The sequence below is a fragment of the Chiloscyllium punctatum genome, chromosome 38 (genome assembly GCF_047496795.1).
Source record: "Chiloscyllium punctatum isolate Juve2018m chromosome 38, sChiPun1.3, whole genome shotgun sequence".
NCBI lineage: Eukaryota > Metazoa > Chordata > Chondrichthyes > Orectolobiformes > Hemiscylliidae > Chiloscyllium > Chiloscyllium punctatum.
Genome location: NC_092776.1, coordinates 5720124 through 5857186, shown reverse-complemented (window position 1 = coordinate 5857186; position 137063 = coordinate 5720124). Strand labels below are relative to the sequence as shown.

Below are 137063 nucleotides of genomic sequence, written 5' to 3'. Positions count from 1 at the left end.
CCAGTTTTCTCCTTTGATCCCTTCAGCCCGAAGAATTATCTTTATCGATCGCTCTCAAAAATGTTTATTGGCCACAATTGCTTTCTGTGGCGGAGAGTTCCTCAGGCTCCCCACTCTCTGGGTGAAGACGTTCCTCATCTCACTCTTAAATGGACTAGCTTCTAAGCTTAGACTTAATCTAAGGAGAGGTGATGGCTTAGTGATTGCATTTTTGAGATTATTAATCTGGGAACTCAGTGTTCTGAGGACCTGGGTTCAAATCCTGCAATTCATTAAATCATTGTTGATTGTCAAAAAAACCTATCTGGTTCACTAATGTCCTTCAGGGAAGGAAATCTGCCATCCTAACCTGCTCTGGCCTACATGTGACTCCAGACCCACAGCAAAGTAGTTGACTATTAACTGCCCTCTGGACAATAAATGCGAGTCCAGCCAGTGACGTCCTCATCTCATGAATAAAAAATGTCTTGACTGGTTCAGGCCAAGCAGGATTTTTTTAAAAAACATGTTTTTATCTCAGTTCTTTATTTGTCCCTTTTTGAGAAAGGAGTGAACTACAGATAGTGACCTTGATCAGTTGGAATTGCAAAGGAACTCTTTGGGTCATGTGGTAAATAATGCAGCTTTGCTAAACCCAGTGGATTTCGTGACAAGATGATGCAGCAAAGAGTTAAAATTCCAAACTCAATTAAACATGAGCAATGGAGGGAGGATGAGGGGGCTGCTGGCTGTGTAGTTATGTAAATCTACCTGTTTAGCGATGCTATCACATCCCCTCTGGATCAGGTGGAGCATTGAACTTGGGCTTCCTGGCTAAGAGGTGAGGATACTACCAGTGTGCCACAAGAGGACCCCCTCTCCTCCTGCTGCTGGCTGTTGAGAGTCACTAATCCTCTAGATTGGTCTGGAATTTCTGGGAATTAAAGATTAATCTCCTGAGTCGTGCTGTAACCACCTCCAGGAGAAAGACAATAGAGATGTTATTTTTTAAAAAATGTTCTTTGAACACTTGCATTTTTTGTAGCGACAAGAATATTGAAGGTGGTGAAAAGGTGATATTTGGCTGGGTGGAACTGTTTGTTGGTATGAAACCTCTTGGATTTCAGCCAATGAGAGTTGCCAACCCTGTGACTGGAAAAGTTAGCAGGTTGAGAAATGACAGGAGATGATTTTAATTAAAAAGCTGGCATTTTCTTACATTAGATAAGGGTCCATCCTTCAGATCTTTCTTCCCTATCTTGATCTTTTGTACCTGCAGTAATTCCATCCAAAGAATAGGCCTTTGATAATGATCTTCAAAATTGTCTACTGTATATAGACAACATGTGAGAGTGGCCTGTGACAAGCTGCCTGAGTTTCTCTGTAAATAACTCCTGGGGATTCTGGAGTATATCCAGTTGGGGGTGGATTTGGCCTCCATTCTGGCTCTGCTAACCAACAGCGATGAACTTAAAGCTGCCAGAAATCTCTTTGTTTTAAAAATACAGTACAGAAAGCTGTTCTACCTGATCTGAACCAGACATGAACAAATTCTAGAGAATACAAGAAGTACCTTTCCAAGATTTTAAGCAAGCATTGTGAATTACAACGAACAGCAGTTAGGACAACCCTACCTTGAACATTTAAAGTGAGTTATTCTGACTGGAAATCTGATCCATGATTTACAGCACAGTATGTATCCCCCAATAACTCTATATCAATGGCTGTTTGTCAGTTCTAAAAATGATAATTTATAAAATTATTATACTTCAGCTCTTCCGAGCAACAAGATTGTAAAATTGATTCCTGTGTGTGTCTTACGTTGGAGTTTACTGACCAAAAACATGTGTATCTCCTGATATTAAAGCATCTGTGAAGCTGCTGTAAATAATGAGGGGGTCAATGCAGTACCATTGGTGGTTCTGTGGTCACTGTTGAGCGACATTTTTAAATGATGATTTTGTGATTCGATTCAGATGGAACTAATGTTAATTCTTTTGTTTACTTTTGAACAGTTTTTGTTTTTCCTTCCTGTTTGACGTCTGTAGAATCCATCTCCAGATTACTTATTTTTTCACACCGTACATTCAATAAATAAACCTGATTACAGATCATTCCGTTTTTTTAATGAAACAAAATGTCTGCGGTGAATAATTAGTGACAATATTACTGACAAGGGCAAATGATCAGAAGTGTTTGTGGTGGAATTATGTCGTGCGTTTGCATCAAATGCCACAGGCAGAAATTTTAACAAAGATGTGACCCTGTATGTTAATTCACTTCCTTGCTATCATAACTGGCCCTTTGTCTGGCCCCATGTGATCCCTGCTTTGCTGTGCTCTGCCTTTGGCACTGTCTCTCAGCTGTCTCCACCCTAAGGTCTCAGCTTCCCACACTAAGTGTCTTTGTCTCCATCAATCATAGTGTCATAGAGTCATAGAGATGTACAGCACGGAAACAGACCCTTCTGTTCAAACTCGTCCATGCCGACCAGATTTCCCAACCCAATCTAGTCTCACCTGCCAGCACTTGGCCTATATCCCTCCAAAACCTTCCTATTCATATACCCATCCAGATGCCTTTTAAATGTTACAATTGTCCCAGCCTCCACCACTTCCTCTGGCAGCTCATTCCACATACATACCACCCTCTGCATGAAAAAATTGCCCCTTAGGTCTCTTTTATATCTTTCCCCTCTCACCCTAAACCTATGCCCTCTAGTTCTGGACTCCCCCACCACAGGGAAAAGACTTTGTCTATTTATCCTATCCATACCCCTCATAATTTTATAAACCTCTATAAGGTCACCCCTCAGCCTCTGACGCTCCAGGGAGAACAGTCCCAGCCTATTCAGCCTCTCCCTATAGCTCAAATCCTCCAACCCTGGCAACATCCTTATAAATCTTTTCTGAATCCTTTCAAGCTTCACAACATCCTTCCGATGGAGACAGGAATTACACGCAATGGAGATGTTCAGCAGCGCTCCGAAAGCTAGTGCTTCCAAATAAACCTGTTGGACTATAACCTGGTGTTGTGTGTGATTTTTAATTTTGTACACCCCAGTCCAACACCGGCATCTCCAAATCATGACTACTACCGACACCACTAACTGCCGGCTCAAAGTAGAGGGGGTGTCCAAGGTGATCGCACATCTTGACACAGACATCAAGTTTCTACAAAAATGCAGGCAAGCAGGAAAGATCCCAAAAGGATTATAGATCACGAAACCACTCAAGTCAACCGACAAACGATCCAGGTCTTTTTCAAAATATAATTTCAGTTACATCACACTGTAAGCTTTTACGATAAATTCTGTGTCCTCCAATGTTATATTCCACAACCACTGATGAAGGAGCAGGGCTCTGAAAGCTAGTGCTTCTAATTAAACCTGTTGGACTATAACCTGGTGTTGTGTGATTTTTAACTTTGTACACCCCAGTCCAACACCAGTTCCTCCAAATCAGGATATTTTAAACAACATCTTTGTTGCATCACTGGCCAGGCCAGTATTGGTCCATCCCTATTTGTCCAGAGGGCAGTTAAATGTCACTCACATTGCTCTGGGTCAGGAGTCCCATATAGGCCAGACCAAGTAAGTGGTAGATTGCCTTCCTGAAAAGACATTAGTGAACCTCATGATTTTTCAGACAGTTAAGAGTGGTCATCATTAGGCCAGTAAATCTAAGATGTTAGACATACTGTGGTGGGATTTGAACCATGACTTAGTAAATTGTTAGTCCCATGACTTTACCACTGCAGTACTGCCTTCCCATTGCTGCTGCTGCTGGCTTCATTACATCATCTAAGACAAGTCAGAAGACATAAACTATGAGCAACATGACCCTTAACAAATGACTTGCCATTATTTTACTGCCTTTGTAGTATTTCCATATATACCACTGCCCTATGTGTAGAAAATATGAGCAGAATATCTCTATATAAATATATCCAGAAAGATTTCATCTCCAGTTGTTACCCACATTGGGTTTTGTGGCTGGGGATCTGATTCATATTGAGGTTGGTAACTTTATTGGTGGACGGAGGGAGGTGGAGTCCTGGACTGACTCCCAAATGTCATCCTATTTCCCTATAAGAGCTGAAAATGTGTTGCTGGAAAAGCGCAGCAGGTCAGGCAGCATCCAAGGAGCAGGAGAATCGACATTTCGGGCATGAGCCCTTCTTCAGGAATGAGGAAAGTGTGTCCAGCAGGCTAAGATAAAAGGTCGGGAGGAGGGACTTGGGGGAGGGGCGTTGGAAATGCAATAGGTGGAAGGAGGTCAAGGTGAGGGTGATAGGCCAGAGTGGGGTGGGGGGCGGAGAGGTCAGGAAGAAGATTGCAGGTTAGGAAGGTGGTGCTGAGTTCAAGGATTGGGACTGAGACAAGGTGGGGGGGGCGGGGAAATGAGGAAATTGGAGAAATCTGAGTTCATCCTTTGTGGTTGGAGGGTTCCTAGGCAGACCTTCAGCTCTGATCTCAGTTCTCACTTTCTCCTATTTCCCTATAAACCAATCTTGGTTTTTCAAACTAAATGTGAGCCTGGAGGGGTTTGAGGTGGCTTCCCCTGGCAGTTTAGCCCCACAGTAGGGGTGAAGTGAGGGTGGGGGAATGCCACCTTGTGGTACACTCAGCTCAGTGCCTGATACTGCCTTATGACAACTTGTGTTGTGTCAACTAACGGAGGAGGAATAACATTTCTATTCCGATCCCCATCACTTCAACAGCAACACTGCCTCAAAAGGTGGCTGATTGGATGTTCCGGGTCGTGAAATGTGCTATATAAATGTAAGTCCCTTCCTTTTCCCTAGACTTTAGAGCCATTCAGCGTGACATTGTTCTCTGCTTTCCCCAGTATTTTTATTCAGTAGCAGATTCCACACACGTTGTTTGTCAATGCTTATTATGTAATGTTGTAAGTGTCACTACAATAAATCGAGAATTGTCTACCATCTTTCTAATCATTTATACTCATCAGTAAATGAATTTCTGGGATGTTTCCCTTCCTTAAAATTTACATTAAAATTGGTGATTTGTAATGTCAATTTTCTGCATTTGACTCTCATTTCCCCTCCCCCCACCTTACCCCAGTTCCAGTCTTCCAGCTCAGCACCATCCTCATGACCTGTCCTACCTGCCAAACTCCCTTCCAACCTATCCGCCCCACCCTTCTCTCTGATCTATCACCTCCATCCCCACTCCCATCCATCTATTGTACTTTTTGCTCCCTTCTCCCCAGCCCTACCACCCCCCCATTTATCTCTCCACCCTGGAGGCACCCAGCCTTATTCCTGATGAAGGGCTTTTGCCCAAAACATCGATTTTCCTGTTCCTCAGATGCTGCCTGGCCTGCTGTGCTTTTCCAGCACCACTCTAATCTAGACAGCTGCTTCTCACCTCAGAGTCAGCGTCCCTTTCCAGTGTCTGAGTCTAGGTTGGGACTGAACTGCAGTAATTAGAGAGTTCCACACTGTCAGAGGTGATATCTTTTGAATAAGACATTAAACCCGTCACTGGTGGTTGCTGAAGATCAGAGGCAACTAGGGATGGGTAATAAATGCTGGCTCAGCCAACGTTGCCCATGACACACAAATGCGTAAAAAAAACACTCAAGCTCTTTGAAGTATAAAGTGAATTTCTTTTGTTCCTGGCCAATGTTTATTCCTCAATGAATATCACAGAAACAGGTTAGCTGATCATGTATTTAATTCCTGCTTGTTGGACATTGGCTACTACTAAGTACATTTCAGGAAAGTAGTGAATGACTTCCTTGGGATAGAGGCTAGAGGGAATGGAGGTGAACTCACAGACAGAGGCCTTAAGGCAGCAACTCAGCTGCTGTAGCACCAGTCTGTGTTCATTCAGGTGGTTTATCCCCTCAAGGAGGTAGAAGTCGGATGGCAGCCGATTTCCCTGTACATTACCCTCACAAGTATATTAAGCAGTAATGTGGAGTTTACTACTGGGAAACAAACACAACATACAGAGGAAAACACAGTCTCACTTTACTTGGCCAAAATCATAAACTCTGGGATTTTCTAACCCTTTTCACTTCTCCCAGCCTCTTTAAGACATTCTGCTACCTATATCGAGTCATACAGCACAGGAACAGACCCTTCGGTCCAACCAGTCCATGCTGAGCATAATTCTAAACTAATCTCATCCCACTTGCCTGCGCTTGGTCCATATCCCTCCAAACATTTCTTATTCAAATACTTACCTGAATGCCTTTTACTATAAATGCATCAAAATAACAATCTTACACTTACTGGAATGTAATAACTATAAGACATCTAGAAATAAGCTTACAATCTCAGCAGCAGCTGCAAGATCCACGTTACTCTCAGTCTATCATTTCTTTGTTACATCTTTTTGTCAGCTTTTATTCATCAATCCTAATTGTTCCTTATGCAGCTTGGTGTCAGACTCTGACTGATGGCTGTCCTGTGAAGTGATTTGAGATGCTTTACTATGTTAACGGTGCTAAATAAAACAAGCTGTTGTTCATATATAAAACTCTACAAGATGGATGCAAAGGATGCTTTTTTTCCATAACACACAGCAATATAAAACATTATCACTGCAGTTTAATGCACTCGCATCAATCACAAAAATTTACCATCTGTTGCCTTTGTCAAAACACCTGCCACCAGTGAATGTTATTAGTGAAAACAAAATAATATGCTCCCGTTGCCACAGCAGGTCAGACAGCATCTGAGGAGCAGGAGAATCGATGTTTCCGGCATAAGCCCTTCGTTGATTCCTGATGAACGGTTTATACCCGAAATGTTGACTCTCCTGCTTCTCGGATGCTGCCTGTGTTTTTCCAGCACTACACTCTCCACTCTGACTCTCCAGCATCTGCAGCCCTCACTTTCTCCCATTGCCTCTGCCAAGATTTATTTTATTGAATAATACAGGTGCAGTGTACATGCCTAGGCTAACTTTGTGAAAACACTCAGGCTTATGGGTTATAATATCGTATTGATCCCAAGATATGCCAATTCTATACAATATCTAAAAATGGTTTTTAATTGTACTGCATTTCAGTATGAAAGAAAAAAAATCATTTAAATCTCTTTCTGGCTCCTGCTAGGAGGTACATAGATAGAGATGACTTTTCCAATACAAGTTATTGAGAACAATACGTAGCAGTCGGTGTACAATTACAGACTCGAAATCCATTACCTTAATGAGGGTCTTAACTATTATCATGTGACTTCACAAATTCGGCTATGGCCCAAAAGTAACTTTGTTTATCTGAACATCTAGGTCACATCAGCCACAGTCAGTAGCAAGCACTCTCACCTCCAAGTAAGGAGGTTCAGAGTTCAGGTCCCATTCCAGAGGCTTATACACAAAATCTAGGCTGTGACTTCAGAATAATGTTGAGGTGTTTCCTACATTATGTGGAGGACTGGGGTGGACAAGGTCAAAAGTCACTTGTCACCAGTTTATAGTCCAACAGGTTTATTTGAAATCACAAGCTTTCAGAGCACTGCTCCTTCGTCACCTGACTTCTGACTTTTCCTACATTACAATAATGGTCACCAAAATGTTCCTTCTCACTGGCGTGGCTGTGCAGCATTCCAGAAGTCAATGTGCAGACAGACCATGCATACACTCACCTTTTCATAGATGTTTCACAGTCATGTGAGAAAATGTAAAGGTCCCACACACTTAAACAAATAGGTCTCTCACATAAAAAGAAAATTAAGAGTGACATTGGTAACAAACAGTTAATTGGCAGTAAAGTGTTTTGAGGTGTTTGGAGGTTGTGAAAGGTGCAATGTAACTGCATGTTTTTTCCTTTATGCTTTGTAACCTATGGGCTAGTTTTCACAGAATCATAGAAGAAACTTGAAATCACAGAAAACAAGAGCAGGAGTAGATCATTTGAGCCAGCTTTGCCATTCAGGATGATCATGGCCGATCGTCCAATTCAGTCCTGCCTTCTACTCTATACTCTTTGAACCTTTTGGCTGTAAGAACTCTATCTATCTCCTTCTTGATAACATTCAATGTTTTGGCCTCAATTGCTTTCTGTGGCAGAATTTCCTCAGGCTCACCACTAGGTGGAGAAATTTCTCCCCAGGCATTTGGCCCATTGTGTTGATTTTCGTTTAAAATTACACAACACCAGGTTATGGTCCAACAGGTTTATTTGGAAGCACTAGCTTTTGAAGCGCTGCTATAAATTCTGTGTCTGACCATTTTATTCTCCACAACCACCTGATGAAGGAGCGGTGCTCCGAAAGCTAGCGTGCTTCCAATTAACTTTGTACACCCCAGTCCAACACCGGCATCTCCAAATCGTATTGATTTTATTTTGCTTTCCTGCTTAACTAGCCTGTAGCTGGGACTTGGTGAACACAAGGCACAAAATCTGTCACTCCCTTGGATTTGCAGTGCATGGAAATATAGTGGGTGATAGTGTGCATTGAATGGGTAAGTGAGAATGTCATGTTGCATGGGGCCTGGAGGATGCCCAAGCCATTGGGAAAAGAGGATTGGACTGTTCACTGGTGAGTAGCTTTGGGAAGGAGGGTGAAAAAAAGGTAAAAGCCCACTGTGGAACATAGCATCGGCATTACCTTGAAGGGGGTAAAAACAATGACTGCAGATGTTGGAAACCAGATTCTGGATTAGTGGTGCTGGAAGAGCACAGCAGTTCAGGCAGCATCCAAGTAGCTTCGAAATCGACATTTCGGCTTTTGCCCGATACGTCGATTTCGAAGCTCCTTGGATGCTGCCTGAACTGCTGTGCTTTTCCAGCACCACTAATCCATTACCTTGAAGGGGTCTGACTTTAGGACAACTGAGCACAGGATCTGCCCCAAACCCAAAAGAGCAGCACAGTGTCTCAGTGGTTAGCACTGCTGCCTCACAGCCAGGGACACGGGTTCGATCCCGCCCTCGGGCAACTGTCTATGTGGTGTTTGCACATTTTTCTCCCAATCCAAAGATGCACAGTTTAGGGTGGATTGGCCATGCTAAATTGCCCGTCGTGTCTGAGGATTTGTAGGTTAGGGAGGTTAGCCATGGGAAATGTAGGGTTATAGGGATAAGGTAGAGATATGGGTCTGGGTGTGATGCTCTTTGGAAGGTTGGTGTGGACTTGATGGGCTGAATGGCCTTCTTCCAGACTGTACTGATTCTATGATGAGAACAATCCAGAAAAAGTGACCAAGATATAAATTGGATATAATTTGAATCCATGCTCACCATCCTTCCTCTGTTATCAAATGGAATCCTGAACCATTGACTCTATCCACTTAGATAGGGTGGCATGTTGTCTCAGTGGTTAGCACTCCTGCCTCACAGGGCCAGGGACCCAAGGTTCAATTCTAACCTCGAATGATTGTCTGTGTGGAGTTTGCACATTCTCCTTGCGTCTGCGTGGACTTCCTCCTACAGCCCAAAGGTGTGCAGGTTAGGGGGAATTAGCCGTGCTAAATTGCCCATAGTGCGAGGTGCATTCATCAGAGAGAAATGTGCCTGGGTGGGTTACTCTTTGGAGGGCCAGTGTGTACTTATTGGGCCAAAGGGCCTGTTTCCACACTGTAGGGAATCTAATCTAATCATAGTTTTCCTATCTCTATGACTCGGTGTCCTCTCTACTCACTCATCTGCAAACTGTTCCTCTTCTCTTTGTCTGTTCTCTCATCACTTGGCCTTCATCCCGTCCTTCCCTACCTCCCCCAGAACCCACTGCCTTTTCCCCTGTCTAGATAGTCAGTTTCTCAACAATATTCTGCATCCTGCTAGCAATGAATGGTACATTTGGTTGCTCTGTACGTTGTGCTACACATGGTTGACTGATGTAGAACACAGAGAAAGTGAGGACTGCAGATGCTGGGGATCAGAACTTAAAAATGTGTTGCTGGAAAAGCACAGCAGGTCAGGCAGCATCAAAGAAGAAGGAGAATCGACGTTTCGGGCATAAGCCTTTCTTCAGGAATGAGGAGGTGTGCCAAGTGGGCTAAGGTAAAAGGTAGGGAGGAGGGACTTGGGGGAGGAGCATTGGGAATGCGATAGGTAGAAGGAGGTTAAGGTGAGGGTGATAGGCCGGAGAGGGGGTGGGGGCGGAGAGGTCGGGAAGAAGATTGCAGGTCAAGAAGGCGGTGCTGAGTCAGAGGGGTGGGACTGAGAAAAGGTGGGGGGAGGATGTAGAACACAGACCTCAATGAGAAACCTGCAGTTCCATCTTTGCTTTTTCCCGGGAATGATGAGTAAGAATAGCTCCTGCCAGATTTACTTTGACAGGAGACAGATGTTATTGGTATCTTTATATCATGAAACAGCTGACACTTAAACTTGAGACAATATGATGACACATTGAATTATCTCTCTCCAACAATGTCATTCAGTAGGATGCAGGGCTAGGGCTATGTGCCAAGCCTCTCATTGTAACCAATGTACCATGGAAGACCAAGGGTTTCTGTACAGGGATGGAAAACTGGAGGAGGAGATGCTTCACATCTGCTTTTGCACTTCTGCTCACCAGCTCAAGTCGTGTTGGCACAGACCCAGAATCCCATGGCTGGCTTTCTGTCTTCCTTCGGCTAAGTCATGATAAATGAGATAAGGCAAAGCAAAAAAATAGTTAAGTAGGTACGTGAGAGGGGAAGAAATTGACCGCATAACATAACAAAAATACATCATGTGGAGGTGCCAGTTTTGGACTGGAGTGGACAAAGTCAGACGTCACATGACACCAGGTAATAGTCCAACAGGTTTATTTGAAAATACAAGCTCTAAGAGCACTGATCCTTTGTCAGGGAGCTAGTCTACCCAACAAAGGACCAGCATACCGAAAGCTTGTATTTTCAAACAAAAATACATAAGAGTGGCCTCAATGGAAGAAAATGTAGAGAGCTGTAAGGGTTAGTAGTGTTCAAAAGTGGACTATAGAACCATTCATTTCAATTTGAATTTTATCTTGTAAACTATCCTTGCATAATTTAGGGAATGATTCCCCAGTGGAATTCAATATATTTTACTGAATTTATGCAGCAGGTGCAGCTGTGCCTGGAAGTGTTCAGAGGCTGTTATCTATCTTTGTAAATGTTACAGAAATCTGACAGTGTTATTAAAGAGCGTGCACAGAGAATACATGTTGTTCACTCCTCCTGTCAGCAGCAATATAGTGCTCGGGGCTCTCCATTGTCTCACCTTTAATAGATCTTCTGGGTCTACACATTTTTATGCACATTTTTCATGTTTTATTTGCATTTAGTAACGCTGTTTGATGTTCCCCATAGCACAGACTTAGTTACAGCAGATGCACTTCTTTTCCAAAGACTGCATTACATCAGGGAAAGACATACTTATTTCTTCGGCTGTTGTTTTACTTCAATGAATACAATTAAATTATTTTTTAAAGACACAATTATTTCAAATTAACTTTATTATTTAGCTCAGGGAGGTGATGGTGTAGTGGTAATATCACAGGACTTTTAATGGGTCTATTAATCTAGAACTCCTGAATAACATTCTGAGGACATGGGTTTGAATTATGGTGGATGGTGAAACTTAAGGGTGGCATGATGGTTAGCACTGCTGACTCATAGAGCCAGTGACCTGGGTTCAATTCGAGCCTCGGGCAACTATCTGTGTGAAGTTTCCACTGGGTGCTCTGATTTCCTCCAACAGTCAAACATGTGCAGGTTAGGTGGATTAGCCATGGGAAATGCAGGATTACAGGGATAGGGTAGGTACTGGGTCTAGGTGGAATGCTCTTCAGAGGGTCAGTGTGAACTTGATGGGTCAAATGGCCTGCTTCCACATGGCAGGGATTCTATGATTCTAAGTCAATAAAAAACTAATCTAATGGTAACCACTGTCATTTGTTGTAAAAACCCATCCACTTCAGTAATGTCCTTTCAGGAAGGAAATCTGCCATCGTTATCTGGTTTGGCCAGACCCACATCGATGTGGTTCACTCTTGGCAATTAGCAATGGACAATGGATGCTGGCTTGACAGTGAAGCCCACATCCCATGGGTATATAATTTAAAAAAAAGTTCAAACTTGGTGTACTTATATTAAAGATGGTAGGTAGGGCACTAAATGTGTACTGAGGGTGTACTCACTGTCTGTTGCTCAAATCAGTTTGAATTTCACAGGTATTAGTGTTTGGGTGTTTTGATGCCAATATCAATAAACTTTAGGATTCGTTAAATTTGGATCTGTTCCATGATTCTGACCCAGTGGACAATGATGGAACAGTAATATATTACCAAGTCAGGATAGTAGATAGCTTGGATTGATATTTGCAGATGGTGGTATTCCCATGTATCGATATGTATTTAACTTACGCAGAGTTAATGGTGGAGGGGAATGTTTTGGGTAGAAGGGAATGAGGGAAGATGTTGCAGGCAATAGTGAGAGTGGTAGAGCATGGGATTTGATCAGTGATGCGTGCAAGTAGCAGAGATAGAGACAGAGAGAGTGTGAGTTAGCAGAAAGAAGATGGTAGCATTTATCCTGAAGGAATGGAAAATGTCACTGACCTTCTTCCTACAGTACTGGCCATTCCTTCAGATGTCTGAGACCGCACTAACCCAGGCAGCGACTTTCAATCAGACTGGCAGGGTTTGATGTTGTGGTCTACTCTGCCAGTCCTGTGCACCATACATCCAGCAGGAACTGCAGGTCTCTGTATACAAAGGAGGTGCCAATTTCCCCTTCTCTCCATTATGAGGTCACAAGTCATGAATCTAAAGGGCGACTTCAAACTGACAATGCTTGACCAGCACACACCAGCCTTTTCAAGATGACACCTGTGCCAAGGATCCTGGAATATCCCAAGAACTAAATGTAACATCTCAAAAACTTGGCACAAAGCTGAGTGGAAAGATGAGCTGTGAGGAGGATGCAGAGATGTTGCAGTTTGATTTGGATGGACTGAATGAGTGGGCAAATGCATAGCAGATGCAGGACAGTATTGATTAAATATGAGGTTATCCACTTTGGTAGCAAAAGCAGGAAGACAGATTATTGTTTGAATGGCTGCAAATTGAGAGAGGGGAATGTTCAGTGAGGATGTCTTCATGCACCAGTTGCTGAAAGTGCACAGGTACAGGATGCAGAAAGGAAAGGAAACTGTATGTTGGTCTTCATAGGAAGAGGATTCAAGTCCAGGTACAAGGATGTTTTGTTGCAATTATCAGGATATTGGTGATGCCACGTCTGGAATACTGTGTGCAGTTCTCTGAGGAAGGTTGTTTTTGCTATCAAGGGAGTGCAATGAAAACTTTCCAGATTGATTCCTGGGATGTCAGGAATGACCTATGAGGAGAGATCGAGGCAGTTAGGATCATAATTAGATTAGATTAGATTCCCTACAGTGTGGAAACAGGCCCTTTGACCCAACAAGTCCACACCGACTCTCCGAAGAGTGACCCACCCAGACCCATTTACTTCTAACTAATGCACCTAACACTATGGGGCAATTTAGCATGGCCAATTCACCTGGCCTGCACATCTTTGGACTGTGGGAGGAAATCCACACAGACAGGTGCCCAAGGCTGGAATTGAACCAGGGTCCCTGGTGCTGTGAGGCAGCAGTGCTAACCACTGAGCCACCGTGCCACCCCAAGTTTGGAAGAATGAGGGGGATCCTATAAGAAATCTATAAAATTTGAGGAAGTGACAAAGTTAGTAGATGAAGGAAAGGCTGTAGATATCATATACATGGACTTTAGTAAGGCATTTGATAAGATTCCCCATGGTAAACTAATGGAGAAAGTGAAGTCATATGGTGTGCAGGGTGTTCTAGCTAGGTGGATAAAGAAATGGTTGAGCAACAGGAGACAGAGAGTAGTAGTTGAAGGGAGTTTCTCGAAATGGAGAATGGTGACCAGTGGTGTTCCACAGGGGTCAGTGCTGGGGCCACTGTTTGTGATGTACATAAATGATCTGGAAGAGGGCACTGTTGGTATGATCAGCAAGTTTGCAGATGACACAAAAATTGGTGGAATAGCAGAAAACATAGAATCAAAGAATCCAGGAGAACATAGATAGACTGGAGAGTTGGGTGGAGAAGTGGCAGATGGAGTTCAATCCAGGCAAGTGTGTGGTGATGCATTTAGGCAAGTCTAATTCTAGAGTGAATTATATAGTAAACGGAAGAGCCTCGGGAAAAGTTGATGAGCAGAGAGATCTGGGAGTGCAGGTCCATTGTACCCTGAAGGTTGCTGCACAGGTGGATAGAGTGGTCAAGAAGGCATATGGTATGCTTGCCTTCATCGGACAGGGTATTGAGTATAAGAGTTGACAGATCATGTTAAAATTGTACAAGATGTTGGTTCGGCTGCATTTAGAATACTGTGTACTGTTCTGGTTTCCACATTATCAAAAGGATGTGGATGCTTTGGAGAGGGTGCAGAGAAGGTTTACAAGGATGTTGCCTGGTATGGAAGGTGCTAGTTACGAAGAGGGGTTGAGTAGGACATTGAGGGGGGACCTAATTGAGGTCTACAAAATCATAAAAGGTATAGACAGGGTAGATAGAGATAAGCTTTTTCCCAGGGTGAAGGATTCAATAACGAGAGGTCATGCTTTCAAGGTGAGAGGTGAAAGATTTAAGGGGGATACACACGGCAAGTACTTCACACAGAGGGTGGTAGGTGCTTGGAACGTGTTGCCAGCAGAGGTAGTAGAAGCAGGCATGGTAGATTCATGGACAGATGCTTGAGTAGGTGGGGAGCAGAGGGATGTTTAGGAATTGGGTGACAGGTTTAGGCAATGGATTTCAATCGGCTCAGGCTTGGAGGACCAAAAGGCCTATTCTTGGGCTGTAAAATTTCTTTGTTCTAAAAGGACTAGACAGGTCAGATATAAGATGGATATTCCTGATAGTGAGGGATTCCAGAACCAGGGGTCATGGTTTAAGGATAAGAGGCAAACCTTTTAGGGATGAGACATGGGGAGATTTATTCACCCAGACAGTGGGGAGCCTGTGGAATTCATTACCATATAAAGTGGTGAAGACCAAAACAAGACAGAGGGAGATATAGCTCTTGTGGCTAAAGGGATCAAGGAATATGAAGAGTGGGCAGGATTAGGGCATTGAGAACAATGATCAGTCATGATCATATTGAATGGGCCAAATGGCCTATTCCTTCTCCTATCTTCTATATTTCTGTCTATGATTGACAAGTACTGTACTCCTGACTACAGCCAGTGAGAGAATCGGCCTAGTGTCTGATAGGAGGGGTACCATAAAGGCCTGGTAGGTAGTTAATGAAGAGAGTTAGGAGCTATAACTCAAGAAAAATTGCTAGGCCTCAAGAAGAGAAACTCTCAATGAAATTTCACAGATTGGAACATTGCCAATGTATAGTGAGGTCCAGCCCAGAGTTTATTTTTCAGATTGATGGTCCTTCATTAGAATGATCAACAATAGAAATCTGAAAGAAGTTGATAAAACAAGTTTTAATAAAAGCAAACTTCATCTCAACATGTGGAAGTTGCTCCACTTGAAATCAGGTGTTAAGTCAGATAAAACATTAATAGTTAATAGGCATTATGCACGTAAACCTTTCCCTTGCTTTACTCAAAACTCAGATGAGCTGAAGCATTATCAATGATTGAAATCATATCTAAACCAACTATATCGATGTCATGTTTTATTTCATAACGAGCCAGTGGGTGTGTTCGATCACAATATTTTTTGTCTTTTGGTAGAGTAAAGCTAACACACAAAACTAAGGAACATTTTGTTACAGATTACTAAGGGCTACATGCAGCATACAGTTAACAGCAGGATCTGATTGCCTAGCTGCTATATACCACAACGCAAATAAAAACATATAGAGTCATAGAGATGTACAGCATGGAAACAGACCCTGACTCCACCCCCATTCCCCCCACCATCACACCCACTCCAGTTACAGGTTCCGCCCCCACTCCCAGCTCTACACCCACACCAGATCCCAGCTCCCAGCCCTGCCGAGTTTTCACCATCCTCCCAGACCTCCCCTTCACTGAGGACGAACGATCAGTCCTCAGCAAAGGACTCACCTTCATCCCCCTCCGTCCACGCATCAATGAATTTAATACACGCCGTGACGTCGAACAATTCTTCCGTCGCCTCCGCCTCCGAGCTTACTTTCACAATCAGGACTCCCGCCCACCTTCCGAGGACCCCTTCGCCCACCTCCAACACACTGCATCCACCTAGACACCCCGCGCTGGCCTATTACCTGCCCTCGACCTTTTCAGTTCCAACTGCCGCCAGGACATTAACCGCCTCAACCTGTCTACCTCCCTCCCCCACTCCAACCTCTCACCCTCACAACGCGCAGCCCTCCAAATCCCTCTGCTCCAATCCCAACCTCACCATCAAGCCAGCGGATAAAGGGGGCGCAGTGGTAGTCTGGCGCACTGACCTCTACACCGCTGAAGCCAAACGTCAACTCGAGGACACCTCTTCCTACTGCCCCCTCGACCATGACCCCACCCCCCATCACCAAACCATCATCTCCCAGACCATACAGAACTTCATCACCTCAGGAGATCTCCCACCCACAGCTTCCAACCTCATAGTCCTGGAACCCCGCACTGCCCGGTTCTACCTCCTTCCCAAGATCCACAAGCCTGACCACCCTGGCCGACCCACTGTCTCAGCATGCTCCTGCCCCACTGAACTCATCTCTATCTACCTCAACACTGTCCTATCCCCCCTAGTCCAAGAACTCCCCACATACGTTCGAGACACCACCCACGCCCTCCACCTCCTCCGAGACTTCCGTTTCCCCGGCCCCCAACGCCTCATCTTCACCATGGATGTCCAATCCCTCTACACCTCCATCCGCCATGACTAGAGCCTCCAAGCCCTCCGTTTTTTCCTCTCCAGACGTCCCCAACAGTACCCTTCCACCGACACTCTCATTCGTTTGGCCAAACTGGTCCTCACCCTTAACAATTTCTCCTTTGAATCCTCCCACTTCCTCCAGACCAAAGGGGGTAGCCATGGGCACATGTATGGGCCCCAGCTATGCTTGTCTCTTTGTTGGCTACGTAGAGCAGTTGATCTTCCGTAATTACACCGGCACCACTCGCCACCTCTTCCTCCACTACATTGATGACTGCACTGGCGCCACCTCGTGCTCCCGCGAGGAGGTTGAGCAATTCATCAACTTCACCAACACATTCCACCCTGACCTTAAATTTACCTGGACCATCTCTGACACCTCCCTCCCCTTCCTGGACCTCTCCATCTCCATTAATGACGACAGACTTGACACTGACATTTTTTACAAACCCACCGACTCCCACAGCTACCTGGATTACACCTCTTCCCACCCTACCTCTTGCAAAACTGCCATCCCGTATTCCCAATTCCTCTGCTTCCACCGGATCTGTTCCCAGGAGGACCAGTTCCACCACAGAACACACCAGGTGGCCTCCTTCTTTAGAGACCGCAATTTCCCTTCCCACGTGGTTAAAGATGCCCTCCAACGCATCTCGTCTACATCCCGCACCTCCGCCCTCAGACCCCACCCCTCCAACCGTAACAAGGACAGAACGCCCCTGGTGCTCACCTTCTACCCTACCAACCTTCGCCTAAACCAAATCATCCGCCGACATTACCGCCACCTCTAAACAGACCCCACTACCAGGGATATATTTCCCTCCCCACCCCTTTCCGCCTTCCGCAAAGACCGTTCCTCCGTGACTACCTGGTCAGGTCCACGCCCCCCTACAACCCACCCTCCCATCCTGGTACTTTCCCCTGCCACCACAGGAACTGTAAAACCTGCGCCCACACCTCCTCCTCACCTCTATCCAAGGCCCTAAAGGAGCCTTCCACATCCATCAAAGTTTTACTTGCACATCCACTAATATCATTCATTGTATCCGTTGCTCCTGATGCGGTCTCCTCTACATTGGGGAGACTGGGCACCTCCTAGCAGAGCACTTTAGGGAACATCTCCGGGACACCCGCACCAATCAACCACACTGGCCCGTGGCCCAACATTTCAACTCCCCCCTCCCACTCTGCCGAGGACATGGAGGTCCTGGGCCTCCTTCACCGCCGCTCCCTCACCACCAGACGCCTGGAGGAAGAACGCCTCATCTTCCGCCTCGGAACACTTCAACCCCAGGATATCAGTGTGGACTTCAACAGTTTCCTCATTTCCCCTTCCCCCACCTCACCCTAGTTCTAAACTTCCAGCTCTGCACTGTCCCCATAACTTGTCCGAACTTGTCCTACCTGCCTATCTCCTTTTCCACCTATCCACTCCACTCTCTCCTCCCTGACCTATCACCTTCATCCCCTCCCCCACTCACCCATTGTACTCTATGCTACTTTCTCCCCACCCCCACCCTCCTCTAGCTTATCTCTCCATGCTTCAGGCTCACTGCCTTTATTCCTGATGAAGGGCTTTTGCCCGAAACGTCAATTTCGAAGCTCCTTGGATGCTGCCTGAACTGCTGTGCTCTTCTAGCACAACTAATCTAGAATCCTTCAGTCAACCTGTCCATGCCGACCAGATATCCCAACCCAATCTAGTCCCACTTGCCAGCACCCGGCCCATATCCTTGGTTAAAGTTAGGATTGTATTCAGATTCAGTTAATTCTGCAACAATGTTTATAACAGTAACCTTACAACCATGGCCAGTAATACCCAGTGGGCAGAATGAATTTGGAATTTGGTGATAATGTGTCAATCACAGCATTTTATTGCTAGCGTTCTTCAAAGATCTTTTTGGATGTATCATGAGGCACTTATATTTGATATGTAGTCCCATGATGACACTATTTCACTGTATACCGCGACCCTTTGTTTATGGTGTTGCTGCTGCTCAAAAGATCCTACTATTGAGAGATAAGTAGGAATGACAGCAGCTCATGGAAGCCATAAAAATGAGTTTCTGATGCTATTATGTACCTGGAGGTCAACCAGCTTAATACTGAAGAGTACTATTAATGACAGACAAAACTGTACTGTGTTGTTGATAGCACTGGCTTAACATAAAGTGTCTATGCTCTATCAAGCGTTCAGAACTGTTTACTTAATAATATGAATTATGTGCATGTACATTGCCTGACAAATGACCAATGACAGAACCATGTAAGTGGGGAACTCAGTATTACCAGTGCTTTCACTCAGAGATTATTGTGCTACATTTTACTGTGGGCATTTGAAAAAAATGAAAAAGGGCAGTCGATTTGACTGAGAAGATTTGAATTTTTGCTGAGGCTTATCAATTCTAGTTTAAAAATACAAGGCTGCAAGCACAGATTTTTGCACACGTGCAGTTGTGCTCTTAAAAAAAATTCACAAGATCATTTATAACCGCATATATGCATATCTTTGCATGTATACAACTACAACATGGCTGTTTGCGGTTTGAATTGAGCAAGTCTGAACCAAACAAGATTCACTTATTTGTGTTTCCTTAGTCGTTCACTTAACATTTGTCCAATGTTTATTCTCAGTAAGATTTGTGAACAAGCGTTGCACAATTTGGGGTGAGCTAATTAAAATTTTGGATTTGAACAATAATCCTGAATACTTAATTTATCTTGATTGCATATTAGGTGAAGTACGATGTTCCCACCAAGCTGTGTGAGTGCACAATAACCTGAAGATTCCTGCAGAGGTTATGCACCAGTCAGCCCTTGAAGTTAATGTCAGGCCATGCAGAAAACACCATCCACTTAAACAAATTACCCATGAACTCCAAAAAACAGGGATATAGGTGGAATCTTTAATTTATGATGGACAAAATGTGACTTAAACTGTATTAATAGAAAAGAAGTACAGTAAAATCTTTGCTACCCAGCATGCTTGGGAATGGATCTGTCAGTTAATCACACATGGTGCTGGTTAATAGGGAGTCCCATCACTTCAGATATGTTAGATTTTTAGATTAGATTACTTAGATTTTTTTTTTAGATTACTTACAGTGTGGAAACAGGCCCTTCGGCCCAACAAGTCCACACCGCCCCGCCGAAGCGCAACCCACCCATACCCCTACATCTACCCCTTACCTAACACTACGGGCAATTTAGCATGGCCAATCCACCTGACCTGCACATCTTTGGACTGTGGGAGGAAACCGGAGCACCTGGAGGAAACCCACGCAGACACGGGGAGAACGTGCAAACTCCACACAGTCAGTCGGACTGAACCCGGATCTCTGGCGCTGTGAGGCAGCAGTGCTAACCACTGTGCCACCGTGCCGCCCACAAGTTACCGCTCTTATTGTTGAGAGGGGTTGAGAGATAGGACATAGCTGGGCAATCCAGGGTTCCAGTGCAGCAGGAAAACACAGTAGAATCTCCACAACTGAAGACCAGGTTGACACAGCTGACCTAAAGACCTTCAGACCAGCTGTTAAATGAGCACTGAGCTGTCAGTTTTACTGATAGTTGCTCCAAGTGGTATATGCTTGTTCAGACACAATAACCAAAACTGACTCAGTAATTTAATTACTCAATGTAAAGTCTAAGAGCAAGTTCTGCAGATTTACAATCAACTATTATCATTTTTAGTTTGTTTTTAGGGAATGCATTGCCTGAACACTGGAAATGACTGTGTATTTTTGAGAGAATCGAGCTGTCAGATGTTCCAGTTATTAGAAAATGCTGGAAAGTACAGAGTCAGATAACACAAGATTTACTATAATCATTTAAATATAAAAGGCCCACAGATCAAATGATCTTATGATATGAAGTTCTGCAATTTCCATCAGGTTTAAGTTATGACTTGCACAATTTTTTCTAACAGAGGTAAACCTTTCATTTTGGCAGTATCATAAAGTCTTTTTACGCAGATACTGCACGAGTTACAGAGGTAACATGCATGGGAGAAAATTGGAACTTTACAGAAAAGCACCAAGTTACTTGACTCCGTCTTCTACTTATGTCAGTGAAAGCAGCAGCTTCTTAGTACTACAGTTACAAGGATTTATCTACAGCAGTCTGGATAATTCAAGGAGAAACATTAGTAAATAATTACGACATTAACTTCTACAGCCTGAGTGAATGGAAATTTACAGGTTGAAGTTTGGAGATGCCACCGTCATGTGCAATAACTATTCAAAAAATGCAAACTCCCAGCAGCATAGCTGTGTAGAATCCTTGTGCAAAACAAAATGGTAGATTAATGGTGCAGATAAGCCATGCGGTGAATGTAAAAGCAAACCCTTTGACCAAATGGTGCATTGCAATGGAAGTGAGTACTTAATATTATACACCAGCTGATACTCTTATAGTTTGATGTGAAAAATGAAAATGAATACATTTCCATAAAATGATTTAATAATCATCTGATGAAGGAACTGTGTCAGATTCTGTTTTGGGATACATATGGAGTGAAAGTAAAGATCAATTTACTTGTTATGAATAATGAAGAAAAACACTATTGTTTGAAATTTATTGTAAATTGATTTTAAAATCAACAGTAAAATGGGTCAGATTTCAAATGGAGTGCTGTTGAGAGACACTCATGATTCATTTTATAATATCTGTACTGTGCAATCATCCCAATTTAAATGCCAACAGTCTGTCATGGTCCTAAATGATTTAGTCTTCAGCTGCTCTTCGGTACCTTAACAACCAACACCATTGGATCTAGAGATTTGTTACTGTAAGATCGACGAATTATGTCCACTGCTTGCCGGTGTGTGACATTTTGTAGGCTTTCCCCATCAATCGAAACCAATTCATAACCAGCCTATTCCAAAGGAAGAAAACAGTACAATTACTGGTCAATCCAACTGAGCATCCAAGACAATAGGATATTTAGGAAAGAAAAGTTTTCCACTGAAGCCTCACTTCAGAATGATTAAGCATGAGTGCTATATGTCATTCTGTTATGTTTTCTTAAAATGCGTATTAATGGCAATTGTCCACTGCTAATGCTGAAATGGAAGGACCACTGAGTTCAGAGAGTATTGCACTTACTGAAGTCCAACAGACCTGACCCTGCCAGAGTTTCCAGGATTCAATCTAATTTCTATGTATGACAAGCTTTGGACAGGCCCAAGGGCAGCAGTTTTCCAAAGAAAAGAGTGTGGGAAATTACTGTTTACAGTTGTCAGCATGATTACATTTTTTATTCCTCCATTTTCATTCATCAGATGTGTTTAGCTGCTGAGTTTCAGAGTGAATCCTGCTTCCTTTTCATGTTCAAATGTTATGCTCTGTTATCTCCATATTGCAAAGCATTCAGGATAATGAATCACCAATTTTTAAAATGTATAATAGCTCTGCTTTGTACTAATGGTTGACACTGCAGCCTCACAGCACCAGGGACCCAGGTTTGATTCCAGCCTCGGGCAACTGTGTGTGTGAAGTTTGCACTTTCTCCCCGTGTCTGCGTGCATTTCCTATGGGTGCTTCGGTTTCCTCCCACCATCCAAAGACGTGAAGATCTGGTGAATTGGTCATGCTAAATTGCCCATAGTGTTAGGTGCATTAGTCAGAGGCTCATAGAGGGTATGGGAATGGGTCTGGGTGTGTTACTCTTTGGAGGGTCGGTTGGACTTGTTGGGTCGAAGGGCCTGTTTCCATACTGTAGGGAATTTAATCTAAATTAATCTACTATCCTGTAACCTTCCTCATCTTAATAAGTCAGCTGTATAATACCCTGTACTCCACCACAACATGATTTAGACTTTAACTGCCAGACTTATTTGTGAAATAGAATTACAGGAGTAAAAAATAGTAACAGCAAAACATCCTTCCAAAAGTTGTCAAACTTCTACCTCTATCATAATAAGGAAATAAGTTGTTTATTGATGATATTAAAGATTATTAACTTTATAACGCAGTGATCACTTCTTTTAGTTCAGCAATTACAGAACTTATATACTTAACTACCTTTTTTCTAACATTGTAGACAAATTAGGTCAAATTTAATGGAGTTAAAAATCACACAGCACCAGGTTATAGTCCAACAAGTTTATTTGGAAGCACTAGCTTTCAGAATGCTGCACCTTCATCAGGTGGTTGTGGAGAATAAATGGTAAGACACAGAATTTATAGCAGCGCTCCAAAACTAGTGTTTCCAAATAAACCTGTTGGACTATAACCTAGTGTGAATGATTTTTAACTTTGTACACCTCAGTCCAACACCGGCATCTCCGAATTTAATGGAATCCATTAGTGTCAGTATAACTGGGGTAGGGTGAGCCAGGAGAATCAGGTTGGCATTCTCATGTTCAGTTCTCGGTGACAGGAAACAATCCCTCATTTACTGAGGGGATTGGAAAGGCCTTGATGTGGTAATCAAGTCGTAGTAGGATGTTAATCAAGTTTACTGATGAGCCACAAGACAGCGATCATCTGAGCCTAGTGAAACTTAATGGTGACATGAACGTTTACCATGATTGTCATGGTAACCAACACTTCTGGAAAGCCACCCAGAAAACCAGTCAGGCTTTTTCTACAGCCTCAGGGAAAAGTTGGGAGTAACAGAAGAGAAGGAAGAAAGGAGAAAATTAGAGTTGGCAAAAGAAGAAGAATGAACTTTTAATGGACATATTGAGTGATTACAGCGTCAGAATGAAATCACTTTACGGTCCTCCAGGGAAATGTTGTCAATTTTTCTGGCAAAAATGCATTAAATCTGGAAAAAATCTTAACTAAAATTACAATCTGCACTGCACAATTTTTACTGTGGGCATTTACTGTGATGTACTGTTTGTTACAATGGGCAATACTGCTTAATTTAGGGAAAAAAACTCTAGGCATTTTTAAGCAAAGGAATCGAGAACTAATATTTATTTTTTGAATTGTTGGGTATTTATTAACAGTGTATCTTTGAAGGCAGAATGAGTTGTGTCAAAGAAAATTAGATTTTCTGCACAGCAACCTGCAATCCATTGAATGTGAAATGAAAAAGAAAAAGGCTGCAGGGTAAAGCTCAATTTTTTGTAATGCTGCTTTCAAACTGTCAGTAAACATTAGCAGAAAACATTCCATTTTCACACATTGTCCTTAAATCAATCAAAAAGCTTAACTTGGCAATTAGTCTAAGACCATTAATATATGCCAATGATCAATGTAAAAAATATTTCATTTCATTCATTTATTTTTGATTTGTTCGTGACTCAGTTTCTTTATTAAGTGAAGGGATGGAAAACAGTATCAGTAAGCACATTGACAGATGGGCTATTTTGGTCATGGAACAAAGATGCTGGTGGGTAAAGATGCCAATTTCCATAACTGTTTCTGATTCAGCAACAAAATGTGTACAATTCAATGATATCATTTCACTTGAGAGGTTTAGTAATGGGCTAATTGACTAACAATTACTCAACCATACTTCAAACAAAACCTAAATGCAGGAACATACTGAAAACATGCTTTTCCTAGTAATTTTTGTACATTGGTTTTTCATAATAAGGATTTTTAAAAAAGAAATCTCCGCATATGGGAATGTTCCAAAAACAGAGATTACTGAAAGTAAGACTTACAGAATCACCAACAGAAAACTAGGATCTGATTTACAAGGATGTTGCCAGGGTTAGAGGATTTGAGCTATCGGGAGAGGCTGAACAGGCTGGGGCTGTTTTCCCTGGAATGTCGGAGACTGAGGGGTGACCTTATAGAGGTTTACGAAATCATGAGGGACTTGGATATGACAAAGTCTTTTCCCTGTGGTGGAGGAGTCCAGAACTAGAGGGCATAGGTTTAGGGTGAGAGGGGAAGGATATAAGGGGCAACTTTTTCACGCAGAGGGTAGTACATGTATGGAATGAGCTGCCAGAGGAAGTGGTGGAGGCTGGTATAATTGCAACATTTAAAAGGCATTTGGACGGGTATATGAATAGGAAGGGTTTGGAGGGATATAGGCCAGGTGCTGGCGGGTGGGACTAGATTGGGTTGGGATATCTGGTCAACATGGATGTGTTGGACTGAAGAATCTGTTTCCATGCTGTACATCTCTATGACTCGATGACTCTATGATCTTTTGTTGTTCTCAATTTCTTACTGTTGCACCTCTGATGAGAGACAGGAATGTCTGATGAAAATAAATGTCAAATGAAAATCACCCTAAAACAACTCTGAAAAGTTAAAACTGAACCAGTTCCATTGAGCAAGATGAAATGTGTTTGGATGTGGATGAAAGTTATTAGTCTGACAAAGCAGAGGTGGGACAACAATCCTATTAAATTTATTGAGTTAAAAAGCTCAGCTAAGTCCCTCCATTTAAAAAAATCAGGTTACCAACTTTATAATAGTCCCATTGTTTTGGCAAGGATGAAGACTGGAAGATTCTATCCTGTGTCTATGTACCAACTTATGAGAGTGCCCCGGCACCTTCTCCCTATCTACGATAAAATTTATGCAACTACTCTAAGAGAGTGAAATGAGACACAATGAGAATAAAACTGCAGAATTCAGGCTTTGGTCTTGGAATTGCCATGACTTGAGTAACTTTCTATAAGCTGTAGACTGTTGTAGCTTTACTAAGCTAACAACAATAACTCAGGATGTTGCCAAGCTTGCCCATTCCTTTTATTTCAGTCTGGACTTTGACTATAGCTATTTTAGGGGTTGGCGGTAGATAGGGATAATATGCGAAAATGAGTACTACAGATGGTGGTGATTAGAGTCGAGTGTGTGATGCTGGAAAAGCACAGCAGGTTAGGCAGCATCTGAAGAGCAGGGAAATCGACATTTCAGGCAAAAGCCCTTTATCAGGAATGAGGCTGGGAGCGTCAGGGGTGGAGAGATAAATGGGAGGGGGTGAGGCTGGGAGTAGGTAGCTGAGAGTGCAATAGGTGGATGGAAGTAGGGGTAAAGGTGATAGGTCAGAGAGGAGGCTCGAGGATTGGAGGGTCCCGAAGCCGAAGAGGAGGCGTTCTTCCTCCAGGCATCCGGTGGTGAGGGAGTGGTGATGGAGGCAGCCCAGGACCTGAATGTCCTCGGCAGAGTGGGAGGGGGAGTTAAAGTATCCAGCCACAGGGCAGTGGGGTTGATTGGTGTGGGTGTCCTGGAGATGTTTTCTGAAGCGCTCTGTGAGTAGCATAATTACAACATAGGGATAATGTCAATGTAGTAATTCAGAACTCCAGGTTAATGCTCTGGCGATGTGTGTTCAATACCTACCATTGAAGATAGTGAAATTTAAATGCAGTAGAAGTCTTGTATAATGGTACCCATGCAGCCATTGTCATCAAAATCCATCTGTTTGACTAACATCCTTTACCTTTACCTGGTCTGGCTTATGCATGACTCCAGATTTTCAGCAATGCAGGGTGATTCTTAATTGTTCTTTGACCAATAAAGAATGGGCTCTATATGCTGGCCTAGCTAGTGATGATATAACCCCATAAAGTCATTTTTATAAAAATGTCTTCACCTTAAAATTACAGACAACTGGATAATATTAACCCTATCACTCTTGGTCTAGACCATTGAAAGCACTGAAACAAATATTATATGGGTTGCCAAAGACTATCTGTTTTCTCAACCTAAACTCTACATTCCATCAAGTAGAGTAACAGATGTGACAATGATACAATCACATCTGTCATCAAAGCACAAACCGCTGGGAAAATGGGATCGGACTCCAACTTGGTAGTAATATCCAGTTGCAAGTGCAGCCAAACACTTATTGTATTAATTGAGAAAAGGAACTTTAATAAACATAGAGTCATAGAGATGCACAACACGGAAACAGACCTTTCGGTCCAACTCGTCCATGCCGACCAGATAGCCTAACCTAATCTAGGCCCACCTGCCAGCACTTGGCCCATATCCCTCTAAACCCTTCCTATTCATATACCCATCTAAATGCCTTTTAAATGTTGCGGTTGTACCAGCCTCCACCACTTCCTCTGGCAGCTTATTCCATACACGTACCACCCTCTGTGTGAAAAAAATTGCCCCTTATGTCCCTTTTAAATCTTTCTTCTCTCACCCTAAACCTATGCTGGACTTTCCACCCCAGGGAAAGCCTTGATTTGCCTTTCATTCATGTTTGAACTGACAATATGTGATTTAGTGAGTGCATGCTCCTGTTAGAATGGCAGATAAAATAAAATCATAGAATGTTAAGGATTTGTCCATTAATATGACACAAGATTTTCTTATTTTAAATCTAAAAGTAGAATATTAGTAATGACATTACTAAGCTCACAACACCAAAATAAGGATATAGCTTTTTTAAGGACAAGTTAATGCATATAGTAATTGCATCTGAAACTTAGTCTGAACATGAGTCTGTGGTTGGCTTTAAGCATATCTAAATATGACAGCTGTGGCAAGTGTTGCAGAACAATCAGATTTTCAGTGGATAAATAACAGTCTGAAAGATCAAACAATCCAAGCTATTTTCCTATTTCAGGACAATTAATGCTGTAATAATTCTTCAAAGAGAGTCCAGGTTTCCCGACAGCCACTGATCCTCTTGGGATCCTGTAGGGTAGTTATCTTCTTTTCCCAACTGTTATAATTAGCTAACATCGACTGACATTATCATTTTAATCTAATCTTAACTGTGAGCGATGATTTTGCTTCATTGCAAAGCTCTGAATTTGATCAAGTCACTGCATGTGGATATGAACCCTGAGAATTTATATTCCATTTACAGTTGGCAGTGAAAATAAATATTATTCTTTCTTCTATGCCTTTTGCCATGCTTACTTCTCTACTTGGAAATTTTTTTTTTAACACATTAAATGTTAGAAACTGCTGCTGTCAGTTTTAATTGCATGGTTGTTTAGGCTTCTTTAACCTAACACTAAATGCAAGTGAGCTTATCCATGTCCTTCAAGAAACCTTAGACTGGCAGTCTCTAATGTTGACACAGTTTATATCCCTATTGGGAATGATAATTCTGCACCTGCAAGCAAATGGCTCTCAGTAATTAAGGAATACATCTTCAACACATAATTAACTGTTAAAATTATACATACTAGAATCATCTTCTTTAATAAGTAAAAAATATTTAATCATTCTCCTTCGTTAATAAACTGTAACCTGCTTGTTCCTTTGGTTCTTGGTGTGAGCCACTGGACAATGTTTGGGTAGGTTGGTAACACAAGTGCCAAAACTTTATGCCAGAAATATGAAGAGTAGACAGAACAGATCATCAGTTGCTCAGTCATTAATTTGAGTCTAGCTGTGGTATTGTCAATCTCAATGCTCCAGCCTTTCCAAACCTCACACGTGTGTTCAAGATCAGAATGAACCAGTGTTATTAAAAGCTGTGATCTCAGGTTGGCTGATGATTCATTGCTCCCAGCTGCTGTTATTAGTAAACTAGTGAAGTCTATAGTCAGTGGTGTGACATATGATGAAGGCCTTGGTTTTCAATTCAAGAATTCTGCTCAGACCACTTGCTCTCCGTCAAGGGTGCTGTAGCTTCCAACCCTCTTAGTGTGCAGAGCAACAAAATGAATAGACAGATGTGACACAGTGACAGAATGGCTCTCAGCAGGACATCAGATCCACTGGTATCTTCAGTGAGGACAAGTGTGTTAAATATCACTGTTTCAAAAAGGAGATGCTCACTGAAATCTATCATGCTTCAGGCAGACCTGCAGCCTCAGAGCAGGCAAGGATAATACTGCCAATGGTCTGTGAAGGTTACGGGAACCATGGACCTTTTCATAACTTTTCAGAGAGCATCTCCAACATCCATCTTTGTCTAAGAGAGGTGACTGACACATAGGTGCAGAGAGGAATACATTGTCTTCTCTCCTTCCAGAGAAAAGCATCAAAACTCCCGTGATTCAAGGGACCACAAACTAGACACTTAATTTTTGGGTACTGCATCTAAATCAGCCACACACCCTCCAAGTTCAGTTGGTGTGTAATCATCCTCAGTGCATATGGAGATGTCTATGCTCTGAGTTAATTCATTTCACTATTAGCTTTTAAGCAAACATAATTCACCAAAGGGTGGCTATTGAGCAACAAGGGGTATCTGCTGAACATCTTTGGGTGATGTCAGTAGTGCTAATGTCGCTGAACTAGTAACCTTGAGGACCAGGTTAATGCTCTGGAGATACAGGTGCAAATACCATTACATTAGCTGGTGGAATTTAAATTCTATTAAGAAATCTTGAATTGAAAGCTATTCCCCATAATAATGGGCACATGAAAATGCCAGCAATAATTGCAAAAATCCATTTGATTCTGTAATTCCCTCTGGAGAAGGAAATCTGCCATCCTTACTCCAGATCCACAATGTGGTTGATTCTTAACTACCTTCAGAAATGGCAAAGCAACCCACCCAGTTTAATGGCAATTGGGAAAACAAATACTGGACCTACCAAGGATGCCCACATCCCATGAAAGAATAACGACAAGAAATTCTGGAGTACAACCCATCATTGTTGGCAGTCGATCGCTAATGCATATGACTGTCCACCTTGAAAATTTAATGTCATTGGTCATGAGTTCTGTGGGTCCCTGTGTAGCTGATAAACCTGAACCTACAGCCGCATCTTCAACTACACACATGACAGTCCTTCCAGGAGGTGCAAGTGGCCTTTGGCCGAAATTACTGACATTCCTTTCTCTGATTCCTTTTCTCTACCTCCTTTTGCCAATGGGTATTCTCAAAGAATTGTATCCCTACAGACAGGGCCTTCCTCCAAGTCAGTTTCTTCTGAACAAGGGTCTGACATCTATGGTGTATTTTTTTGAGAGAAGCCTTCAGGGAGTCTTTGAAACGCTTTCTTTATCCTCCTCTCGTTTGAGTGTCTTCCTTGAGCTGGGCGAAGAAGACTTGCTTTGGCAGTTGGAACTCGGCCATCGTCAGCACATGGCCAGCCCAGTGGAACTGTTTTAGATGATCACGGGCTCAATGCTGGTGCTATTATCTGGTTCAAGCATGCTGATGTTAGTACGTCTGTCCTCCTGGCAGATGTGGAGAATCCATCTCAGACAGTCTTTGTGGTCCTTCTCAATGGTCTTGAGGTGTTGTCTACACATAATCCAAGTCTTAGAGCCACAAAGAAGTCTTGGTAGGATGGCAAAGTCATCTATGCTCTCTTGGAGGAGAATTCTCAAGCATCACTTAATATCTTTTGCAGAAGCATACTGACGAATTAGTTTAACCCTCAACTTCAAGGCGACTCAAATCCTTTACCAACCCGTCGATGGTCAAGTTCTGGTCCATCCCACCATAAGATCAACAGAGAAGTCCTCCCAAATGTGCAAAATTTCCCCAACACATAATCATAAGCACAGAAGAGGTCCTGCAGCCTACCAAATCTGTACCATTAAAAATATACGACTTACTACATCCAGTCCTACTGTCCTGCACTGGATTCATAGTCTTGAATGTTGCGACACTTCATGTGCTCTTTCAAATACTTTTTAAACATTGTGAAGCTTCTTGTCTCAACTACTCTCCCAGGCAATGCATTCCAGACCCCCACCACCCTCTTGATGAGAAATGTTTTCCTCAAATCCCTTCTATCTTCCTGTAACCTAATACTTTCTTCCTCACTGTCAGCTACTTGGCCAATCTATGTCATCTAAAAACTTACTAATCATCCCTCTTACATTCTCATCCACATCATTTGTGAATAGCACAAATAAATATGGTATGCCACTGCAAACAGGGCTCAAGTCACACAAACAGCCAAACGAGTCTTCAAATGTGATATCCATACCAAGTTACTTGTGTATAAGGCAGTTATCCTCCTGACTGCGAAATTTGGACCATGTATAGATGTGAACTGAAGACCCTTGAGAAGTGTGCAAACCATGCACGTGTGGGAAACATAGATATAATAACAGTTATTCTGCCACAGAGATTGTTATCAAGCAGATGATTGGGGTGCTTAATCAATTCTTCCACTGCCTGTTCACGGAATCGCTACAGTGCAGAAGGCAGCCATTCAGTCCATTTAACTGCACCAGTAATATTGAGATACAAGTGTGACTTATATTTTTTAAACATCATTTACTTATGGGTTTAGATTTTTGATTTTGAACTATTGGCACATAGATTTTGGGTGTGTCTTAAGGGGTTTAATGAGTAACTTGTCAATATTTCTGTAGCCATGGTTATGTATTTTTAAGTAAAAAGTCTGAGAGGAGTAGTTTTGGAGGTTATTGAATATTTGTTTACATTGGGAGGGTTTACGAGAGAACAAAATAAATAGTGTAGTAGATTAAGCTTTCAGATAGAAGGTTCTAGATCTTTCGGGGGACTTGAGGGAGCACCTAAAGCTTGCTCAAATGTGATTTTATTTGTTTTAGTTTGGGTAGTTCTGCAACAGTTGTGCTAAACTGGTTATGTAAAGCAGTTTGTCCTGAGAAAGAAAGAAGGTGGTTTAAAATTTCTAAAACTATGTTCCAATAGAGTAAGGTGTTTAGTTTAACTTTCCAGACCATAAGTGTTTGGTTAAAACCCAAGGGCTTTATTTGAAGCTCAGACAGTCTAAGCTGAATTATATGAGGTATCAACGACATGCTATCAGCCTCTCAGTGGGAACTAAAGTCACAGCTAAGTCAAACCACTTGTGGGACAGAGAAGAGCATTCTATCTCGTGTAAGTATCCAATGGGGGTGCTGTTGGGATTAATGGAATTGTATTTTTACCATGTTTCAAAACCTTTAAATATATAAATAACTTCGTTTTGTTTTACCTAATCTTCATTTTTTGACTAATAAACCTATGTTTTATTGCTAAACAGAAATCTGAAGCATTATGTGCTCATGTTTAAGTGAGACACCACCTTGTTAAAACCAAAAACAATATAATATATTGAGCCATATTTCAATTTGGTATTTCTAGTGATAACATTATATGGGAATATAACGCTTGAGGACCCATCTGGGATGTTCAAATTAGCTATATTTATGTGAGATCTGTGTCTTTCTATTTAAACTAATGGGTATGTGTTGGTTCTGGACATAAATTGTGGTGATGTTTATTGCATGGGAATTTGAAGACAGCTTTATGTGTTGCTAAGATTTTCCTTGAAGTGAAAGAAAACAGCAGTGAATTATTTGAAATCTTTGACTAAAGCCAAACTAAGAGAGTTTGCAGATAAAGTGAATGTACAAGTAAAAGCAGGATGTCATAATAATGACATTCTTTAGAAGATTATCCAACATTAGATAACAGAAACCCACAAGTGGGATGTCACAACTGGGATCAGCTCTGATTCAGATAAGGAAAAAAAGAACAGAATTGGAGAAAGATTAAAAAAAAGTCTTGAAATTAAAGAAAAGGAAAGGTAGGGGAAAAGACAGAGGGAGATGGAATTAAAACAACTTGAACTCCAGAGAGATAAGGAAATTGGAGAACATGACATGGCCATAAGACAGGCCATGACTTTCAACTGCAGATCATTTTGGTATTATGAAAACAGAGGCTAAAATTTAAGATACTTTTGTTGGCCAGGATTGCGTAACGATGAAGTCAAATTTTGTCATACATGCCATATGTGTCAGGTGGTGGAGAAACCCCAAATCTCAAGAAAGCCTGTACCTTTAATTCCAATACCAACTTTTGAAGAACTGTTTAGCAAGGTCTTAATAGATTGTGTTGCTCTCTAGTGAAAACCAGGTTTGGGAGCTAATATATGTGGGCAGAACAGTGGCACAGTGGTTAGCACTGCTGTCTCACCAGGTCCAGGTTCAATTCCCACCTCAGGCGACTGACTGTGTGGAGTTTGCACGTTCTCCCTGTGTCTGCGTGGGTTTCCTCCGGGTGCTCCAGTTTCCTCCCACAGTCCAAAGATGTGCAGGTCAGGTGAATTGGCCATGCTAAATTGCCCGTAGTGTTAGGTAAGGGGTAAATGTAGGGATATAGGTGGGTTGCGGGTCGAAGTGAACTTGTTGGGCCGAAGGACCTGTTTCCACACTGTAATGTAATCTAATCTTTTAATGACTATGGACATTTCCACAAGATTTAATGAAGCAGTGCCTTTAGGGAAAAGTACTCCGAGTAGAAATGGAAAAGTTATTTAAATTTCTTTACAACATATGGATTACCTAAAAAAATTACAATCCGTTCAAGGCACAAATTTTATACTGCAAATATTGAAAGAGATGATGACTAGCTAGTGCATAAAACAGTTTTCATCTACTCCCTATCACTGACAATCTCAAAGTTTATTGGAAAGATGGCATCAAACTTTGAAGATCATGATTAGGGTCTATTGCCAAGAATGGCAATAATTTAAATGCCCTGTGATATCAAATTGTTGAAAGGTTAAGACAATACTATTCCAAGCATGGCATTCTTTTAGATTAAATATTTATTGCATTTTTAACACTTTACTTAAAAAGGACATAAAAGCCAAATCTTTTACACAGAGGGTGGTTCATGTGTGGAATGAACTTCCTGAGAAAGTGCTGGATGTGGGTACAGTTACAGTGTTTAAAAGACATTTGGATCGATACATTTATAGGAACAGTTTGGAGGGATATGGGCCAGGAACAAGCAGGTGGGACTACTTTAGTTTGGGATTATGTTTGGCATTGACAGGTTGGACCGAGGGGTCTGTTTCCGTACTGCATGACTCTGACTGATTGATCTGGGAACTGCCGTACAAATACTGTGGATTCATCAGCAGGCCAGAGGCTGGAAATTCTGTAGTGAGTTAATAATCACCTGACTCCCCAAAGCTTGCAATCATCCACAGGCACAAGCCAGGAGTGTGATGGAATAGTTTTCATTTGCTTGGAGAAGTGCAGCTCCAAAAACACACAAGTTTCTCTGGCATGAGAAGTTAATGTTTGGCAGTATGACATGGTGCTGCAAGCACTTCATGTAATACAGCATTTCTGACCAGTTACTTTACTCAAGATTGCTGGACTCTTAGTTGACATTTTCCTTTCTTCCTTTCCCACTCCTTTTGCCAAAGCAGCCACTTGATCAACACCACACTCAACACTTTCAACATTCATTCTCTTCGCAAAGGGGCACAGTAACAGTACTGTGTACAATCTGCAAGATGCACTACAGTAACTCACCCAAGGCTACACTGCACATTCCAATTCTACAACCTCTGCCATATAGAAAACCATTGGCAACAGACACATGGGAACATCACCACCTGAATTTTCCCCTTCCCATCACACAATATCCTGTTCTAGACCTATAAAATATTCTTTCACTATCAAAATTCTAACAGCGCTTTTGATGGGCCAACACCAGGGAGACTGCTGTGGTTTAAGAAGCCAAATCATTGCCACCTTAGCAAAGGCAATTAGGGTTTGAGAATAAATGCTAGCCTTGCAAGTGGCATTCGAATCCCCTGAATGAATGAAAGGATTCCACCTTACCCATGGGGATTAAAGTTTACAAATAATATCAGAAATTAGGTACATAGTCACAAAAAAAGGGCTTGAATACCAGTTCAAATCAATACTTGTTTTAACTTTGCAATACATGTTTTTGAAAAGTTACTCTTACTTTGCACTTTAAAAATATGATGTTAGTAGTCTATCCCATTTAAATCATGGGAAGATTTTGTCTTCTTGGCTTTGACTGTTTTAACATATGACTCAAATTCTATTTCCTTTTTCTCTGGCATGAGAAGTTAATGTTTGGCAGTATGACATGGTGCTGCAAGCACTTCATGTAATACAGCATTTCTGACCAGTTACTTTACTCAAGATTGCTGGACTCTTAGTTGACATTTTCCTTTCTTCCTTTCCCACTCCTTTTGCCAAATAGTGTACTTAAGCACACAGTATATTAAAATACAGCCCTCATGAGATCAGTTCTATTTTGGCAAATGACAGCTCATCTTAAAACAGTTTACTTGAGATGAAACTAAATTAAAAGTAACAAATTTGACTTTGATCTTAATATATGTGAAAGCACATTAAAACAATTGGGTCAGATATTTGACATGTAGGGCTATTGCCAGACTGGATAAACATCACTCAAAAATTAAAAAGAAAAATATTGGGAGAAATTCACTCAGGCTATGAGAAAGACTAAAATAAATCCTTTTTCATTTTTTGATAGATTTTATTTTTAAACCAGCTTCACTGAATATATAAATTGTCAGTACATTCTTGTTCAAAGCAACTGTTCCACAGATGGAAACAGATAGATTGTACAGTGTAAGCAGAAAACACTACTCAACAGACCCTGGACTCATTATGTTTTGCTCATTTATACTGATTTGATTTTCAGAATGAAAGTGTAACTTATTGTAGTAAGTTCTACTATTAGTTCTGCTAATTTCAGAAAGTTTGCAAAGAGGCTTACTATTTATGAAAATTAAATTTCAATGTTGAAACCAGTCAGACCTTGCTAGACATAATGTTTTGAAAGAATTACACAGAATACACAAAAAAAGAACAGGCCTCTTGGCCCAATCAATCCATTCTGGCATTTACAATCTACTGAGCTTCCCTCCTCTAATTCTATCAGCATAACCCTCTACTTCCTACTTTCTCATTTGTTTATGTAGACTCCCTTTAATTGCATTTATACTATTTGCCTCAGTCACATCCTGTCATAGTGCATTCCATATTCTCAACATTCTCTAGACAAAGTGGTTTCTTCCAAAGTTCCTGTTTGATTTCTTGATGACTACAGTAATATTGATGGCCTCTAATTTTACTCTTCTACACAAGTATAAACATTCAAGAGGGCTAGGTTATAAGGATCTCCTGAAGATGGGAAGGTGGTAGGGCTTTGAGGCAGTGGGGAGGAGAAATTTCAGCAGCAGGTCAATCTCAAAGTGCCAAGCCAAATTAACTATTTCATCCTCCACCAGACCAGGCTGTTGGAGACCTGCACTCTAACCTGCAGGGAGTTTAAGTGGATTCAAACAGAAAAGTAAAATCCCTTGAAAAGATGGGTATTCACTCTTCTATGATTCCTCAGACAGAGACACAGAAGTTGCATATAACCAACAACATTTGCTCAGCTGGACAACCATTCAGCAGACCACCAGGCTCCAGAAGATGCAATTCATGAGTGGTCTGGTCAGACCACATTTGGAATATTGTGAGCAGTTTTGGGCCCCATACCAAAGAAGGATGTACTGGTCTATGAGGGAATCTACAGGAGGTTTATAAGAATGATCCCAGGGATGAAGGGCTTGTCATGTGAGGAGTAGTTGAGTACTCAATCTGCACTTGATCGAATTTAGAAGGATGAGGGAGAATCTCATTGAAACTTACATAATATTGATAGGCCTGGATAGAGTGGTCATGGAGAAGATGTTTTCAATAGTAAGAGAGACTCGGACCCAAGGGGATAATCTCAGAGTGAAGAGAAGCCCCTTTAGAACTGAGATGAGGAGGATGTTCTTCAACCAGAGGTGGAATCTGTGGAGCTTATTGTCACTGAAGTCTGTGGAGGCCAAACCATTTACCATCTTTAAGACAGAGATAGATAGGTTCTTGATTAGTCAGGGGATCAATGGTTATAGGGAGAAGGCAGGAGAATGGGATTGAGAAACATATCTGCCATGATTGAATGGTGGAGCAGACTTGATGGGCCAAACAGCCTAATTCTGCTTCTACATCTGATGGTTCTATGGTTATGTGGCGACCTCCAATAACCTCCTATAAGTATCTCAGTTATTGTTGTTGTCTGCTGCACTCTCCATAACATTACCCTACAGAGAGGTGTGGATCTTGAGGGAGGTGATGCCTGATTGCGTTAGCTTACTGGCAAATGACCTGAAGCTGGAGGCAAGAGGAGGAAATGAAGATGCTGAATCAACCCGTGCTGCTTCTGCATGATAAAGTGGCCTCTGCTGTCACCTTCCCAGAAGAGGTATTTTCTCCTCTCTCTCCAAGCCTCCAGCACTGGATCCAGTCAATATTGTTGAAATTCTGGGTACCAGACATCTGAATACTATAACAATTCTCTTTGTCCTGGTAAAGTGGATGGCTATAGCACAATTTCTCTGTCAGGACAACAACAGCTTCAGTGATAGCTGCAGTGGAGTTTCTAAATTAATTCCACATTTCATCTGACCCATCTCCATTCTTGTCCACATCAGCTTTAGGAGGACAGGAACATTGTCTCCAAACTAACAAAGGACTCACCTTGTGAAGAGAGTTTCTGACCCAGCTCCTCTTTCAATGGGAAACTGACTAAAGTCACAACTTTAACAAATGTGTTCCCTTTATTGGTAGAGTAGACAGAGAATGAGTTTCAATATCAGCACATGGAGGTGGGGAGCAGGTGTTTGTTTTTGTGTCAGAAACCCACCTCTATGTAGAAAATTCAGCCATCTGTCTCTGTCTACTCTGTCAAATCTGACTTTGAATGATTAGGAAATAAAGTGGCTTCAAAGTGAATTCGATAAGCCAAATGAGTGAGCAAATACATGGCAGGCGCAGTAAAATGTGGATAAGAAGGTAGCCATTCAATTCAATTGACAAAACAAAGATATTATTATTTGAATGGTGATAGATTCGGAAATGCTGATGTACAAAGGTGTTCATGTACGATAGTGACTCAAAGCAAATATACAGATACAGCAAACAGTTAGGAGGACAAATAATATGTTGGCCCTTATTACAGGAGGATTTGAAAATAGGAGCAAGATAAGTATAGGAGCAAGGTTATCTTGCTTTAGCTGTACAGAGACTTGGTGAGACTAAACTGAAATAGTGTGTGCAGTTTTGGTCTCCTTACCTAAGAAAAGATAAACTTGTTACAGCGTGATATAATGAAAGTTCACCAGATTGTTCCACAGATTGGCAAGTTTATTATATGAGGAGAGACTGGGCCTGTATTCATTGAAGTTTAGAAGAATGAGAGCTGGGTAGACTGAATACAGGAGAAGGTCTTCTGTCTGCTGGAACGTCTAGAACAGGGATCATGCTCCCTGAATATAGGGTAGACCAATTAGAACTATGATGAGGAGAAGCATCTTCATCATGGAATCCCTACAGTATGAAAGGAGGCTATTCAACCCATCGAGTCACATCAACCCTCTGAAGAGCATCCCAAACAGACCCACCTCATTTCTGTAACCCTACATTTCCCACGGCCAAACCACCTAACCTGCACACTTTTGGATTGTGGGAGGAAACCTGTGGACCTGGAGGAAACCCATGCAGACACAGGGAGAATGTGCAGATTCCAGCCAGTCACCGGAGGCTGGAATCAAATCCACGTCCCTGGCACTGTGAGGCAGCAGTGCTGACCACTGAGACACCCTGCCTGATCTTCAATCAGAGGGTGGTTAACCTGTGGAATTCTCCAGCACACAAGATAGTGGAGCCCAAGTCATTAAATATATTTAGGTAAGAGGTAAATAGACTTTTAGGTATTAAAGGTGCCAAGGGCTTGGGGAGAGAGTGGAGTTATGGCATTCAGATACAGGATCAGCCAAGATCAAATTATACGGCAGAGCAGGCTCAAATGGATCAAATAGCCTATTCTCGCTCCTGTTTTCTATGTTTTTATGTTTTCAAAACCTGTTCTAATTTTAAAGACCTGTAATAGGTCATTGTTCAGTCTTTTGAAGAGAAAAAAAATCTGCAATCTGTTCATCCTTTCTTGATAGATATAGCCTAATGATTCTGGTATAATTCTTGTATATTTTGCTGCACCCTCTACAGTTTCTCTGTATAATATGACAATCAGAATTTAAAGCATTATTTCAAATGTTTTATAACCAAGGTTCTGTACAAATTTAGCATGAATTCTCTAATTTTTAATTCAATCCCTTTCAAAATAAGTCCAAGACCTTGACATTCTTTTGTTTTACAACTTAATTAATTGATGTTGCTGCATTTAGTGAATTGTGTATTTGTGAATCAAAATGGATACTATGGCAACAGGGATGCATATGAAACTGAGAATTGTTTGCTCATACGCCAGCTTTTTATCATCTTTCTAAGGAATTGCGTCAGTGTTTCCTTTATGACCTTCTATTTTCTTAAGTTATTTTTGACCCTTTTGTTTGCCAGCAATTTCTTGAGGAGAACAAAATGTTTGAAAAACGTTTGAAATCATATCTCAGACTTTAAATGTCATCATGCAGCTTACACTTTAGCCAAACTATCACTGTGTTACCAACTCAATTCAAACATTTTTGCTGATGAGAGAACATCATCATTAATTATAAATTTCTTCTAAGTGTCAACATGTTATGAAGATTACTGAAGTAGAGATATATAGTTCAATTAGCTGAAAGTAGTATTTTAAATTGGAGACTTCTTATTAAAATTGTATGTACTCTGATATTCAATCCATCCTCTCTGCTAATTCACATTTTACTTCTAATATGACTGTGAATTACCTCTACTACATTTTTAATTAAGTGCACATTCACTGCATCAGAATAGTCAATTAAAGGCTAATTATGTTCTACAAAATTCAAACAAAGAATTCTTTATAAAACAACTTGTTCGCACTGAATTTCTGGTTTTTGAAAAGAAGTTGCAGTTTACAAGAAGTATTTGATTCCAATAACCAAGTTATATCTACACAGCCGGTCAGGTAGCAACCGAGGAGCAGGAGAGCCAACATTTCAAGCATAAGCTCTTTATCAGGAATGTCCTCGCTTTCTAGACTCCTCCCTTTCTCCTCTGGATAAGGAGAAGGTTGTACCCAATTCTGCGCTCATCATGACAGTCACCTTTGTGTCTGTGGCTGCATTAAGCTGTTTGTAGACCTTCAGTCACACAAATACGAGTGCCACTACATACTGAAGTTCTACCTGTCCCTTGTCAAACCCTTGTGGTGTTGTGAAGGATTGGTCTGACCTCGTTGCCATTGTATGCTCCAAGTACTTGGACTGTTCTACACCATCTGCCCCTTGTGGAAACATTTACAAAGCAAAACATCTTTGACCACACGCCCATCAGCTTAGGATCCTGTGAGAAAGGAGAGGGTGAATCCTGCCAGGACGTTCCCAGAATAGACTGTCAAAGTCATTTGGCAAAATGCTACATCACCAGAATTTTCCAAAAAGCTTGTCTGATGGTTAGAAGGGCACTGCCCATCATATCCTTCATGCGTAGAGATAGAGTAATAGAGATGTACAACACAGAAACAGACCCTTCGGTCCAACTCGTCCATGCCGACCAGATATCCCAACCCAACCTAGTCCCACCTGCCAGCACCTGGCCCATATCCCTCCAAACCGTTCCTATTCATGTACCCATCCAAATGCCTTTAGATGTTGTAGTACCCTACCAATTACTGCGTTCCCTTTCCTGGTTAGTTTTTCCCAAATACACAGCCTTATTCTTGTCCAGATTGAACTCCATTTTCCAGTGTTCAACCTGACAAGTACATTGATGTATTCTGACATTTCAAAGCTTTCTTCTTCAGTATCAACCACTGGGCTAACTTTTGTATAACCTGCAAATTTCTTAAACATACCACCCCCCATAATCAAGTCCATTTCATTGATATATCCCACAAAATTCAAGGGGTCTAGTACTGAGCTCTGTAGTTTTTAAAAATCATTCACAGGATAAGGGTGTCATTGACTGGGCCAGCATTTATTGCCCATCCCTAACTGCCTAGAGGACAGTTAAGAGTCAACACATCACTATGGGTCCGGAGTCACATGTAGGCCAGACCAGGTAAGGATGGAAGATTTCCATCCCTAAAAGACATTAGTGAACCAGATGGTTTTTTTCCCCCAACAATCAACAATGGATTTATAGTAATCATTAGGCTCTTAATGACAGATTTTTATCACATTTAAATTCCATCGTCTACCATAGCAGATTTTTGCTTATTTTGTATTTGAATCTGGGTCCCCAGAACATTACCTGGGTCTCTGAATTGACAGTTCAGTGATAATACCACCAGGCCATCATCTCCTGTAAACTACCCCAATGGAATCAACCTTCCAATCACAAAAAATAATTAATTCATAAAATGACAATGTCATTGGCTAGACAATGTTATTGCTCATTCTTAATTGTCTGGGAAAGGCAGTGTGAGCTGCCTTCTTGAATCTGCAATCCATAAGATTTAAGTGTGCAGGGGAGGGAGTTCCACTATTTTCACCCAGTGACAGTGAAAGAATAGTGATATATTTCCAAGTCAGGGTGACGAGTGGCTTGGAGGGGAACTTGCAAGTGATGGCGTTCCGATATATCTGTTGCCTTTGTCCTTTGCAGTGGTGTGATCAAGAGTTTAGAAAGCATTATTATAGAATTATAGAGTACAGAAAAGGCCACTTAGCTCATCAAGCATGTACTGCCAAAAATATACGACTGCCCACACGAGGCCCATAGCCCTAATGTGTTGTCTGATGCACTGAGGTTAATTGTTGAACCACATCAAATATACAAATCTCAGCAACATTTTTCTTGTCTTCTGAGAAAATTCAATTCAGTTATTCAGACATAACCTTCCCTTAAGAAATCTCTGCTGACTATAATTGATTAATCCCTGTCTTTCTAAGACTTTTCCCACCATTCTGAGTTTAAGTATTTTCTACCAATGACTTTTCATAGAGTCATAGAGATGTACAGCATGGAAACAGACCCTTTGGTCCATGCCAACCAGATATCCTAAATTAATGTAGCCCCATCTGCCAGTACTTGATCCATATGCCCCTAAACCCTTCTGATTCAGGCCAGTATCCACCTTCATTCCTAATGTACAGCTTATGCTCGAAACATCGATTCTCCTGCTCCTTGGATGTTGCCTGACCGGCTGTGCTCTTCCAGTACCACGCTCTTCGACTCTGATCTCCAGCATCTGCAGTGCTCACTTTCTCCCTTCCTATTCATATGCCCATCCAGATGTCTTTTAAAAGTTGTAATTATACCAGCCTCTACCACTTCCTCTGGCAGCTCATTCCATACATGCACCACCCTCTGTGTGAAAATGTTGCCCCATAGGTCCCTTTTAAACCTTTCCCCTCTCACCCTAAACCTTTGGCTTCTAGCTCTGGACTCCCCAACCCAGGGAAAAGACCTTGTCTACTTATCCTATTCATGTCCCTCATGATGTTAGTAACCTGTATAAAGGTCACCCCTCACTATCCAACACTCCAGGGAAAACAGCCCAAGCCTATTCAGCCTCTCAATGTATCTCAAACCCTGACTGAATGGTACTTTCCATTAACAAGATACCTACCCACAACAGAGCAATGCCTCGTACGAATTTCAATGTTAATGCAACATATTGTGACATATGCAACATATTAGAATGCAACATATTAGAATCTAATCTAATCTAATATTGTGCCCCAACGATTGGCTGATCAAGTCAAATCAGGTGTTCCATTGTCTGTTTGTAAAAGGCAGAGTAGAGGTTGTACTTAACCAGTCACAGGCACCGCCAGAACTTGAGCTGCCCGCATCTGGGAACTTGGTGTCACATCAGCTGGTTGGGCTGTGTGATCTCAGCAGATCACAATTTCTGTGTATTTGGGCATAAGCAAACAGTGTAATCTGCATGTACCTGCATCAGTGAAAAGCAGATGGCAGCCCATGGTACTGCCTGCTCCTATGAGAGCAAGGCAAATTTGTGTTGTGCTACTTCCAAAGATGTTTTTGCCTATTTTATATTCATAATATTAATAACATATAGTTAGTAATTTGCTTGAAGTCTTGGTGCACTGACAGTATTTTGTTAAAACTTCTGTGCTGTCACAAATATGGTGTTTAAGTGATCTGTTTTTCTCAAAACATTACCTATAGACTTATGAGTGGGTATTCAAATGTCAAAGTAACAAAAGCTCACCGCCACCTTCTCAACAGCAATCAGGAATGAGCATCAAGATGACATCCTCTGAATTAACAAAAAAATTTGAACTGCCAAGAATATTGTCTCTCAAAATAATTAGAGGTTGCATGCTTTGTGATAATGGTCTTTCTGCTAGTAGACTCATTTGATACTGCAACAGTTGATAAGTTACAAGTTTTGGAAGCGGACAGTACGCTTGTGAACCTCCTGTAGTCACAGACACCAGACATGCCATGATACTGAGACAGCTGTCCAGAAATACTTCCTTTCCACGGCTCCTCATTACAAATTGCTGACAGAATTGGTGGATTCTTGACTCTGTAGACTGTCTGGCAGCTGGAAGTACATGGACAGCTGGATGGTTGATCAGTTAAGCAGGGGATCAGCTGATGGATCAAATATTGGACCACAAGTCAATATCCCTGACATGAGCAACACACATGATGGAGTCGAATGAGGAAAACTGGTGATGAGAAGAACAACATTCAAAATTTCAGCAATCTGAAATAAAATTTGGAGGTCTTGATGATGGCAGGGTGGCTCAGTGGTTAACACTACTGCCTCACAGGACCAGAGACTCAGGTTCGATTCCACCCTCAGGTGACCGTGTGGAGTTTGCACATTCTCCCAGTGTCTGCATGGGTTTCCTCTGGGTGCTCCAGTCTCCTCCCACAATCCAAAGATGTGCAGGTTAGGCAGATTGGCCATGCTAAATTGCTGGTAGTGTCTGGGGATGTGCATGCTAGGTGGATTAGCTGTGGGATATGTGGGGTTACGGGGATGAAGCAAGGGGGTGGGTCTGAGTGGGATGTTTTTCAGAGGTTCAGTGTGGACCCAATGGGCTGAAAGGCCTGGTTTCACGCTGTAGGTTTTCTATGTATCTATGATCTTCTAATTCGCATTATTTTTAACGTAAGCCCTCTCATGTTATGATGGATAACTGAAATAGATTCTTGAATAAATTACTGCTTGTTCTCAATTTTCCCTTGTTACTCTGTTTCATGTTTTCAAACATTTATAGTGTTAGATTATGTGGCATTAGTAGCATTTTAACTGAGACACTTATTTTTCACTGCTGTCAGTCGTAATTCAAATTCTGTGGAAAAGTAATGGCTTTCAGTTCCTTACGGCAATGCAAGTATAAGATAGGCAACTGAAATACGTGATTCAGTCAATAAAAACAAACTGACCTTTTACCAGAATCCCAAGGAACAAAAAAAGAACATTTAGGTATATTTATTGCCTGAACAATACTAGCTGTTAAAACCAGCCTTTCAAAACAAGCTCAAGGTTACAGTTGGGTGTTAGGATTCTGAACACAAAACAACTGGCATGATCTGAAAAGACATTGTTGTTGTCTCAGCATAAAACTATTAGAAACAACTAATTATGCTTCTCTTATTCTCAGAGAGTTAGGTAACAGGAGAAAGTGGCAAGATTACTGAGAAGAATTAAAATGTTCTTGCTCCAAGTACCTGATAAAATTTTATCATGCTAAATCTGCCTCTAGACCTTCTTGGCACTATAAAAACTGACATGTCTGATGTCTATGAATACAGACACAGGTTAACAATTTGACTGCTCTGTCATTCTTTATCTTACCTGCTCCTCACTGTTAACTCACTAACACTAGGATTAAGGATAGGGAAATCATCTTACTCAGTTATTCCCATTCACATCACCAATTAAAAATTGGTCAAAATCCACATGCATATGACAGCATCAAGGGAAAAGATTTAAATAAGTTCAAGCACAAAAGTTATATTGTGTTTAACAGCACTCAGACTCTGCTTGTTAGTATAAAATGGGTGACAGTACATTCTCAATTCACTTTATTTCTACACAATTCTACCAGTTTGCATTGTGATGCCATTGATGTGAGATGGATTACAAAAAACATAAAACAATCCAAACTGGATAAAGGGTTAGATTGTACATGCTTACACAGGGTATGTTTTCAGCGGGGATTGTGGGGGCTAAGGTAAACAAGTGAGGGGTGCAGGATGTACATTAATTAGGGAGGATGCTCAGGCATCTTTGCAACAATTCCTGAGCTCCTTTCCCTAACATGGAGAGTGAGCAGATGCCAAGATCAGCAGCCCACCAACTATACGTAATGAATAATTAAGGATCAATTGAGCTTATTGAAAGTGCATTTAGCCCAAATATTATCCTGCCCATGCTGTTACGTAATTGACACGGGCCAGCAGGCTGGATTGAGCAGGCCCTTTCTTTAAAGACTTTAACAAGTGTGGGAAGGAGGTGCATATGATCTCCAATGGATGTCCTTTGCACATCAGGAGCACACCCCCAATGGTAGTACTCCTCTTTCTTCTGAGATGGATTTTAAAACCACTGCTCCAACACACTCCCTCCTCCCAAAAGTTGCAAACGCTCTCTTCCTAAGCTCCCTTTACCAGGGTCCAGGGATTCATTAGAATCTTTATCCTGGAACACTCTGGAATTCTGATGTTTCTGGGATGGCTGGCAGTGCCGGACAATCTGATTGGCTAGCAGCAGAAAATTGAACTTGCTTTCACTGAGGGGTGCAAGCCCTCCTGTTTATTAAGTTTGGCCACCCAGAGTGTATTACGGCTGTGGGAAAGGTTTGTCTGGAGTTTGTTGGTTGGCTGGGAAGAAGGACAGAGGCCAAGTAGTCCACACCCCTGCAGCTTTCTGTGCAAGATTTAAAACAGAAGGATTAGATAACTCTTTTCAAGTCAAACTTGGTGAAGCTCATCATTAATATCTGAAATTGAGTTATTTAAAGCACCAGTGAATGGCTGAACAGATGCATCATGCAAATTCACTCTGTGACTATACATCCTGTAAGCCTTTTAGTAATCTATCTTAACTGCAATTGTAGAAAAGTATCATCAATCTTTCAAAGAATAGTCCAATAGACTTACAGGTTTAGTTTATCTCTGAGCAGGGAAGCAGAACTGATCAGCGATTGTATTACCTTAAGAGTTTCATTTACTGATGCAGCACCTCCTGGGAAAATCTTCTCGATTTTTACAACAGGTTGCACTTTAGATTCAATCCCACCAGAAATACTGATCCCTGGAGTTAAAGGGCAACAAAGTAAAATTGTTTAAGTTTTCAGAGCAACTCTTGATAAAGTGACTAAACTCAATATTAAATTTTATTGTACGTGGGTGAAATCATAGAATGCTAGAGTAGAAAAGAATATTTAGACCGCCATTGCTTTTAAATATGAGCCACCCATTGAGTCACCTGCAGTCTTTAATATTCCAGCCAATTTCTTTCTGAATATTGTAATAGAAAACAAGTTCAGAGGAATTAGGAAAAAAAAAAGAGGAAATAATCAAAAGAGCAGAAATTCTAATCACAGGACTTTGGTGAGCTAAAAGGAAGAAAGCAGATAGATAGACACCATTAAGAGATATTTCAGTGAAGTAACACAAGATGTTAAAAAGAAACAAAAGTTGTAAACAGCAATAATAGTGTACAACGTAATAAAGGAAAAAACTTCATACTCACACAGGAATCATTTTTACCAACAACTTCCTGCCCTCTTTGTTTATCCTCTGACTGTAGAATAACCTGATTTTTCTTTCTTTTCTCTTATTTTTTATATTCCATTGAAATGTTCTATCTTTAGTATTCAACTTTCAATTTGAAAAGTTAGATGTTGATGGCATTGTTGCGTACTTTCATCTTTTATTCTTTCTTTGTCTTTCAGCAATTGCAGCCCTCTTTTAATTTCTACTCTTTAACTGGAGTTAAAGGGAAAACTCTACATCCTGCAGCGAGTAACTCACCTTCTGGTTTCACACACCATCTACGAGGCACAAATCACTTGCCTGGATACGCGCAATTCCAACAACATTCAAGAACCTTAACATTATCCAATACAAAGTAGCCTGTTTGATTGGCACCATATCTGCAAACATTCACTCCCTCCATCACCTATGCTCAGTAGTAGCAGCAATGAGCATCACTCAAATCATGCATGATAAAAACTCACCAAGAGTCCTTAAACAGCTCTTTCCAAATTCATAACTTGAATGATAAGGACAGTACTTGCAAATTCCCATCCAACCACTCTCCATCCCGACTTGGAAATATATCACAATTCCTTTAGTATTACTGGGTCAATATCTTGGAAATCCCTCCCTAAAATACTTCGAAGACATCAACTGCAGTGGTTCAAGAAGGCAGTTCACACCAACTTTTCAAGAGTAACTAGGGATAGCCAATAAATGCTGATCTAGAAGCACTGCTCTCATCCCATGAATGAAAAACTTTCCCTCTTTATTCAAATATACTATCTTTTTTAAAAATAGAAGAACAAAATGCTCAATTTTTTTTAATTACAGAGTATATATTAATTGCCTCTATTTATTGGCACTGGGGTCGAATGCATAGTTTGGGAGCATAGCCACACGTAGAACAAATCAGGCAGGGTAGCAGGTTCCCATTGCTGAGCCAGTTAAAGTTTTTGTATCTCATGGCAATTCAACAATTTCATGGGCTGAGATATAGTGTTTTTTGCACAAAGTATGGTGGTAGATGTTTTAAAGACAACTAACTCTACTAGAGACAGAGTCTATGGGATGAAGATTCCCAAAGCATCACCAGCCTCAACACTGAAGCCACAACCCAACGAAGTCTGCTGGTCAATCAGAAGCCGACAGCCTCTGAAAGCTGTTGATAATGTTGGAGCCCTAGGCTCTACAGCACTGAAGGTTGTAATGGTGAGAAATGAAATCTTTTAAGAGGATCGTGGGGAGAGGGAGGTCAGTGGGGCCAGAGACAATGGCAGAAGGGCACTCTTCAGCAGCTACACATTTGCCCATTATTTATGCCCACGGATGTATCTTCAGTTTGGGAAAAATAGAGGCCCCTCAATCTGGCAGGCTGGTTGCCCTGTTGGAAAGGCAGACACTTTTCTCTCCTGTAAGGAAGGCAGGAAATAGGGCCAGTGGAGGTTTGAGGCCCTTAAGTGGTGTAGTTCATGGGAGCCTTATTTGGTAGGTTCCCTATGGACCTTCGTGTCCATAACCAAATTACTGAGATATCAGTAGGGGATAGGAATCTCAGCAGTAACCTGACCAAGTATTTGCCCTTACTGCCATGTGCCCTGCCACCTCTAATGCCACCAATGGTCTCTTTCTCCTTGTCACATCTCACAGGTTATCAATATTTTTAAAGACAGTTTCACTGCACAATGGTTCAGTGGTTAGATTAGAGTGGTGCTGGGAAAGCACAGCAGGTCAGGCAGCATCCGAGGAGCAGGAAAATCGACATTTTGGGCAAAAGCTCTTCATCAGGAATGACCCGAAACGTCGATTTTCCTGCTCCTCAATGCTGCCTGACCTGCTGTGATTTTCCAGCACCACTTTAATCTAGACTCTGATCTCCAGCATCTGCAGTCCTCACTTTTGCCTGGCTCAGCGGTTAACACTGATGTCTCATAGATCTAGGGATCCGGATTTGATTTCAGCCTCAGGCAACTGTTTATGACTGTGTGGGTTTCCTCTGGGTACTCCAGTTTTCTGCCACAGTCCAAAGATGTGCAAGCCAGTTGGATTAGCCATGGGAAATGCAGGATTATGGGGAAAGTGTAGGGGGCTGGGTTTGGGTAAGATGCTCTTCGGAGGGTTGGTGTGGACTCAATGGGCCATATGGCCTGTTTCCACCCTGCAGGGATTCTATAATGATTCATTGTTTCCTGAGGTAACATTCAAGGTGACCAACTCTGGGCAAAACAAAATAAGATACACTTTGCCTTTTGGGGTGCTTTCAAGACCTAGGTGAAGGAGGGAGGCTTCATCATTCACTGAGGGTGCTGACAGTAGGTTGGGTTTGATTTGTAACTTTGTCACCAGCCCTGATTCTGATTCTGCCAGCTTAGGCTCCATCCCTCTGCAAGGAATTGCTGCTGAAACCTGAACACATATCACTAAACTACCATACCCAATGCCTGCAGAAACAAAACCCATAGAACCAGGAGAAATCTGGGGCAATTATGTTTCAGGAACACCTGACCTAGGTCATGGCATGCAAGGCCAAGTTATGTAATGGTCCCAGAAAATTAAGTACGGTTGTTCACCCTGGTGATATTTGATTTTACAATAGCAAATAAAATCAGAAACTACTGGAAATCCTCTTGTAGCTCTGCTGCATTGATGGTGGAAGAAACAGAGCTAATACAGAGTTAATGATTTGGATATTGATATTGGGGTGGGAATCCCACTGATAGCCTAAATGTGGTGACAGTGTGGTGGAGAGAGAAACAATTCCACTCCAGCGGTCTGTGAGACCCAGGACAGTATTTTATATGTGCAATTAGCCAGCCATCCTTAAAGTTCTACAGTGCTACTGGAAGTGGTGGCCACTGCTGGTGCTTCAATTGGAAGAGGAAGCTACAGATGGACAATGTCCTCACAACCAAACTTTATAGGGTCCAGGGCCAGTCAGAAAGGGCCAAGGGAATTGTGAAGAATTGGTGAAGCTAGGTGGCATCATTGCTGTGGGGGCAGTAATTCCAACCAGGATTCCTTCCGTGGGTTATAACATGCTCAGATAAGAGAACAATACCTTTACCCCTAATCCAATTGGTAAAATGCTTGTTTCAATTGACCCTGGGCATTGTGTGCTATCTGCTACCTTCCAACTTGCTAACAAGAATGGTATGATAGCGGGAATACAATGCTAACCCATACCTTACTTCACCATCCCTTTGTCTCCCATCTGTCCTCAGAAAGCTGGTAAAATTTAGGTGGGTGGTGGGAATTTTGTATTTTGGTGCCCTACTCATAGAGTCATAGAGATGTACAGCATGGAAACAGACCCCTCGGTCCAACTTGTCCATGCCGACCAGATATCCCAACCCAATCTAGTCCCACCTGTTCGAATATTGCATGCAATTCTGGTCTCCTTCCTATCGGAAAGATGTTGTGAAACTTGAAAGGGTTCAGAAAATACTTACAAGGATGTTGCCAGGGTTGGAGGATTTGAGCTATCGGGAGAGGCTGAACAGGCTGGGGCTGTTTTCCCTGGAGCGTCGGAGGTTGAGGGGTGACCTTATAGAGGGTTACAAAATTATGAGGGGCATGGATAGGGTAAATAGACAAAGTCTTTTGCCTGGGGTCAGGGAGTCCAGAACTAGAGGGCATAGATTAAGGATAAGAGGGGAAAGATATAAAAGAGACCTAACAGGCAACTTTTTCACACAGACGGTGGCATGTGTATGGAATGAGCTGCCAGAGGAAGTGGTGGAGGCTGGTACAATTGCAACATTTAAAAGGCATCTGGATGGATATATGAATAGGAAGGATTTGGAGGAATATGGGCTGGGTGCTGGCATGCAACTTTTCTCTTAAAATAGGATCACTGCCCAGAAACTAGCCTGATGGACTCTGTACAGAAGGGAGGACTTTGTAGAAGAAAATTGAGCATTAATATCCCAACAATTAAGGAGAGTCAAGGGGGAGAATTGGGTATGGTGACCATTACAAAGGAGAAAGTACTTGGTAAGCTAAAAGGTTCAAAACTTGATAAATCTCCTGGCCCGGATGGGCTACATCCTGGACTTCTGAGGGACGTGGCTGAAGAAATAGCAGAGTTGTAATCTTTCAAAAGTCACTGGAGCCAGGGAAAGTCCCAGATGATTGGAAAATCGCTTTTGTAACCCCCCTTGTTCAAGAAAAGATCAAAACAAAATATGCAAATTAAAGGCCAATTGGCCTAACCTCTGTTGTAGGTAAAATTCTAGAATCCATCGTTCAGGATGAGATTTCTAAATTCTTGGAAGTGCAGGGTCGAATTAGACCAAGTCAGCATGGATCTAGTCAGGGGAGGTCGTGCCTGACAAACCTGTTAAAATTCTTTGAAGAGGTAAAAAGTAGGTTTGATAAGGGAAACCCAGTGGATGTTATCTACCTAGACTTCCAAAAGGCCTTTGATAAGGTGCCTCACGGGAGGCTGCTAGGTAAGGTGAGCTACTGGCATGGATTGAGGATTGGCTGTCTGACAGAAGGCAGAGAGTTGGGATAAAAGGTTCTTTTTTGGAATGGCAGCTGGTAACAAGTGGCATCCTGCAGGGTTCAGTGTTGGGGCCGCAGCTGTTCACTTTATGCATAAATGTTCTGGACGAAGAGACTGGGGGCATTCTGGTGAAGTTCGCCAATGAAACAAAGTTATGTGGACAGGCAGGTAGTTCTGAGGAGGTGGGGAGGCTACAGAAAGAATTAGACTGTTTAGGAGAATGGTCCAAGAAATGGCTGATAAAACTCAATGTGAGCAAATGTGAGGTCTTGCACTTTGGAAAAAAGACTACAGGCATGGACTATTTTATAAACGGTGAGAAAATTCATAAGGTGAAAGTACAAAGGGATCTGGGAGGGCTAGTACAGGATTCCCTAAAGGTTGACTTGCAGGTTGAGTTTATGATTAAGAAAGCAAATGCTGGTTGTCATTTATTTCAAGAGGGTTGGAATGTAAAAGCAATGAGGTGCCATTGAGACTTTATAAAGCTCTGGTTAGGCCCCATTTAGAATACTGTGTCAAATTTTGAGCCCCGCACCTCAGCAAGGACATACTGGCACTGGAGCGTGTCCAGTGGAGATTCACACGGATAATCCCTGGAATGGTAGGCCAAAGATCCCTGGAGTGGTAGGCCAAGCATACGATGAACGGCTGAGGATCCTGGGATTGTATTCATTAGAGTTTAGAAGGTTGAGGGGAGATCTAATGGAAACTTACAAGATAATGCATAGCTTAGAAAGGATGGATGCTGGGAAATTGTTTCCGTCAGGTTGGGATACTAGGATTCGTGGGCACAGCCTTAGAATGAGAGGGGGTCAATTTAGAGTGGAAATGAGGAGACATTTCTTCAGCCAGAGATTGGTGGGCCTGTGGAATTCATTGCCATGGAGCGCAGTGGAGGCTGGGACGTTAAATGTCTTCAAGGCAAAGATTGATAAATTCTTAATCTCGCAAGGAATTAAGGGATACTGGGAGAGTGCAGGTAAGTGGGGTTAAAATGCCCATCAGCCATGATTGAATGGCAGAGTGGACATGCTGGACCAAATGGCCTTATTTCCACTCCTATTTCTTATGGTATTATGAGCATTCATTCAGTTCGCTCATATTAAATTGATATTCAGTTTTGTACTGCAGTCAATAGAGTTACATATCACACCTGTACACAACAGGTGACCAATTTTATGCAACCTGTTTGGAGGCACTGTTCAAAATGAATTTCTATCCCTGTAAGGCCAATGTTTTGCAGTTACAAAATTTGACTCACTTAACTATGTATAATTTAGCTCACTAAATTACCATGAACAAACAGATCTGCTCTTTTCTTTACACTGCAATTATCTACTAACAATTTTCATTGTCAGATAGTCTGGTACTTGTTGCAGTAGGAACAAGGTCATGTGCAAACTCTCAGTAAAGGGAAATGATAGTATCCAGAGGACAGAGGTAAACAGCTGCTCAAATTGTACTGTTTACTTCTGTTGGCCAAGCAGCCTTTAAAGTAACTGAAATAAAAGCTTAATTGCCCCAACAATGGGCATTCATCTGCTGTAAGGCTAAGCTACATACAGAAATAGATTAACTCTGGTACCAAGTTGTGCTGGTTTTCCCTGGGCCAGCAGTTGGCCCCAGCTTCAATCTTCATCACCTCACAATCCCAAGATCAGTAGGAATAAAACAAAAGAATCCAGTGGTCTCAGTTGGTGTTTGCATCTGTGGACAGGTTTGAGTTCTACCCTAATGTACAGTTAAATATTTGTCCAGGTTCATATGTAAAGACTAAATAGTATTACACACTGGTGCTTGTGACATGAATCTTACACAGAGCAATCCCTATGAGACAGAAAAGGAGAAAGGTACAGAATGTTGAAGGAAAATAATTAAGACGTCATTTTATCATTTCTGGACAACTTAAAATGAAATCCATACCTAACGATTGCTTCATCTTGGAAATGTTGACCATCACCAACTCAGATTCCTGTATTTTCTTTTCTGTACTTTTTACCAATCCTGTTTTTATTTCTTCACTGGTGTTATTCCTTTCTGCATGTGCATTTTCCAAAGATTTGTCAATCTCTGCATATATTGGTTCTTCCTCAAAACAATTTTGGCTGTGTACATTTGTGTTTTCTGTTTCTTTGCTATAGAATGACACTGATGAAGTTTCTTTAAAGACATGATCTAATAAGGGTTGTGCTTTTTTGGATTTATTCACTACTGAATACAATGGCAAGTCTTTAATTTTCTCAGTTTTCTCTTTTATAGTTTCTTGATGGCTTGATTTTCCATTGCCAGCCAGCTCAGATTGGGTGGTATTGATATCCTGCTTCGCAGCAGAGGGTAGTTCTGGAGTTCGAAAGGTCTCTGTTAATAACCAGTTTGATCTCACTGGTCTGCTTGAAGCTGTTTTAAAGGAAGTACTATCTATGTTGTATGAATCTACTGGCACATCTTCTAAAGCTGTGAATGATTTAATGTTATTTCCTTTCCGTGGGGAGCTTGATATCCTCAGCTTTTCGATTTGTTCCATCATCATTCTTTCCTTTTCGTAATCCTGAGATGGTTTCAGATGAAACCCACCTCTGTAATCTATAAAGGGGAAAAAAAGTCTACATATTTGATACATTCACTCTAAAACTACAAGTATTGTATATCCAACAAAGACCAGGAAGCAGGCTCAGTAAAATTTGAAAGGATAACAGGGAAAAATTAACTATCAATGCAAATTTTTATTGGCAGAAAATAGGGTGAGGAGGAGGTGAAAGTGATCTATTTTCTAGCTATAGAAACTCACTCTCTTGTTGTGCAGTGGCAGTTCCCTATTTCTGAGCCAGAAGAAAGTCTGGACTCAAGTCCCAACTTCACTGGAAATGTGCATTAAATGTCTCACACAGTGTCTCACAACAATCACTTATTGTTATTTTCTAGAAGGCAGAAAATTGATGGTTCGAGCCTTTCTCCAAGGTAGTCTGCCAGCAGCCAGTCACAGAGAGAAGGCATCTAAACCTGCTTAGAGCATTGGCCACTGGATTGGTATTGGTCAGCTATCTAAAGGACAAATATGCACTTTGAATATGCTAAAGCAGAGCTCCATGTGAGAAAGTGGGCAGTCTTTATGGAGCAACTATTGGGTTTTCTCTCCTAAGACTTTGCACATGAGGATATTGCCAAGCAATCTGGCACTACCAAAAAAGTAGGTAATTTTTCCTTATTTTTGATGAGGAGTCATGAAGAGCGAGGATTCTACTGAGCACTTGGGTGACTCTCAAACCAAAGTTGCAGCACTAGCTTAAAGAAGTATCAATGTTTGTAGCATGGTTCTTCTGACATTGTAAGCCACTTTCCAATCTCGCTACTAACATGGATTATGTGTGTCTCAAGGGACTAACCTGGAATTGGTGTAATCAAATGTCTCTTTGGGGCCAGTCCACTGTCAGCAGCCCTCAGTACTGGAGATCTCCCTGGTGGAAGGTTTTTATTGAGAATGAATTAGTCATGGTACAAAATAAGGAGCCTCAATCTATGACAGCTACAGCTTCATTTTGAACAAAAATATAACTTCATACTATCATTAGTAACCCTTTATAGACCTGCAATGTTTTGATAAACATATTTGCAATGGGTGTTTTTAAGTGCATTTCAACATTGTTATTATACGGCTCACTGACTGAATTTTATCAAAAATTGGCTAAGTGACAATTTCAGGGAGGCCTTTAATGGAGGGCTTCTCTCTGTGACCTCTAAGCAGTTAACTCATGGAGTTCTCCAGTGTTCACCTCATTATCTATGTACCATGTTTCAATGCTGTCATTCTTGTGCTATCATGCTGTCACCAACAATGGAATTTCTCACCGTTGCCAAGATCTTGTATGATTTCTGTTGCCAAATTTAAAGCCCAGCTTTGCACCAAGTCAATAACTGTCAGCCATGAGTACCTTGCACAGGACACATAGTGGTAGGGAAATGAAAAAGAACAATTTCTGTGGGTACATAGGTGGCTCTTCATTGGAAAAAGAAGTATACATTCATAAATTTATTGCTTTAAATGACTTTACATAACCACCTGTCTGATTAACTGTCATTACAACTGCAGCTCCAAGAATCAAGCTACGCAGGTTACCTATCTTTAGTGTTATATGTTGATAGATCCTTGTCTATGGAAGCCCAACAATTTCTGCAACACCCAGCACAGCATAACATCTTGCCTTTGTTAGAAGAGGGAGTATCACATGTTGGAAGGCCTTAAACAAAATAGACAATACAGGTTGCATTTTGCAGAGAGTTCCAGGTTCAGTCAGATAACATAGGAGACCCCCAAACTTGTTCCATTTTCCCTCGCAGTCCCTTCAACCCCATGAGTTCTCAGCTTTCACACATTCCCAACCAACTCTTTCATTTGCATCTTCATTGCCCACTACTACCACCTGAGACCTGGGCCAAGACCTTAATCATGCCAAATTGGCTCGAGTGTGAGATGGTCCAACTCGATCCAGCAATTCTGGAAAACAGATATGGATGGGGGCCTATGCTAAAAGGAGACAAATCCACTAATTGAGGAAACTTCCCAAATTGAGCGACACATTTTGGGATGAAACTCCAACCATTTATTTCCTTATTCTACATCTCCTTTGGCATAGCGTATTTCTCAACATTTAGATCAGCGTTTGTCCGATGTTGTCCAAGAAACACAATCTAAAAGGGAAAATTGATTTGAATGCTTTGTTTCAATTACCTTTAATTTTTCACATTTTTTACACTGCTTAAGCCATTAGGCAGTAAAATTATACTATGATGATTTAAAGTGACTATTTTATTTAAGTTTCAATCACAACAGATTGCAAATTATGGAAAAATGTGATCCTGGTAACATATTAATTTATTTTTGCCTGTTTAATCAACAATTGAATCTAAAGTATTATTCTTGAAATAGATATAAAACCTCACACTGTTTCTGCAACTAAGATATTACATTAACACATAATTTCAAAATTATTACAGCATGAAAGCAAACTTCATTTATAAAGATCGAATGAAAGTTTTTATGTGGAAACATGGATGTGGATTTAGTCACAACCATTTATTATCTTTTTATAGTCATGTTCATAGAAACTAAATGATCTAAAAATGAGCTGAAGCCCACTTGAATTGAGAGGTCCAAGGATCAATGGAATTCCATTAGGATTTATCAAAGTTCTTGGGAGTGAACTATCAACACTGATTGGTTCAGCTTTCTCTTAAGGCACAAACAAATATATCTGAGGAAGGGTCATTCGAACCAAACATTAACTCTGCTTTCTCTCCACAGATGCTGCCACATCTGCTGAACTTTATCAGCAATATCTGTTTTTATATCAAAGTCAGCAACTGGTTTTGGGTATGTTTTGTGAAGGAAGCATGAAGTGGGCTAACTGCAGGATGGGGTAGTGTGGTATTAGAGAAGCACTGATATTTCAGACCCAATATTGCCGACAAATTGTGAAAATGGATCCCTTATTACATGTTAAACTCCTGATTTACATATTCAAGTAGCGTCAAACCTGTTGTAAGCTTGTAAAAAAAGCACCCAGAACTTGGCAGTGTGACCAGAATGGATATAGACCACCCCACCAATAAATTAGTATGTATTTTAACATCCAGATACAGACACAACATATAACAACTTTCTACAAGCAATTTTCAACATTTTTAAACCTGCTTTAATTGTTTTACTTTTTGGAACTAATTAAATATATTTGTAAATATTTTTGGGTCAGTATTAGCTATGGAGAAGGACATGGAAGCTAGGAAACTTGGGAAATAAATAGTGATGTCTTGAAAATGAATTCATTTTACCGAAGAGGCGGTGCTGGAGATCTTAAAACACAAAAATAGATAACTCCTCAGGATCTGATTAGGTGTTTCCCAGAACTTTGTGGGAAGCTAGGAAAAAGATTACTGAGATACTTGTATTGACAACCACGGGTGAGTTATAGAGTCATGGAGATATATAGTGGAGTTGCTGGAGATTGGCTAATGTATTGCCATTATTTAAGAAAGGCTGTAAAGGAAAAGCCAGGGAATTATAGATCGGTGAGTGTTAAGTCAGTGGTGGGTAAATTGTTGGAGGAGATTCTGAGGAACTGGTTAGTAAGGGTAGATCACATAGGATCTATGGGAACTAGCTAATTGGATACAAAATTGTCTTAAGAGACAGAGGTTGGTGGTTGAGGGTTGCTTTTTGGACTGGAGGCCTGTGACCAGCAATATGCCATAAAGATCAGTGCTAGGTCCACTGATTTTCATCATTGATATAAATGATTTGTATGTAAATAGAGAAGACATGGTTAGTAAGTTTGCAGATACACCAAAATAGGTGGTGTAGTGGACAGTGAAGATTATCTCAGAGTACAACCTGATCAGATGGGCCAATGAGTGGCAGATGGAGTTTAAAGTAGAGAAATATGATATGTTGCATTTTGATAGGACAAACCAGGGCAGGAATTATACAGTTGATGTTAGGGCCCTGGGGAGTGTTGCCAAATAAACAAATCTAGGGGAGAAGGTGATGAAGGGCGTATGCTTGAAACATCGATTCTCTTACTCCTCAGATGCTGCCTGACCTGCCGTGCCTTTCCAGCACCAGACTCTTTTGATTCTGATCTCCAGCATCTGCAGTCCTCACTTTCTCCTAGGGGTGCAGGTGCACAGTTCCTTGAAAGCTAAGTCACTGGTAGACGAGGAGTTGAAAAAAGCATTTGGCATGCTTGCCTTCATTGGTCAGTGCATTGAGTAGAGGAGTTGGGACATCATGTTGCGGCTGTACAGAACATTGGTGAGGTCACTTTTAGAATACTGTGTACAATTCTAGTTGTGCTTCTATAGGAAGGATGTTGTTAAACTTGAGAGGGTGCAGAAAAGATTCACAAGGATTTTGCTGGGACTGGAGGGTTTGAGCTATTGGGAGAGGATGAATAGGCTGGGGCTTTTACCTCTGAGTGTCGGAGGCTGAGAGGTGACCTTAAAGACGTTTATAAAATCATGAGGGACATGGGTAGGGTGAATAGCTAAGGTCTTTTTTTCTAGGTAGAGGAGTCCAAAGCTCGAAGACATAGGTTTAAGGTGAGAGTGGAAAGAATTAAAAAGGGCCTAAGGGTTAACCTTTTCATGTACAGGGTGGTGCTTGTGTGGAATGAGCTGCCAGAGGAAGTGGTGAAGTCTAGAACAATTACAACATTTAAAAGGCATCTAGTTGGTTATCCAAATAGGAAGGGTTTAGAGGGATATGGGCCAAGTGCTAGCAAATAGGACTAGGTCAGATTGGGAAGTCTGGTTGGCATGGACGAATTGGACTGAAGGGTCTGTTTCTGTGCTGTGTGACTCTATGACTAAGGATTAAAGGAAATCCTTGCAGTTCTCATTAAAATCTGTGCCAGAGCTGCTTGGTGATTAAGGATTTAGTCACCAAGAATGAAGGTTATTATCGTAAAAATATAAGTTTCAACAGACTCAAATGCAAAGAATGCAGTAGGTCTGCCTACATAAACTTTGACTTATATTAAATGTCACTATTTAATTTTATCCTATTCTAACTACTGTTCATTTCAGACTATTTTACCAATTTCAACATGCAGCTGTGCTACCCTTGAAAACATTTCAAAGTCATTCCAATAATTTTCTACAGTCCACTTCCAACCTTCCACACTCCACTTCTATTGCAACTAACTATCTTTTCACTTAATTTTTATGGTATAGCTTTCAACCATCATTGCTCTGCTCTCTGGAAGTCTTTTCCCAAACCTCTTCCCTTCTGCCAACCGTATCTCTCATACTCAAAAGCAATTTTGAAACATTTTTATTCAAACTTTCACTTGTTTCCTTTCTTCTAATGCCCATTCAGTCTCAAATGGTTGAAATATTTTATTACAGACTAGTTCAATGTTTTATAAAAATAATTCTAGGATCTTTCCTCTTGTGTGATTTTGTTTGGGCTCTTCGTGGCCTATGATCCCGGTAGAGGTCATTAGAATGAGTGTCCCAAGTTGACAGGGAGATAGTTGACCAATTGCAATCTTTCTAGCTCCTTTACCATCGAATCTGGGGTGAACGACAGCACATCTGTTCAGTTACTTGTGAGATTGACATCCATATTCCTTTCTCTGTGATCATCAATAATCTCAAACTTGCCAATGTAATCATGCTTCATCATTACAGTCAGGCATCTCACATTCACTGTGGAACTGGCCAAAAGACAACCTGGCATTTTTCACATTTCTACACAAAGTCTACTGAACATCATATGCTCTCTATCAACTCTGGAGCTGTTCTTTTTGAGCCTTAAAGGTAACTGTAATTCTATAAATGACCTCTGTCCTCTCCACCATCTTTACTTAAATAATTCTAGGCTTGGAATGGAAGTGGCCCCCAAGACACAAGGAGTGTTATTTAAATTAACATTACATTCCACATAACAATTGGACTGCATTCTGGGGAAGGTGGGACCTGTATAAACAGGACGGGTTGCACCTGAACCAGAAGGGCACCAATATCCTGGGGGGTAGGTTTGCTTGCACTCTTCGGGGGGGGTTTAAACTAATTTGGCAGGGGGATGGGATCCGGACTTGTAGTCCAGCAAGTAAGCTAGCTGTGTGTCAGGATGCCCAAGACTGTAGGGAGGCTGTGGAGAAGGTAGCACTGACAGGGACTACTTGCGGACACAGAGATGGGCTCAAGTGCGTATACTTCAACGCAAGGAGTATCAGGAATAAGGTGGGTGAACTTAAGGCATGGATCGGTACCTGGGACTACGATGTTGTGGCCATCACGGAAACATGGATAGATGAGGGACAGGAATGGCTGTTGGAGGTTCCTGGTTACAGATGTTTCAGTAAGATTAGGGAGGGTGGTAAAAAAGGAGGGGGGGTGGCATTGCTAATTAGAAATGGTATAACGGCTGCAGAAAGGAAGTTTGAGGGGGATCTGCCTCTGGAGGTAGTATGGACTGAAGTCAGAAATAGGAAAGGTGCAGTCACCTTGTTGGGTGTTTATTATAGGCCCCCCAATAGCAGCAGAGATGTGGAGAAACAGATTGGGAAACAGATTTTGGAAAGGTGCAGAAGCCACAGGGTCGTAGTCATGGGCGACTTCAACTTCCCAAATATTGATTGGAAGCTCTTTAGATCAAGTAGATTGGATGGGGCGGTGTTTGTGCAGTGTGTCCAGGAAGCTTTTCTAACGCAGTATGTAGAGTGCCCAACCAGAGGGGAGGCCATATTGGATTTGGTACTCGGTAATGAACCGGGACAAGTGATGGGCTTGTTAGTGGGTGAATATTTTGGTGATGGTGACCACAATTCTGTGACTTTCACCTTGGTTATGGAGAGAGATAGGTGCACATAACAAGGTAGATTTTACAATTGGGGGAAGGGAAATTACGATGCTGTAAGACGGGATTTGAGGAGCATACGTTGGGAGCATAGGCTGTCAGGGAAGGATGTGGTGGAAATGTGGAACTTTTTCAAGGAGCAGATACGACGTGTCCTTGATATGTATGTACCGATCAGGCAGGAAAGAAATGGTTGTGTGAGGGAGCCTTGGTTGACGAGGGAGGTTGAATGTCTAGTAAAGAGGAAGAAGGAGGCTTACATAAGGTTGAGGTAACAGGGTTCAGACAAAGCAGTGGAGGGATACAGGATAGCCAGAAGGGACCTGAAGAAAGGGATTAGGAGAGCTAAGAGAGGGCATGAAAAATCCTTGGCGGATAGGATCAAGGATAACCCCAAGGCATTTTATGCGTATGTGAGAAACCTGAGAATGACGAGAACGAGGGTAGGTCCGATCAAGGACAGTAGTGGGAGACTGTGTATTGAGTCGGAAGAGATAGGAGAGGTCTTGAACAAGTACTTCTCTTCAGTATTTACGAACGAGAGGGACCGTATTGTTGAAGAGGAGAGTGTGAAACGGACTGTTAAGCTAGAAGAGATACCTGTTAGGAAGGAAGATGTGTTGGACATTTTGAACAACTTGAGGATAGACAAGTCCCCCGGGCCTGACGGGATATATCCTAGGATTATGTGGGAAGCAAGAGAGGAAATTGCAGTACCGTTGGCAATGATCTTCTCGTCTTCACTGGCAACGGGGGTGGTACCAGGGGACTGGAGAGTAGCGAATGTTGTGCCCCTGTTCAAAAAAGGGAATAGGGATAACCCCGGGAATTACAGGCCAGTTAGTCTTACTTCTGTGGTAGGCAAAGTAATGGAAAGGGTACTGAGGGATAGGATTTACGAGTATCTGGAAAGACACTGCTTGATTAGGGACAGCCAGCACGGATTTGTGAAGGGTAGGTCTTGCCTTACAAGTCTTATTGAATTCTTCGAGGAGGTGACCAAGCATGTGGATGAGGGTAGAGCAGTGGATGTAGTGTACATGGATTTTAGTAAGGCATTTGATAAGGTTCCCCATGGTAGGCTTATGCGGAAAGTCAGGAGGCATGGGATAGAGGGAAATTTGGCCAATTGGATAGAAAACTGGCTAACCGGTCAAAGGCAGAGAGTGGTGGTAGATGGTAAATATTCAGCCTGGAGCCCAGTTACAAGTGGAGTTCCGCAGGGATCAGTTCTGGGTCCTCTGCTGTTTGTAATTTTTATTAATGACTTAGATGAGGGAGTCGAAGGGTGGGTCAGTAAATTTGCAGATGATACGAAGATTGGTGGAGTTGTGGACAGTGAGGAGGGCTGTTGTCGGCTGCAGAGGGACTTAGATATGATGCAGAGCTGGGCTGAGGAGTGGCAGATGGAGTTCAACCCTGCCAAGTGTGAGGTTGTCCATTTTGGAAGAACAAATAAGAATGCGGAATACAGGGTTAATGGTAGGGTTCTTAGTCAGGTGGAGGAACAGAGGGATCTTGGGGTCTATGTACATAGATCTTTGAAGGTTGCCACTCAGGTGGATAGAGTTTGTAAGAAGGCCTATGGAGTATTATCGTTCATTAGCAGAGGGATTGAATTCAAGAGTCGTGAAGTGATGTTGCAGCTGTACAGGACTTTGGTTAGGCCACAGTTGGAGTACTGTGTGCAGTTCTGGTCGCCTCACTTTAGGAAAGATGTGGAAGCTTTGGAGAGGGTGCAGAGAAGATTTACCAGGATGTTGCCTGGAATGGAGAGTAGGTCGTACGAGGATAGGTTGAGAGTTCTCGGCCTTTTCTCGTTGGAACGGCGAAGGATGAGGGGTGACTTGATAGAGGTTTATAAGATGATCAGAGGAATAGATAGAGTAGACAGTCAGAAACTTTTTCCCCGGGTACAACAGAGTGTTACAAGGGGACATAAATTTAAGGTGAAGGGTGGAAGGTATAGGGGAGATGTCAGGGGTGGGTTCTTTACCCAGACAGTGGTGGGGGCATGGAATGCGCTGCATGTGGGAGTGGTAGAGTCAGAATCATTGGCGACCTTTAAGCGGCATTTGGATAGGTACATGGATGGGTGCTTAATCTAGGGTAGAAGTTCGGCACAACATCGTGGGCCGAAGGGCCTGTTCTGTGCTGTATTGTTCTATGTTCTATGTTAACATTTTACCACTGGCTCCTATGGATTCCAGCTCACCAGCTGACAGTAAAGCCCCTGGTTGAGTTGAATGCCCTTCTGGAATCCTCAACTAGGCTGGAATGCAATTTCCCCGACTCCAAGGGGTGTTTTGCGAATCACTAGGAAGTGCTTTTCCATTTTGAAGAATGTTCCTATCAGCATAACCATTACCTTCAATCCCAACATTTTTGCCTTTAACCTGCTTCTGGTAAAATAGTTTTAGGCAGCCTCAAATGGACATCAGAGTCAAGGGTTCAAAATAAGGCCTTTACATTAAAATCTCTGGGTGTCAATGTCCAAGAAGGTGGACAGTTACTCACCTACGCTTGTCCCGGAAAACCTGACTACCTTCCCAAGTTTAAAATCAGCCTTTGAATTCATTTACTGTTTAAGTCTGTCCATTTCTCACTTTATTTTTCACTGTTGTTGTACATACTCTCTCACCTGCTCTGTTCTTTAGAATATCATATGCTTCCAGTTCGTAAGGCATCACCATGCTGTCAAATCTGCCCAAGTCAGTTGGTCCAATAATGGCCCTTTAGAGACAAGATGGATAAAATAAAACACGAAAATGTACCAAAACAAGTAAATACTCATACATCTATTAAGATGTGCAGATGCTATTCTGATAACGTAGGCAGGATAAGGAACTCCGAATAATTATGAATAAGTATTATTACAGCAGAATCAAGCAGTAGTTGCAAACATGTTTCAGAGATAATCTAAAACTTAGGAAGAAGTTTTCCACTTATGATTGCTCCAGGTTATCAACTATTGGATTCTTCAACTCAAACACAATCAGAAGCATGAAGACAGATAAACATTTTCAATATCTTCAGAGTTCATGAAGTACTCTTGGTTTATAATGCCCCTACAGGATTACTGGGCTACAGCGTTCTCCACCACTTTGTCAGAATCATTGGTGACCTTTAAGCGGCAATTGGATAGTTACATGGATAGGTGCTTAAGCTAGGACAAATGTTTGTCACAACATCGTGGGCCGAAGGGCCTGCTCTGTGCTGTATTGTTCTATGTTCTATGTTTTATGTTCTACTTCACTGCCAGTGGATTTGAAGGCAGAGAAGACAAATGAGATCTAGTAGCTGGCTTTCCTGCTGGCTGCCTGCCTTAAACCGGTCTGAAATTTACAGGAGACAGCACAATTGCTGGGTGATCCAATAGTCTTGGTTCTAGTAAGTCTAAAGTAGTATTTTAACAGCATGATCACATTGCGCAGCCCATTTCATACAGGAAGACCAGCAGCTTTAGGTACACAAGATGGTGTCATACAAAGAAATCAAAAGAACGGGCGGAGAGAGAGACCTTCTTACCTCCCTTGAGCCTCGTCAGATATATCACTCTGAAAATGAACCCACCCCCTTTAAACGTTTCAACATCTCTCCCTCTTTAAACCCTGAGTCCCTTAAACTCTCAAAACGCTGCTCCCCACCCACCCTTTCACTGGGACCCCTGACCCTTGTCTTACCTGAGGTCATTAGCATGATGAAATTGCTTTTAGGCCCAGCACTGGCCACATATCCTCTCTGGCACTGCTCGTCTACTGAGCTGTTGGGCATTTAATCTGTTTGCAGTTCTTTAAGGTGTGACCACCTCAAAAGAAAGAAGCAGAAGTCCTGTCTTAAAGCAAGCAATGCTGCTCCTAATGTTGAATTGCTGCAGGTTGGCCAATGGGATTATGGGTGGGTTCCTCTCCAGCTTTTTAGCCAGGGAGGTGAGGATTGCAATTTCCTATAAAATCCAGCTCAATGAACCTAAATACTTTCCTAATTGGTGGTGATATTAAATTGGATCAATTTCACACTGCAGAACTTTCCTACTTCAGAGGAAAATACTACCATTGATCACAACAGGAATCAGGGCTGAAAAGGTTGAATGGCACAGATCCGTAAGATGCAAAGCATCAATCAGCGTTATATAAAAATGGGTATTTTAACTGTACAACACAAGGTCAGTGGGTAAAAACTAATTTACAAGTGAGGAAAAATATTTCCTTATTTTGCTTAAACAATATTTGCCTCCTCAATGTTATCTTTGTTTCTGGTAAAAACTTGTTTAGTTGAAAATTTTGAGGGTGACTGGACTTTTCTTGTATCTAAACTTATTTCAAATAAAGTATCAAAGATAAAACATTCTACTTAATAAGTAGATAGTTTTAATGCAAACCTAGACTAACATAAAGCTACTTTCAGACACTCAATAAAGCTAGTCTCATGGGAATTGTACACTATTATAATTAACAAAGTGTTTTCAGAAATGTGTTGTCTCTTCATTGATAAAATACATGTTTAATTATCTCTTGATAACTATTCTGTCAAAAAAAATCCAAGAGTAATAATTTACATATTTATGCAAATACAAGATTTATTTAAAATAAACCATTATGTGGGTCATGTTGACATGTGAATTGTTTATATGTTTAATAGAGCAGCAAATTAGAAAAAGAACATTACAGTGTCAGCCTTGGGTCATTGGTCACACTCTCACATTACAGTCATAAAGTATGGGTGAATATAGGGGTATGGGTGGGTTGCGCTTCGGCGGGTCAGTGTGGACTTGTTGGGCCGAAGGACCTGCTTCCACACTGTAATGTAATCTAATCTAAAAAAAACCCTCCACTTCAGCAACCTGAGCACATAATCTGGGTCAACATTTGTAAGCAAATTCTACCCTGCATAAGTTTGGATGCTACTAAACTGAAGCCACTGCCCTGTCTGCTCTACCAGCTGCACATAAAAGATTCCATGGCATTATTAGGGTTTCCAACTATGATTAAATGAAAGCCTACAGATTTCATCACATCAATTGCCTCCAGGAATTACAGACCAGTCGGTTTAACTTCAGGCAGAGGAAAAATTCTTGAAACAATTATTAGTGCAGAATTAATTATCACATAAAAAAAAGGGGGTTAATTATGAAGGGTCAGCGGATTTCATAAGATAACATCATGTTTAACAAACCTACTGGAGTAATTTTGAAGAGGTAACAAAGAAAACTGATGGTGTGGGGAAGTAATGGCCAAGTGGCATTATCGCTGGACTGTTATTCCAGGGGCCCAGGTAATGCTCCAGGGACCAGGGTGCGAATGCTGCATGGTGGAATTTGAATCCAATAAAAAAATCTGGAATTAAAAGTTTAATGATGACCTTAAATTGATTGTTTGAAAAACCCACCTAGTTCACTAATGCCCGTGAGGGAAGGAAAGTGACTCCAGACCCCCAGCAATGTGGTTGATATTAGGGAAGGACAATAAATGCTAGCCTAGTCAGCAATGCCCTCATCCTGTGAATGAGTAAAAAAAAGCTATTGTTTTCTGTATTTGGACTTCCAAAAGGTGTTCAATAAAGTGCCACAAAACAGATTTTAAAGAAAATATAAAACACACAGGATAAGTGGAACAATAGTAACATGGATATAAAATTGGCTGAGGGGTAGGAAACAAACAACCATAGTTAATGGATACTTTTCAGGAAGGTTTGTCGAGGACTTCCCTAGAGTTGGGATTCTGGTTTTCCCTGATTTATGTTAATGATCCAGATTTTGGTGTAAAAGAAACAATTTTCAAATTTTTAAATGAATCAAAACTTGTAAATTGTGACACAAAAACAGAGTGCTGGAGGAATTAAATGTCTTACAGCATCTGTACAGAGAAAACAGAATTAATGTTTTGAGTCCTTGTCAGAACTGAAAATAGCTGTGAAATGGTGGTATTTATGCTGAAGATGGACTTGGGAGAGGAAAGGTGAGTGTAGTGAATAGAATACATGGATATGGTGCTGAGAGAGAGAGTGCAGCAGTATAAAACTACAAAAACATGTTTACCATTTGATGGAGTGGGCAGATAAATGGCAGATGAAGTTCAAAGTGGAGAAGTGTGAGGTGTACATTTTGAATTAAAGAACATGGAGAGATAGCACCTGCTAATTTATAATATCATAAAGGGTGTGCAGGAGTTGAGGAACCAGGGTGCATATATGCATGTCAGGTGATAGCAGGCCCAGTACATTGAGCAGTTTATAAAGCACAAAGTACTCTAGGCTTTATTATTGGGGTATAAAGTAAAGGAGCAACAAGATCACATTGAATTTGAATACAGCGCTAGTTGAACCTCACCCAGAGTATGGAGTACTGTTTGGGTGCCTCACTTAAAGAAGGTTATAAAAGTATTAGAATTGTTCAAAAGTCATGAGAATTATTCCAGGAATGGGATAAGATGGAAAAGGTGGGATTGCTTTTCTTGGAGAGGAGAAAGCTAGCAGGAGATTTGTCAAGGTTTTCAAAACTATGAGCGAACAGGGAAGAGTGACAGGGAGAAGCTGCAAAAGGATTGAGAATGAGAGGGCACTGATTTAAAATAATGGACAAAAGAAACAAATGTGATGTGAGAAATTACGGTTACGATCTGGAATGCATTGCCTGGAAGTGTGGAGGAGGCAGGTTCAACTCAAGTATTCAAAAAGACATTAGATGGCTGTTTTAAATATAGCACAGTCATAGTTATGGCAAAAAAGGAAGCAGAGTGATACAAGTCATAATACTCATTCAGAGATCTGGTGCAGACACAAAACAGACAAATGGGCTCCTTCTGCATCAGTAACACATCTGTGATATGACATTCACCAACTCAGCAGAACATTCCACGTGACACACTGCTTGAAAGAAAAAATGATGCTTCACCCCATTGGATAATGACTGACTGTTAATATACAGCCTTTTCTTAAACACCCATTTGTGGTATTTTTATATCTGGTAAAGAGAAATGCTCAAACAAAATTATAAAAAAAACCTTTTTTTTAACATCCATAGGACAATAGAAATGATACAACGCAGAAGAGGTGCATTTGGCCCATCTTGTCCATACTGACCCAAAGACACCCAGTGGCCCTTTTCTAATCCCAGCTTCCTGTACACAGCCCAGAGCCCTGCAGTTTACAACAGTTAAGGTGCAGATTCAGGTACTTTTAAAAAAAGTTTAGGGTCTCTGTCTCAACCACTACTCAGGCAGCAAATTCCAGACACTCACCGCCCTTTGCATAAAAAGGTTTTTCCTCAATCCCCTCTAATCCTTCTGCCACTTAGCTTGAATCTATGACCCCTGGTTTTTGAATTCTCTGCCAAGAGAAACCGATTCCTTCTATCTATTGTACCTCTACCCCTCACAATTTTGTATACCGCAGTCATGTCACCCCTCAGCCTTCTCTGTTCCAAGAAAAACAACCTGACCCTTGCCAATTCCTCCTTGTAGCAACAATTCTCCAGCCCTGGCAACATTCTATTAAATATTCTCTGCACTCTCTCCAGAGCAATTACATCCTTCCTGTAATGTGATGTTAAGAACTACACACAATATTCCAGCTGTCGTCTCACCAGTGTCTCATTCAGTTTCATCATTATATCCTTACATGTATTTTTACTCTGTCAAATAAGGAGAGCATTCCACATGTCTTCTTGTGGTAACTCTGTGATTCGTATCTGAGTTAGACACATCGGGTTCCTGAAGGTAGGTCTTAATTCCTGGAGACTTTTTGGCAATGGTGGAGAATTGGCAACCCTAAGCGCTACTTGTGAAAGAGCAATTGAGGTGTCCCCAGTTCCAGACTAATATTTATTGCTTATTAATCATCAATACAAATCAGCTATCATATCTCCCTGAATGACTATAATAAACACACTTCACGTAATTTGTTGCTGTGAAGAACTTTGGAAACTTTCTAAAGTTTTGAGAAATTCATTGTCAACATAAGCTCCTTCCTTCCTTAAAGTGTCTTCTGCACCAATCTGCAAAATTGTTTTTTTCATCAAAAATGACTAAAAGGGGATACAATTTATTACAGTCTCACCTGTGACGTATAAACAAACTCAAACGTGTTCAGAAACTCTGAATTTTAACAATCAAATTATTTGCCACTTAAAAAGTGTAATTGAATTGAACTGAATTTATTGTCACGTGTCCGGAGCCACAGTGAAAAGCTTTGTCTTGCCAGCAGTACAGGCAGTTCACAGAGTCAGGTAGCATAGATAGTAAATAATAGATAAACAGCGGCAAAAACAAAACACAGGTACAGGCAAATGTTAAGAGTTTGTGAGCCCATTCAGTATTCTATTCTAATATCTTCTTTGGTACAGGTAAAGCTATTCACAATTGAAATCAAAGGGTTTAGCTGAAAATGTAAATATGCTGTGCGCAACATACAACTTCAGAAGGAGACAGACAAGTAACTAATGAAGTTTACTTCTACTAATACATGTGTAACTGCAACATTGGTGTGTTTAGTTATGAATTGCCTTCAACCTCAACCTAGCTACACTGGAGCTCTGTTGGGACTTACAAAATACGTTTAAGTCTTTCCTGACCCAAATTTCACCCCGGTTCCCTCCCCCACCCCATTATTCCATACCATGAGAAGAACATAGATTTAGACACTTATCTAAATGTCAGTGGCCAGACAAATTACCACAGTCCAATAGCTACTTCTCACCCAATTCTCATGCTTCATGGCAGGAAGTTGGCAAGCAGCTTACATACTGCCTGTTGCTTAGATTCTGTTGCAAGTGGATAGAATTCTAACTTCAACCTGTAGTTTCCTTCTGGAAAACTGCTGGGTGTTAAAATATCCTCATATGCACTTTTAGTTGTTGACTTATTTTGTTCACATTGCCTTATTTTAGTCATTGGAGAGTGATAAAGGAAATGTCATGATTTTATTTTTGTTGACAAATATTAACACGTAAAGGAAGTCTTTGAGCATTCATAAAGAGTCTTTCGATAGGGTATAATGTGATAGCACAGCATGACATCTTAAGCAGGGAATATACTAAAAGAGGAGCAACTTTTGCCTGAAGCCAAGTATCTTAAAAAGAATGCTAAAGGTGGTTGAGTTAACCACAGTTCTAATAAAAATGAAGACATTAACATGATAAAACTCTGTTTTGAGCTCACGATCTCAGTTATATTGTTAGAAGATGGTCAGACCTCAGATTTAGGTTTTATTTATTGTCCCATATACTCGAGTATGAGGTACAAAAGTACAATGAAAAGTGTACCACGTAGCCACTCACGGCACCATCTTAGGTACAAACAATCTAGGTACAAAATCTTAGTTACAGAAATAGACAAGTAAATTGAAAAATTCAGCACCATAATCATTTTAGCTTAAAAGTAGAAAAATAAAGAAATAAGTTAAAAGCTAAAGTTAAATCAGATATTATATGACAAAATGGCCAAAAACCATTATTAATAACCTGAGTTGTGCAACTCCCAGTAGCCAGTTCCAGAATTTCCTTAGCTATGGTATGATGTATGGTGAGGGAAGTTTAAGGTGGAGTAAGGAAAATCTTGTACTTTAGTAATGTCTTGTTCAGAAACATTGTAAATTGCTTCTCATACGATTAAAATTCAGTGACCGTTGTCATGCAGGCAAACAAAGGGAAAGGAAAACAGCATATTTCCCTCTTCTAAAATGAAGTAGATTAAAACCAACCATAAGAGTTACAGCACTATAATTTTATATTAACAAAATTATATCCTTCAGTTATAATGACTTGTAATTCATCATGTGTGAAATTATGGAGTGTAAATCTCATCCTAAAACTCCTTGGAAATAACACCCTGCAACATTGGCACATTGTTATATTCTATAGAATCAGCTTGTTGTCTTAATTGATAAATTATTGAACAATTTAACACTGAGGCATTTGCATGCATTCAGTACACAATGGTTCTACTCTCCTCAAATCAATAACCATTATTTAATACTTTTGTCCTGTCTTAAATAAAGGAAGAGCATAAAAATGATTGTATTATTAATGGAGCAAGACTCTAATTCACAGTACTCCTCTTACCGGATCTCTCTCAATATCAGCAATTTCTCCGGTTTATCTAATATAGAAAGTAGGGGCCGCACCAAGTCTTCCACTCCACCACCTGAAACAAACTAAAAACAAAGCTGAGACTTAAGTTTTATTTAAAACACAAAGCACCTACTGTATAAAAGGACTGTAGTGTGATACACCATAGGTATAACTTAATGATATTTTAGGCAGAAAGCAGAATAATTTTTCACAAAGAGGACTCTCTAAGTTTGTACTGATAGAGTGAACAAATGAAATAGAAACTTTATTTGTTTTTTTTCAGAACTGCTCCTACTCTGACATTATAACTTAACCAGAAATGCGGCTGGAATACAGTTTGTGTATGTAAACAGGCCTTCCACTCCTCTTCTAAATATGGCAAATGGACTAGCTGTGGAATTTCAGTCTCTTGTCAACAATCATAAATATGTTAGATAGATAATTTAAGGAAAGTAGGATGAATGGTTATGGCAATTTGGCAAACTCCTGGAATTAAGGTTGCTGTTCAAATTCAGGTGAAATACCACCTTAGACTGGATGGCCCACTGGCTTGTTTCTGTGTAATTCTATATAATGATGTGTGAAATAATATTTTACTGCCATCTAGTGGAAGATTAAATATTAATAAAATATTTTAAAATTACATTTCAACATTAACAATAAGATGAAAAGCAGTTTATATGAGAATTAAGCATGAAAAACCTTTTATAAGATATGTTTCTGATTTTTGTTATGCACTGTTCCCTGAATGATTTATTCCAAGTGTTCTTTGGAGGGAAGGGTACATTAAATATTTGGTTATGCTTTTTATAGAACGCATGGAGACTATGAAAAAAATGTATTTTGTAGCAAATACATTCCATAACATAAATTTATTGTTCCTGAAAAATCATTGTAGCAATTTTTTTCAATAACTTACTCAGCAGTTAAAAATCACACAACACCATGTTATAGTCCAACAGGTTTAATTGGAAGCACACTAGCTTTCGGAGCGATGCTCCTTCATCAGGTGATTGTGGAGGGCTCGATCGTAACACAGAATTTATAGCAAAAATTTACAGTGTGATGTAACTGAAATTATACATTGAAAAATTGATTGTTACATCACACTGCAAATTTTTGCTGTAAATTCTGTGTTACGATCGAGCCCTCCACTATCACCTGATGAAGGAGCGATGCTCCGAAAGCTAGTGTGCTTCCAATTAAACCTGTTGGACTATAACCTGGTGTTGTGTGATTTTTAACTTTGTACACCCCAGTCCAACACCGGCATCTCCAAATCATTACTCAGCAGTGTAATGTTACATTACAAATCTCTACCTCAGAGGATTATGGGTGCTGTCGTCACATACAGAGACTGATAAATTTTTGTGTACTAAAGTAATTAAATAATATGGGAAATGATGCTGGGAGGTGCAAGTGAAATAGATGATTTGCCATAATCATCTTGAATGGTGCAACATATGGAAAAGGCAGATTGGGCTAATTCTACTTCTATTTTTAATGTTCTCTTTATCAATTTTATACTTATGACTGAGCAGGAATAATGGTGGTCTGTTATTGCCACAAGTTAATGCACTGTGTGAAAGAAATACCTGCTTACAGTGACGCAAAACTGCATTGACTTCATCTTGATTCAGGAGCTTTCTGGCAATGTCTTCAATCACAGCTAGCGCATGGCTATACATGTCTGCTGTTGAGAGGCCATGCTGATCTCGCTGGGAGCCCAAAATGTCAAAGTGATGACCTCTTTCTTTATCTTGAACCAAAAGTGGACACAAAAATCCAAATTACATTCACTACTTTGCTGGTAAAGAAGGAAATCTAATTTGAATGACAAATAGAGGTCAGAACCACTCAAGAATGACCTGAATAGAGCTATGCTATATCAATAGAGTAATTGGTAAAAAGTGAAAAAAGGCACAGTGATAAGTATTATAGTTAAAAACACAAAGATCCTAGTCAAGTTAAGCAAATGCTGTTTTTCTTGGCTGTTATGCAAAAGTTATTTTTTAACAAATGCAGTAAGAACTGAAGTTTTCCACATCCAATACTTTCTAAATCATAGTACAAAGAAATAGATTTTCATGTTGCAACTAAGACTTTCTCCAATACAAACAATATTTTAAAAAAATAGATTTCATAGCAGTTCAAGCATTCAAAAAAGCATTATGTTTTGCATGGAAATAAAGCAGGCTCAAAACAAAACCATCCTTAATTACTAAGCATTCTCAGGCACATGTGATATATTTACCCCGCTTAAGACTTCTGATGACGAATCTTTGAACAGCCGTCACTATAATGGAAACAAAGGTAAATAAAGTGGCTCTGTATTCAAACCTGTACATTAACTCAATGGGAACATTATAGTGTTATTATTTTTCAATAGGTAGGCTTAAAATTCATTAATAAATATTTTGAGAACAAGAAAAAAAACCTCTAATGAAAGACCGTAATTTATTTGATAATACAAGTTGAAAAGTAGTGTTTTCTTATGGCTATTACTCTTGATACTCTATTTGGAATTTAGTCACAGCTGGAGACTTCTAGAAGACAACAAAAATGCTTTAGGGATGTCTTCAAGGCATCTCTAAAGAGCTCAAACAACCTAAGCTAGATATGGAAGTCCTTGGCTTGTGATTGACTATAGTGGAGAACAGGAGAAAGTGAGGACTGCAGATGCTGGAGATCAGAGTCAAAAAGTGTGGCGCTGGAAAAGCACAGTCGGTCAGGCAGCATCCAAGGTGCAGGACAGTCGATGTTTCAGGCATAAGCCCTCCATCAGGAATAATAGAAAACACTCACCCGGAAAGGCACCAAACAAATTAAGAGACTTGTTGGGAATGTGCAGAGGCAATGTTGAGGCATCAGAAGAAGCATATAAAATTCCAAACAACTTATCTACCCAAACTTTCAAGAACCATCTACTCTGTGAGTGGCTATATAAGCAAATTGTGTATTGGACTATGAGCTATCTCTGAACCTATCAAACTGGCATGGAATCACGTGTGATCCTCAGGGACTTCCTAAAAGGATTCTCACAGACAGAATCACTCGTGATCTCCGTCTGGGGAAAGTTATTCATTGTTAACCTGGTGATTCTCATTGACACTTATTCACTCACCTGCCCACGTTTTATGCAATGTATTTACGATTTAACAAAGTAACTGAATTTTTGAACACATACTATTCAATTTTGGCAAGGACATTGGGCATATGACGATAGATATCTTGTAATTTTCCTGATTAGCTTTGTAAATTTGAAAAGAAAAGTAGAATAATTGTGAAATGAGTTTAAAACCCGAAAAATAAAAGTCCAATACATGTGAAAAAACATGCATCTTGAGGAAAAAGCTGAGCTGTTTAGGACTAACAATTTTTTTGTGTACCCAGAATTTCAGTGCTCTCTCTCTTTCTCTCTCTCAGGCACTGATTAATGTTAAGGCTGTAATCTCATGGGTACTATCACCTTAACAGCTCCAGTCCAGGAAGCCAGTTTTGTAAGTCACTCTGGATAAGAGTTATTAACAGACCTGTAACTAAGAATGGAATGAGGACCCTTCCAGGTCTGTATTCCGAAGGATTACAATGTGTTGCTTTTACTCTCTAAACCTATTGGGGCTTTCATGTTCTAAATTGTTTTATAAACATTTGACAAATACATAAATATCTTGCAAATCAGACATTGGTAAAGAAGAATTACAAAAAAGAAAAGACTGCAGAAAATAGGAAACTCCATGTGGAAATGTGAATGTATTAGAATTTTCAAAGTTGGTCATAATTTTAATTGAGATATAGCTGAAGTACTGACAAGCTCTTTGAAAGTAGAGAGAAAAGATTCCAATTGTCTTATGTTAGCACACTGTTATACTATTTCTGATTTGTGCGCAATTTAGAACTCTGAAAAAGGGTCACTGGACTTGATTCATTAGTTCTGTTTTCTTTCCATAAATGCTGCCAGACCTGCTGAGTTTCTCTAGAAATTTGTTTTTGTATGCTTCAGATGTCCAGCATCTGCAATCCTTTGTTTTATTACATTCAGCCTGAAAGTTGCAGGGTCTATCAAACAATAATGATATAAATGACTAATTACTCTGTTCTTTTTGGTGCTGGCTATGAGAGGAATATTGAATAGGACACCTGAATAATTACATGCCTTACTTGGTTCAATGTTTCATTTCAAAGATGCGCATGTTAACTTGTATAATATTCCAAGTCACATATCATCCCTGTCCTTGCAGACGTATAATGACTCTCAGTGTGGTAATTTTAAAGCTTGATTCCTGATTTTCAAATACTTCCATTGCTGTGTTGCTCAGTAACTGTAACAGGTCAGATTTCCATAGCTCTATCTTATATGACCCAACTTTCAATTGACTAGACCTTAACCTCCAGAAATATCTCACTAAACATTTCCAACTTTCACTCTTCCTTCAAGTTCTTTTAAATCTACCTGTCCCAATGTATTTTTATGTGGGTCAGCAGCAACATTCATCTGATAATGCTCCTGTGAAATTTTTTGGGGACATTTCACGACATTGAAAGAACTTTGTTAACACAGTTTGTTATGTCTTGAAATGAATATTCCATCAATACAGCGCTGAGGGTATCAATTTAAGTTACAATTACTTCATGACTGCAGTGGGTCTTCAACTCACACCTTCTTGGCAAAAATGCTACAATTGACTCAAGATGAGTAATACATGATGGATTAGAGTCTAGAATCATAGAGATGTACAGCATGGAAACAGACCCTTCGGTCTAATTCGTCCATGCTGACCAGATATCACAACCCAATCTAGTCCCACCTGCCAGCACCTGGCCCATATCCCTCCAAACCCTTCCTATTCATATACCCATCCAGATGCCTTTTAAATGTTGTAATTGTATCAGCCTCCACCACTTCCTCTGGCAGCTCATTCCATACACGTACCACCCTCTGCGTGAAAAGATTGCCCCTTAGGTCTCTTTTATATCTTTCCCCTCTCACCCTAAATCTATGCCCTCTAGTTTTGGACTCCCCGACCCCAAGGAAAAGACTTTGTCTATTTATCCTATCCATGCACCTCATGATTTTATAAATCTCTGTAAGGTCACGCCTCTGCCTCCGACGCTCCAAGGAAAACAGCCCCAGCCTGTTCAGCCTCTCCCTACAGCTCAAGTCCTCCAATCCTGGCAACATCCTTGTAAATCTTTTCTGAACCCTTTCAAGTTTCACAACACCCTTCCAATGGGAAGGAGACCAGAATTGCACGCAATATTCCAAAAGTGGCCTAACCAATGTCCTGTACAGTCGCAACATGATCTCCCAACTCCTGTATTCAATACACTGACCAATAAAGGAAAGTATACCAAACGCCTTCTTCACTATCGTATCTACCTGCAACTCTACTTTCAAGGAGCTATGAACATGCACTCTAAGGTCTCTTTGTTCAGCAACACTCCCTAGGACTTTACCATTAAGTGTACAAGTCCTGCTAAGATTTACTTTCCGAAAATGCAGCACCTCACATTTATCGAAATAAACTCCATCGACCATTCCTCAGCCATTTGGCCCATCTGATCAAGATCCCATTGTAATCTGAGGTAACCTTCTTTGCTGTCCACTACACCTCCAATTTTGGTGCCATCTGCAAACTTACTAAGTATACTTTTTATGCTCACATCCAAATCATTTATATAAATGATGAAATTCAATCCGAAGTATGAAGAAGTTTAAAATAAAGCTATATCAGCCTGTAGGAGGTATCACAAGTTTTAGCTTGTGAATTGATGAAAAAATGTGGACAATCAGGTCGACTGATGATGACATGCTTAGTATATTGGAAAGTGGAAGATTTATACCACTTAACTTTAATACCCATTTATAGAACTGGAATAAGCAAGAAGGAATGTAATAGCCTCAGGGGATATATCATTGTCTGAACAAGTCCCAAGTTTGCTGAAATGTATTGAAATATTTAATGTTGCTGTACAATTTTCATAGAGAAGAAACAGTTGTATTGTGAGTTCTTATATATTTTGCTCTTTATAAGATTAATTAAAACATTTTACCTTTATTTAAGAAAGGCTGCAAGGACAAGACAGGGAACTATAGACCGGTGTGCCTCATGTCAGTGGTGAATAAATTGTTGGAGGTGATTCTAAGAGACAGGATCTACATACTGTCTTTAAGCTATACTTTTTCATTTTCTTTTGTTCTTAAACTATCAAAATGGCAGTGGATTATGGTGAGAAATGAAAGCTTTTCACTGTATTTTATTGTATTTCACTGTAAACTACACGTGACAATAAATCATTCATTTATTCACATGCATTTGGAAAGGCACAGACTGATTTGAGATAGTCAGCAAGGTTTTGTGCTTGGAAAATTGTGTCTCACACACTTGATTGAGTTTTTTGAAGAGGTGACTAAGAAGTTAAATTAAGGTAGAGTGGTAGTTATTGTCTTTGACAAGGTTCCGCATGATAGTTTGGTTAGTAACAGAGCTAGTCAATTGGATACAAAATTGGCTTGATGGTCGGAGACAGATGGTGATGGTAGACGGTTATTGTCCAGAGTGGAGGCCATGATCGGTGATGTGCCACAAGCATTGGGGCTGGGTTCTCTGTTGTTCATTTTTTTAAAAAACATTTTGGATGAGAACATAGGAGGCATGATTAGTAAGTTTTCTGATGACACCAAAATTGGTAATACAGTGGACAGTGAAAAAGGTTATCGGAGAGTACAACGGGATCTTAATCAGTTGGGCCAGTGGGCTGAGAATCACAAGTAGTGTTCAAAGCAGATAAGTGTATGATGTTGCATTTTGTTAAGACAAAATGGGCGGCACGGTGGCACAGCAGTTAGCACTGCTGCCTCACAGCACCAGAGACCCGGGTTCAATTCCTGCCTCAGGCGACTGAATGTGTGGAGTTTGCACATTCTCCCCATGTTTGCGTGGGTTTCCTCCAGGTGCTCCGGTTTCCTCCCACAGTCCAAAAATGTGCAGGTTAGGTGGACTGGCTATGCTAAATTGCCCATAGTGTTAGGTGAAGGGGCAAATGTAGGAGAATGGGTCTGGGTGGGTTGCACTTTGGAGAGTCGGTGTGGACTTGTTGGACCAAAGGGCCTGTTTCCATACTGTAAGTAATCTAATCTAAATGAGGGCAGGATTTACACAATAAATGATAGGGGCTTTGGGGGGTGTTCTGGCACAGACAGAAAAGGGTTGCAGGTACATAGCTCCTTGAAAGTTGTGTCACAGGCAGTCAGGATAGTGACAAAGGCACGCTTGCCTTCATTGCTCAGAGAACCGAGTACAGGAATTGAGGCGTCATGTTATAGCTGTAACATTGTAAGACATTGGTAAGGCACATTTGGAGTACTATGTAAAATTCTTGTTCGTAGACTTGAAAGGGTGCAAAAAAGATTTATAAAGATGTTACCAAGACTGGAAGGCTTGAATTATACAGAGAGGCTGGATAGGCTGGGACTTCTATCCTTCGAGTGTACGAGGTTGAGGAATAGCATTATAGAGGTTTATAAAATCATGAAGTGCATAGATAAAGTGATTAGCCAAGGTCTTTTTTCAGGGTAGGGGAGTCCAAAAATAGAGGGCACAGGTTTAAAATGAGGGGGGAAAGATTTAAAAAAAGACCTAAGGGGTAACTTTATCACTTAGAGTATGGTGCGTATATGGAACAAGCTGCCAGAGGAGGCGGTGGAGGTGACAACATTTAAAAAACCTTTGGACAGGTACATGGATAGAAAAGGTTTTGAGGGATATGAGCCAAGCACAGGGAAATGGGAATAGTTCAGTTCAGGAAACCTGGTCAACTTGGATTCGTTGGGCTGAAGGGCCTGTATGACTATGACTCTAAAATGTTGTCACTTGGGTTGACCTTGATTTGTAAAGTATGATTACTGAATAAAATGAATATTACAAAAAAATTACATTTAGACTTTTCGCAATGTATTCTAAACATGTTGATATATTTTTTAAAATTCTTAGAGGTTTCCAAGCTTAAATTTGCTGAAATATATGGTCAACTTGTAATCAAAATGTGAGTTGAAACTATATTGGGAGTGAATGGGTTGAAAAAGCATGATAAAGTTTGTTAAGGGTGAAAGTAGTAAAAATCCAGCAAAAGGTTTTTTTTAAATTTACCTGTGGAACATAGTCGTTGCTAGCTGGCCAAAATTTATTGTCTGTTCCTAGCTGTCCTTGAGAAAGTGGTAGTGAGCTGCCTTCTTAAACTGCTACAGTCCATGTGCTGTAGGTTGACCCACAGTGCCCTTAGGGAAGGAATTCCAGGATTTTGACTAAAGGAAAAGCAATATATTTCCACGGCAGGATGGTGAACTGGCCTGGAGGGGAACTTGAAGATTGTGGTGTTCTAATGTATCTACTGCCCTTGTCCTTCTAGATGGAAGTGGTTGTGGATTTGGAAGATGCTGAATTTCTGCAGTGTATCTTGAAGATATTACACACTGCTGCTTCTGAAACTCAGTGGTGGAGGAAATGGACACTTGTGGATGTGTTGTCAATCCCACAAGCTGCTTTGTTTGAGATGGTGTCAAGGTTCTTGAGTGTTGTTGGAGCGGCACTCATCCAGGAAAGTGGAAAGTATTCCATCATACTCCTAACTTGCGCCTGTAGATGGTAGACAGTCTTTGGGGAATGAGGAGGTGAGTTACCTGCCACAGTATTCCTAGACTCTGAGCTGGTCTTGTAGCCATTGTGTTGGGTGGAGAGTTTAATTGAGTTTCTGATCAATGGTAACCCCCAGCATGTTGATAGTTGGGAATTCATTATGGTAACACCATTGAATGTCAAGGGGCATGATTATATGTCTGTTATTGGAGATGGTCATTGCCTGGCATTTGTGCAGTGCAACCATTACTTGCTACTTGTCAGCCCAAGCCTGGATATTGTCCAGCACTTATTGCTTCAGTATATGAGGGGTCACCGTAATCACATAGTCTTCTATTACACACAGCCCATTGCTAGCCACTAACTGTCACCATTAACAGCTATTCACCCTCCTTGTCAGATTGTTATCCAACTGTTTTTCTCTCTCTTTGGGCTCTCATCCCACCTACCGTTTACTTCTTACACCCAGCCCTATCTTCTGCATAAAAACCCACATTTTCCAAGCTACCATCAGTTCTGAGGAAAGATCAATGGACCTGAAACATTAACTCTGATTTCTCTTCACAGATGCTGCCAGACTTGCTGAGCTTTTCCAGGATTTTCTTTTAGATTAGATTCCCTACAGTATGGAAACAGGCCCTTTGGCTCAATATGTCCACACCGACCCTCTGAAGAGTGACCCACCCAAACACACTTCCCTCTGACAAATGTACCTAACACTATGGGAAATTTAGCATGGCCAATCCACCTGACCTGCACATCTTTGGACTGTGGGAGGAAACCAGAACACCCGGAGGAGACCCACACAGACACAGGGAGAATGTGCAAACTCCACACAGACAATCGCCCAAGGTTGGAATCAAACCTGGGTCCCTGGTGCTGTGAGGCAGTAGTGCTAACCACTGAGCCACCGTGCCGCCTCAGAAAGAAAGAGCTGCCATACATTGGCCGGGAGTCGAACCTTGGCTTCCCGCGTAGGAGGAGAGAATTCTACCATGTCTGTTTTTGTTTCTGATTTACAGCAGCTGCAGTTCTTTTGGTTTATATTTTAACTGACTGTTGTTCATCCCTTATTTTAATTTGAAAGGTTGGCTGACCCTTTGGTTCAGCAGCAGCTCACCAGAGGTTCAGTTCAAGCTATCCATGAAAGAAGCAAAGTCCTCTTCCCCACTGATGGCAGCAAGAAGCCCTCCCATCAGACCCAGGTGGCTTGCAGCAATATCACAGAAACAGGTCAGCATTACTGGTCCAGACAAAGGAACCCAGATACAGTGTGGTAAAAAGATAGGTTTTCCTCTAAATTGTAGGTAAAAACAATGACTGTAGATGCTGGAAACCAGATTCTGGATTAGTGGTGCTGGAAGAGCACAGCAGTTCAGGCAGCATCCAAGAAGCTTCGAAATCGATGTTTTGGGCAAAAGCCCTTCATCAGGAATAAAGGCAGTGAGCCTGAAGCGTGGAGAGATAAGCTCGAGGAGGGTGGGGGTGGGGAGAAAGTAGCATAGAGTACAATGGGTGAGTGGGGGGAGGGGATGAAGGGAGGAGAGGGTGGAGTGGATAGGTGGAAAAGAAGATAGGCAGGTAGGACAAGTCCGGACAAGTCATGGGGACAGTGCTGAGCTGGAAGTTTGGAACTAGGCTGAAGTAGGGGAAGGGGAAATGAGGAAACTGTTGAAGTCCACATTGATGCCCTGGAGTTGAAGTGTTCCGAGGCGGAAGATGAAGTGTTCTTCCTCCAGGCGTCTGGTAGTGAGGGAGCGGCGGTGAAGGAGGCCCAGGACCTCCATGTCCTCGGCAGAGTGGGAGGGAGAGTTGAAATGTTGAGCCACGGGCCGATGTGGTTGATTGTTGCGGGTGTCCCGGAGATGTTCCCTAAAGCGCTCTGCTAGGAGGCGCCCAGTCTCCCCAATGTAGAGGAGACCGCATCGGGAGCAACGAATACAATAAATGATATTAGTGGATGTGCAAGTAAAACTTTGAGGGATGTGGAAGGCTCCTTTAGGGCCTTGGATAGAGGTGAGGGAGGAGGTGTGGGCACAGGTTTTACAGTTCCTGTGGTGACAGGGGAAAGTGCCAGGATGGGAGGGTGGGTTGTAGTGGGGGGGGGGCGTGGACCTGACCAGGTAGTCATGGAGGGAATAGTCTTTGTGGAAGGCGGAAAGAGGTGGGGAAGGAAATATATTCCTGGTGGTGCAGTCTGTTTGGAGGTGGCGGAAATGTCGGCGGTTGGTCGGGTGGAAGGTGAGCACCAGGGACGTTCTGTCCTTGTTACGGTTGGAGGGGTGGGGTCTGAGGGCGCAGGTGCAGGATGTGGACGAGATGCATTGGAGGGCATCTTTAACCACGTGGGAAGGGAAATTGCGGTCTCTAAAGAAGAAGGCCATCTGGTGTGTTCTGTGGTGGCTCTGTCAGGGTAAGTGGCACTATCTCCTCACTGAAAACACATACTCATATGATCTTTACTTTGTCTAATTGTACCACACAAAGTCATGTAAGATGATCATATCCAAGCCTCAGGACAACATGGTGATGTGTACTGTTATGAAGGTGTAGGCAGCCACTGTACCTTTAAGAGAGAGTGAAAGCTGTCAAGAGTGTGCTGAAAAATTTAAAAATGTAACATTTGGCTGTGAAACAAATTGCTGAGCTTGCTATGATACACAACAAATTCGAATTTGGCCCAAGATACAAAAATATAGAATTTGAATTTTATTGTTTTGACAACATCAAACCATTGAGTCAATTCAATGTTTTGGGGTATAAAAATCGGGCAATTTGAACAGTTAGCCAGAGCGACAAAGAGTACCAACAAACACACTGCTCACAGAGATGCTCTCTGAAAGGTACCTTTTCACATGAAATCTGTGAAGCAGAAGATCAAAGAAAAGAAGAAAGGAAGATACAGAAGACAATCAATACATCTGACTGGTTTTGAAATTTGATATTTTATTAACTTAATCGGAAGGTTTTGTCAGATCAGTATATAGTTGCAGAGTGGGAGGAAGAGAAATTGATCAGACAAAGGAGCATTGCAGTGTAGATAGTTGTTATTTAATGTTCTTTTTTTCTTGGAGTTGTAGAATAAATTGTTTTTTTTCTTTAAATAATGGGATTCAGTCGTTCTTTGTCACTCATACTTTTACAGATTACAAAGCAAGGTGAGCCTTTCTGTGTATCTGGTTTAAAATAGTAGAAGAGTTTACCCTGTGTTTTAACAGTACTGACTGTTTGACAGTCACCTCACTCTTTCAATGTTTAAACACTTCCCAGACTGTGTTTTATGCTCTCTTATTGCAGAGGGCTCAGAACCTTAGAATGCTCATAAAGTGTTTGCGCACACATTCCAATCATATTCAATCCTTCTCCTCATCTGTTTGCAGGACAAGATCACTCATAACATGAGGGAATGGGTCCAGACTAGCAGAGGGATGACAGGGGTAAATGAATCCTCACTTCATATGAGCAAAAGCCTGTACGGCTCCTATGGAATGACCAAGACCATACCTGCGCTAATGGGGAGATAGGAATGCAGCAAAAAGCTAGTGAGGAACCATGAAATTTGCTGTTCTCAGATGTTTTAACCTGGATGGTGGCAATTTATTGAGTATTATTGGAGCCGCACTCAACTAAGCAATCAGAAAGTAGTCCATTACACTCCTATTTGTGTTTTGTCAATTATGGACAGGTGGTGGTGCAGTTAGCTACTGCAGAATTCCTATCCTCTGGCCTTCTCTTGCAATCACATTTATATGATTAGTTCAGTTTCTGTTCAATAGTAACTCCCAGCACGTTCATATTTGGGGTTTCAGTAATATATATTCATTTTCACTGTTGTAATGTTTGCAGTTCTCTTATTGTATGTTTGTATGCTTGTCTGAAGTGAACAATCAGGAGAATTTTCTTTCACGTTGAAGGCAATATTAGTCTTCCAATGGGACACACACTATTAGTCTAACATTATCAACAAGATATGTGCCTAATGCTGTTCTCATGTCACAGCTAAGATAGATCTATGCATTTGAGGACTGCAGTAGAGGCTTACAAGATTGATTTCAGCCTTGTCCAATAAAGTCAGAGTGGGAAAGATGGGCCTAGAATCATGGCACCCACAGATATGAGTCAATCTAGTAATAGAGACATGTAGCTGGGCTCTGCAGGGTACAGAAAGGAAAGATTTTTCCCCTGGCAGTGTCTCCATATGGTAATGTAAAGTTTGTGATTTATATATATTTTAATAAAATTTATTTCGAGTTTGATTTTTTGATTTGAATTAATGGCATTTGAGTTTCCAATTTGTCTGATGGGGTTTAATGATTAACTTGGAAGTAATTCTGTAGTCAAGGGAGGCAATTCTTTAAAAACACAATGTGAGAGGAAGACTTCCTGGAGAGTAATGGTTGTTATTTGTAAGAGATAATTTCATATGCAAACAAATTGTTCAGAAGGTCAGGAAGTGATTTTGTTTTCTCTTCTTGACTGGGGGTAAAGAGGTTTTGTTTTAAGTTTCGGTATGGGCAGTACTGGCAGAGTCTTGGCTGAAGCTGGATGCATAAGATAGTTGCTCCTGAAAAAGGGAAAAGATAATTCAGCATTGGTAAAAATAGATTTCCTCAGTGTAAGGTATTTGGTGACAGTTTCAGGCCTGAAATGTTTGGTTAAAATCCTGAATGGGTTACTTGAAGCTAAAGTGGTCCCATTATTGAGGCTGATTATTTTATAACTTTCTGTGACCAGTCCCACCATGAAACCATATGCACACTTGACAATGGCCTTCAAATACCCACCTACCAGATCCAATTCCATCTTGAGTGTGAATTTATCCCGTCTGTGAGCCTTTAGTGCATCTCCAGATATCAGCTTCCTGCAGCAAGCATTATGCCCTAACCCATGTCCCTGAAATTCTTTTTTATTGGCCGTCGCCCAAAAAGACCCAGGACAAGACAGAAGCTGCACCCCCAAACTGATAGTGCCCTACTGCTTGATAGATAAAACACCATCCCGGAAAGGCAGTGCCCCACTGGACACTTCATCCCTTTCCCTGCTTTCGCTCTAGCCTGCCCAGCGATCACAGCCACTCTCCTCACCTCAGCCACAAAGATCATACTTGGGAAACTTATACAGCAGTTTAAACAACATTTGTTCACAGCCATATCATAATAAATTGAAAGCAGAAAGTACTTAGTTTGAAGTACAAAAAGAACTGAAGTTCACCTCGTATGCACTCTTCTTATGCATCCTTAAGCTAGTACTTTTCAATTCGGTAGAAGTTAATTGGGAATGACCACTTAATTTCAGCAAATTGTGCTTTTAATGAGGTGCGGATGGGCTTCCTGACATCTGCAGTCAGAAAGATCGACTGCCTTTTGAGGTTGGAGAATGTACTATCAAGAGTTTATTCTGTAGGTGAGAATCTTATTTTTTGACTTCCACCCAATTGAATTGACCCATTTATCATTCTTCTCACCTCCTCTGGAGATTGAAAAATTCCATCAAATAAGTTCATAAATGCCAAAACAGCTATAAAGTGTATTTCTGATCAAGCAATACAGCTGTACATTTATTGTTCCATAGTTCTGCTTCATTTCATAACATTCATCATTAAAGTGATGAACAATTTAAAAACAAAATTAATACACATACTGAAGTTGTAGCAGAATGATGGAACATATACTATATCTATATTGCTAAAAAGTTTCAAGTAAAATATTCCTTTTGTTGATAATTTTGTGGGTTGCTGAGTTCAATACAACAACTTTCATTTGTATCGTGTATTTGCAAAGAAAGCAGAAAAGTTTCAAAGTGATTCACAGGTATAAGGAGAAACAGTTTTTGAGTCAAAGGTGTAGAACCAATCAAAAGGTGGAGAACCAGTTCAAAAAACTGAATCAAAATGGTGAAATCTAAAGGAGGACTGTAAGGGGGAAGGGTATGGAGAGACGAAGGGCTTTAGTGAGAAGGGGAGGAGTTTAAAGACAGAAAACAGAAAGTGGAGCTAGATTTGCTGTCAAGATACAATATCACCTTGCTTCCACAGTGACACCTCATTACTTTTCTCTTACCTTTATCTGTTTCTGAGCGAGATGGGGATTTGGACCTGATTTTATCTTTTAGAATTTGCTCACTTGACTGTCTTCCAGATAGAGTGCCTCTGAAAAGCAGGTTCATAAATGTTTTGGAGCGCTCCAACTTTGTTCCTTCTGTAGAAGTCTTTTGCTTCTTTTTCTTCTTCTTCTTGTCTTCTAGCAAAGTTAAAAGATGAAATTGAGAAAAGATTATGCAACTAATCCTCTAAAATTATTAAACTGTCCTCTCCATAGAGAGTTTCAAATAGTGGGAGCAGACACTGGAGAATTTGCCATGGGGTCAGTGTACCCAATTCAAGTTCTTGATGTCTCTGGATTATTAAGATTAGTAGCTGTAGAATCAAGGATATTGTCAAAGAATCACAATTTTGGTAAGAATCACAATTTTGGTGTTCACATCTTATTTTAAAATTTCATATTTGATTTAATTTGATCTATTGTAGTCATGTGTACCTAAGTACAGTGAAAAGCTTTGTCTTGTGAGCAGTACAGGCAGGTCATGGCAAACAAGGACATACAGACATATTGATTCAGAAATAAGTTTGTTTCACCTTCTTTTGGAAGTCTTGACTCTAATTATGGTACAAATTCACAGGCGGCCACTACTCCTTGATATTTAGCTAAGTGGCCATTCTGTATGAGTGATCCTGGAAATTGAAGTCTAAATATAGCTGATCTCAAAAACCCAGCTTTGAAATATTATGATTCATCCATTTGCCAAAGCAAGTTAGTCTGTCTCCGTAACTGTTTATCTGCATTTTATAATTTAATACAGACTTCAGTCTGTTCTCTCCTCTACTTGACCAACTCCCCTTACCAGTTTATTTGTAAATCCACCACCAATTCACCCAAACAACCGATTAAAACAAGATTTGGAGATACCGGTGTAATTAAATCAAGGATCAACTTATTGTTGCCCTGGTGGGCACTGCAACAAGAATGAAAATGAAGTGCAGCAAAATTAGATCTCTTCTTGTACATATGAAGTTTTTTTGAATTATAGATGTACAAATTATAGTCCTTAACCATTATGTCACCTTCCTGATGATAACAGTGGGTTTTGACTTGACAGTAGGTCTTCTGGAATCAGAGGAAATGTGGTTCATGTGTCATTTTGTTTATGCTGGAAACCCAGCATGTAAATTCAGGCCTCATTACTAGTTTGTTTCTGGTGACAGCTGAACGGAGTCCAATCCTGTTATCACTTTTTAAATAGAGAAACTGCAAAAGAGCAACACATGGGGGTTTTTTTCAGTCATATTTGATAAGCTGTGTATTAAACCCTTTAATCCTACAGCTGGAAACAGTTATGTACTTGTTTTCCAAGACATTAGAAACTAAACAAGTTTACTTGAATGGTAAGAAATTGCAGCACACTGCTGTGCAGAGGGACCTGGGTATCCTTGTGCATGAATCACAAAAGGTTGGTTTGCAGATGCAACAAGTAATTAGGAAGGCAAATGGAATTTTGTCCTTCATTGCAAAAGGGATTGAGTTTAAAAACAGGGAGGTTATGTTGTAGCTGTGTAGGGTGCTGGTGAAGCCACACCTGGAGTATTGCATGCAACTTTGCTCTCCTTGCTTGAGAAAGGATGTACTGGCACTAAAAGGTCTGCAGAGGAGGTTCACTAGGTTGATTCCGGAGTTGAGGGGCTTAGTTTATGAGGAGACACTGAGTAGACTGAGATTTTATTCATTGGAATTTAGAAGAATAAGAGGATTTTATAGAAGCAGATAAAATTATGAAGGGAATAGCTAAGATAGAAGTAGAGAGGATGTTTCCACTGACAGGTGAAACTAGGACAAGAGGGCAGACCTCAAAATTAGGGGGTGCCAGATTTAGAATTGAACTGAGAAGGAACTTCTTCACCCCAGAAGGTTGTGGATCTATGGAATTCCCTGCCCAGTGAAGTGGTTGAGGCTTCCTCAGTAAGTGTTTTTAAAGCTAGCTAGATAATTCCTTTACTGTGCAAAAAATTAAGTGTTGTGGTGAGAGGGTTGATAAGTGGAGCTGAAGCCATGAAAAGATCAGCCATGATCTTATTGAATGATGGAGCAGGCTCGGGAGGCCAGATAGCCTACTCCTGCTCCTGGTTCTTATGTTCTTATGTAAACAAGTGTTCCACTACTTGCCTTTTGGAATTGGAAATCAGATTGAATTAATGATCATGGATAAGATCATTCACACTTGCAGATAGGTGTATCATTAGAATTAGATGTGGGAAAAGCTCAACTTTTCCCATGCTTTATATTGATTAATTATCAGAGTCATACCACTGTCGCTAGCATTGATATTTTTTACATATATAGTCTAACTTGAACATTTAAAGGAAGTGGTGCACAAGAAATATTTACAACACTGCATATAATCTTTGCCTTAATCACATCTCTTACCTTTCAGTGCCATCCTCTAAAATGCGCTCCTGAGACACATGAAATTGCAATTAGCTGGGTAAGTACAAACATCCTGCTGTAATCATCAGCGGTTGCCTGCATGCAAGCCCAAATAATTGTTGTGAAGGCATGACACTGCACCGTTCTCTGATATCACTGTAATTTATCAACTTCCTACAGTGGACGAGGTGAAAGTGAGGACTGCAGATGCTGGAGATTAGAGTCAAGGGTGTGGTGCTGGAAAAGGATGCAGGATGATGAAGGGCTTTTGCCCGATAGGTCGATTTTCCTGTTCCTTGGATGCTGCCTGACGTTGTGCTTTTCCAGCACCACACTCACGATTTTCTACAGCGGACAGTCAGGTAAGTTCTACAGAAACTATTTCAAAGGAGATTGTCCCCTCATCTTTCCTTAAATATCTTGGCCCTTCAGTACTGAGTCCAAGCTGCATCTTGAGTGTTTCCATAAAAATCTTTTCTCCATTCCTCCCTCAGCCTCTGCGTTGAGCAACTCCCACAATATCCATCTCAACTGTTCTTGCCATCTTAAATGATTTCAGTAACTCATTTCTTTTCTTAAACATCATACTCCTGTTCATGTCCATTGTCTTTACCTTGTAATAAAGGGAGCTGATGGCCTAGTAATATTACCACTGGATTGTTAATCCAGAGACTCAGGTAATGTTCTGGGACCCCAGGTTTGAAACCTGCCATGGCAGATGGTGCAATTTGAATTCAATAAAAATCTGGAATTAAGACTAATGACTACCATGAAACCATTGTTGAATGTTAGGAAAACCATATCTGCCTAGTTCACTAATGTATTTTAAGGAAGAAAACTTCCATCCTTCCCTGGCCTGGATTACATGTGATTCCAAATCCACAGCAATGTGGCTGACTCTTAACTGTCCTCTGGGATGGACAATAAATGCTGACATAGCCAGTGATGAAGTTGGCCCTCATCTCATGAATGAAGAAAAAATAAATTCACGTGGGTCTTTTACTACCTCTGTGCTGATAACAAACAATGATAGTGATAACATCTTTTATTTCAACCATTCATTTCTTCTTTAATGAAAATGTTTTCCAAATTGTTCACAACTGCATTCTCAAACATCCATTTGCCTAGACCTTAGCCTTTCATTTGACACATTATTTCAGCAGTTGTGAATGTGTTCAACTATATAATTAATTCCACCTTTGAGATCTTTTTTCTTTAAAATGCTTACTGCCTTCCACCATGAGCATTCTTCCTTGTACAGCATCCATTTTCACTCCTACAACTCCATAAGATACATGCACATGTTTATCTCTCAAATATCTAGTTTATATCCATTACCAGACCTTAATGGATCACCACAAATAATATCAATTGGTTGTTACTTAACTCCTCCAAAACGGTACATTACTCGTGGATCTTAAGAGGAAAGATAATCCTGATTTATTTTTTCCACTACCAACTGTATCCTTAAATCTTCTCTCTTGCTCCCTACACTCTCATAATAACAATCGTGAGGAGCTCATTAATGTCTATTCAACTAACTCTGCTATTATGCAACTTTATCTTCCAGCACCCACCAAAGTGTCCCCACAAGCTTCCATGTGTCTTAATCCTGTTCTCACATTTTTCTTTCGTTTGTTTTCTCAACCTTCCTTTGTTATTAAGAAGTTCAAATTTATCTAAGGAAAAATACTTCCTTTTTTTTGTCTTCATTGCCTTGATGAATTAAAGTTCAAGAAGCTTGACAACATTCAAGACAAAGCAGTCACCTTGATCAGCAGCCCATTCATCACCTTAAGCTTTCAGTCTCTCCATCCTTGAGTCACAGTGACAGCAATGTGTGCCATCTGAAAGATGCAATGCAACAACTCACTGAGGTTCCTTTAACAACTCCAAATTCAACCACTTGGAATAACAATGGCAGCAGAAAATGGGAACATCATCACCTGTAAGTTCCCCTCCAAGTTGCACACCATCCTGACTTGAACTACATCACCACTGTAATTTCTTCACTGTCATGAAGTCAAAATCCTGGAATTCCCTTCCTAACACCACTGTGAGTATGTTTACACCAAATGAACTGCAGCAGTTCAAGAAAGTTATACATCACCATCTTCGCAGAAACAATTATTTTTTTATTTCTAAACTGCCATCACCAACATAGATTTGGAAAGCATTAGCATAATCAATGTCCATTTCTTTCATAACTCTGTTTTAATCTTTTCAATCACTTTTTAAAATGTTTAACCACTGCAGAGAAATAGCCCTAATAAGTTATAAATGACTTCCTCTGTGACCTATGACAATGGTATTTTCTATGATGCAAAACCAATGATGTCTTGTATACGTGACATTTTGTTTCCTTGTTCTCTTTGCATCATTTGGCATAATCAGCCACATGTCCTCCAAAGTGCTAACCTATTGCATATAGCAAGCTCACTACAGCAATATCATAATGATCACATAATTCATTTTTGTGATGTTTGAAGGATACATCATGGCAAAGTCAGAACACTCACTGTTTTTCTTCAAAATAATGCTAGGGTATAATATATGAGCTGACCCCTCATCTAGAAGATGACACTTGTGGCAATGGAGCATCTGCTCACCAATTAGGTGAACTGCTATTTTGGTTTTTGCACTTAAGGCTCTGGAGAGGACCTTGATCCTACCATCTGACTCAGGTGAGTTACTTGTGTCCAGGGAAGGGTGAGCTAAGTGGATTAACAATGGGAAATGCAGGGTTATTGGGATAGGGTAGGGGGCTAGTTCTAGGTGGAATGGTCTTCAGAGAATCAATGTTGACTTGATTGGCCATACAGCTTGCTTCCACACTGTCTACGATTCTATTCTATGACTACCAACTGGGCCTAGACTTTTACTCAATTTACTTACACAAAATTATTTCTCTGCACCAGTATCATTGGATTTTTGCTTCAGATGAAGGTGTGATGTAAAGTAAATTATTCTTATTATCCATGAACTGATGTCACTATTTTAAAATCCAAACTCCACAAACGATATAAACACTCAAACTACTCAGACCCCTTGGCATCATGGTAGCCACAAACCCACCAACACACTAAAACAGTAGCTAATGAACTTGAAAGACCCTATACAGACAATGAGCAAAATTAATGTCATTTACAAAATATTGTGCAAGGACTGGAACAAACACAACACTGGACAAACAGGCAGAAAACTAGCCACCAGGATACTTGAACATCAACTAGCAACAAAAAGCCATGACCCTCTCTCACTAGTATCCTCACATACAGTTGAGAAAGGTCACCACTTCAACTTGGACAACACATCCATCCTAGGACAAGCCAAACAAAGACACACATGAGAATTCCTTGAGGCATGGCATTCCAACCAGAACTCTATCAACAAAAACATCGAGTTAGACCCCATCTACCACCCCCTGAGGAAAAGAACCGGAAGTGACTTCGCCACAGGAAATAACATCACCACAGGAAATGACATCACCAACCCAAAGAAACCCAAACATATAAATAGAAAGCAGGAGTTTTCAGCATTGCTTCACCTGAGGCCCACTGAAGATGTTACCGAGTAGGGTAATGAAATGTCTGGAAATGAACCTTCCAGCTCAGCAAGCAAACCTACATCCAGAACCTCAACCTGAGCTACACAACTTCTCAAAATTCGCTAAGACCCTTCTGATTCATTTAGCCATCTCGATGCCTTTTAAATGCTGCAATTGCACCATCTTCTACCACTTCCTCTGGTAGCTCATTCTTTACACGCACCACCCTTTGTGAAAATGTTGCCTTAGGTCCCTTTTATATTTTTCACCTCTCACCCTAAACCTATGCCCTCTAGTTCTGGACCACATGCCTCTCTGCCCCTCACAAAGAAAAAGGCAAAGAACAAAGAAGAACAAAGAGAGTTTACAGCTCAGGAACAGACCTTCGGCCGTCCAAGCCTCAGCTGATCCAAATCTACAGTCTAAACCTGTTGCCCAATTCCTAAGCATTTGTATCCCTCTGCTCCCCACCTACTCCAGATGCTTCTTACATGAATCTATGCATGCCTCTACCACCTCTGCTGGCAACGTGTTCCAGACACCTACCACCCTCTGTGTAAAGTACTTGCTATGTGCATCTCCTTAACCTTTCCACCTCTCACCTTGAAAGCGTGAACGCTCATTATTGAATCCTTCACCCTGGGAAAAAGTTTATCTCGATCTACCCTTCATGATTTTGTAAACCTCAAATCAGGTCCCCCTCAATCTCCTTTTTTCTGATGAAAACAATCCTAACCTATTCAACCTCTCTTCATAGCTAGCACCTTCCATTCCATCCTCGTAAACCTTCTCTGCACCGTCTCCAAATCGTCCACATCCTTTTGGTAATGTGGCGACCAGAACTGTACACAGTATTCTAAATGCGGCCGAACCAATGTCTTGTACAATTTTAACATGACCTGCCAGCCCCTATACTCAATAACCCGTCCGATGAAGGCAAGCATATCATATGCCTTCTTGACCACTCTATCCACCTGTAAAGCAACCTTCAGGGTACAATGGACCTGCACTCCCAGATCTCTCTGCTCATTAACTTTTCCCAAGGCTCTTCCGTTTACTGTATAATTTGCTCTAGAATTAGACTTGCCTAAATGCATCACCTCACATTGTCTGGCTTGAACTCCATCTGCCACTTTTCTGCCCAACTCTCCAGGCTATCTATATTCTCCTCTATTCTTTGACAGTCCCTTATGCTTTCTGCTACTTCACCAATCTTCATGTCATCTGCAAACTTGCTGATCATACCAACAGTGCCCTCTTCCAAATCATTTATGTATATCACAAACAACAGTGGTCCCAGCACTGATCCTTGTGGAACACCACTGGTCATCTTTCTCCATTTCGAGAAACTCCCTTCAAAAACTACTCTGTCTCCTGTTGCTCAACCAGTTCTTTATCCACCTAGCGAGAACACCCTGCACACCATGTGACTTCATTTTTTCTATTTGCTTACCATGGGGAACCTTATCAAATGCCTTACTAAAGTCCATGTATATGACATCAACAGCCCTTCCTTCATCTATCAACTTGGTCACTTCCTCAAAGAACTCTATTAAGTTGGTAAGGCATGATCTCCCACGCACAAAACCATGTTGCCTATCAATGATAAGCCCATTCTTTTCTAAAAATAAATAAATCCTATCCCTTAGTACCTTCTCCACCAACTTTCCCACCACTGACCTCAGGCACACTGGGCTGTAGTTACCCTTCTTGTACAGGGGGACAACATGAGCAACCTTCCAGTCCTCTGGCACCTCACTTGTGCTTAAGGATGCCACAAAGTTATCTGTTAGGGCCCCAGCTATTTCTCTCATCTCCCTCAGCAACCTGGGATAGATCCCATCCAGTCCTGGGGATTTGTCCACCTCAACCTCTAGCCCAACACATCTTCCCTACTTATGTCAATATGATCCAGACTAATCAAACGTCTAGCTCTAATCTCAATATTCATCATGTTCCTCTCCTCAGTGAACACTGATACAAAGTAACCATTCAGAATCTCACCCATTCTCTCAGGTTGAACACACAGCCTTCCTTCACTATCCTTTAGCGGACCAATTGTTTCTCTTGTTACCCTCTTGCTTCTTATATAACAATAAAAAGGCTTCAGGATTCTCCTTAATACTGCTCGCTAAAGCTATTTCATGACCCTTTTATCCTACTTGATTCCTCGTTTAAGACTGGTCCTACTCTTCTGATGTTCTTTAAGGGCCCATTCTGCTCCTAGCTGCCTGGACCTTGCGTACGCTTCCCTTTTCCTCCTGGCTAGTTGTATGATTTCTCCTGTCATCTACAGTAAATAGACCTGCTCTATTTACCCTATCCATGCCCCTCATGATTTTGTAAACCTCTACAAGGTCTCCCCTCAGCTTCCAACGCTCCAGGGAAAATAGCCCCAGCCTAATCAGCATCTCCCTACAGCTCAAATCCTCCACCCTAGCAATATCTTTACAGCTGCTAACTGGCCTACTATTTGTTTTCAGCATATTTTGTTTTGATTCCAGTATTCTAACTGGAATCAATTTAGAAATATAATATTTCATGATTCATCAGTTACTAATTTAGGCAGTTGGTAATTAATATTCAGTCAATAATTTTCCAAAATAATTAAGGCCCATTCTCTAATCTATTATTTATCTAATCTGTTTAAAAAGTCTAGGACCAAATTAGCTTTGTTTATGAACATTGACAAAGATATGATTAACTAATAACCTAAGAGTAGAGACACCTTAAATAGCAATAACCAAAATATAATTAAATTTTACATTCAGTTTGAAAGTGAGAAGAGTAGGTCTAAAACTATTATTTTATACTTAAGTCGGGGCAACAATGTGAACTGTCAGAAAGCAGTACTGAGCAAATCCATCCATTTTTGTCTTAAAAGGTGCCTAATGGAGGCAGTAGGTGCATTGATATGAATTTTTCAAAAAATTGCTAGATTCTGGAAATTAACACAAAGCTTCTTTTTTCAAGAAGAGAGGGAGGCAGAAGACAGGAAACTATAGGCCGCAAAAACAGATATCACTGAAAAAACTCAGCAGATCTGGCAGTGTCCGTGAAGAGAAATCAGTTAATTTAGGTCCAGTGACTCTTCCTCAGAACATAGGCCAATTAGTTTGATACCTGTCATGGGAAATGTGTTAGAATCAATCATTAAAGAAGTTATAGCTGGACAACGTAATCAGGAAAAGTCAGCGTGGTGCTGTCAAAGGCAAATCATATTAAATCAATTTATTGTAGTTCTTTGAAGTAGTAACATGCACTGTAGATGGAGGGAAGCCTGTAGATATACTGGACTTGGATTTCTAGAAGGTGCCTGACATTTGCTACATGAAACTTTATTTCACAAAGTAGAATCATGATGTTAGAAGTAACATATTAGCATGGATAAACGTTTGGCTGGTTGAAAGAAGCAGACAATATGCAAAATGGGTCTTCTTCTGATTGGCAATATGTGATGAGGGGTACCCTGCAGGGGTCTTTGCTGGGACCTCAGCTGTTTACAATTTATATTCTACAGAATTCCAAGTTGTGGAGAGATCTAGGTGTATGAGTCACAAAAAATTAGTATGTAGGTACAACAAGTAATTGCAAAGGCTAATGGAATACTATCCTTTATTACAAGAGGAATTGAGAATAAATGTAAGGATGCTATACTTCATTTATTGGTGAGGCTTTATCTTGAATATTGTGTGCACTTTTGGGCTCCTTATTTAAGAAAGGATGTAAATGCATTGGATGCAGAACATGGGAGAATTACTAGATTCATAATTGGAATGAAAGTGTTGTCTCAGACAGACTGGGCTCGTTTCCACTGGCATTTGGAAGCTTGAGAGGCAACTTGATTGAATTATATGAGATACTGTTTGGTATTGAGGGGACACTGCTTAAAAATTAAGATAAAGGTGAAGAGAATATTTTTACTCTGAGAGTCATGTGACTTTGGAACTCTCTGCTTCAAAAGGCAGTAGAGGTGGGGTCATTGAATGTTTTTAAGACACAAGTACATAGATTCTTGTTGGGCAAAAGAATAAAAAAAATTATTTGGATTAGCTGGCAATGTGGAATTTAAAACATAAACAGATCAGCCATGATCTTACTGGATGGCGGAGCAGGCTTGCAGATTTGAATGGTCTATTCCTGTTCATAATTCATCTGTTTGTAATTTTTAAGTCAACAGAAGTTGTTTGCAACAAAAACAGAAATTGGTAGAGACACTCAGGTCTGACAGCATCTGTGGAGAGAAAGAAGTCAATGTTTCGGGTTTAGTGACCCTGCTCATTTCAGATTGTCAGCATTCGCTTGCAGTTCTTTGTTTTTTTGATGAGAAGTTATTTACAATTTGATTAACTTAAATTTCTGATACTTCAAAGATAGATAAATATACTTAAACGTTTTAAAATTGCCACAGAAATCTTTTGGAACTAAAACAACGAATCTATGATTTAGTTGATTTAAATACTCTCACCTCCAATTGTAATGTAACTTTGTGATCGACTGATTGGTTTCCTTGGTTTACTTAGGGCCAACAGCACTGCAGTTTTTGGAGAGAGCAAAAGTTCATCAGCAGAATCGCCAGTGGAGTAAGTTCTTTGTTTGATGCACATTTCTTTAAAACTCTCTGATCTAATGGCTGTCTCCTTTAAGAGAACTGTACGCCCAAGTGTCCGGCTTCGCTCTGTCACTGGCTTTCCTGTCCTTTGTTCACCTGAAATGTCAACATTCGAGGAGGGAGACAACTGGAGGTCTGTTTGTATTGCAGTCTCTATTGTATTTAGACGATTGTACTGAAGAGATTTGGAGTCCTCTGTGGAAATACATACATCTACCATGTCAGTTGAACTGTGGGTAGTGGGGAGGAAGACCTGCAAAGAATCACTCATGGAGCTCAAAGGTGTCCCAGATGAATGAGATGAAGTGGAGGAATTTATGTCTGAGCCAAAGCGCTGAGAATGATTATTTGTCACTGAAAAAACAAAATGGCACTGCAATTTAGGATTAGGAAGAGTTATTTGGAAGACTAAAGGCTGCATTGAACAGCACCTACAAAGCAAAAATTTTGAATGACTTCTTTCCATGATTTTTCTTCCAAATGTTAGAGAAATATTTATAAATGTATTTTTGATTAACCTGGACACACTATTATTGCATGTTTTTTAATCAAAACACACCAAAACTTTTTCCTGGATCTGTGTATAAGAGCAATGGAATACCCAGGCATAGTGAACCTCAAAGTCAGGAGGGTGACAGAACTGAGCTTTTCATTACTTTAAATGCAAGCGTTCATTCACAGACATGCACTCAACCCAAATGATTTTCTGACAGTTTCTATGCTTAGACAGAGAAAATCTAACTTTCCTTTTTTTGTATTCAACATAGAATGTGGGTATTGCTGGCTGAGCCAGCATTTATTTCCCATCTCAGATGGCATGCAGCCTTCTCAAATTGGTGTAGTTAGACCCACAAAGCTGTTAGGGAGGGATGTCTCATGCTTTGATCCAGCAACCAGTGAAAAACAGCACCATGTTTCCAAGTTAGGATGATGAGTGGCTAGAAGAGAAAGTTGAAGATGGTGGTGTTCCCATATGTCTGCAGGCCATTCTTCTAGTTGTTTGGATCATGGGTTTGGAAGGTGCTGTGTAAGGAGCCTTAGTGCATATTGTGGAATGGTACACACTGCTGCCACTAAGTATCAGTGGTGGAGACAGTGAACATTTATGGGTGTGGTGCCGATCAATCAGTCAACTTTGCCTCATGTCAAGGTTCTTGAGCACTGATGGTGCTACACTCATCCAGGCAAACAGGGAGTATTCCATCACCATTGAACATTGTGCAATCGTCAGTGAACACCCCTACCTCTGGCCTTGTGATGGAAGAAAATACAGCTGAAGATCATTTGGCCCAAGACACTACCATGAGGAACTCCTTCAGTGAAGTCCTACAGCTGACCTTCTGAACCATAATCATCTTTCTTTGTACCAGATATGATTCCTACCAGTGGTAGGGCTTTCCCAACTCCCATTGACTCTGGATTTGTAGAGATCCTTGACGCCACACTTTAATACTTGCCAATCTTCAAATTTATCACCAATAATATGTTAGAATGTTACCATTTATCAGAAACATAGATACAGTTACATGAATACTGTGGCCGCAGGACATGGCCAGACATTGGGAATTCTGTGGCAAGTGACTCATCGCCTGACTCCTCAACTCTTTTACACCATTTATAAACCACAAACTATAAGTATCTCCATTGTCAGATGATGTAGCTTTAACAAAACTAAACTTGCTCAACACCATCAAGGACAAAGCAACTAGCCTGAGTGAAACTCCGTTCGCTGCCTTAAACATTAATTCCCTCCATCACCAGAACACTATGTTGCGATACGTATCATCTACAATAAGCAAACTGTCCAAAGCTTCTCTAAACAAACCTTCCAAACCCTTGGCCCTTGATCACTTTCATCTAAAACTTCTCCTTCAAGTCACACATCATCCAATTTCGAGGTATCATTATTTCTTTATTGTGGCTGTGTCAAAATTCTGGAACTTCCCATTCAACAGCCCAGTAGGTGTACATTCACAACACACAAGAAGACGGTGCACCACTACCCTCAAAATGACAGTTAGGGATGTGTAATGAATACTGGCCTTGCCAATGCCACACATCCTGTGAATGAATCAGAAAAGATCTGGGAAAATCTCTTCTTGTAGTTTAATTAAATAGCACATACTCATGATTTGACCAAATTGTAATAAGGCAAAGATTTAGAAATATTTTGCTACTTGATGCTTGTTATCAATTTCCACATTGGCTTTCTGGATATAATTGCAGGAGTGAATTGCCCACCCAAAGTAGAAGTTGATTTCTTTGGATTGATTTCAATGGTATGAAAGAATAGCAAACAATCCACTAGCTATGATTTTTAAAAACTGATATTTCTGGAACATTTCTTGATGTTTGGAAGTTTAGTAAACATAACTCCATTAATCAAGAAAGGAGGAAGACAAAAGACAGGGAACGACAGGCCAGTTAGTCTGATGTCAGTCATAGCGAAGTCTTTTATTAAAAAATCTTAAACTGGGCACATAGAAAATCATAGACAAAGTCAATATGGTCATTCAACAGGTAAATCATACTTGACAAATATATTAATGTTTGGGGATGTAACTAGTAGGGTTGATATGGGGATACCAGTGGATAGAACAAAGAACAAAGAAAATTTACAACCCAGAAACAGCCCCTACGGCCCTTCGGCTCTTCAAGCCTGAGCCAATCCAACTGTCTAAACCTGTCGGTCAATTTCTAAGCATTTGTAACCCTCCGCTCCCCACCTCCTCATGCATCTGTCCAGACGTATCTTAAATGAATCTACCATGCCTGCCTCTACTACCTCTGCTGGCAATGCGTTCCAACCACTCTCTAAGTACTTGCCGTGTGTATCCCCCTGAAACTTTCCACCTCTCACCTTGAAAGCATGACCTCTGGTTATTGAATCCTTCACCCTGGGAAAAAGCTTGTCTCTATCCACCCTATCTATACCCTTCATGATTTTGTAAACCTCAATCAGGTCCTCCCTCAATCTCCTTTTTTCTAGTGAAAATAAACCTAACCTACTCAACCTCTCTTCATAGCTAACACCTTCCATACCAGGCAACATCCTCGTAAACCTTCTCTGCACCCTCTTCAAAGTGTCCATATCCTTTTGGTAATGTGGCGACCAGAACTGTACACAATATTCTAAATGCGGCCGAACCAATGTCCTGTACAATTTTAACATGACTTGCCAGCTCTTGTACTCAATACCCCGTCCAATGAAGGTAAGCATACTATATGCCTTCTTGACCACTCTATCCACCTGTGCAGCAACCTTCAGGGTACAGTGGACCTCCACTCCCAGATCTCTCTGCCCATCAACTTTTCCCAAGGCTCTTCCATTCATTGTATAATTCACTCTAGAATTAGACTTGCCTAAATGCATCACCTCACATTTGTCTGGATTGAAAGCCATCTGCCACTTTTCCGCCCAACTCTCCAGTCGATCTATATCCTCCTGTATTCTCTGACAGTCCCTTATGCTTTCTGCTACTCCACCAATCTTTGTGTCATCTGCAAACTTGCTGATCATACAAATAGTGCCCTCTCCCAAATCATTTATGTATATCACAAACAACAGTGGCCCCAGCACTGATCCCTGTGGAACACCACTGGTCATCTTTCTCCATTTCGAGAAACTCCCTTCAACTACTACTCTGTCTCCTGTTGCTCAAACAGTTCTTTATCCACCTAGCGAGAACACCCTGCACACCATATGACTTCACTTTCTCCATTAGTCTACAATGGGGAACTTTATCAAATGCCTGACTAAAGTCCATGTATATGACATCAACAGCTCTTCCTTCATCTAACAACTTGATCACTTCCTCGAAGAACTCTACTATGTTGGTAAGGCACGATCTCCCCCGCACAAAACCATGTTGCCTATCACTGAGAAGCTCATTCGTTTCTAAATATAAAGAGATCCTATCTCTTAGTACCCTCTCCAGCAACTTCCCCACCACCAACATCAGGCTCACTGGTCTGTAGTTACCCGGAATATCCCTACTACCCTTCTTGTACAACTTAAGCTACCCTCCAGGACTCCGGCACCTCACCTGTATTTAAGGATGCCACAAAGATATCTGTCAGTGCCCCAGCTATTTCCTCGCTGGCCTCCTTCTGCAACCTGGGATAGATCCCATCCGGTCCTGGGGATTTGTCCACCTTAATAACCTCTAGCATACCCAACACATCTTCTCTACTTATGTCAACATGATCCAGACTAATCAAACTTAATCAAACTTCTATCTCTAATCTCAACATTCATCATGTTCCTCTCCTTAGTGAACACTGATGCAAAGTAATAGTATAAGTGTATTTCAGAAGACATTCAATAAGATGCCACACAAATGGTTAATATAGAAGATAAAGGCTTGTGGATTTTAAGGGCTTGTGGACTTGGGGGTAATATATAAGTATGGGAATTGGATTAGTTAAAAGACCAGAATAAGAGCAGAGGGATAAACATGCCACAAGAATCAGTGTTCAAGCTTCAGCTATTTAAAATCTATATTAATGACTATAATAAAGATACTTCTGACCTAGTGGCAAATGGCAATGGAATCACACGAGGAAGCATTAAGACAGACCAATGGATCCTGGAGTGATTAAGTCAAGCCATTAGGCAGGGAGGCTTTAGTCAAGCAGGGAGATATAGTAGAGGTGCGGGGAGTTTGGTTTCGGGGACTAGCAGGTAGGAGAGAAGAGGGCTACTATCTTTCCATGTGCCATGTTGCAGAAAGGGTATTCCCCCAACCCTGCCAAGATAGCATCCCCACTTCCTTCCCACCATTTAAAAAAACATTAAGAAAAAGTGTTGCCAACTCATGCTCACATCAGCTGCGTTGTGATGTGGGCAGCCAACTGGCTTAGCAACAAGTTCAAGTGACAGTTAATTATTTATTTAAATATGACAGCAGACTGCAGGTTTTGGTGCTGATCTACTTAGTGTGATCAGAAAGTGAGCTTGCAGGCAAATGCAAAGATGGTGGGCTGGGCATCACCCTTGTTTATGTACCCTCCCCACCAAAAGCATGTTTGCATGGGCACATAAAATCTAGTCTCAGGGATTTTGGTTGAAGGAATTTTTTTTTAAAATTGTAAATGATTTATAATGATAATTTAATAAAATACATACTTGCCAAATTTACAAAGAGAAAATATACCTTAACTCTTACAGTTTTTGATTTGAGGAATGTGACACAATAAAATATGATTGAAAGTGGTTTTGTTTATCATACCAGAAAACTCATACAAGGTACTAGATAGTAATATTTATTGAGTGAAACACAGAAAATTCTGGAGAAAATCTGCAGGTCTGGCAGTGTCTTTGGACAGAGAAACAAATTTCTGTGTCTGATGGGACTTCTTCAGGACAGCAGGATACTGAAGAAGTGTCATATCAGACCGAAAACATTAATTCTGTTTCTCTCCATATGTGCTGCCAGATCTGCTGAGTTTCTGCAGCATATTCTGCATTTGATTCAGATTTCCAGCATCCACAATACTTTGCTAATACTTATTCAGAGTTCTATTCTGTACTTACATTTAGTTAACCAGCTGTATTCGGCCACCATTTCCTTGTATGCAGGATATTTACCAATTTCCTGAGCAAAGACATCACGTATATCAGTGATTTCATGAAAGTGTATTTGGAAGAGAATTTGACCCGAGAACCTGCTAAATAATAAATTTCCTGAAGCACACTTCACAGCTGAGAAGGTATATAGGGCACATTATGTGGCAACAGTGCACCGTACTGCTGCAAATACAAATCATCTGGAAATTTTTTAACATCTAGAATATTCAAAATCATTCTTGTAGACAGTGTAATCCTCTCTGTACTTATACTGCATGGATATCCTCAGCTCTTCAAGCTAGTTTGAATTCAGCAATATTTAACCTTCATTTTGTTTTGGAACCACACATATATTTCTGATTGAATAGTGGAAATGCCAGGTTTGAGAAGTTAGAAACAATTAATGTTTCAGCTCTGCGAACTTATTTTAGGCAGACAAATCCAGAAGGAGGATCAGTCTGAAAACTCTTTTGAGGCTGCATGATGCAGTTTCACAGGACTTTATTTTCTACAAGTTTCAACCAGGTTTTTGAGGCCTCAGTAAACTTGACATGGAAAAGGACATGAAAATGGACAGAATGATTTGGGCTAGAGTAGGCTCCTGTATTTCCTGCAAGCCCAGAAGATTTACCTGTTTCACAACCCAGAACTAGCTGACAGCCCACGTCCACGGTCTCCAACAACACATATCTCCCTGCCACCCAGAACATTCCCTCCAGCAATCTTTTAGCCTCAAAAATCTAACCCCATGATCTTTGTCGATCATCGTTATCACCCTCACCTTCTCCACAGACTATGATCTCTTCCTTCTGATTATAAACACAGTTGATCACAACCACTACTTCACAACAGTGAATACTTTCCATAATCTCTTCCGCTCTACCCCTCTTCCCTGACTTTCTGTCCCAACCATGAACTCTTCATGTAGCACCATCTCTTCTTTTACACCTCCTTCCTCTCTAATCGTTGGCCAGCTTTCCTACTCAATGTTAGACAATCCCGAGCCTACCAATTAGATGGGTTGCTAGGCAGAAAATCTCATGAAGAAATTCAGAAGGTGTACCATTGTTAATTTTCCCAGGATATCTGGGAAGCCAGTGCTTCCAGATTTCCCAAACAAACTCCTCTTCTCTGTTCCAGTCAGAAACAGGAGAAATTATAATGAGGAGTAAAAAGATGTCAGACCAATGAACTACTTATTTCAGTTCCTTCTTTACAAAGGCGGGCACAGGTAACATCTAAAGGTGTTTGAGCTCACAGGGTCTAGTGAGAGAGAGGAAGTGAAGGAAATCAGTTTCAGTAGGGAAATGTGTTGGGGAAATTGATGGGGTTAAAGGATAATAAATCCCCAAGATCCAATCTTCTACAACCCAGAGTAATTAAGGAGGTGACTCTAGAAATAATTGGTGCATTGGTGGTCATCTTTCAAGATTCTTTTGACTCTGGAATAGTTCCTTGGGTTGGAGGGAAGCTAATATAACCCCATTATGAAATAAAAGAGGTAGAGAGAAAATAGATAATTACAGACTATTAAGCCTAACATCAGCAGTGGGTAAAATGCTAGAGTCCATTGTAAAATATGTGTTAGCAGAGCACTTGGAAAACAGTGGGAGGATTGGACAGAGATGGCATGGTTTTATAAAAGGGAGATCATGCTTGATAAATCTACTGAAATCTTTCAAGCATGTAAGTAATACAGAGAGCCAGTGGATGTGGTTTACTTAGACTTTCAGAAAGTTTTTGATAAAGTCCTACAAAAGAGATTAGCATGTAAAATTATAGCACGTGATTGGGGTAATGTACTGACATGGATAGAGAACTGGTTGACTGACATGAAATGGTAGAATAAATAGACTTTTTTCCAAGTGGCAATCAGTGACTAGTGGGGTACTGCAAGGATCAGTGCATGGACCCTAGCTATTCACAATATATATTAATGATTTAGATGATGGAACTAAATGCAATATCTCCAAGTTTGTAGGTGACACAAAGTTGGACGGGAGGGTCAACTGTTAAGAGGACGCAGAGGTACTCCAGTGTGATTTGGACAGGTTGAGTGAATGGGCAAAAACATGACAGATAAAGGAAATTGTGCATAAATGTGAGCTTTGGTAGCAAAAACAGAAGTAGAGAAGTTTGCTGATGATTGCACAACGTTCAACATAATTTGTGACTCCTCTGATACTAAAGCAGTCCACGTTTAAATGCAACAAGATCTGGACAATATCCAGCCTTGAGCTGACAAATGGCAAGTAACATTTATGCTGCATAAATGCCAGGCAATTACTATCTCCAATAGGAGACAATCTAACCACCGTCCCTTGACATTCGATAGTGTTAGCATCACTGGTTAGCAAAGTTAGATCACATGAGATCTAGGGAAAGCTGACTAATTGAATACAAAATTGGTTTGACAGTAGGAGACAGACAGTAGTAGTGGAGGGTTGTTGTTCAGAGTGGAGGGTTGTTGTTCAGACTGGAGGCCTGTGACCAGTGATGTTCCACAGGGACTGGATTTGGGTTCACCATTGTTTGTCAATTTTATAAACGATTTGGATAAGAATAGAGGAAGCATGGTTGGTAAGTTTGCAGATGTTTACCACATACCAGCCATAATCATTGGCTGGTAATCGTCAGAATCATTGGCGACCTTTAAGCGGCATTTGGATAGGTACATGGATGGGTGCTTAATCTAGGTTAGAAGTTCGGCACAACATCGTGGGCCGAAGGGCCTGTTCTGTGCTGTATTGTTCTATGTTCTATGTTCTATGTTCTATAATCTGACTATTGCCCCTTGATATTAAATTCTATTGCCATTATTAAATCTCCCAATATCAACATTCTGGGGTTACCACTGACCAGAAACTCAACTGGACGCACCATATAAATACAGTGGCTACAAGAGCAGATCAGCGGCTAGTAATTCTACAATCAGTAACTCACCTTCTGACTCCCCAAAGCCTGTCCACCATTTACAAGGCACATGTCAGGAGTGTGATGGAATACTCCTCACTTGCCTGAGTGAGGGCAGCTCCAACAACACTCTGGAACATTCAACATGTCATCATCCAGAACAAAGCAGCCTGCATGACTAGCAAACCATGCACAAACCTCCACTCCCTCCACCAGTGATTGCTCAGGAGCAGCAGTATTTACTATCTACAAGATACACTGAAATTCACTAATCCTCCTTTGACAGCACCCTCCAAACACACAACCACTACCATTGAGAAGGACAAGGACTGGGAATACAGCCACTGAATGGCAGAGCAGGTTCAATGATCTGACTGAATATTCCTACTTCAATCCTTTATATTTCATGTTCCTTTCTGTTTCCCAGACAGTTTGTGTTTTGGTTTCACTGTTGTATATCAGATTATTAAGTAGATTTGGAAGACATTCAGCACAGCGAATCAAAGCTTCCAGATTTGTGAAATCTTCTGCATGTTACCATCTGTTATTTTCACTGATACATTATCAGATGAAAGTACTGTCAATTGTTGTGACCTCAAGGGTATAATTACCTTCTGTAACTCTTTAACAGCAAAATGATACAGCTACATGATTTATGAAATAGTGTACTCATTTTGTGATTTGCACTATATTGTTAGAGTATTCACTACACAGTATAAATTCTAACAATTATTTAAATGTAAACTATACACAAAGAGTACTCTAAATCAGCAAATTACTGTCACACTTTTCTTTTCCAGATGTTAGTCTATTGTATACAAACAGATCAGTTTAATACCTCATTATCTGATGAACACCAGAATTTAGTGAAACTAATGCAACTTGCCAAATCCCAATGTTAACATGAAAAGAAAATATTTCCTACAGAAATCTATTTACACTTTAGAAATGTTTAAAATGATGTTCTGGAAATTAAAATTCAATTCTGCATGACAATATTGCTATGCATTGCAGATACAGTGTTATATTTATGATTACCTTAACTGTCAGCATCACATGTGTGTAACTCTTCAGGATTTCTACTGCCTTACTGTGGGTAATTTTCTCAAAGCTTATTCCATTGGCTGCCAGTATCTGGTCACCAACTTTAATGCCATTCTGTTCTGCTAGTCCTCCAGGATCAACTCTACCAATAAATAATTATCCTTAATACAAAGGCATTCAAAAAAACAGGAAACAAAGAGACGCAAGCAATTGGAGCATTTGTGATGTTTAGCTGATAATTTACTCCACAAAGTCTGGATGTACTCAATTTATGATTGTTGGTCAGGTAATAGTGAATAACTACAAGTGCCTGTGATACCTTTAGATCATGAAGGAGAAAACAGACAAGATGTCTACTTCTGATACTTATCCAGCAATTACTGCTGGAAATACACATTAATGTACACTTCTTGCTACCATCAATGATAAAATTGGGTGGGAATTGAAATCAGGAGTATTGCATCTTACATTTGAACGGCCTGTGACACCCACCATTTCAGTTCACAGATAAAGACAAATAAAAAGTTCCTGTACCAACAGGACGAAAGCCTGGAAAGAAGTTATAAGTCTCAAGAGGAGGTAAAGGGAGGTTAAAGGTTGGTAGGAAATAAAAATATTTTTGAAGCATTCACGTAGGTAACTGGCCCCAGACTTAAAGGTGCTCCACATCATTTTTCAAGACACTGTGCAGAAAAAAAAAGAGACGTGATGACAATGTCTCCTTTGAAATTTCTCATTCGCAGCCTGTTTATTCACAAGCAGTCCTTTTAAGAATATTGCTCAGATGGGCACCATGCAGCTTTGAGAGACAAGGGCGGTAGATGGAGGGGGCAATTGAAACTGGTTAAAACACATAGTGCAAAGCAGGCTGGTGGCAAACTTGATCTAATTTCTTTTTCATTGACTTCAACCTAAAAATAAGTTTTATGCAATGTAAAATGGACAGCCGATTCACTATCAGCCTGCTGTAGACTTAGGCGAAAGTGAGGACTGCAGATGCTGGAGATCAAAGTCGAGATTAGAGTGGTGTAGGAAAAGCACAGCAGGTCAGGCAGCATCCGTGAAGCAGGTAAAATTGGCGTTTCGGGCAAAAGCCCTTCATCAGGAATGTGGCTGGGAGCCTTGGGTGGAGAGACAAATGGGAAGGGGATAGGGCTGGGCGGGGGGGTTCGGGCGAAAGCCCTTCATCAATCCTGATGAAGGGCTTTTGCCCGAAACGTTGATTTCGAAGCTACTTGGATGCTGCCTGAACTGCTGTGCTCTTCCAGCACCACTAATCCAGAATCTGGTTTCCAGCATCTGCAGTCATTGTTTTTACCTAACACAAATAATAAAGCAAGTTTCTCTGCTAACTGTTTTATGACAGGATTGGGACAATAGATATTTGGAACATGACATTAAAATATCTAATTAATAGTTAGTAGAGTCAGCTTGAGACAGGAGACTATTGTAACAGATGGAATAGCTAAATATCTATCATGACAGGCTAGTCTGGAATGGAAAGACCACTGTAGCACAGTTAGCAAAAAAAATCTAACTGTGACATTAGAATAACATTAAGTAAAATGTACAACTAAAGAGATAATGGGAATTAACATCACTGGTTTATTGTGTAGCTAGAGTGAAGTACTTTGACTAATATAGTTGGACATGTTGATAAGCTAACAGAAACATGATAAAAAAAAACTCCACAGACCCTGAGGTTCGTGGGCATACAGTGTCATGGTTTTTTGTTTGCAAATAAAAGACCTACTTCTTGAAGAACTCTCTGTGTCTCCTGGTGGTTCTCTGTATTTTCTCCACAACAAAGGTTGGAACTGGGATAAGGTGGGGGGGGGGGGGGGGGGGGCGGGGGGGAAGGGAAATGAGGAGACTGGTGAAGTCCACATTGATGCCATGGGGTTGGAGGGTCACGGGTTGGAAGATGAGGCATTCTTCCTCCAGGCATCAGGTGGTAAGGGAGTGGTGATGGAGGAGACCCAGGACCTGCATGTCCTCGGCAGAGTGAGAGGTGGAATGGAGATGTTCAGCCATGGGGCAGTGGGGTTGGTTGGTGCATGTGTCCCGGAGATGTTCTCTGAAGCGCTCTGCAAGTAGGCGTCCAGTCTCCCTCGTGTAGAGGAAATTGCATCGGGAGCAACGGATACAGTAAATGATGTGTGCAAGAGCAGGTGAATCTTTGATGGATGTGGAAGGCTCCTTTGGGGCCTTGGATGGAGGTGAGGGAGGTTGGTGGTGGAGGTGTGGGAGCAGGTTTTACAATTCCTGTGGTGGCAGGGGAAGGTGCTGGGGTGGGTGGGTGGGTTATTGGGGGCATGGACCTGACCAGGTAGTCATGGAGAGAACGGTCTTTATGGAAGGTGGATAGAAGTGGTGAGGGAAATATATGTGGTGAGGGGTGGAGTCCATTTGTAGGTGGCAGAAATAGCGGAGGATGATGCAATGTATGCAATGAATGCAGAGGTTGGTGGGGTGGAAGGTGATGTCCGGGGGGTTCTGCCATTGTTGCGGGAGGGGTGGGGTTAGAGGACAGAGGTGCGGCATTTAGGTGAGATGCACTGGAGGGCATCATCAACCACTTGGGAGGGGAAACTGTGGTCTTTGAAGGAGATCATCTGATCATAGAGACGGAGGAATTGGGAATAAGGGATAGCATTTTTGCAGCAGGCAGTGTAATCCAGGTAGCTGTGGGAGTCGGTGGGCTTGTAGAAAATGTGTCCATTTTCCTTCCCACCTATCTGCTCCACCCTCCTCTCTGACCTATCACCCTCACCCCCACCTCCATCCACCTATTGCACTCTCAGTTACCTTCCCCTCAGCCCTCCCACCTCCCATTTATCTCTCCACCCCAAAGGCTCCCAGCCTCATTTCTGATGAATGGCTTTTGCCCAAAGTGTTGACTTTCCTGCTCTTCGGATGCTGCCTGACCTGCTATGCTTTTCCAGCACCACTCTAATTTTGACTCTATTGTCGACTTAGGCTGTTAATCAATTTAATCTCTGTGTAACATTGAAGAAAAAAGCACTATTATTTATTTACATTCAAATATCAAAGCAAAATGATGCTCATCCTCTGAAAAAATATGAAATTGTGTTGAAACATAAAACTACTCTCTTTGTGACAAGCAAATTTCATTGCAAACAGTCCCAGTTTGTTCTAATTTTGTGCAGTCATTTGCATGACCAGATTTACAGCATTTCCCTCTTCACAAGAAGTCTATGTACATATTTTCAACATGATTAATTAGAACCTGCAAATATTTTTGTTGGCCTCACTGAAAAGCCTTTTTGAAATTAGTTTACTATTTGCTTACCTATCGCTCTGTTGATTTTTTGCATAGTTGACCCCTTGAAAGCACATAAGGGTATATTTCCAACAATACATTATTCTGTTGAAAGTTATGTGGTTGTGTAAATTATTTCTTGCATTATTTTAAAACAGGCATCAAAAAGTTTAAAATCAATGGATTTTGTATACAACAAAAAAAAGGCATAGATCACGATATATCTCAATATCATGACCCTTCGCAATTTATCAGCTAGGTGTTCGTTTTTTCAAAATAAAGAATAAGGACCATGAGACTTCACTCGTCACACTTCAATACCCAGCAAGATTACCATGCTGATTAATTTTGAATCTATGCTGTCAATAGAAACGTGGACCTTACCTGGACACATATATTCCCAAACCAAATTCCTTTCCACCTCTGATATTAAAACCTAGACACACATCATCTGAACTAGTGTAAAGATGGATGATTCTCCTGGCTCCATCCTCAGATACACTGTCTGCAGATATCTGATTTTTTTCTGCTATTATCCTTCTTGTTACAGTGTCAACCCTAATGGAAGAAAGCAGAATTTTTAGATATACATGGGCAGTGATGCATTAACATAATTTCATATGCAGTAAATACATTGAAATATTTGGATGTGACACAAATTTTATGCAAAATTGCACCACAGAAAGAGATATCTGGTGCAACTTTTTAAAACTTTGTTCACAGGATGTATAGAATTCCTTTTTGTCCATAGAATTCCTCCAGTGTGGAAACAGGCCCTTCGACCCAACAAGTCCACACTCAGGAGATGCCAACACAGTAAGTCAAGGGTAGCCTCTGAGATCAATCCAGCGGCTTGGCCACAGTCAGGGTGCTCTCAGTCCAGGCCAATCTTTGCCTTTGTATCTGAGAAGTAAGTCATCGTCAGCCCTATGTGTCATTGTAGCCAGTATGAGGGCTAATGCTAACACAATCTTTGTTCTAAAGAAGGATCACTGGATCCAAAATGTTAACTCTGCTTTTTCTCCACAGATACTACCAGACCTGCTGAGTTTCTCTACCAGCAATTTCTGTTTCTGCTGCTGCTTGCCTTTGGTTTAGGAGAATTAAAAAAATTATGTTTTTTATTTTTGTGACATTCCCAGAAGGCCTGTCTGAAGTTTGATGCAACAACATTTTTCCCTGGAGAAAGGAGTGAGTTCAGTACAATTAGGAAATAGATTACCACAGTGCAAGGATTTAGTTTGAAAATTCAAGACCGGAGTTGTTTGGAAGAAACATTCAAGTCAAACTTATAGATATGATAGAGAAGGGAATTCTTTTTGGTGTTTAAGTACTTTAAAGTGATGGCATTCTGATTGATTGGATTTTAATTTGTATGTGTGTTGAAATCTTACAAATGGTATTATATGCAAACAGCTTGGTTTGTTCTATTCCATCCTCATTTCTTTGGATTAATAAACTTCTATTTTGTTGCTAAAACCAAATCTCAGTATTATGCACTTGTGTTTCAGTGAAAGACCACCATGTTAACTAAAAGGAAACAAACTATAATCTATCAAGCCATATCAATCAGTCTGGGATCTGACTAGTCCAGTAGTAATATCAGCTTAGATCATAACAGCAAGAGAAATTTGACCATAGGACCTTTTAGAATTCAAGTGACAGCATCAAGTATACATCATATGATATCTGCCTCTTCCACCTTTAACATATTAAAATTTCCAGTTGTGCTAGAATTTGCTCTAAGTACTCCAAAGTGTCAGTCACAAATGTTCAAGCTCAGAGCACCATTAAAAAAAAGTGTTTAACTTCCTGTTATTCATCCACGCTACTTACTTACCATGTGGTCAGTTCTCGAGAAAACTTGATCCCTGGAACTTTCCCCAAGCGTCTTACTATCAAATGTAGGTGATGGCTTCCAGTGAGCACAGTGACAGCACTTCCCATGGTGATATTCTCTAAACTAATTCCATTAACTTCCATAATTTTATCACCTACGCAGAGCCCACTTTGCTCTAGCAGATAAACAAAGCAAAAATAAAATAATTGATAACCTGTGAAAGTTTCACTGCTCATAATTGTATTATAATATTTGCTTATAACATCAAGTTCTTTCTTTCAGATACAAGCAGATCTTGGAAAGAAGGATGAGATAAAGGAATGGTAATATTTTTAAAGGACAAGATGTACAATGTACAACTTTTGTCCTTCAGTTTCAAGCCAAAAATACATTTAAATTAATGGAAAATAAGTTCGGAATTCTTGTTTAAATATGTTAAAGTCATGACTTACCAGCTGCACTTCCTTCTTCTATTCTGCTCACAAATATTCCAAGACCATGTTCAGAACCCCCACGGACACTGAATCCCAACTTCCCATCAAGACTTTTCCCCACTGTGATGGTGTGGATCGCCTCAGCTGAATTGTATTCTTCAGTACCAGCTGGGGAAATATTAGCAGAACTCAATATGTTTCATTGCATTAATTTGATCTCTATTTGAATCTCAAGATAACAGCTGAAGGTCAGGTACCTCTCTGAAGTGAGTGAGAAGAAATCAAATGAGAAAAAGCTGTAAACGAATTAACCTCTCTTACAGTTCTTACATTAACTTAAAAGCAGGGAAAGCCCCCACTTTACATTCCTGCTGTGAACGAGTGCACGGATAGTGATTAAATTGAAATTCTGAAATCATGGTATAATGTCCTTCAAATCAGCATGAGAGATGCTCCAAACTTTAATATTAATTTAATTACCAAAGTGCCCAGCTCAGCTTATTTTTTGAATTATATCACAACTGTGTCAGAAGATTGTGAATTCCAGCCACATCCCAAGACCTGAGCATAAACTTTAGGCTGACTGAGGGAATCAACTGTGTCTGTCACATTTTCCACACTTCTGCTCTTATGCCTTACTGTCCCTCTGAAAACCACGATAGGGTTCCCCTTGTTTTGTGTGTTCCACTCCACTGGTCTCTATATTCGACAAATAATTTCCACAACCTCCAGCATGATGCCACCACCAAACCTATCTTCCTTTCCCCCCATCACCAACCCCCCCACTTTCAGTATTATGAGGGGACTATTCCCTCTGTGACACCTTGCTCTACTTCTCAGGTACTCACAAGGGGAAACAGTTTTAATGTAAAGAGCAGGAAGGTAGAGACCGGAACCTTCAAGACATTTAAAAACTATTTAGATGTACATCTGAAACACCACAAAGCTCCAGGCCAAGTGCTGGACAATGGGATAAGAATAGATGAATACTTGATGACCATGCAGACACAATGAACTGTAAAATTTCTTATACCTCACTGTGATCCTGTCCCTTTTGCATGGCAACCTTCCATCTAACACAGGAGATTTGCCATCTGTAAGCAGAATAGCAAGGTGGTGAATTAAAATAGTCTGCTAACATTCAAATGAGTCCACCAACTTCCACAGTTACGTTGACTAAATTTCCTCATATCCTGTATCATGTAAGTAACTCCATTCTTCCACATTGGTTTTTCTGCCATATTTGTTCTGACATGTAAGCTTCCACAATGGCACTTCAAGTAAGTCTTCCTTCTTTCTTAATCAAGGAACCACAACCCTTCCCACCCCACCAATCTGTGACAGTTTAAGGGGAGACCAGAGGCCTGTGACCAGTGGCATGCTACAAAGATCAGTGCTGGGTCTACTGCATTTTGTCATTTATATGAATGATTTGGATGTGAATATAGGAGAAAGTGTTAGTAGGTTTGCAGATGACACCAAAATTGGTGGTGCAGTGGATAGCCAAGAAGGTTGTCTCAGCATACAATGGGTCATTGATCAGAAGTGTCAATGGGCTGAGGAGTGGCAGATGGAATCCAATCTAGATAAATGGGGTGCTACATTTTGGTAGGGCAGATCAAGGCAAGACCTAGACACTTAATGGCAATGTCCTGGGGAAGTGTTGCTGAACAAAGAGACGTTGGAGTGCAGGTTCATAGTTCCTTGAAAGTGGAGTCGCAGGTCGACAGGGTAGTGAAGAAGAGAAAAAAAAACTGCAGACGCTGGAATCCAAGGTAAACAAGCAGGGGGCTGGAAGAACACAGCAAGCTAGGCAGCATCAGGAGGTGGGGAAGTCGGCGTATCAAGTGTAATCCTTCTTTAGTGGCACGTTTGCCTTTACTGGTCAGTGCATTGAGTAAAGACAATAGACAATAGACAATAGACAATAGATGCAGGAGTAGGCCATTCTGCCCTTCGAGCCTGCACCGCCATTCAATATGATCATGGCTGATCATTCCTAATTAGTATCCTGTTCCAGCCTTATCTCCATACCCCTTGACTCCACTATCTTTAAGAGCTCTATCCAATTCTTTCTTAAAAGAATCCAGAGACTGGGCCTCCACTGCCCTCTGGGGCAGAGCATTCCACACAGCCACCACTCTCTGTGTGAAGTAGTTTCTCCTCATCTCTGTCCTAAATGGTCTACCCCGTATTTTTAAGTTGTGTCCTCTGGTTCGGCACTCCCCCATCAACGGAAATATGTTCCCTCCTGCCAGAGTGTCCAATCCTTTCATAAGCCTATACGTTTCAATCAGATCCCCTCTCAGTCTTCTAAACTCAAGGGTATACAAGCCCAGTCGCTTCAGTCTTTCCGTGTAAGGCAATCCTGCCATTCCAGGAATTGACCTCGTGAACCTACGCTGCACTCCCTCAATAGCCAGAATGTCTTTCCTCAAATTTGGAGACCAGAACTGTACACAGTACTCCAGGTGTGGTCTCACCAGGGCCCTGTACAGCTGCAGAAGCACCTCTTTGCTTCTATACTCAATCCCTCTTGTTACGAAGGCCAGCATGCTATTAGCCTTCTTCACGACCTGCTGTACCTGCATGCTTGCCTTCATTGACTGGTGTACAAGAACACCCAGATCTCTCTGAACAGCCCCTTTACCTAATTTGATACCATTGAGGTAGTAATCTGCCTTCCTGTTCTTGCCACCAAAGTGGATAACCAGACATTTATCCACATTAAACTGCATCTGCCATGCATCTGCCCACTCACCTAACTTGTCCAGGTCACCCTGTAATCCCCTAACATCCTCATCACATTTCACCCTACCACCTAGCTTTGTGTCATCAGCAAATTTGCTAATGTTATTGCTGATACCATCTTCTATATCATTTACATATATTGTAAAAAGCTGCGGTCCCAGCACGGATCCCTGCGGTACCCCACTGGTCACTGCCTGCCATTTCGAAATGGAGCCGTTAATCACTACCCTTTGTTTCCTATTAGCCAACCAATTCTCTATCCAATCTAGTACTTTGCCCCCAATCCCGTGCGCCCTAATTTTACTCACTAACCTCTTGTGTGGGACTTTATCAAAAGCTTTCTGAAAGTCCAGGTACACTACATCCACTGGATCTCCCTCGTCCATCTTCCGAGTTACATCCTCAAAAAATTCAAGAAGATTAGTCAAGCATGATTTCCCCTTCATAAATCCATGCTGACTCTGTCCTATCCTGTTACTATTATCCAGATGTGCCGTAATTTCATCCTTTATAATAGACTCCAGCATCTTTCCCACCACTGAGGTCAGACTAACTGGTCTATAATTTCCTGCTTTCTCCCGCCCACCCTTCTTAAAAAGTGGCACAACATTAGCCGCCCTCCAATCCTCAGGAACCAACCCCGATTCTATTGAACTCTGGAAAATAATCACCAGTGCATCCACGATTTCCCGAGCCACCTCCTTCAGTACCCTGGGATGCAGGCCATCAGGTCCCGGAGACTTATCAACCTTCAGACCTAACAGTCTCTCCAACACCAAATCCTGGCAAATAGAAATTCCCTTAAGTTCAGGTCCTTCAGCCACTGTTACCTCAGGGAGATTGCTTGTGTCTTCCCCAGTGAACACAGATCTGAAGTACCCATTTAATTCCTCTGCCATTTCTTCGTTCCCAGTAATATATTCCCCTGCTTCTGTCTTCAAGGGCCCAATTTTTGTCCTAACCATTTTTCTGCCTTGGACATACCTAAAAAAGCTTTTACTATCCTCCTTTATATTCTTGGCCAGTTTACCTTCGTACCTCATTTTTTCTCTGCGTATTTCCTTCTTACTAATCCTCTGTTGTTCTTTAAAAGCTTCCCAGTCCTCCGTTTTCCCGCTTATCTTCGCTAAGTTATACTTTTTCTCTTTTAACCTTATATGTTTCTTTACTTCCCTTGTCAGCCACGGCCGCCCATGTCTCCTCCTGGGATCTTTCTTCCTTTTAGGAATGAACTGATCCTGCATCTTCTGCATTATACACAGAAATATCTGCCATTGTTCCTCCACGGTCTTCCCTGTTAAGGTATTAAACCATTGAACTTTGGCCAGTTGCTCCCTCATAGCTCCATATTTCCCTTTATTCAACTGAAATATTGTCACTTCAGATTGTACCCACTCCCTCTCAAATTGCAGATTGAAGCTTATTGTATTATGGTCACTACTTCCCAATGGCTCCTTCACTTCGAGGTCACTGACCAATTCTGGTTCGTTACACAATACCAGATCCAGAATTGCCTTATCCCTGGTCGGCTCCAGCACCAGCTGCACTAAAAATCCATCTCTGAGGCACTCCACAAAGTCTCTTTCTTGAGGCCCGATACCATCCTGATTCTCCCAGTCTACCTGCATGTTAAAATCCCCCATAACAACTGTAGTAACATCTTTGCGACAAGCCAATTTCAGCTCCTGATTCAACTTACCTCCAACATCCAGACTACTGTTTGGGGGCCTGTAGATGACTCCCATGAGGGTCTTTTTACCCTTAGTGTTTCGAAGCTCTATCCACAGGTCCTGTTGTGAGGTCCTGTTGTGGCTGTACAGGACTGATCAGGCCACTTTTGAAATATTGCATTCAATTCTGGTCTCCCTACTATAGGAAAGATGTTAAAACATAAGACATAGCAGCAGAAATTAGGCCCTTCAGCCCATTGAGTCTGCTCCGCTATTCAGTCATGGTTGATAGGTCTGACCTGTTCTTTCCCCATAACCTTTGATCTCCTTGGCAATCAAGAACATATCTATCTCTGTTTTAAATATATTCAATGACCTGGCCTCCACAGTGTTCTGTGGCAATTCAGCCACTCTCTGGCTGAAGAAGTTTCTCCTTATCTCTATCATGGTGGCTCAGTGGTTAACACTGCTGCCTCACAGCACCAGGGTCCCAGGTTCGATTCCAGCTTCGGACAACTGTCTGTGTGGAGTTTACACATTCTCCCTGTGTCTGCCTGAGTTTCCTCCCACAGTCCAAAGATGTGCAGGTTAGGTGAATTGTCCATGGTAAATTGCCCATAGTGTTAGGTGCTTTAGTCAGAGGAAAATGGGTCTACTCTTTGGAGGTTCGTTTGGGCTGAAGGGCCTGTTTCCATGCTATAGGAAATCTAATCTATTTTAACCAGTCTTCCCCTTACTCTAAGGATGTCCCCTCAGGTCTTCATCTCTCCTACCAATGGAAACATCTTCCCATCTTCCACTCTGTCTAGGCCATTCAGTATTCTTGAAATTTCAATCAGATCCCCTCTCATACTTCTAAACTCCATCGAGGATAGTCCCAGAATCCTCAAACATTCCTCATATGTTAAGCCTTTCATTCCTGGGAAAATTGAAAGAGTTCAGAAAAGATATACTGTATAATGATGTTGCAAAGGTTGAAGGGTTCCAGCTAAAGGGAGACGCTGAATAGGCTGGGGCTACTTTTCCTTGAGTGTTGGAGGCTGACGGGTGGTACTACAGAAGTTTATAACAACATGAGGGGCATGGATGGGTTGAATAGACAAGGTATTTTCTCCAGGGTAGGGGAGTTTAGAACTAATAGACATAGGTTTAAGGTGTAGGAGAAAGATTTAAAAGGGCCATAAGAGGCAACGTTTTCACACAAAGGGTGGTGGGTGTGTGGTATGAACTGCCAGAGGAAGTGATGGAGACTGGTACAATTACAATATTTAAAAGGCGTCTGGATAGATATATGAATGGGAAGAGTTTAGAGGGATATGGACCAAATGGGACTGGATTAATTTCAGATATCTGGTTGGCATGGACAAGTTGGATTGAAGGGTTTCTTTCCATTTTGTACATCTCTATTACTCTATAACTTTAAATTGGTGTAGTGATAATGTCACTACACTTGTAATCTGGAATCCAAAACCTATTACTCTGGGGTCATGGGTTCAAATCTCACCTTAATAGCTAACGGAATTCAAATTCAATTAATAAATCTGGAGTACAAGCTGCTGTCAGTAATGATGATCATGATAATTGTCATACTTATACCACTGTATACTTATGCCGTTTGGGGAAGGAAATGTGACACACTTACCTGCTCTGCCTTTATGGAACCTTGGGCCCATAACAATGTGAATGGCTCTTAATTGTCAGCTGAAATAGCTATGCTTCCAATTAGTCAACAGCTCTCAGGCAGAACTTCTTCCCCAATGATGGGCAGAAATCTGAGCACTAAGTGCTGAATGGCAGCCACCATTGGCAGGGAAAGCTTTCTTGAAAAATGTAGTGCTGGAAAAACACAGCAGGCCAGGCAGCATCTGAGGAGCAGGAGAATCGACATTTCGGGCATAAGCCCTTCTTCAGGAATGAGGCTGGTGTGCCAAGCGGGCGGAGGTAAAAGGTAGGGGGGAGGGGCGCTGGGAATACGATAGGTGGAAGGAGGTGAGGGTGAGGGTGATAGGCCGGAGAAGGGTTGGGTACGGACAGGTCGGGAAGAAGATTGCAGGTCAAGAGGGCGGTGCTGAATCCGAGGGTTGGGACTGAGATAAGGTGGGGGGAGGGGAAATGAGGAAGCTGGAGAAATCAACATTCATCCCGTGTGGTTGGAAGGTTCCTAGGCGGAAGATGAGGCGCTCTTTCTCCAGGCGTTGTGTGGCCAGGGTCTGATAATGGAGGAGGCCAAGGACATGGGAGGGGGAGCTAAAGTGTTCAGCCACGGGGCGGTTGGGTCCATTGAGGCCTTGGAGGGAGGTGAGGGGGGAGGTGTGGGCACAAGTTTTGCACTTCTTGCGGTTGCAGGGGAAGGTGCCAGGAGTGGAGGTTGGGTTGGTGGGGAGTGTGGACCTGACGAGGGAGTCACAGAGGGAGTGGTCTCTCCTGAATGCTGATAGGGGTGGAGAGGGAAATATATCCTTGGTGGTGGGGTCTGTCTGGAGGTGGCGGGAATGACGGAGGATATTACGATGTATCTGGAGGTTGGTGGGGTGGAAGGTAAGGACCAGTGGGGTTCTGTCCTGGTGGCGATTGGAGAGGCAGGGTTCAAGGGCGGAGGTGCTGGAAATGGAGGAGATGGGTGGAGAGCGTTGTCGACCACATCAGAGTGGAAATTGCGATTTTTCAAGGAGGAGGCCATTTGAGTTGTTCAGTAGTGGAATTGGTCCTCCTGGGAGCAGATGCGGCGGAGGGGGAGGAATAGGGAATATGGGATGGTGTTTTTACAGGGGGAAGGGTGGGAGGAAGTGTAATCTAGGTAGCTTTGGTAGTGGAATTGGTTCTCCTGGGAGCAGATGCAGCGGAGGCAGAGTTTCAGTAGTGGAATTGGTCCTCCTGGGTGCAGATGCGGCGGATGGTCCTCCTGGGTGCAGATGCGGTGGATGGTCCTCCTGGGTGCAGATGCGGTGGATGGTCCTCCTGGGTGCAGATGTGACGTGGAAAGACCTCAATTTCCCCTCCGACGTGGTCGACGACGCTTTCCACCGCATCTCCTCCATTTCCCGCACCTCCACCCTTGAACCCCATCCCTCCAATCGCCACTTGGACAGAACCCCACTGGTCCTCACCTTCCACCCCACCAACCTCCAGATACATCGTATCATCCTCTGTCATTTCCGCCACCTCCAGACAGACCCCACCACCAGAGATATATTTCCCTCTCCCCCCCATCAGCATTCAGGAGAGACCACTCCCTCCACGACTCCCTCGTCAGGTCCACATCCCCCACCAACCCAACCTCCACTCCCGGCACCTTCCCCTGCAACCGCAAGTGCAAAACTTGCACCCACACCTCCCTCCAAGGCTCCAATGGATCCTTCTATATCCGTCACAAATTCACCTGCACCTCCACACACATCATTTACTGTAGCCGCTGCACCCGATTTGGTCTCCTCTACATTAGGGTGACAGGCCGCCTACTTGCGGAACGTTTCAGGGAACACCTCTGGGACACCCGCACCAACCAACCCAACCGCCCCGTGACTGAACATTTTAACTCCCCCTCCCACTCCGTCAAGGACATGCAGGTCCTTGGCCTCCTCCATCGCCAGACCCTGGCCACACGACGCCTGGAGGAAGAGCGCCTCATCTTCCACTTAGGAACCCTCCAACCACACGGGATGAATGTAGATTTCTCCAGCTTCCTCATTTCCCCTCCCCCCTCCTTATCAGTCCCAATCCTCAGATTCAGCACCGCCCTCTTGACTTGCAATCTTCTTCCTGACCTCTCCGTCCCCACCCCCTCTCCGAGGTATCACCGTCACCCTCACCTCCTTCCACCTATCGTATTCCCAGCGCCCCTCCCCCAAATTCCCTCCTCCCTACCTTTTATTTCAGTCCGCTTGGCACACCAGCCTCATTCCTGAAGAAGGGCTTACGCCCGAAACGTCGATTCTCATGCTCCTCAGATGCTGCCTGGCCTGCTGTGTTTTTCCAGCACCACATTTTTCAACTCTGGTACTCCAGCATCTGCAGTCCTCACTTTCTCCTAGGGAAAGCTTTCTCCATGACTATGAGTGGCAGGATTTCCGATCTGTTTAATTCTGTCTCCAGTTCCAATGACAGGTCAAAACCTAAAATATTGACTCTGGGCAGAGCTTTCCTAACCACTGAATGGCATAGGTAGTGACAAGTCATTTGGGAAATAGGCAGAATCAGCAGAAATAAGATTCTTAATGTCAAGAAAAATATAGTCCAATTGTCCAATCAAGTGTTGAATGATAGGATGACAATCGCACTAGTGAGCAGCGAGAGGCCCGTTTGCATACATTTGCCAACATTAGCATGCCATTATTATTACCTGATCTCACCTCTGATGTGCAGTTTCCCATTCTCCCACCCACTGGAGAGAAACTAGATGGTGACAATTCCTGATATGAAAGTCAGAATGCTAACTTGGTGACTCCAGCTTGTCACTTTCTCTTCCAGGCCTCTACCTTGAACAGCAGTCACCAACATCTCAGTGCACACCCCATGGGCAGTGATTGCTCGCAAGCCCCCACCGCAAAAGTTGGCATCAAACATGTACCAGGTGCACCTTTATGGCACATCTCCAACCGACCTATAATACACTTTTGCACTTTGTTGCTGTACAATGGAGAACACCAGCACCTTTCATTGTAATTCTGGTGCCAGGACACTTTATGGTTATGGACAAGCACCCCCAGCTCATTGATTGAACTAGGGTGTAGTTTAGGGCTTCTCGTTTGCTCTCTTAGTGCATAGTCACTTTGCATTTTTTTGGACTCTCACAGTATCTCTTTTTGTGCTTTGCCTCCTCAGCCAGAGTTTAAAGGTCCACAGTCCTGTCTTACCTTGCTGTTTAGCATAGCGCAAATCTCCGTAGCTTGCCAGGGTTATTAGCAGTGATCAGTCAAGGGGGTGGACTTATTACTTTATGGCATCATGTGACGTCAATCTCACTATGGACTAGTTGCATATGTGGCAAACACACTTCATTTGCATCAACCAAATAGAAATGCATCAAAGTCTAAGGGGATTTTTCCTCGGTCAGGTCAAGGAGGACAGTTTTCATTCAGGGGATCCAACTCCTCCCCACGAACAATCTCGACCATGTTACTGGTCGTTGCAGATTGAAGATTATCAATGCTGTGAAACATATGTAATGACAAGCAATCTTAAAAGTGGCACTTGGGTGCCACTATTCACAAAAACAGTCCAGGATCTCAAACTGCATAAGGACACAGAACTGATCTCTCACTTTGAACTATTGTTATTCACCAACATGATCTTATGAGTCATGCAGCCTTCCTTGGGTGACACTGGGGATGGATGAGGCTGGAGAAACAAAGTATTAGTAATCACACAGCACCTACAACTTCCACTGTATTTGGTGTGGCATGGCTTGGGATGAATTCATCTGAACAAAATCCTTATGTCAGAGGTCCATTTAGAGGCATTCTTTGACCCTCTTCGTCAGATTCTCCACGTCGAATTGTATAGAGAAATATACTAAGTTGTCAAGAGAGCCAGAAGCCTTATAAGCATAGTTACTGGAAGACAAGGGCTACTTTCTGAAACTAGAGCTGATGACTCTTAAGCAACATCCTGACTGAGGGTGAGTGTAGACACAAAGCTGCAGTCTTCTGAGGAGTAAGTTGAGGACATTGAGTATGAGAAACATCACCTTCAGCATGATAAGGTGCTACAGGGTTACATGCAAAACGCCAGGCAAGATTTAATTGACACCCAGTTCCAATGAATGTTAGCTGGATGTGGCTATCACTATCAATTTGGTGCAGCTCAAAACACAAGCAGTCTCTGTCTGCTCCCAGAACAAAATGTGCAGTTTTGCTTACTTATTTTTTCTGTACTTTTGCAGTTGCTGAATAAAAGTGAAAGTGTATAAAAAGCTCAAGGCTTTCCAGTATATGAATATAAAAGTAAACAATGAGAAGATGTTCAGTTACACTGAGTATTAGGAAAACAGTAGCACTCCTTTAGACAGACTTCTGTGATGGGATGATGTTAAGGATGGGTAATCTGTCCGATTTAATTCTTAACTGTGCCCTTGTATTGGACAAAGTGTCAGGCATCCCAATCAAGTGCCCTGAGAAGCATCATCTTGTAGTTCCCTATCATTACATGCAGGGTGATGGGCAACATTGGGGGGTTTTAAAAATGGTGCCAACATCAGGAATCTTGGGGACCCTGGTAATGGCGAGTACTTCCATCTCTGAAGGAGGAGTGATTAAACAAGCAGGAACCATTGAAGTGAATTCCTGATGAAGGGCTTATGCCCGAAATGTCGATTCTCCTGCTCCTCGGATGCTGCCTGACCTGCTGTGCTTTTCCAGCACTGCACTCTCAACTCTGATCTCCAACATCTGCAGACCTCACTTTCTCCCACCCTTGAGGTGCAATGAGGTGAGTTGTGGAGAATAGTGTGACAAAGATCATTAAGACTCAGAAAGAGACACCTTTCATGAAACTTGTCAAATTTTACATTTAGCAGATTTCTGATAAAAGGGTATGTCTTATGAAGAAAGATTGATGGAGCTAGGGCTTTTCTCATTGGAGCGAAGAAGGATGAGAAATGACTTGATGGAGGTGTACAAGGTGATGAGAAACATAGAGTGCATAGCCAGAGATGTTTTCCCAGAGTGGAAATGGCTATCACAAGGGGCATAATTTTATGGTGACCGGAGGAAAGTTTAGGGGAGATGTCAGGTAGGTTCTTTACACAGAGAGTGGTGGGTGCATGGAATGCACTGCCAGCGGTGGTAGTAGAGTGAGATACATTAGGGATATTAAAGAGACTCTTGGATAGGCACGTGGATGATACTAAAATGTATGTAGGGTTAATTTGATCTTGGAGTAGGATAAAAGGTCGGCACAACATAGAGGGCTGAAGCGCCTGTGCTGTGCTGTGCTATGTTGTTCTTTGTAAAATGTGCGCTGCTATTTCAACTACACAGAACAGTCAGGTCTATTGCATATTCCTAAAATGTTTTGTGTTTATTTCAGATTGTCAGCATCGATAGTAGTTTATTTAGGAAAGGGAGCATATTTTCAGAGTATAATTTTCAGAATCTAGACATAAAGGACAATTATAATTTATTGCATTATTGTTGAAAGCTTTGACAGCAGTTAACCTGCTTGTCATCTCTGCAACCTGATCCAAATTAAAAGTAATTGTAAACTGGATAATTTTCAATTATTGTGATTTCATTATGATCACTTACCTTCAACTGGAGAAGTACCAGTAATAAGGATCACCCTGCCCATTGGTGAGGTAGATCGGGTTTGTCGGGTCTGTCCATTCACCTGCTTGTGTTGTTTCTTCAGCAGGTACTTTGTTGCTGTGTTTGCACCACCAACATGATTGCTGGCATGTATAGAATCAGTCATCTCCCTTCTTGCAGAGTCAAATGAATAAGCCATGCCAGTATCGTGCCCCAATAATTCGGTGTAAGTCTTAAATCTTACAAAGGAATCTTTGTCTTACATCTTCCTTCCAATGAATTGGTGACACCACGTAGAAAAATATAGCGGAAGCAAGCATTGTGTAGCAGCAAGTGCTGGTCAAACTCTCCATCATTTTGCCTCAGTGATGACCCCTGAAAGTACTGTGCATGGAAAAAGTCAAAAATGATTTTTAAATCAAATAAATGAAAGTTCTCTGTATTTAAACTGATGACACAGGACTAGAACTAAATTGCATGAATGTTACAAAACTTGATGAAAAACTGAAAATGTAGGATGAGTTCAATTTTAGGCACATATAATTTGAGGCAAATTCTATTTTGAAGTTAAACAGTGGTGGATGTTGTACCCAATCAAAGAAAATACTTTTTTTTTTAAAATAAGAAAGGCAGTGTAAATATTCTGAAAGAGGCAGGGATGTTATTGTGCCAACATTGATTCCCGACTTATTTACTTGCTAGACAGCAAAAATTGAATATATTGTTGTCTAATCAGATTATTGTAGATTATAATAGCAAGAAATGTATTAAGTAAATTTGTTATTGAAATAAAGATTAAAATGACCGCAGAATTAGAACTATCACTCACATCAATCTAAATATATATTTGATAACAAAAAATCATACTGACACACTGTAACTCATTCTCTACTGAACCATGACTCAACCTGTCCTTTACTAAATATAACTCATCCTCTACTGGATCATATGAGAATTCAAACTTAACTAGTTCATGAGTTAACCCAACCTTTACTAGATTATACTCTAACTCATTCATTACTTCACAATGCTTCAATGCGTCCTTCACTAGGTCAGAATAAACTGTTGCTTACAGACTGAAAGGGTATGCAAATATTTTTGATATAGACTAGAAAAACCTTGCATTTACATAGCATTTTCCCTAGCTCCCAGACATCTCAAAATACCTCAGCCAGTTAAATAGTTTTGAACTGGAGTTGCTATTAAAATGTAGGAAACACAGCAGCTAATTTATGTACAGGAACTCCCACGAACATCCATAAGATAATGACAAGGTAAGCAGGTTTACTGTAATGTTGATTGAGGAGTAAGTATTAGCTGGGGCATTAGGAACAGCTACTTTTCTAGGACTGTGTTATTTATAAACACCCAAAGGGCCTCAGATCATATTTCCACATTTGGAAGAATACTTGTTGAAGTGTGACTTATACTCAAAATTTTACAATTCAGAGGCAAGAGCGCAATCTACTGAACTACAGGTAAAGCTGCTTAGCACCAGCCTTTGGAGCAGCTGTTCATTGCACAATTTAAACAAAAGAAATCCTAGATGTTGAAGGTACAGATTCTGAACATTTATCTTTTTGTTTAAAAAGAGCATGTAACAAATTTGTCAGAATGAAGGCTGTATTAACATCAAAGAAAGAGAACTTGAATCTTTTGGAAATAGTATTGAGATGATAGAATTTGTCATCTGCGTGAAATGTCTTAGAGACATGAACAGCAAGCAAAGAGTCTTTTGATAAACTGAATGTATAGAAAGATATTCTACACAGATAGAAAGACAAATGAGGAAGGAATTGAAATGGCTGAACAGGAAATTAGTACACAACATTAAGGAGAGCAAGATAAAGCACTTCAAACACATCATCAGAGTTGACATGGAAAGAAACAACTATTGCAGGGGAAGATTAATGGAAAACATGGAAGCAAAGCAGAAAGTGAATGATGAATTGAGTTGAATATTGTAAAACATCATCAGGACAGGATAGACACAAATGGAGATCTGTGGTAGTCAACCTTTGGAGGAGATGGCACCAACACATAGTAATCTGCATGGCAGGTGAGGTAGATTTCAATTCAGATGTATTATGTCACATCTCAGGCATTTGAACCCAGGCCTCTTGCTCCAGAGGTAGGAATACTACCACATCATGACCAATTTCCCCTGTAGCCAAGGTAACATGGCAAGCAAAAGTCATCTTCACCCATTCTCACCTATGCTCAGAGTCAGAGCAGCCCCTCTAACCCCACAACCAGTCCGCACATGCCAGGTGGGGCTCGGGGTGGCAAGTGAAGTGACTGAGATAAGAGGTAGAAAAAAAACGAATAAAATAAACACCAAAAATTAACAACAACTGCAACATGTACGCCGTGTTTATGAAACCACATCTGGTGTACTTCTGAGCAATTTCCTTTATGTTAAATATAATTTAATTGAAGGCAGTTCAGAGAAGGTTCACCAAGATGATCCCTAGTATGGAGATAAGTGATTGGAACCTTGTTGACTACGAGGTTCTTGATTGGGATTGTAAACCTGGGCCAATCAGGAAAGCCTTGGCTGACCAATTTAAGCAGGACCCACTCATTGGTTTTTCACTGTGTCTGACACTTGCACATAAACACAACATACTTGCTGGGGAATAAATAAGCACTACTGCTGTTAGGTAGTGATGTGGGGGTTTAAAGCAAAAATAAAAAAAAGGAAAAAAACAACAGGAACCTCCTCAGTTGAGGATTCAGTCTGAGCTGGCTGGCCACAGTTAATGTATTGTATTCTAGTAAATGAAGGGTGACTTGTTGATAAAATACTGGCATCTGTACAGTTATTTCAGAGGGATTATCTTATGAGCAGAGGGTGAACAGATTGGAACTTTTTGTTGGAATTTGAAGAATGAGACGTGATCTCATTGAAACATATAGGATTCTTGAGGGGCTTGACAAATGCTGAGAGGATGTTTCCCCTGTTGGAGCGTCTGGGACCAGAGGGTGCAGTCTCAGAATAAAAGGGCACCAATTTAAGACTGAGATGAGGAGGAATTTCTTCTCTGAAGGTTGTGCATCTTGCCACCGAAAGAGAGAGAGCTGCAGGGGCAGAGTCCTTGTGTATGTTTATGGCTGAGATAGATAGATTCTTATTCCATTAGGAGAATCAAGGGTTACAGGGAAAGGGTCGGAAAGTGGACATGAGGAACGTTGGATGAGCCATAATCATACAGAATGGAGGAGTAGGGTTGATGGGCCAAATGGCCTACCCCTATTCCTAATGGTTTAACAAGAAGAACAAAAACACAATAAACAGCAACAAAAACAATAAATTCAAAAACAACACACAATAAAAGCAACAATAACAAAAACAACAAATTCAACAAAATACAATAATGAAAATAAATTCAACAAAATAAGTAAAACAAAAATGAATAAACAAATTCAACAAAACACAATAAACAGCAATGAAAACAATAAATTCAACAATAAAAACTAACGTAAATAAATACAACAAAATTAGATTACTTACAGTGTGGAAACAGGCCCTTCGGCCCAACAAGTCCACACCACCCCGCCGAAGCTCAACCCACCCATACCCCTACATTTACCCCTTGCCTAACACTATGGGCAATTTAGCATGGCCAATTCACCTGACCTGCACATCTTTGGACTGTGGGAGGAAACCGGAGCACCCGGAGGAAACCCACGCAGACACGGGGAGAATGAATAAATAAATTGAATAAATTGAACAATAATGAATACAACAAATTCAACGACACAACACAGTAAACAGCAAATTCAACAAAACAAATATTGACAACAAATTCAACAAAATAGGTAAACAATAACGAATAAAACAAATTCAACAACAAACACAGTGAACAGCAACAAAATAAAACAAAAAAAGAACCAGACAAAGGTTAAAACCACAAACACAGTAGGTCACCATGAGGGTGAGTGAGGTGAGTGAGTGAGTGAGTGAGTGAAGACAGCCTTCAGGATACTCCTCTCCGGGGCAGTAACCAGGGGATGGCGCCGCCAGAGAAGCTTCCAGCATGTTCTCTTCACCTTGGACAGCTCCCCGCCAGGAGGGATGGGAATACAGCGTTAATGAAAACTGCTCCGATTGGGAATGGGACGGCGGAAGACGGTAAAGGGAAAACTTTCGCTCACCTGGTGTTGTTGTTTTCTGTCGGGGACACGGAGTGACGGTTTAACGGGCGGCGGTTTAACGGGCGGCGGGCGGGAACCTCCCATCCCCCCCCCCCCCCCACTCCCCGGGAGCAGCACAAAGCCCGCCCACTCCGGGGACACAGCCACTCTCCTCACTGGTGCAGAACGCGGCACGCTGCCCATTGGGCTGTGGAGCTGTCAATCAACTCATTCCCCACCCCAATCTCCCAGTGGAGCGCACATTTCCCCACAAAGTCAACCCCGATGTCCCCAAGGGGCACCTTATTCCCCACAAGGTCAATGCCAATCCTACCACTGGAGTACCCATTCCCCAGAAGGTCAGCCCTAATTTCCGAGTGGAGCACCAATTCCCGACAAGGCCAAACCCAATCTCCCCACCGGAGCATCCCTTCCTCACAAGGTCATCCCCAGTCTCCCCGCTGGAGCACCCGATCCCCACAAGGTCAACACCAACCTCCCCATGGAGCACCCATTCCACACAAGGTTAACCCCAATCTCCCCATGGAGCACCTATTCCCCACAAGGTCAACACCAACCTCCCCATGGAGCACCCATTCCCCAACAAGGTCAACCCCAATCTCCCACTGGAACACCCATTCCCCACAAGGTCAACCCCAATCTCCCACTGGAACACCCATTCCCCACAAGGTCAACCCCAATCTCCCAGTGGAGCACACACTCCCCACAAGGCCAACGTCAATCTCCCAGTAGAGCACCCATTCCCCACAAGGTCAACCCAACCCCCACTGGAACAGACTTACCACTCCCAATCCCCACTGCAGCACCCATTCCCACCTTCAAATGTTCGTTAAGCCGCCATTCCCACCCCCAATGTCTCTCTTGTAGGGTTGTCAAGAACTTATGTTTGCAATTTAATCAGCTATCATAGAAATTTTGGTGAGGCCAAATTCGGAGTACTGTGTTTGGCTCTGGTTTCCCAGAAAGGATATTATTAAATTAGAAAGAGTGCAGCAAAGATTTACTCGGATTCCATCTGCATTGGAAGGTTTGAGTTATAAGGAGTGGTTAGATCGGTTGAGACTTTTTTCCTTGGAATGTAGGAGACTGAGTGCTGACCTTATAGTGTTCTGTAAAATTATAAGTGGCATAGATAAGGTGGATAGCCAAAAGTTTTTCCCCATAATAGGGGAGTCTAAAATGAGAAGGCATAGATTTAAGTTGAGAGAGGAGAAATACAAGAGGGGCATTTTTTCCCCACTCAGTACATGGAGAGTGTCTGGAACAGGCTGCCAGAGGTAGAAATATCAGCAAGTACAATTTTGAAATGTAAGAAACATTTAGAAAGTTACATAGATGGGATAGGTGTGGGGGGATAGGGACCAAACAAATGGGACTAGATTAATTGTGAAAATTGATTGGCTTGGACAAGTTGGGCCGAAGGGTCTGTTTCCATGTCATAGACCTCTTTGACTCTATGGGATACACCCATATGTATTTAATGGAATCATTTTAAGATTAAAGCTTCATTGTTTCGATGCAAAATGCACACGAAAATCAAGTTTGCTTGGTATAATTTGTATAATCTTAGTTTTAAATTCACAGTATGCCGATAAAGCATTAAGAATTTCTCTTCGCGAATTTCAGCTTTCGTGTTGTTCAATGTGCTTTGCCAGTTCTCAGTCGAGCTGTTTTGAAAAACGAGATCGTGATAGTATGAGTCACTTTGAGGAATGTAAGGATGCCGTTTCATCTCTGAAACAGAATGCATTTCGCGCAAGAAATATGAGCAAGGCATCAAAAAGAAATATTGCTGAGCTAAATGAGTTTGAGCTGTTGACATGGGAAGCAACGTAAGACGAGCCTAAATCAGCACCCTCGGATAGCTCACTGCGAGGAACTGGAGAACGCCAGCTCATGTGGCAAATAAATGTGTCAGTCACAAATGCGTTGTTAGCTCGCCAGTAAGTCAAAGTGAGGGATGTGAACATTGAGACAAATTCATGACTGAATCAGTGTCGAGATGCGTCAAGACGAGAAATAAGAACAGTGCATCGAGTCATATGAAAAATTAAGCTTGGCGTCACTATGACAAACCAAGCATGTTGGCTATTGGTTGCTTCAAATTAGGTTGATGTAATAGATGTCTTGCAGAGTCGAGGCCAAGTCAAATGCTCATGTAAAATGGTGTGACATACCATGGAGAGAGAGGTGCACTGAAATAAAAGAAAGAACTGCAAATGCTGAATATCTGAAACAAGCAAATTAAAAACTGCCAGGGAAACTCAGCAGGTCTGGCAGCATCTGAGGAGAGACAAAACAGTTAACTTTCAAGTCCTGTGAACCATCTTCAGAGCCTCTTAACTGCACTCAACCTGTTCATTGAGAATTGTTAACATGACATCAGTGGCCTTAATTTTGGGTTCTGGACTCAAAATGTTAACTCTGCTTCTGCCTCCATAGTTGCTGCCAGACCTGTTGTGTTTCTCCAGCAATTTGTTTTTGTTTAAGAGATCTGTACATTCACTTGTCATATGAACGGTTCACAGTCTACAAAAAATGACAAATTATCATGATAACTGACAACATTAGGATTAAAATTATACATTAAAATAGGAGGAGTCCAGTCACCTATCAAATTCATGCCAGCATCCATTTAGTCATTTCTGCTTCAAAGTATTATTATTTCTTTCGATTATGATTTTCAAGATCACTTTAATAAGATAATTCATTTCTAAAATGATTGATTTTGTTGCTTTAGGTTTCCTGGATAAATAATAATTAATAATCAGTATATATCTGATCACACTTCTTTGTTATCGCTCATATTTCTTTTTCTCTGAGGGTTTTCAGTTGCTCTTAAACTCTGCACAGTATGTTTAAGTTTTACATTCTAAATTGTGATTTGTAAAGAAATTACTGTCAAATGTTTTCTTCATTCAGGATGTTAAAATTAAAATTTCTTTTGCAAGTCTGGGCTGATGCAAAATGTAGGAGCAAATTACTGCAAATGCTGGAATCTGAACTGAAAAACAAAAAGTGCTAGAGATCACAGCGGGTCAGGTGGTATCCATGAAACTTTTGGCAAATACTTTGTCGAACACCAACAGTGAAATTTGGTACATTTTGATCACTTAATCTGAACTATCAACATCTTTTCTCTCCCAGCACTTCAACATCATTGCATAAAGGCTGCCCCCCCCTCCACACTTCACTTCCGCTCTAATGAAGAGTGTTCTAGACTCAAAACGTTAGTTTGTTTTCTCTCCATAGATGCTGCCTAGCCTGCTGTGATCTCTGGCATTTTTTATTATCAGCCTGGGCTGATACACACTTTAGCAAACCACAGTGCTGACTTCGATGTATGTTATTTTCAGACAAACTAATAAACCAAGGAAATTAAATACTTTGTCAAACAATAAAGTCTACCAGAATAAAAATATTCCCGTGAGACCCATCTGGATACACTGCAGACAAAGTAATGGCTAATGCTTACTTATGAAAGTAATTCTTAACAATGTGTCAAGAATTATGTGCTGCAAATGAATAATCCATCTTATAAAATTAATTGAATGATTCATTGAATGATTCATAACATTTGTCTTAGATGCTTCAATCTCTCTTCATTAAACAGCCTGCCATTCTGGGGATTAACTGAATGAACCTTGTTGTGTTCTCACAATGCAAGTAAATCCTTTCTGAGCTAAGGACACTGAAACTGCACACAATATTCCAGATGCACTGTCAGAAAGGCTGTATACAAATGTGTCAATACATCTTTAGTTCTGAAGAAAGGTTACTGGACTCAAAATGTGAGCTTTGCTTTCTCTTCACAGATGCTGCCAGACCTGTTGGATTCTCCTGAATATTTTTTGTTTCAGATCTTTTGTTTCATAGATTTGTTGTTTCATAAACAGACCCTCAAGTCCCAGTGGGCATTAACAATTTCCAATTTGAGAAATGCCTTTATTTCACCCAATGTGATAAATTCAAATTATTAACATTGCATTTCACCTGCCTTAGCCTATCTAAATCTCCTCAAAACTTCTTGATATTTTCACCACAACTTATATTCCTACCACGATTTGTGTTATCAGCAGATCTAGCAATATTACATTTGGTCCATGCATTCAAATCTTTTATATAGTTTATGAGCAGTGATCCTTGCAGTACCCCACTGTTAGCAGCGTGCACCCTGAGAACAAACCATTTATTCCTATTCTCTGTTTTCTGTCAATTAACCAATTCTCAGTCTACACTAGTATATTAAATGTAGCATTAATATTTCCCCTACTTTAAATCCCAAACTGACAGATTTGTAGTTCTCTGTTTTTTTTCTCTCTCTTCCTCCCTTGTTAAACAATTTTCACTCACATACCATATGTGACTCCTCCAAAATACAGTGATTTCTCATTGTATAGGGAGCCATCACTTGTACATACATGAGTCTATATGTGCCAGATCTCAACAGGCAGGTGTAATGGAACAAAGACCATTTGATTCCTTGACTACCTATTTGACATATAACAATGCATAAACTTATCATATTGATGAATGCCTATTATCCCAGTCTCCATGCATTTATTTTGCAGCATTAGCCATTCTTCCCATTTCTAAGACAACACAATCAAATCAATGAGTGACTGTGAAGCAACAAGAGCTACCAATTCTAATAGGACCTAATGGCTCTTCCCCACAGGACCATTCAAGGATAGAATTTCTATAACATTACCCACAATTTGATTGTTGGAATAAAGATTCCAATACCTAGCAAGCTACAATATTTGCTGGAACATGTCTGCTATGTTCTCATAACTCAGAACCATTAGCTTGCAGCTCTTGCATGAAGCCTGGAGGAGGGGAAGAGAGAAAGTAGGGGGGAGAAGGAAGCATCCAGAACACTATTGTTCTAGTTGGATTGTTCATGAGCATCTCATCGGACCCTGGCTCACATGGAAATATTCACACATCATAAATGCAAGTGATAGATGATGTTATTTGAAGATATATTCACTGGTTTTGACCATTCATGCAAGATAATGAACTTGGTTTAGCATTAAAGCTGAGTCCATGGGATTGACCTCAGGACCTATCTGCTGCAATTCTCTCCTGTTTATACTTGATACATCTTCTAGTCATTTTTGATGTATCTCTTGCTTTCCACGTTTTACTCAGGCTTCCAGAAATGGAACAGAGAATCTGGGAGCACTCTCTCTGATATAAGTCTGTATTGCTCCTGCTTGTCTTTTCCCTCAATCTATTTCTGAGCCTCTAATATAGAATAGTGGTCCTTTCTTTGTATAGGCTGCCTTTAAGAAGTGCAGGTTAGCTTTAATTGGTGCTAGTCTCACATGGCCCAGGGACCCTGTTGCGTTTACATGCTCCCTGTATCACAGAGTCATTGAGTCAGACAGCTCGGAAACAGACCCTTCGGTCTAACTTGTCCCTCCATTCATGATTACAAATGGGCTTCATCCAAGTTTGAACGCAACTTAGGTCATAGGTTAATGCTAATGATTAATACTGCGATGAATGTTTCTGTTTGGATGCCACTTAAATTCGCAGTTTAGAGTTCTACAACAGTTGTAATCCAGCTTTATGCACTCAACCTATTTGTATACTTGTTTATCACCTCTCTCACACAGCTGTCCTTCAAGGGACTGCTAGGATTGCTCGAACAAAATAAAACAGAGAACACTTCTTTGATTCGTCAGAAGAACACTGTCACCCCTGCCAAGCCAAACATAGTCCAGAAGAAAATGAGAAATAGGAACAGGAGTAGGCTGTTTGGCCCCTCGACTATTCAATATGATCCGAAGCTCCTCACAGTCACTTTCCTCCCCTTTCCCCGTAATCTTTGACTCCCCCACTGATCAAGAATCAGTCTATCTGAGCCTTAAATAGACACAAGATCCTTCCATAGGATAACCTCCCTGTGATCTCTGCGCCAACTTGGACCAGGCTTCTTCAGCCAGTGAGATGGTGAAGAGTTATTTACTTTGTGCACGATTCGGGGAGAAGTTGAGGATCAAGCACGGTATGTCAATACTTAGTGTATTCTACAGTAGCACCAAATGCTAGAAGTAAGTAAAGCTAGCAGAAACAAAGTGAAATGAACACTCACTACACTGAAATGGTGAATATTCTTGTCTGAATGAGGATTTCATATTCTTCCTTTAGTGGCTTTTCGGGCCTTTGGATGAAACAGAGTGGTGCATTATTACATGTTATGTAATAAGATCAGTTAATGTCACCTGAACAAAAGTCAGAACTTCCCAGGAACAGCCAATGTGGAAATATTTCAACATTAATCTAACAAATCAAACAAAAAGCACTTTGCAAAACATTGTGATAAAAGATAATTAGCTTTTTAGTATTATGTACACAACGTGACTGATAATGATTAACCAATTCAAAGTCAGAGTCATCCTTGAAATCCCAATTTTATAAATATCATCAGAAAGCGTATATTAGACAGTTTATGACATATCTTGGAACATACAGACAGACAGGTAATTTATATTTATTATCCCTTCACATCAATGTGGTGGGAGGACAAAACGTAGTGTCATTGGAAGGAAAATCCACAATGTCAAACATAATTGTCCGCATTTCCCATCATATGTCTTCAGTCCTTCAGTCACTGGTTGGAGAATGTATCATTTTTCCAGACTTCATGCATGAAGATGAAGTGTTCTGTCATTAATTTCAGTCACAGACACAATGTCAAATATGAACTGATGGTACATGACACTGTATTAATGAGCCATTTCAGACCTCATTGAAGTGATACTGAGTGTATCTTGATTGGAAAGATCCCTGTCAGACCTCATAATATTATAGTGCTGTCTATGATGTATGCTTTTTGTCAGATAGTTCCATCACTTTTTGTAACATCGAGCCAATCTATTTTTATTTATTTCTAGTGGCAGCAGTTACCTTCGTGCAATAAGTATAACTTTGCATTGCAGAAAAAGTATTCTAGATAAGGTAATTTTCAATGGGAAATTAAGCTTGCTTGTGGCTCAATAACTGGTGGCTTGGACATAAGCTTTGAAGGGTGGAGCACTGTGGAACATCAGGCCTCCAGAACTGACTGACAGTCTCCATGAACTGAAGACCAATTTCCAGGACCCTTCAGCAAGAAATCCAGAAGTAAAAACATTGAGCCACTGAACAGCACTTTGTTGACTTCCAAAAATGTCATGAACTTCTTTTCATTTTCTTTGAACATTTCTGCTTATTAGTTATAGAAGTATCAAAAATAGGAGACAGTAGCTGTTTGATTGATTATGGCATTGAACAATTATGGCTTGGACAATGGAATGTTTTCTCTTTCCAATTGGCATGAGAATGTGGAGTCTCAATGTAATGATGATAATGAGGCCAGCCATGGAATATGTCTTCACAGATTAGGGCTGTTTACCTGGTTCAAGTAGGGAGCCTTGGCCGATGGATAAGAACAAAAGAGTCAGGGGTTCTGTTCACTGTGAGATCTGGCTGAGGGAGCTGGATCAGTGACAAGGACTCTGCACTTGGTGATGGAAAACTGGCCTCTGTGGAGATATTTCAATCACTATGTTGGTTGTGGGCCATGACATGTCTACAGGGCCACTGGAGGTCAGACAGAACACCCCAGGGACCTGTTCAACTAGAATCACTACGTTAGGGAATCCACATTTTGGAAAGGCTAGCATGAGGACAGCTTGACACAGTCTGATTTTGTATAGCCTGGGAGAGTGATAGGTTAGTCTAATTCCCCCAGTTTTATGGACATAAAGAGGTAATGACCTTTGGGATCACTTTGAGGATTATGGTCAGCTAATACTTGTCAGTTCAGGAAATCAGGATCCTGTGCATGTCTCAGAAATTTGTATTTTAAACAGATTTCCTTCTTCACCTGGAATCACTCTGGCCTGGTTTGGAAATAGCAGAGGAATATTGCAATTGTCCCTTGACTATTGTATTTAAGATGTTGCCATTCTGGTTCATCTGAAGTCTGGGAAAGCCACTATGTTAATATTATGGGAGGAGGCTAAAATCCTCATTCAGTCAAGAATATTCAGCATTTTGGTGCATTGGGTACTCGTTTCATGTTGCTCTTGCTAGCTTATTTACTTCCAGCACTTCACCAACTTCAATCAGCTCAAAATTCTCAAGTGACAGTCTTCACCCATATTAGTTCCACCCAAACATGAGACAAATTAACAAGTAGTAATTGGAGATTTCATTGTTGCCAATATTAACAGCTGAATGTACATTAAATGTTAAACCAATGGACCAATATGAAAACTTTTTAAGATTTTGTCAGCTAATGTTGCTGTCACTGATTTTGAAATTTAAGCTTTAATTACTTACAGGAAAAAGCAAAGTGAGTGTGAATTGAGGAGATTAGATTATATTACTTACAGTGTGGAAACAGTCCCTTCGGCCCAACAAGTCCACACCGACCCTTCAAAGAGCAACCCACCCAGACCCATTCCCCTACATTTACCCCTTCACCTAACACTACGTGCAATTTAGCATGGCCAATTCAACTAACCTGCACATTTTTGGACTGTGGGAGGAAACCAGAGCACCCGGAGGAAACCCACACAGACACGGGAAGAATGTGCAAACTCCACACAGACAGTTGCCCGAGGCAGGAATTGAACATGGGTCTCTGGCGCTGTGAGGCAGCAATGCTAACCACTGTGCCACCGTGCCGCCCAAAATAAAAAATGTAATTTTGCTGACTGATTTCACACAACAACACTGTACTGTTAGACTGAGGCACCAACCCAGCCTTTCGAATTCTCAAAGGGAAGACTGAGAGAGAAAAACAATGATAATGCAGCCTGTGCCATTTTGAGATACAACATGTAAAAAGGAAAATGTTCTTCTGTAAAAAAAGTCAGAATAGATTGAAGTTGGTTCATCGGTTACTAATTATATACCTTAAAAATATCAACAGGCGGTGAACAATAGTGGGTTAGCCAAATTAAAATCTTGAGTTAAATGAAAACAAATGTAAAGTACTACAGTTGCTTCAATTTTGAAAGAGAAACAGAAAATACTGGAGAAATGCAACAGGCCTTCATGCAGAGAAAAACAAGGTTAGCATATTGACTTTAGTATGACTCTTCTTCAGAACTGAGTATGAGTCATGTTTGGTTAAAAATGTTGGGCGAAGTCTAATTTCTTTGAGACTGGATGGAAAAGTGGGTGATATTTCCACTCAAGGGCTGAGTGGGTTTTCTTGCTCAATTGCATTGTTCTCAGTCATTGCATATTCAGGTGTGGATAAAACACACAACTTGAGGGCAAGCAGGAGGTTCATTTGCAGAAACACAGGAGTTGCGCAGAATATAGGTGTTGTGGCAGCTCCCTGGGAAGCAAGTGGAGACTTGAAGGAATTGTCTACCCCAGTCTAACACCGGCACTTCACATGAAAGTAAGTACGGCATTGAGAGATCTGTGTGCTCTACTTCATGAATTACAAACTGTTGGCATGCAGATGCAGCAAGTAATTAAGAAAGCAAATGGAATTCTGATCTTTACTGGTAAGTAGTTGGAGTTTAAAAGTGGAGAAGTCTTGTTATAATTGTACAAGGTGTTGATGCCTCACCTGGATAACTCTGTACAGTTTTGGTCCCTGTATTTAAGAAAAAGCCTACTGTTATTGGATGCATTTCAAACAAAATTCACTGAGTTGATTCCAGGGTTGAGGGGGGTTGACTTAACAAGGATGGCTAAACAAGTTAGGCTTTTATTCATTAGAATATGAAAGAATGAGGGGTGATCTTTTGAAACATACTGTACAAGATTCTGAGAGGGCCTGACAGGGAAGATGTTGAGAAGATGTTTCCACTTGTGGAGGAATCTAGAACTAGGGAATGTAGTTACAGAATAAAGGGAGACTACTTTAAAATAATATGCTAAAGAATGCCTTCTTTTAGAGAGTAGTGAACGTCTGAATTCTCTACCTCTGTCTGGGGTAGATCACCCATGATCTTATAGAACGCCGAGGCAGGCTTGAGAGGCTAAATTACCTTCCCCTGCTCCTATTTCTTAAGATATTTGTGGCTGAAGAATTGAAGGGCCTCCTCCTGTTCCAGGTGATTCTAATGCTCCCTCCCTAATGTCTTATTCGCCAGACGATGATATTTAAAATATATTGTTTTCATACCATTCATGGAAGGTACATGGTGATGTACCTGGTATTGTCACTGGACTAGTAATCCTGCATAGCAAGAGTTCAAATCCCACCAGGGCAACTCGTGAAACTTAAATTCAATGAATAAAATCTCTGCAATTGATGCAGACAGGGAATGCAGACAATGGAAATGTGGAGCTGGTTTAAGGAACAGATATTGTGTGTCCTTAATAGGTATGTCCCTGTCAGGCAGGGAGGAAGTGATCAGGTAAGGGAACTGTGGTTTACAACAGAAATTGCATCTCTTGTTACGAAGAAGAAGGAGGCTTATGTGTTGATGAGGCAAGATGGTTCAGATGAGGCGATGGAGAGTTACAGATCAGTTAGGAAGGGTTTAAAGAGAGAGTTAAGAAGAGAAAGAGAGGACACGAGCAGTCGTTAGCAAATAGAATAAAGGAGAACACTATAGCTTTCTATAGGTATGTGAGGAATAAAAGGACGACTAGGGTAGGAATAGGTCCAGTCAAAGACAAAAGTGGGAAGTTGAGTGTGGACCATGTGGAGATTGGAGAGTTGCTAAACGAACATTTCTCATCGGTTTTCACTCAGGAAAAGGAGAATATTGTGGAAGAGAAGAATGAGGTATGAGATATTAGACTAGAAAGGATAGAGGTTAGTTACGAACAGGTGTTATCAATTCTAGAAGGAGTGAATGTAAACATGTCCCCTGGGCCAGATGGGATTTATCCGAGGATT

The 137063-nt window shown here is 41.2% G+C and overlaps 1 protein-coding gene across 4 annotated transcripts; it reads right to left on the bottom strand.

Annotated features, from left to right (window-relative positions):
• Nucleotides 1-19773: 19773 nt before the first annotated feature.
• On the bottom strand, nucleotides 19774-126292 carry pdzd7a (PDZ domain containing 7a). Of its 4 annotated transcripts, none has more exons than XM_072557073.1 (17): nucleotides 126194-126292; nucleotides 122036-122419; nucleotides 110389-110538; nucleotides 109937-110111; nucleotides 108481-108654; nucleotides 104808-104955; nucleotides 100824-100884; nucleotides 95144-95641; nucleotides 84711-84890; nucleotides 72270-72311; nucleotides 71611-71774; nucleotides 70007-70098; nucleotides 62591-62682; nucleotides 53978-54049; nucleotides 52518-53177; nucleotides 45538-45638; nucleotides 19774-21671 (listed from the first exon to the last, which is right to left on the bottom strand). In XM_072557073.1, exons 2-17 carry the CDS (start codon nucleotides 122232-122234, stop codon nucleotides 21528-21530), a joined length of 2952 nt encoding a protein of 983 aa, XP_072413174.1. In that variant the 5' UTR covers nucleotides 122235-122419; nucleotides 126194-126292; the 3' UTR covers nucleotides 19774-21527. The 4 variants fall into 4 exon arrangements, with proteins under 4 accessions (XP_072413174.1, XP_072413177.1, XP_072413175.1 ...); XM_072557076.1 differs by having other exon boundaries at nucleotides 95144-95209; XM_072557074.1 differs by lacking the exon at nucleotides 126194-126292 and adding an exon at nucleotides 126089-126150.
• Nucleotides 126293-137063: the final 10771 nt, after the last annotated feature.

Coding starts and splice junctions, on each gene's coding strand:
- pdzd7a (XM_072557073.1), bottom strand. CDS start 122,234: ATGGCTTATTCATTTGACTCTGCAAGAAGGGAGATGACTGATTCTATA. Junction 104,956..108,480: donor TTGGGAATATATGTGTCCAG/GTAAGGTCCACG, acceptor ATTTATTGGTAG/AGTTGATCCTGGAGGACTAG. Junction 100,885..104,807: donor ATGTGATGCTGACAGTTAAG/GTAATCATAAAT, acceptor GTCTTTGCTCAG/GAAATTGGTAAATATCCTGC.